This window comes from Homarus americanus, unplaced genomic scaffold (assembly GCF_018991925.1).
Source record: "Homarus americanus isolate GMGI-L3 unplaced genomic scaffold, GMGI_Hamer_2.0 scaffold34921, whole genome shotgun sequence".
NCBI lineage: Eukaryota > Metazoa > Arthropoda > Malacostraca > Decapoda > Nephropidae > Homarus > Homarus americanus.
In genome coordinates, this window is record NW_024741901.1 from 1557806 (window position 1) to 1701984 (window position 144179).

Consider the following 144179-nt stretch of genomic DNA (forward strand, 5'->3'; position numbering starts at 1 on the left):
CTTTCGGTTGGCGGATTATCAGGGGTTAAGAAGGTACCTAGGTGAGGTCACCTGGGAACAGTCACGTCAGTCCCCAGTAGGAAGGGGTGAGGTCATAGATGACACAACAATTGATCATGACTATAATATATTCACTAGTATACTACATAAAGCACAAGAACAAAATATACCATACAGAAAAATTTGGTCAAATAAGAATGAGCCAAGGTGGATGACCAGAAAACTTAAACATGACATAAGAATAAAGAAAGGAATATATAAGAAATTAAAGGGAGGGGAGGAGCAGCTCAGAAATAGGTATAATGAACTATCTAGGAATGTTAAGAAAAATATAAGGAAAGCAAAGAGAGACTGTGAAATCAAAATAGCAAGAGAATCCAAGGCGAATCATAAGGGATTTTTCCAGGTATATAGGACAAAGGTCAGGGACAAAGTTGGGCCTTTAAAGTCAGGGAGAGGAGAAGTGATAAATGGCAGTGAAGAAATAAGCAAAGCATTGAACAACTACTTCTTATCAGTTTTCACAGAAGAAATTTGAGATGAAATTCCAGAGGTAGAACTGATATTTCAGGGAAAGGAAGAAGAGAAATTAAAGAATATCACTATCAGAAAAGAGGATGTTCTTAAGAAGATAAATAAACTAAAGAAAACAAAATCCCCAGGCCCGGATGAAATTTTCCCTCGAGTCTTGAAAGAGTGTAGGGAACAGCTTAGCGGACCCCTCGTAAACATATTTACAAAATCATTAGACACCTGAGTTGTGCCAGACTTGTGGAAACAGGCAAATGTAGTACCCATATTCAAAAAGGGAGACAGAGCATCAGCGTCAAATTACCGGCCGATCAGTTTGACGTCAGTAGTGGGGAAATTTCTTGAATCAATTATAGCAGATAGCATCCGATCGCATCTAGAGAAAAGCAAATTAATCTACGACTCTCAACATGGGTTTACAAAGGGAAAATCTTGTCTAACAAATCTGCTGACGTTTTTTAGGAAAGTCTTTGAGGTAGTAGATAATGACGAAAATTGCGATGTTATTTACTTAGACTTTAGCAAAGCATTTGACAGAGTACCGCATCAGAGGCTTCTGAGAAAAATTAAGGCTCATGGTATCGAGGGGAAAGTTTTAAATTGGATAAAATCATGGCTCACCGATAGAACGCAGAGGGTCAGCGTAGATGGTGTTAAATCTGAGTGGGGCCGTGTAACCAGTGGGGTTCCCCAGGGGTCAGTACTAGGCCCACTCTTGTTCATAATCTACATAAACGATCTAGATACTGGATCAGCAGTGACATAAGCAAGTTTGCGGATGACACCAAAATAGGGCGGCAAATTAATTCAGGGCAGGATGCAAATGCATTACAGGAGGATCTAAATAAACTGCAGGGGTGGTCTGAAAAATGGCAAATGAAATTCAACACCAGCAAGTGCAGCGTACTTAATATTGGAAGAACAAATATCGATAATGTATACAGCCTTAACAACATCAACCTAGAAAAGTCGACTTGTGAAAGAGACCTAGGGGTACTTGTAAGCCCGGACCTACGGCCTAGAAAACAGTGCGTTAATGTTCGAAATAAGGCAAACAGAGTATTGGGTTTTATATCTAGAAGTGTAAGTAACAAGAGTGCAGAGGTCTTATTGCAACTATATCTTGCGCTAGTCAGGCCGCACCTCGATTATGCGGTTCAGTTCTGGTGCCCCTATTATAGAATGGATATAAATTCACTAGAGTCGGTGCAGCGAAGAATGACAAAAATGATTCCGGGACTTAGAAACCTTCCATATTAGGATAGGTTAAAGAAACTTAACTTGCATTCCCTAGAAAGACGAAGAGTGCAGGGAGATATGACCGAAGTATTTAAGTGGGTGAAAGGAATCAATAAAGGGGATATAGATAAAGTTCTTATAATATCCGAGCAGGATAGGACTCGGAGCAACGGATTCAAGTTGGATAAGAATAGGTTAGGAGGGAGATAGGAAGAAACTGGTTCACAAATTGGGTGGTGGACGAGTGGAACAAGCTTAGCAACTTTGTAGTAAGTGCGGGAACTCTGGAAAGTTTCAAAAGGAGGCTAGATAGATTCATGGATGATAGAGAGTGGTAGTAACTCTCGACATTAGCTGCCATGCACAGGCCAACCGGCCTATTGGAGACTCCTTATTTTCTTATGTTCTCATGTTCCACCAATCGGTGCCCGGCATCAGGGTGGACGACGCAGTAGATACAGTGGTTGGAGTTTCCTGTCCCGTCCGGCGGTCTGCCACGGTGTGTGTTGCGTGCCTCACTTCCTCCACTTGAACATCTGTGTAGAGCGGCAGTTCCTGACGTACTCCAGATGGATTTTTCTAGTCCCATCTGAGTTTTCGCCCTTCCCGGCCGGGATCAAAGCCGGTCCACTGCTTGGGGTGTCATCTCTTTGGATGGCGTGTAGGGCAGGGTCCACCGACAAGAGTTCGCCCTCCATACGTGAATGTCGGCGAGACCCCTGACCGTCCTGTCCCACACCCTCACAGTGGTGAATCCCTCCCTGGGTAGGCCCCCCAGGGTTTGCTTGTTTCTTCCTCTACTTGTAGTCAGGCCACGTCTGTTTCGTCCCCAATGGTGTGATAAACACCGGCGAGGCAGATCCCGGGTGGGCCGAGGTCAGCCATACTTGTCTGGTACCTGTTGGTTCCATTTCCGGAGTGGAAGTGAGTGGGACCAGTTGGCAGGTCCTGGAACGTAGGGAGCTGTCGTCTGCATCGCCACTGGGACCTCTAGTTGTTTGTTGCCAGTTGCTTGCTGCTACTGAAGTTGCAGGTCGGGGTTTCGGGATTTTCTCCTGGGTTCCAAGGGGACGACCTGATTCCCTGCCTGGAGCTAGGTGCTGCGCTTGTCCTGCATGGCGTAGCTTGCTTAGGCTGATGGTACCCATAGATGTTGTCTGTCAGTATTGTGGGCTGTGAGACCGTAGCCTCGGTGCGTGTCTCGTCGTTCTGCAGGCGAGCGACGAGACGCAGCCCAGTGTCTTCAACCAGATTGAGGGCCAGCATATTATGCGTCACCCATATCCGCCGCGGCGTTGACTGCTGCGTGTCTCGCTCGTGTCGGGCATCCATTATGAGTCAGGATGCGTTGGTCTCAGCTCATCTGGTAGGGGGTCAGCTGCAGTTGTGGTGGTGTCATCTCCGAATTTTGTGTGGGGTCAGGGAGACCTCGCCCAGGCCCGTGAAGAGCAAGGGCAGTGCTGACTCTGTAGCTTGGTGAATCAACAATTAAAAGTGCCCCCTAATGTCGTTACTTTAATCTATGTTCTGTGATCTAGTGTTATATCTATGAGCCCTAATCTGATCAGGTATTACTGGTACAAGTGGGGTAGTGGCTTGGGGAGTTCTCTGATTATTACTTGGGGTGTGAGGCACCTGATTGTTCTGATGGAGGGATAGGGTGTTGGGAAGGGAATGTTACTCCTAGAGGGGGCTGGTTGGTGAGGCCTGATTTGTTCAAGACGTCATCGTCGACAGTTGCCAGCTTCAATCTATTCACATGCACAGTTTCCTGACGTCCCCCCTGGCAAAGCGGGGAAATAGTGAAGTTTAGTTTGCTGAGTTGGGCGGTTACTCTATATGGGCCTTGCCATCTCTGTTGCAACTTAGAGGGGGTATCGGGGGAGGATGATTCATTAGTTAGGAAAACCAGGGTACCTATGGTAATGTTGGAGGGGGTGACTGAGGTTATAGTAGGTGGCGTTGTGTAAGTGACCTTTCCTGTTTAGTTCCTGCACCCGAGTAAAGACCGTTTGTAACCTGTTTTGCAAGATAGAAGGGTAGTCCTCGCCATAGGATAGGGGTGGGGGGTTGATTACACCAACAGGAAGGTTTGGGTCTCTACCAAAGTGAAGGAAGTAAGGAGTGTTATGCAGGGTGGTAATAACTGCGGTGTTCATGGCCAGTTGTGTAAGAAGTAGCTGATCGTCCCAACCGCCGTACTGATAGGCCGGTAATTTGACGCTGATGCTCTGTCTCCCTTTTTGAATATGGGTACTACGTTTGCCTGTTTCCACAAGTCTGGCACAACTCCAGTTTCTAATGATAGGTAAACATTTAGTGATGAACACTCCTCTAGCTTGATATTAGCTAAGCGAAGCGTGTGAGCTTGTAATGTGTTACCCTGGCTGTAAATTTCCCGTAATCAGTTCGCGAACGTATCCCATGCGGTAGCATTCTTTACTGTATCCTAGCACACCTTTCGCGTCACCGCCCAATGACATACGTGCCGTCCTAAGGCGGCATTCATCGTATTCCTGAAGCTTAGTATGCCCTTAGCAAAGTTGTTTAACATGTCCTTAAAAACAGGTGTAGTACCAGAATCCTGGAGGATAGCGAATGTAATACCGATTTTCAAGAAGGGGGATAGATCACTATCCTCTAACTACCGCCCAATCAGTCTAACATCAATAGTAGGCAAATTACTGGAAGCAATCATTTCAAACTCTATTCGAAATCACCTGGAGAAGCACCGATTGATCAATGATTCCCAGCATGGCTTCACAAGCGGATGTTCTTGCCTAACTAATCTTTTAACATTCTTTTCATCAGTTTTCGAATCAGTGGACGAGGGGCACAATTATGATGTGGTATATCTCGACTTTAGCAAAGCCTTCGACAGAGTCCCCCACGAAAGACTAATTAGAAAGGTAGAAGCTCATGGCATCAAAGGTGACATCCTTAAATGGATTAGGGCGTGGTTACAGGACAGGAAACAGCGAGTGAGCATTAACGGCACTAAGTCCCATTGGAGCAACGTCACAAGTGGAGTTCCCCAAGGCTCAGTACTTGGACCATTATTGTTTATTATATACATAAACGACATAGATATCGGCATAGACAGCAACATAAGTAAATTTGCTGATGACACTAAAATAGGACGTGTTATCAAATCTGACGAGGACTCGGCAAAACTACAGGAAGATCTAAACAAATTTTTCGAATGGTCTGAAAAATGGCAGATGAAATTCAACGTGGACAAATGTAAAGTACTCAGTATAGGAGATGTAAACAGGGAAACCAGATACCAGATGAACAACGATGCCATAGAGAAATCCGACTGCGAGAGAGATTTAGGAGTAATGATAAGTAGGAACCTTAAGCCAAGTAAACAATGTGTTTTTGCTCGTAACAAGGCTAATAAAGTACTTGGGTTCATACAAAGGAGTGTTAGTTACAAGACTAGCGAGGTCATCCTAAAACTGTATCTTGCTCTTGTGAGACCACACCTGGATTACGCAGTTCAGTTCTGGTCACCATATTACAGAATGGATATAGAATCCTTGGAAAGAATTCAGAGGAGAATGACAAGACTAATCCCGGGCATTAGGAACCTTGAGTATAGAGACAGGTTAAAGCATCTTAATTTGCACTCCCTCGAGAGACGTAGAGCGAGGGGCGACCTGATAGAGGTGTATAAGTGGAAGACAGGGCTAAACAAAGGGGACATTACAAAGGTACTCAAACTATCCAACCAGGAGCGAACTCGTAACAATGGTTTTAAATTAGACAAATTTAGATTTAGGCGTGAAATAGGTAAACACTGGTTTGGAAACAGAGTAGTGGATGAATGGAACAAGTTACCAAATATCATCATTAACTCGAATACGCTGAATTGCTTCAAACATAGGTTGGATGCTCATATGAGCAATAGGGGTTGGGTGTAAACGGGACTGCCCAGTATGGGCCAATAGGCCCGCTGCAGTTTCCTCCATTCTTATGTTCTTATGTTCTTATATTAGCTTGCGAGGAGGGCTGGAAAGTACTGATCGTGGAAGTTGAAATTGTCAATGTTGAAGATGACGTCTGTGGGTGGGACGAGGAGGGGGTTTTACTGACACTTGCCCTAGTTGAGTTCTCTACCATTGTTCCCAGGTACCCAACAATAAGTGAACCAGGGAGGGGGGAGTGGATAATAGTCACTAGGGAATGACCATTTGTACTACACTGAGAGACAGGAATTATATTACGAATGCTACCACCCTTGTACTGCCTGCTTCGTCAAGATAGTTACGAGTTTACTTCAAAAGATTCTAACCATCACTGTACTGAACACTAAGGGGAAGAGACGTGAGTTTTACTTTAAGTGCGTTGCCACCATTATAATGAGACAAAATCTCATATGAAGAGGTAAGCTAGGAGTCTATAGTAGTAGAGTATTATAGTGAGAGGAAATGGTAGCGTGTCTCGAGGGTGTGATGTTAACACTGTATATTAACACAGGCACAGTACAAGTGTAGTATATAAAACACCAATGCGTGTTACAGCTTTATTTTACTAGTTCAATAGGGGGAATTAATGGGGGGGTTCGTACACAATTTATGATAGACTATAGTATTCTGGTATAACCTAACCTCACAATTAGAATGGGCACTTCACTAAGTCGATCTCTGGGGAGGTTCGGGATCACTGCACTTCTACCGTCTACACAGCCAGCACTTACTGTTACATGTTGAGTTGACAGCACTCTGTCGATGGACCCAGCTGAGACCTCGTTACACTTAGTGGCGGGCTTCTCTTGAGCGGGACTGGGGACGTAGTAGCTGGCCCTTCTTGGTTACAAGACACACTCTCTTGAGGTACGTTACGGAGTCATTAGTTATGAGGTGAAAGAAGATTATTAGTGGTTGAAGGAAAAGTGGTGAAACTGAAATACAGTAGGAGTAGAAAGAATCTGGGCTCAACCAGATCGCTTCATCTTTCCTATTGGTGTTTTATCTTTGTTCTGCTCCCTTGGGTCGTCAGACCTTTGTATTAATATTGGTTTATTTATATAGTGCTGCTTATTATTATTATTTTTTATTTATTGTTGGAGTTAGTGAGCCCGCCCAGGTCCTTGTGTAACTGGGAGGGTAGTCACATTTTTTTTTTTTTTTTGCTAAGGTGTTAGTTAAGTGTTAGTTATGTTAGTCTAAAGGTACACTGTATGGAGAGGCCTGCCAGGTTCTTAGTGGAGCTGGTAGGTCACTCTCATCTTTTATTCTCTCTATTAATGTTTTATGTGTATATTGGGGCAGGAGATGGTTCAATTACTTTCTTCCTGGCTGATTTAAACCAACTGTGTTCTTGGAATTCTTCGTTGTCTATATTATTTATCCAATTTTGATATGTTTCTGTGTTAAGTTCAGTCACTTTTTTCCAAATATTTGCAGCTTTGTTGTGTATTTCTACATTGATTGCTAGGAGGTTTGCTCTCTTGTGTAGCTGTTCATTATTGATGTGGTCTGTATATTTTATGTTATATATAAATCTGAGGGCTATATTTTGTACTGTTTGTAACCTTTTAATGCTCGTTTTACTAAGAGTGTTCAATGGGATGCGTGGGTAGTCCATAATTGATTTGACAAGGGCTATATAAATCTTTCTTTTGTTATTAATTCTAAGGTTCTTAAAGCGTTTTATTTTTGATAATCTTATTCTTGCCTGTCGTTCTTTATCTTTTAAGTATGTTATATATCCTCTTTTTGTTAGTTTTAGCCCAAGCATCCTGCCTTCAGTGTCGTATGGGTATAGTTCCTGGTCGACTATTACTGGACTTGTTTTGATCTTGGCGATTGGTATTATCTTGAATTTGTTCTTATTTGTCCTGATTTTCCATTTTTTCTCAAAATCATTTATATTTTTTATCGCCCTTACCGTGTAGAGTGCCATAAATTGGGTTGATTTTCCTGGGTATGATACTATTTGAGTAATATCATCAGCAAACATTACATATTCGCTAAAGGGGGTTGGTTGAGGTGTGTCTGAGGTATAAATTGTATATAGTGTTGGAGAAAGGCATCCTCCTTGAGGTACTCCACTCTCAAGATTAAACATAGTTCCCATAAAGTTTCCAATTTGAATTTGTGCTCTCCTATCATCTAAATAGTTCCACAATATTCTTAGCAAGTATTCGTTAAGTCCCAATTTTAATATTTTATATTTTAAGCCTAAATGCCAAACTTTATCAAAAGCCTTAGAAACGTCCCTTAAAATTATATTGATCTGGTTCCCCTTGCTTTTTTCTATTGCAATTATTTCCGTTATTGTAGCTATTGCAGTTAGGGTATTTCTATTGGGCATAAATTCATGTTGTCTGTTGTTAGTTTTCCTTGTTGTGTTAAAAAGGTTATAAGTCTTGCATTTAAATTTTTTTCCAATATTTCCCGGTAATTTCTAATAAAGATATTGGCCTGTAGTTTAATATTTCCTTATTGTCCTTACCCTCCTTGGGAATAAATATCATTTTAGCATATTTTAGTTTGTCTGGAAAATAACCGGTTATTAAGCATGCGTTATAAATGTTTAATAGTGTTTTTAAGATGTTTTCAGGTAGATACATGATCATATTTCGTGTAATACCTGTGAGCCCAGGGGCTTTTTCCTTAAACTTCCTCAGACAGTGCATCATTTCTCCCATGGTTATTATTTGATTATTAGGTAATAAGTTATAGTCTATATATTGCCTTGGGGTGATTCTATGTATGTGTATTCCCATTTCGTCTTCTATCCTTTCTTCGTGTTCACTATCAAAATCTTCATTTTCCTCATCTGATATTTTAAAAACTTTTACCCATTCCCTTTTGAATGCTGACTCTTGTTCATTTTCCTCGTGCAGTTTTGTTCCATTTTGGTCTTTAATGTATGGTATTTTTTGCTTGTTGTGCCCCATCATCTTGTTTATGGAAGTCCAAAATGTTTTTGTGTCTTTAGTCTTGTCAGCCGCCATTATAATATCATTCCATTTTTTATTGTTTGCTTCCTTACATGCGTCTCTTAATTTTATCTGTAGTGCTATCTGTGTCGTATATAGCCATCTGTTACTGCCGTGTCTTTCCATATACCTGTTTATTTCATTGTAATAGGTCTGGATTAATTTAACTTCTTCTGGTAGTCTGTTGTTGGGTAATGCTCTAAAGTGTGAAGTAGGAGTGTGTTTGGTTATAGATGTTTTTATTGCTGAGTGCAGTCTGTCCATTTCTGTCTCTATGTCTTCTGTTGTTTTCCCTTGTAGGTTAATCGAGTGGTGATTACCTAAGTCGTCTTTGAAGCTGTCCCAGTCTGTTTTACTCATTTTCAGTCTCTTTTTTATTGGTATCTGTATGGGGCTTGTTGACAGTGTTAGTATAATTGGCAGATGGTCACTGCTTGTGAGAGGTCCTTGTTTTATATGGTAATTGAAAAAGGCTTTGTTGTTGGTAAAAATTTTGTCTGGTGTCGATTGTGTATATTGTGATTTCTCCAGGTTGGAAAGTTAGGACCTAGATGATTGATTTTCCCTAGGTTTATTAATTGATTAAGGGCGTTTCCCACGACGTTATTATTTGTATTGTCAAAGATCCTATGTCTGGCGTTAAAGTCTCCTAAGATGTACATCGGATGACTATTGTTAGCTAATTTTAATAGGTCTTCTATAGGTAAGTAAGGTCGTCTCGGTGGCAGATAAGTAGTTGCAATAATTACGTCTCCTTGAGTTGTATTTATTTTTATTGCTAGAAATTCATCCTGGAAGTCATCGATTAGTTTAAATTTTAAGTTTCTTTTAACCGCTATAGCTACTCCGTCGTTTTTCTCGCCCGATTTATTTCTTTGGTTTACATAATAGTTAAAGAGTTTTATGTTGTTGTTTTCTGTCTCACCGTGACTGTTTATTAGTATAATGTCAGGGTCAATTTCTTGATATATATTACTTAGGTTAATTCTCTCGGTCTTCCAGTTTCTTACGTTGTGTTGTATTATTCTTAAAGTTCTTACTGTTTGTCTAGTGTCCATTATTTCTTATACTTGGATTGTGGCAGTTGGAGTGGAGACCTATCGTCCTGTTTCACGCTTCTGACTCTTCTAAACTCTGACGGGTCTACTATTTTAAAGTCATTAGTCGTAATCTTTAGTTTGTCCATAGTGATTAGTGTCCAGACGTAATATTCACTTAGGGATTTTTCTTGATATGTCCACTTGTATATCCCTCCTTCACAGTTTTTTGCTATTGTCCCTCCTGTTGGGCTCGATGTTGGGATTCCATGTTTTGTTGTAGTGATAACTTTTAATCCAATATCTTCAGCAGATTCAGGTTGTCTATTGTGATCAGCCTCCATCTGATCTTCTTTCCTCCTTCTCCTTTGTCTTGTAGTCTGTCCTTTTGTTATTTCTATTTTCTCTTTGTCACTTCTAGTCATTTGTCTGGGATCTCTATCAGTCGCTTGTGTTCCTTGTGTATCAGCTGTTGCTCCTTGCTCAAACCTTTGTTTGTCTAGCTGTAGTCTTTAGTTCAGTTCACTTGAGTATGTTGCCTGAAATAGTTTTTCGGATTCTGGATTCTCTGGGAATATCATCTCCGGTAGGTTATTCAATTTAAACATTTTCCTTAACTCCTCATTGTATGATCCGGGTGCAATGATATTGTGCAGATGTGCATGGATCATACTAATCATTGCCTTGTCATGTATTGGTTCACTTAAGTTTAATATGGTGGATTCTGGTCTGTGAGCCTCTTGGACCGCTCTCTTGGCTATTTCGACGTATGTCGTATCCTTCTTGTCTTGTTCCTTTTTCCTTGTTTTTTGTTCCTTGTACTTTATCATGTGTTTTTTTTTATTGGGCATGCCATTGCTAACGTCCTGTGTCCTATATATGCATTCCCGTTTCTCTTACAGTTGAGACAGCCAACATGTGTGTTCTTACATTCAGTGTAGGTATGGTCGTCGCCTGCACAATCTGAGCAGTACTTTTTCTCTTTTTCTGGACAGTCTCTCCTTGTGTGTTCTTCATATTTATAACAGGAAAAGCAAGTTTGCAGACTGATGAATGTTTCCTTATTTATTTAATGAGGTGTTACTGACATGTTAAATATTAGAAAGCCCTGTTGTAATACTTTTTCAGCCATTGAAACTTCTTTGGAAGGTAATCTTGAAAATATGAGTGTAGTCTTTTATCTTGATGACTTCCTCGATCTTCATCCAACTGTTTTGGCGTTCCAGTTCATCTTTCAGATCTTCAGATGTCTTCCTCCCGATCTCTTGGTCGACTTGACGAACGAAAACTGATCTTTTTGCCTTTTGATTTGGTGGCATGACAACAAGTCCTTCATTGTAAAATACATCTCTGGCTTCTTTTGAGAGGATTTTGTCTGAGTCAAAGTCATCTTTACAGATTACTTTGAAACCTTCGTTGGTGCTAAATATTCTTGTTAGTGGGACTTGCAATTTGTTGTAAGTGATTTCTGCCACTTTTCCTCTTCCAATAGAGTGTCCCTTATCTCTATGTTTTATTCTAATGCTTGTAGTCATCTTCCTTGATTACATCCCAATCCTACCTATAACACAGGGCTCCTGCCTGGGCGTCGGGCTCGTAGGGTTCTGCTCCTAGGTTACCTGTGACTATAGTTATGTCTAAAAAGTTGCCACCTACCGGTGACTCCCGGACAAGGGGTGCCCTGCACTATCACAGGTTCCCTTGCAGGATCGACCGTATCGCTAAGTCCCGCCTCCCGTTCAAGGAACGGAGTGCATGAGGGGGATGAAAAAAGGAAAGAAGAGGACTTAGAGAGTAGAGACAGTCTCCCTACCACGCCACGTTCGGTTAGCCATTCAGAGCACCGCAGTAAACGTGCATGTATCACGCCACCGTGGGGCACCACTGATTGGCCAATCCAGGACGTAGACGCACGGGTAGTAGTCAAAATTTGGGGAGCCCAAATATATGTTTTTCAGAAGTTGGAATGTTTCGTACAATCTGAGATGGTAATTGCACCGTCGCTATGTTGGGTAAGTACAATCACTAGGATTGAGTGTCCTATCACTACGAAGTTGCAGACTGCTCAAACATGCAGCAGATGAGGCAAGCCTTCACAGCTACGGGTCCAGCAGTCCTCTCTTGAGGGAGGGTTAGGACGTCCTATATATTGGGCAACGTCAGGTTGAGCTGATCGGGGGGGGGGGGGCGGCGAAGGGTCTCCTTACATTTCACCTCGCTAATGTAGGGTCAGGTCTGGACTTTTTCTGAGACTGAAGATGTTGTATACATTGGAAGAATCTTCTGATGAATGCTTGCCTGTTAATATCGTTGGTGGGGCCGTGTGACATGAGGCTCTGGTTGATTTGTCGCCCCTTGACTTGGGCTGCGAGGGTTACATTTGACCTGGATAATGTGAGGTCAGGTCTGGACCTTGTCTGAGATGTACTGTAGGTTATTGTGTAAATTGGGGGAGAGTCGGCAGGTGGCTCCTTCTGACTGTGTGTCTTACATATTTGTTGGGGCCGTGTGAGATGTGGAGGGGAGCCTGGTTGATGTGTAACACCCTTGAGCAGCCGCGAGGGGTACCCTTACACTTGACCCCCCTAATGTCGGGTCAGGTCTGGACTGTTTCTGAGATGTAAGCTGTGGTCTGACAACCCATCACTACAGTAGACTGTCACCAGGTAAATGCAAACTGTCACCAGGTACATGTAAACTGTCACCAGGTACATGTAAACTGGCACCAGGTACATGTAAGCTGTCACCAGGCAATGTAAACTGTCACCAGGTACATGTAAACTGTCACCAGGTACATGTAAGCTGTCACCAGGTAATGTAAACTGTCACCAGGTACATGTAAACTGTCACCAGGTACATGTAAGCTGTCACCAGGTAATGTAAACTGTCACCAGGTACATGTAAACTGTCACCAGGTAATGTAAACTGTCTCCAGGTACATGTAAACTGTCACCAGGTACATGTAAGCTGTCACCAGGAACATGTCAGCTGTCACAAGGTGCAGTGTAAACTGTCACCATGTACATGTAAGCTGTCACTAGGTACATGTAAAATGTTACCAGGTACATGTAAGCTGTCACCAGGTACATGTAAAATGTTACCAGGAACATGTAAACTGTCACCAGGTAATGTCAACTGTCACCAGGTACATGTAAGCTGTCACCAGGTAATGTCAACTGTCACCAAGTACATGTAAACTGTCACCAGGTAATATTAACTGTCACCAGGTACATGTAAACTGTCACAAGGTGCACGTAAACTGTCACCAGGTACCTGTAAACTGTCACCATGTACGTGTAAACTGTCACCAGGTACATATAAAGTGTCACCATGTACATTTAAACTGTCACCAGGTACATGTAAGCTATCACCAGGTACAAGTAAACTGTCACAAGGTGCACGTAAACTGTCACCAGGCACATGTAAACTGTCACCAGGTACGTGTAAACTGTCACAAGGTACATATAAAGTGTCACCACGTACGTGTAAACTGTCACCAGGTACATGTAAACTGTCATAAGGTACATGTAAACTGTCACCAGGTACATGTAAACTGTCATAAGGTACATGTAAACTGTCACCAGGTACATGTAAACTGTCACCAGGTACATGTAAACTGTCATAAGGTACATGTAAACTGTCATAAGGTACATGTAAACTGTCATAAGGTACATGTAAACTGTCACCAGGTACATGTAAACTGTCACCAGGTACATGTAAACTGTCATAAGGTACATGTAAACTGTCACCACGTACATGTAAACTGTCACCACGTACATGTAAACTGTCATAAGGTACATGTAAACTATAGTAAGCTTTGTCAGATCAAACTATGCCAGTAGAAAAATATACATCTCTAAGGTTATTGTTTGTAAAATGTGAGGATGCATTATCGCCTCAGGGACTATATTAGATACTACACATGATGTTACTGTCTACTTTATATGTGTCATCAGTTCTCTGAGCATGAAAGTTTTGGTCTTGGCGGGAGGTGTAGTGATGGGTTGTCAGAGCACAGCTTACATCTCAGAAACAGTCCAGACCTGACCCGACATTAGGGGGGGTCAAATGTAAGGGTACCCCTCGCAGCCACTCAAGGAGCCACAAATCAACCAGCATCCCTCCCATGTCACAGGGCCCCAACAAACATGTAAGAAGCCACCTGCCGACTCTCTCCCAATATACACAATAACCTACATCGCAGAAGAAGTCCAGACCTGTCCTAACATTAGCCAGGTCAAGTGTAAGGGTACCCCTTGCAGCTGCTCAAGAGTGTTACACATCAACCAGCTCCCCTCCACATCTCACACGGCCCCAACAAATATGTAAGACACACAGTCAGAAGGAGCCACCTGCCGACCCTCTCCCAATTTACACAATAACCTACAGTACATCTCAGACAAGGTCCAGACCTGACCTCACATTATCCAGGTCAAATGTGAAGGGACCCCTCTCAACCCAAGTCAAGGGGCCACAAATCAACCAGCACTTCTCTCATGTCACACGGCCACACCAACGATGTGAACAAGCAGGCATTCAACAGAAAATTCCCCCAAAATATACAACAACTTATAGCTCCGAATAAGCCCAGACCTGACCTTACATTAGCGGGGTCAAATGGAAGGAGACCCTTCACCGCCACTCCAGATCAGCTCAACCTGACGGCTCGTCTCCCAATATATAGGACGTAGTAGCCCTCCCTCAAGAGAGAGTGTCTTGTAACCAATAAGGGCCAGCAACAACGTCCCCAGGGTCGCTCGAGAGAAGTCCGCCACTAAGTGTAACGAGGTCTCAGCTGGGTCCATCGACAGAGTGCTGTCAACTCAACGTGTAACAGTAAGTGCTGGCTGTGTAGACGGTAGAAGTGCTGTGATCCCGAACCACCCCAATGATCGACTTAGTGAAGTGCCCATTCTAATTGTGAGGTTAGGTTATACCAGAAGACCATAGTCTATCATAAATTGTGTACGACCCCTCCCCCCCCTATTAATTCCCCCTATTGAACTAGTAAAATAAAGCTGTAACACGCATTGGTGTTTTATATATGTAGTATCTTGCATCATTTAATGGGAGAATGACAAGCACATGATTGGTCTGACTGGGCGTTTATTCTCTGTTCCTTGTTACAACGTGCCTAACACATTTCGTGTTTATACAAGCCTAAACACTTTCTGACTTTGCTAAGAAGTAACATAATATATAATATTCAATAAAGGCAGCATATAAACATACATATATATAACACTATTTCTCCCTTTCAAAAGAGAGCATGGCTGCTACAAATCCTAAATAAACAAAACTTACAGAATTACAAATGGCAGGGAAGAAGGGAATAGAACACAACAAATATAACTTCCTAACTAAACAGTTTTGAAAGGCCTGTTCACAATTCAGATAATTAGACGTCTAATTTAATTACAGGTCTCCTAACTCTGTTTGATCTTCTAGAACTATTCCCTCCATCAAGATTTACAGGGGTTTCACTTGCACTCTGTGCATTATCAGTGACAGACATATTATCACCACAATCAGTTGACACAATGATTGGATGCTGGGAAACATCATCTTTGACATCATCATGATGATGATCATCTGAAACTGTGTCAAGTTTATCATCATGTCCTGGTGCTACATTCATCTCGTCATGTGCCTGAATGATGTGATCCACATGAACATATCTCAAAGAGTTACCACATTTCACTGAATATGGCCTAGATCCACATACCTTGTCAATGACACCAGTTATCCACTTTGCATGTACAGTACCATAACCTTTAGCCATGTTCCTAACTCTCACCCTATCATTTACCTTGAACACTCTTTCACTGGAACTCTTATCATGATACATTTTTTGTTGAGCTTGTTTCCTCTCTACAACTTCAAACAGACTTGGCTTAACTAAACTTAATCTTGTTCTCAACTGTCTCTTCACCATTAACTCTGCAGGAGTACATCCTGTCACACTATGTGGCGTGGTTCTGTATCTGAGTGAGAAATTTGCTAGTCTGTGTTTCATTGATTTTCTTACAGTTCCTTGAATTACCTGCTTGGAAAGTGCTTCCTTTACAATTCTAACTGATCTCTCAACTGCACCATTAGAGGCAGGATGATAGGGTGGGGTCAGTACATGCTTTACACCAGTGGTTCTCAACCTTGTTTGCCCAATGCACCCCTTTCACCATATGTCAGAATGTCATTCCCCCCTCCTTTCCAAGATTGTCTGCCTCAAAAAGTGCATTCCAAATAATATGTATATAATACTGAAAATCCTTTATTTTTTCCATATTAGTACATATACATTTACCATTTTACATGGATTATTTTTATAGTGGAGTATTACAAATTAAATGCCAATTGAAAATGTTGATGGATTTATAAAACTTGAATAAAAGTAAAATAGTTTTTTTTTATTTATAATGAATTACTTAACAGACCAAACTGAAGCATAATGCAATAAACAAAAAGTTCAATAGAATACCATGATATTGTAAATTTGTAATTAATTTTATTCAGATGAAGATTACAGTCAATGAGAAACCTGTGATTGCTTTTTCTTTGCTAATTCTGGGATACGCGGAGGAGTGCTTGAAAGGGCACAACGCAGGTCATTTTCTACCTCTAATCTACTACGTTGCTTCGTTTTAATTTGCAACAGAGTTGAAAAGCCTGACTCACAAAGATATGTCGACACAAACGGAAGCAATGCACGGATAGCTCTTTCTGCCACTTTTGGGTAGGAATCGCACATCAAGGGCCAAAATTCTGTGATTGATTTCTCATCGAACATATCTCTTGCTCCCGAATCAGTTTCCCCCCCCCCCTGGTTGAGAACCCCTGCTTTACACCGCTGAATCTCATGAAGTTTTTAAACTCTGATGATTGGTATGGAGGACCATTGTCAGAAACTACCTCTTCTGGTACTTCTGGTATTCCAAGTTCGGCAAATATTAATCTTAATTCATCAATGGTGCTACCAGCATTAGTACTGTACATGTGCTTAACATCAATCTACTTTGAATGACTATCAATTAATACAAAAAATTTGTCTGTTCCCTGATCACAGAAGTCAATGTGTACTCTTTGGAAGGGACGGGTAGGCCATTTCCAGGTTTTCAAAGGTGTGCTGGGTGGCATACTCCTAACATTCTGACAAACAGAGCACTCACGTACCATCATTTCTATTTCACCATCCAGTTTAGGCCACCATACAAAACTTCTGGCCAGTGCTTTCATAGCACATATACCTGGATGTTCAAAATGCAGTTAATTCAAAATTTGCCCTCTAAAACACTGTGGAATTAACACTCTCATACCCCACAACACACATCCCTGTTCTACTGATAATTGACATCTCCTTAAATGATACGGTTGAAAGTCTAAGGATGGACAAATCTCTGGCCATCCATTTAGTGTATACTCCAGGACTCTTCCTAATACAACATCTTTCCTAGTTTCATGAGCAATCACTGTGTTAATAAATATTGAATTAGTAAACTACGAGTATCACCACTCTACTCCTTCTAAACATTGGTTCCCAAAAAATAATACTTACTCACGTGCCTATACATCTACCACACTACCCAAAAACTTTCCATGAGTTATTTTATATACTAAAAAGCTGGGTGGTGGCAGTTATCCTTTGTAAGTATAATAAGTGTTGTACTAAGAATAACATGGTTCCCCAGACTAACCCATGTATGAGAATATAAGTAAAACAGAGTAATTACTGCAGAAAGGTAAGAACATATAAGTCTAGAAAATATAATATGCAGTATATGAAAAGAAATGAAAGACTTGGAAAGTATAAGAAAAGACAGATAAGACATGTATGAAAATTGTGGAACTAAAGACACAGCTTAGAAATTCTTAAATAACTACACCATGAAGGTTTAATCTAAAGAACATACATAACTAAGGGAAAAAGTACTTATATAAGAATATAAGCAAGAGTATAAAATACATTAATATATAAGGAATTGAAGAATTATAACAGAAAAGAATATCTGGAGAGTAAATTATACAATGAGAAGAACTCGGCCCGTTACAGTGAAGCCAAGGAGTTGAACCTTGTAGTTGTATGTTAATGACATTTTTAACCAAATTTAATTTCATATTAATATAACATGTTTAGAGTATGTTGGGGGGTATCATTTTCCCTCGGCATCTACCTTTATTCTTGTCCAATAACTTGATACCAGAATTGCAGAAACCATGTGCCCTAACCCTCGCCATGCTACCAAAGGTCAAAGGTTATGAAGTAACTACTGTATAAGAAATTAAATAATGGTATAGAACAAATGAAGGAAATAAGAAAAAGAAAGAAGTATGAAACAAGAATATAAGGGTAAGAAGAAAGAAAGAGAAAACAATAAGAAAAAGAAAGAAAGGAAGAAACCCCGCCCTTATAATGGTTCGCAGTGGTGGGATTGTAATTTAAAATGGTATCAAGTTGGAAGGAATGAATGTGATAGTGGGGGTATTTTTTTTAACGGTGATTCGTAACAACCATTTCTCTGTACAGGTACCCAATAACCATTTCACTGTAACTAATGAATATTTCAGATTGCTAATAATTTTGTTCCATATTTTTCCAGTGTACAGTATAGTATGTAATTCTGTGCTAATTAAGTAGGGACTTAATTATTTCATTTGGGACTAATTTTGCTTAGTGGAAACAGTGTTAAAGAAATGAACAGAATTTTTTTTTTTTTGGGGGGGGGGTTTGCGGAGAAATTGAAATAACAGTTCAAAGTAAATACTTTACTTGAAGTTAGGGTAGAACAATTGCCTCAAGGAAGTTATAAATCTTTTTAAAGTAAAGTGTACAGTACTAATAATAATAATAATAATTAACGGTTTATTGAAAGAGCTTGGCAGCCAGAAGGCTGAAAATATACAGTTACATATTTGGGGAATGGGTTACGAATTACAAATAATATACAAGTGACATAAGTGACACAAATAAGACATATAGTAACTTAGATGGGGATCAGCTCAAACTACAGTTCATTTCAACATAGTGACAGTGTAGGGAGCAGTGTTTACTGGGAGTGAATACACTGATTTATTACATGTTATTGATAATTTTTACAATGGTTGGGACTGGGCTGTTCTTATAGCGATCAGTTCGTGCACGTATGGGCTGGATGCGGTTGTGGTGTCGAACAGCAATTCTCGGACAGGGGATCTCAGGTGGTAGTAGGGGCCGGTGTCGGGGATGGTGTAGAAGCTTCTTACCAAATTTGCAGATGAGGCCGTGGTGATGGTCAGTGAGAGTCGAAAGGGTCAGTGTGTTGAGCGCTTCTTGATATGTGGAGTAGGAAGGGGAGAGAATAATCTTGCATGCCCTCTTTTGCACTTTTTCTAGGTGTTTACGTTGTGTGGCATTTAGGGAGGAAGACCAGGTGGGGGAGGCATAGGTGAGCTTGGGAAGTATGAATGTTGTGTATACACTGAGGAGCTCGTGTGCGGGAACTCCGAGGGACTTGAGTCGGCGGAGGAGGTGGAGACGGAAACTGGAGGATTTGACAACTTCACTGACGTGTGGTTTCCAATTTAGTTTGTTGTCTATGGTGACGCCGAGGAGCTTCGTGGAATCTACAACCTGCTTTGTTCGGACCTAGGGTAATGGAAGGAGGTGGGACAATGTCGGAGGAGAGGTTGATGTGCATAACCATGGTCTTGGTATGGTTGATGGTGACATGGTTGTTGGTGGCCCAGTTTTGGAGACTGGTCAATAAATCCTGAAGGGCGGTATAGTTGGGAGCAGAATTGTTGACGCTGATCCCAATGGTGGAGTCGTCGACATATTTCCAGCGAGCAGGGGTTTCTCTTAGGGCATCATTGATGAGCATAAGGAAGCAGAGTGGTCCCATCTTGGTGCCTTGGGGACGCCACAGGTGAGTGACTGAAAGGTGGAGACAGCCCCTCGGAAGCGTACAGCTTGGCGTCGGTCACTGAGGAAGTCTGTAAGCCATGGTATGAGACTTCTCCGAAGCCCGAGGTCAATAGCTTTGTTTATGATTATATTGTGGTCGACTAGGTCGAACGCTTTAGTGAAATCAATGAAGGCGACAGCTACAGACGTTTTTCGTTTCTCGAGATGGCGGTATATGTAATCGAGAAAGCTGACAAGACAGTGAGTGGTGGAGGAAGTTTTCATGTTGCCAAATTGCTGAGGGTCTACTTGTAATGCTGTTGTGTGGAAACATGAATGAAACAAATGTCAGTTACCTAACTTGTATTTTTTTATTCTTTTTGTGAAATCTCAGAAAATTGTTTATTGTATACCAGTGTAATATTTTTAGGTGCCTTCCTACACTGATACCATAGCAACTGTTGTGACCACTGGAGTTATTTACAGACAATGAGCGAACAGTGAACATCTGCCGTGTTAAGAGTGTTGTGGGCAGTGTTCATTTCTGAGTGTCACCGGAAGGCCATAATTGTATTAAGGTTATGTAACTTAGTTATATTTGTAATTGTGACATTTATTTGATGTATTTGTTGTGGTTTCAATAGGAAGTGTTGAAATTCTCACTTGACGTATTTTTTTTCTGGCTATTGAATTTATTTTGACCTTAATTGTGAACTAACTAGAAAGTGTTTTAGTCCTCAGTTGACGTCAGTTTATGACAATTGAATTTATTGATATAACACGAGTTTAGTGTTATATTTTTTACTATATTGTATTTTTGTGTTGTTTCTATTAGCTTATAATTTTAGTGCATAGGGCATTAGGTTCTAGCAGGGTAGACTTACAGGCATTGTCAGAAGTGTATTATATGATTGTTTGAGAAATAACACATGTATAATTTCAACAATTGCATTAATGGGTTGAGGACTCTGTGGTCATAAGGACATCTAAAAGAATGCAGTCTTTGAAAATTGGATTGTTGAAAATACATTTAAGGACCCCCAATTGTGAGTACAACACAGAGTACATTGTGAAGTGATAACATAAGAACATAACAATGGTAGAAACTGCAGCGGGCTTATTGGCCCATACTGGGCAGTGCCGTTTACACCCAACCCCTATTGCTCATATAAGCATCCAACCCATGTTTGAAGCTATCCAGGGTATTCGAGTTAATGATGATATTTGGCAACTTGTTCCATTCATCCATCACTCCGTTTGCAAACCAGTGTTTACCTATTTCGCCCCTAAATTCAAATTTGTCCAACTTAAAACTATTGTTACGAGTTCGCTCCTGGTTGGATAGTTTGAGTACCTTTGTAATGTCCCCTTTGTTTAGCCCTGACTTCACCTTATACACCTCTATCAGGTGGCCCCCGCTCCAAGTCTCTCCAGGGAGTGCAAATTAAGATGCTTTAACCTGTCTCTATACTCAAGGTTCCTAATGCCCGGGATTAGTCTCGTCATTCTCCTCTGAATTCTTTCCAAGGATTCTATATCCATTCTGTAACAAGTTGACCAGAACTGAACTGCGTAATCCAGGTTGGGTCTCACAAGCGCAAGATACAGTTTTAGGATGACCTCCCTAGTCTTGTAACAAACACTCCTTTGCATGAACCCAAGTACTTTATTAGCCTTGTTATAAGCAAAAACATATTGTTTACTTGGCTTAAGGTTCCTACTTATCATTACTCCTAAATCTCTCTCGCAGTCGGATTTCTCAATGGCATCGTTGTTCATCTGGTAACTGGTTTCCCTGTTTACATCTCCTATACTGAGTACTTTACATTTGTCTACGTTGAATTTCATCCCACTCTTGTTCATAATCTACATACTGGGATCAGCAGTGACATAAGCAAGTTTACGGATGACACCAAAATAGGGCGACAGATTAATTCAGGGCAGGATGCAAATGCACTACAGGAGGATTTAAATAAACTGCAGGAGTGGTCAGAAAAATGGCAAATGAAATTCAAAACACAGTGTTAAAATAATTGTAATTGAAAAAGACAGTGAATACCTGTTGAGTACAGAGGAGACAGTCTCGCAAAGTATTATCAATTAGTTTTGTGAGCATGACTCTCAGTAATGGAAATGTCTATGGTTCTCTTTAAAGTTGGTTGATTTTCTAGAGTACATTGTAATTCGGGAAAAGCTCATACAGTGTTGCACCATACAGAGATTGTTACTGGCAAGTACCATTGTTTTGAGTATACACAGTAAGTGGGTCCTGAAAAGTGACAAAAGAGTACAGTGATGTTTTTCTCGTGTATTCACCAGTGAAGCCTTAAAGTAAAAGTTCACATATCCAGTATTATCCCTAGGGTTGGTGAGTAATAATTTGAACAGTATTTCAAGTGTTTTTGTGTATTAGAAGGTCAGTTAAGCGGTAATCCAATTGGATTTGAAGGTGTGCACTGTGCCTGTGTTGTGTCGTTACAGTGAATTGTTTTGACCTCCAGGCATGATGACTGTCACAAAGGGACAGTTCAGGGCAGCCAGCTCAGAATCTGTGTCCGATAAGTTGATGTGTAGAGTTGAGAAATATGTGGGTGGAGGCATATTCATTCACAGGAATGACACCCAGGTCTCACCACCAGTTGTTTCATCAAGAGAATGGCCTCCACACCCAATATTGGTCGCAAAATTTCTTGTTTTAGTGCTTTATACTGTGTAACTTGCGAGTCGTACAACGTAATCTTCCACCCATGATATAAGAGTGTATCCCAACCACACAAGATACAAGTATCGTAGTCAACAGGATTTAAATGTTGGCTGGTGTCATATTATGGAATAAATTATGTTTGTGTTTACCTTTACTCTAAATGTTCTCTTGTTCTAATTGGATTTTGTTTTGTTCTGTGGCAGATGTATATGGAATTATGAGTTGAATGAAGCCTTGATTACTGAAGGTGTTTGATATCATACGACAGCTGGTGACCCATATCGCCTGCAGTATTTTATTCACCCCATTTGTTAAATGAGCAAACACGTTTAATATTAGTATAATTTTAAGTCAGATAATAAAATTTAAAATACAATAATAATACAATAGTAAAACATCTTGAGACCCACATACTTAAGGCTCACGGTATTTGAGGCAAAATATAATATAATTTTCATAACTTTGCTTCAGTATATGAACAACTATTTGAACAATGTTGGGAAACACAGAATGTAATACTGCACACGTGTTGACATCTGATGTATTATAAGAGCGAGAGTTTATCAACAGACTGAGCGTGTCTCTACTGTCATTTTATTCACACCCAGAAATATAACGCATGTTGTCACTACCTGACACGTTATCTATAATAGTCCAGATTTACTTTATGAAGCCTTTTGCCTTTGTTGTATTCAAAAGAAAAAACTACAAAGAAAAGATGAAGGTGTAAATAACTCTTCACTTTATAATGGTATTCTCCTATCCTAAATTATTTTCAGGTTTTCATCACTAATTATATGGAGATGACACGATCAGTCAGACGACTCGAGTCATCACATTTATTCCTGATAATTTTATCAAAACATTGATCGTTATTTCCCAAATATTTTAAAAATATTGGATAAAATTACTCATTGGCAACATGAACTTTACCATAATGTACTTTAATTTAAAGTCTGTAAATTATTTTATAATCTCAATTGGCCAAAAGCTTCCTCCAAATATTCACGGTAAAACGTCCAATGGCATCATATCATAGTAACAGAAATTTGAAGAAAACCAACATGAAACCTGAAATATCTACAACAGTTTTGTGTGCACAAAGTTTTTAAATTAACAAATTTATTGACAAAGCTTGTAGTACAGTTTGCCTATTCTGAGTAATTCAGTCAGGTCTTGACACTGAGGGTGGTATCACTTCTCACTGCCACGCAGGACAGAGGTTCATACACAAAGAAATACAACATATTCATTACAGCTATATATATAGAGGTCAGATTCATGTGGGGTAATGTCACTGTTCACTGCCATGCAGGACAGAGGTTCATACGCAAAGAAATACAACATATTCATTAACAGCTATATATATTTTGGTCAGGTTCATGTGGGTAATGTCACTGTTCACTGCCATACAGGACAGAGGTTCGTACACAAAAAAATGCATCATATTCATTGACACTATATATAGGTCAGATTCATGTGGGTAATGTCACTGTTCACTGCCATGCAGGACAGAGGTTCGTACACAAGGAAATATCATATTCAGTAGCAGTATATATAGGTCAGTGGTTCACATACATTGGACGTCATATTCTAATTGAAGACTAATCAGTGTGGGCTAGCAAATTAGGATAAACAGCAAGAATGTTCTCAAGCACCCCTGATTCAATGTAGTAATTACAAAGTTCAAGATACAATAAGTCAGGTGGCCTGAAGTCCTTGACAGTGTCGCATTCAATAATATAGAGTTCAAGTGTATGCTTTAAAGGTTTATCAAAAAGTTTACATGCTGAGTGTTCCGGTATGGGTACAGCGTTACTAACCTGCCAGATGTGTCTGTATCCTAGCCTAATTCTGGCCACGACTACATCACATTGTCTGGTTCTGTCCTTATGCTCGCCATACCGGTATCTCTTGTCACATAATTTGTCATATTTACTAATGCTACAACTGCCAGGTCTCTGCATTTCTCACTTCTTCTAGATCAAAGTTCATAATTCTGACTCGAATGATTTTAAGTACAGCATTGGACAGGCCAAGGTCAACATTTTCTTTCTTTCATGCCTCATTGGCCAGTCTATCAGCACGGTCATGATACCTGATTCCAACATGGGATGGGATCCACACAAATTCGATACGAAAGTTGTTCTCATTGGCAGCTATCACATTCCTTTTAATACAACTTTAGACATAGAGCCTGACAAAGGGTAGCAGACTGAACACGTATCTGCACTAATATTATACCACAAATAAAAAAATTTTCTCCTCGTATGTTTAATAAAGCTTTTGTTGTCTACATGGCTGTTCATCTTACGAGAGAATTATTAAACAGTGTTGTCGTCCTAAGATCTCTAACACTCCATGAAAGTACTCAGTAAATGTTGGTTTACTCTTACACATCTTTGTCCTTGTCCTCGACTCTGTTATCTTCACTATGTTAACAACTTCAGGTATCAGCCGCACACCTTTCACCTCTCCTACGTTGATTCACTGTTGATCACATTTCCTGAGACAAAACTTGTGTTGAAGACATCGACCATCGTGTTGACTCTTGAGAACTTTCTTGCGTGAGATCTGTTGAACATTCCACATGCTTGTTTACGTTTTGTATAGCAACGTATTTATATCATGACAATCTGAATGTTATTGAATTAGAATGTTAAATTAATAAAAATAACTATAAAGACAATCAAATTATGATATAATTATACAGTATCGTATTAATATAGTTCACATACGGTATATTACGGATAACTGAGACAATAGTCTGAATTATAAACATACTCTATAGCTGTAAAGGCAAAATACATAAGGACAAAAGCGTGCTGTTGTTATATTATAAATATCAATGATCAACATCCATAAAACTCGTGAATAAAAAATAAAAGTGAATATTATCCTCAGTAAGTGATCCTTCCCGTGTTAACACAACAACATAATGACGTTCTTATTGTCAACTTTAATAGACGATTTTGGCCTAGTTTTGAGTATAGATGTTTCCCAAACTCACGAGTGTTAGGTGTGGAGGAGGAAGGTTTAACAACTCACGTGTCAGGTGTGGAGGAAGAAGGTTTAACAACTCACGAGTGCCAGGTGTGGAGGAGGAAGGTTTAACAACTCACGAGTGTCAGGTGTGGAGGAAGAAGGCATAACAACTCACGAGTGTCAGGTGTGGAGGAGGAAGGTTTACCAAACGCACGAGTGTCAGGTGTGGAGGATTAAGGTTAAACAACTCACGAGTGTCAGGTGTGGAGGAAGAAGGTTTAACAACTCACGAGTGTCAGGTGTGGAGGAGGAAGGTTAAACAACTCACGAGTGTCAGGTGTGGAGGAAGAAGGCATAACAACTCACGAGTGTCAGGTGTGGAGGAGGAAGGTTTACCAAACGCACGAGTGTCAGGTGTGTGGAGGAGGTTAAACAACTCACGAGTGTCAGGTGTGGAGGAGGAAGGTTTAACAACTCACGAGTGTCAGGTGTGAAGGAAGAAGGTTTGACAACTCACGAGTGTCAGGTGTGGGGGGAAGGTTTTCCAAGCTCACATGTGTCACGTGTGGAGGAGGAAGGCTTAACAACTCACGTGTGTCAGGTGTGGAGGAGGAAGGCTTAACAACTCAGTAGTGTCAGGTGTGGAGGAAGAAGGCTTAACAACTCATGTGTGTCAGGTGTGAAGGAGTAAGGTTTAACAACGCATGTGTGTCAGGTGTGGAGGAGGAAGGCTTAACAACTCACGTGTGTCAGGTGTGGAGTAGGAATGTTTAACAACTCACGTGTGTCAGGTGTGGAGGAGGAAGGTTTAACAGCTCACGTGTGTCAGGTGTTGAGTAGGAAGGTTTAACAACTCACGTGTGTCAGGTGTGGAGTAGGAAGGTTTAACAACTCACGTGTGTCAGGTGTGGAGGAGGAAGATGTATCAGTTGCTGCCGGCGTTGAGTTCCAAGCAAAACACCAACAGCGCCACCAAGTGTCCAGCTATCAGGACCACCAACATCCCCTGTGTGACACAAATGCTTAGTACGCACCCACACACACACACACACACACACAGAGTTATATATATCAGGGTAAATAGACATAGTGAGGTATAACGAGATAAAATAAATGAGGTCATTAGCCACAGTGAAGCAGTTAAATAATATTGGGTAATTAGCGTTAATGTAGACAGATAGATCGGGATAAAATTAATGAGGCAGTTGCCATGGTAAAGATTGTTAGTAATAACGGAGTAGTTACCCAGAAGTTGTCGAGGGCGAGAGGCTCCCGGACAGTAATTTTGGACGGCGAGTGACGACAGTTATGGTAGACGGGTAGACTCTTGTCCAGCCAGTAAGGGTACAGCCCGGCCTCCACCACGCTTCTGATCCTGCAACAGTGTCTCTGTTATCTCTCTCCTGTTGTCCTGTTATCAAAGTACCATTAACCTCATATATGTTGTGTCCGCCCCGTTGTTATATATACTGTAGTTAGCTCAGTTGAAGGGGTTCACTATTTACAGTGTAGCAGCAACAGATGGTTCACTACTTACAGTGTAACAGCAACAGGTGGTTCACTACTTACAGTGTAGCAGCAACAGGTGGCTTCCTACTTACAGTGTAGCAGCAACAGGTGGGTACCTACTTGCAGTGTAACAGCAATAGGTGGTTCACTACTTACAGTGTAACAGCACCAGCTTACCGACGACTGAGAGCAGCCACTATAGGGTTACCCTTCTGGCCAATGAGACAGTGTTGGGTTATGAAGAAGGTTTGTCGTCCCTTGTAGAAGTCACACCTCCCTGGACACACACCCAACTGATTAATGGTTGGTTACATTTGTGCGTGTGTGTGTGTGTGTGTGTTCGCATATCTGATATATGTATTATGTTTAATAAAAATTTAACTCTTACTGGTTGTAGCGAAACCGCTGTCGATGTGGCTGTTGATAGTGAGGGTGTTGTCTATTTGGACGTGGTCTCCTTGCAGCACAAGTGGCTCCACCTCTTTCTTAAATAATGCAGGGTTTTTGTACTTGATCCGACCAGAAAACTTGAGGTCGTTTAGCTCCTTTAGCTCCCCAGCCTTTATTTTCTGCCAGTATTAAGAAACACTTGTTAGTACGATAAAGGAACATATTTCGTAAACATTGAGGAAGGATCGTTTAAGATGGTATTTCGGCTTATAGTAATGGCAATTCTTCTGAAGAATTCAATTGCTCTTTCAGCTCTAAAAAGTCAAGGCCCTGAGAATACAATGATATCCTAGAAAAAATCACAAAGTGACAGTTCGTTTTGTATCATTCGTATATCCATCTGTAAGTGTGCGACTTACTATTTCATATGACGACACAGCAGTCATGGAACAGTTAAAATGTGTGTGTTAAGTGAAGACAAACTTACAGTGAGGGTGAGAGGCACGATGGTGTTCGCTCCCTCTAGCACCACCGTGATGTGGGTAGCGTCCAACACGTCCCTTATGGTCTGCAGGGGCTGGGGCACGTGACGCACCGCCAGCAGTGACACCAATGTCCCACTGTAGCTACACGTCACCACCACGGACACCACCACCCATCCACCCACTAACACCATCTCCTGCCCACGTGTTATGTTCATACTCACATCTGTTAAAAGTGGATGTAATACTAACCAACAGTGTCACAAAACACTAAGAATAAGTCAACATGCACTTAGGTCAGGTGAGTCGAAGATAATGCCGATAAACTAAAGCCTCTTATTTCTTTAACTATCATCACAGGCAACAAAATGCTGTATTGGTAAACAAAGTACGGTGTAATGTCTATTTGGGGATGTGGATAAAAACGCTCATTTCCCTCACTAGCCTGACGTTGCTCACACTACATCCGCTACACTATCATCAACACTACATCCTCTCCACTTAAATAGCACAACCTTAGAGGTGTTCAGTGATCTGAACCAGCTACAGACATTCTGGGTCGGTTCTAATGAGACTCAGTATCTGAATAAAGTGTTTCAACTGACCTTGACGCAGAATGATTCTCAGGTGTTGGAAGAGTAAGTGTGAGGCCCGCATAAAGTGTGAGGCACTTGTGAGTTGTGATGAGTCCTTGGGGTTGTGGCCCATGACCACTAGAGACAACCAGGCCACCACCAGCCCGACCAGCAGTGCCACCCACACCGGAGGCTGCAGGGGTAACATGAAGCTCCAGGGGTCTATCTCTGGGCGACCTTTCCCAGCGATGATAGTTCGTCCGTCAAAAAAGAATGACTGAGTGTAGTCTACAGCTTGCCTCCTCTCCACCGACTGTGCGAATGGTCCCAGTGCGATGTCCGCCTCCTGCACAACACGGAAACATGATAACTGAAAGCATCACTACAACAATAATAATAATACTATTCCTGACAATGTTCTTCATATAATAGATGACCAGTAAGTATGTTCGGGTTGTTGTGGTTAACTGAGCCTTCAGGTGCACTTTCTATAAGGTAAATTTTTGGAAGAGGTTCTGATTGGGGCCTTGTAGGGTTTAGTGACGTTGGTAACGCTGCGATACGCATATCCCCTCCTCACACGCTGCTGCTTCCGTCAAAGAAGCAATGTTCTCGGCTCTCGTAATCATTTCTTCAAAGATCTTGATCTTTTGTTAAAACTATTGCCGTATTCTGCTGATAAATACGTTCTCTTTCAACCGTGAAAATTTTGTGGCAACTACTTAAAAGTGGTGGGTGCTGCTTGCCGCAGGGTGACCTGTAATTATTGGCCTGTATCTAATTAATACTGGTGGGTGCTTCCTGCTGCGGGGTGACCTGTAATGTTGACCTGTAACTAGTTAATGCTTATGGGTACTACCAGTCACGGGGTGCCCTGTAATGTTGACCTGTAACTAATAAATACTGGTGGGTACGACCTGTGACAGGGTGACCTGTAATGTTGACCTATAACTAAATAATACTGATGGGTACTACCAGTCACGGGGTGACTTGCAATGTTGACCTGTATCTAATAAATACTGGTGGGTACTACATGTGACAGGGTGACCTGTAATGTTGACCTATAACTAAATAATACTGATGGGTACTACCTGTGACAGGGTGACCTGTAATGCTGACCTGTAACTAATCAACACTGGTGGGTACTACCTGTGACAGGGTGACCTGTAATGCTGACCTGTAACTAATCAACACTGGTGGGTACTACCTGTGACAGGGTGACCTGTAATGTTGACCTGTAACTAATCAACACTGGTGGGTACTACCTGTGACAGGGTGACCTGTAATGCTGACCTGTAACTAATCAACACTGGTGGGTACTACCTGTGACAGGGTGACCTGTAATGTTGACCTGTATCTAATAAATACTGATGGGTACTACCTGTGACAGGGTGACCTGTAATGTTGACCTGTAACTAATCAACACTGGTGGGTACTACCTGTGACAGGGTGACCTGTAATGTTGACCTGTAACTAATCAACACTGGTGGGTACTACCTGTGACAGGGTGACCTGTAATGTTGACCTGTAACTAATCAACACTGGTGGGTACTACCTGTGACAGGGTGACCTGTAATGTTGACCTGTAACTAATCAACACTGGTGGGTACTACCTGTGACAGGGTGACCTGTACCTGTAACTAATGGTTACTACCTGACCTGTAACTATCTAATAAATACACTACCTGTAATGTTGACCTGTAACTAATCAACACTGGTGGGTACTACCTGTGACAGGGTGACCTGTAATGTTGACCTGTAACTAATCAACACTGGTGGGTACTACCTGTGACAGGGTGACCTGTAATGTTGACCTGTAACTAATCAACACTGGTGGGTACTACCTGTGACAGGGTGACCTGTAATGTTGACCTATATCCTTCACGTTTATCCAGTGTTGTTCTTAAAGCTTTGTTGCAGTTAATAGTAACACAACTAATAAACAACAAATTGTTCAAACTACTGGACAAATGTTCACTAACAACATGTAATAAAACATATCTTTAGCAGACTAATATAACACAAGATGAAGACAATGTCACTTACCTGTCTAAACACTTGTCCCACCATTCCTGTCCAGTTGCCATCAGGTAGCTTTCTTCCCCAGGTTTGGTCCTCGGGTGTTACCAAACTGTACCTGCAGTAGATCATTTGTCCTCAAAACAAGTAACAATAAGCAGTTACTGTCAACACCTATGTTAATAGACAGTTACTGTCTACACCTGTGTTAATAGAGAGTTACTGTCTACACCTGTGTTAATAGACAGTTACTGTCTACACCTGTGTTAATAGACAGTTACTGTCAACACCTATGTTAATAGACAGTAACTGTCTACACCTGTGTTAATAGACAGTTACTGTCTACACCTGTGTTAATAGACAGCTACTGTCTTCACCTGTGTTAATAGACAGTTACTGTCTACACCTGTGTTAATAGACAGCTACTGTCTTCACCTGTGTTAATAGACAGTTACTCTCTACACCCGTGTTTATAGACAGTTTCTGTCAACACCCGTGTTTATAGACAGTTACTCTCTACACCTCTGTTAATAGACAGTGACTGTCAGTACATGTAATGACAGTTACTGTCAAAACCTGTAATGACAATTACTGTCAACACATGTGTAATAGACAGTTACTGTCTACACCCGTGTTTATAGACAGTTTCTGTCAACACCCGTGTTTATAGAAAGTTACTCTCTACACCTATGTTAATAGACAGTTACTGTCAGTACATGTAATGACAGTTACTGTCAACACCTGTAATGCACATACAGTATACTATTAAAACCCGAGTGTACACATCGTAAATTTTGTTCATCAAGAAATATAGAAACTTTTCTAAAAAACTTCTTATATTTTTGGAAGCTTTACAGGACACAAAACTAGGACATTTACATGATGTCTTTTCAACGTTCACTAACAATCAAGCGCCCAGTATCTAATAAAATGAAATTCATCATATTAAAAATGTTTGATAAACCAAGAATAATGTTGTGATAGCAATAGTAATATCGAATGATACTGAACCAAACGCCAAAAAGTTTTTAAGAAAATTAAAACAGAAATATAAGCCAACACTAAACATCATGCAGGAAATATCTGGAGAACTTTGGCAGATATTATTTCTCTGTCGCTTCTTATCTCCCAAAATAAGGTCTTTGCCGAGAGCAATAATAATAATACAACTAATTACAGAACCTACTAGAGGTGACAATATATTAGACCTAGTATGAACAAATAAAGAAAATGTTATCAGAGATATCACAGTAGGGGAAGAACTAGGTAACAGTGATCACAGAGAAATCAGGTTCACCCTAAATTGGGAAACGAAAAACAATGACAATATGGTCAGAGTCCCAAACTTTCGGTTAGCGGATTATCAGGGGTTAAGAAGGTACCTAGGTGAGGTCACCTGGGAACAATCACGTCAGTTCCCAGTAGGAAGGGGTGAGGTCATAGATGACACAACAATTGATCATGATAATAATATATTCACTAGAATACTACATAAAGCACAAGAACAAAATATACCATACAGAAAAATTAGGTCAAATATGAATGAGCCAAGGTGGATGACCAGAAAACTTAAACATGACATAGGAATAAAGAAAGGAATATATAATAAATTAAAGGGAGGGGAGGAGCAGCTCAGAAACAGGTATAATGAACTATCTAGGAATGTGAAGAAAAATGTAATGAAAGCAAAGAGAGACTATGAAATCAAAATAGCAAGAGAATCCAAGGCGAATCCCAAGGGATTTTTCCAGGTATATAGGACAAAGGTCAAGGACAAAGTTGGGCCCTTAAAGTCAGGGAGGGGAGAAGTGAAGAATGGCAGTGAAGAAATAAGCAAAGCATTGAACAGCTACTTCTTATCAGTTTTCACAGAAGAAATTTGAGATCAAATTCCAGAGGTGGAACTGATATTTAAGGGAAAGGAAGAAGAGAAATTAAAGAATATCACTATCAGAAAAGAGGATGTTCTTAAGAAGATAAATAAACTAAAGAAAACAAAATCCCCAGGGCCGGATGAAATTTTCCCTCGAGTCTTGAAAGAGTGTAGGGAACAGACTAGCGGACCCCTCGTGAACTTATTTACAAAATCATGAGACACTGGAGTTGTGCCAGACTTGTGGAAACAGGCAAATGTAGTACCCATATTCAAAAAGGGAGACAGAGCATCAGCGTCAAATTACCGGCCGATCAGTTTGACGTCAGTAGTGGGGAAATTTCTTGAATCAATTATAGCAGATAGCATCCGATCGCATCTAGAGAAAAGCAAATTAATCTACGACTCTCAACATGGGTTTACAAAGGGAAAATCTTGTCTAACAAATCTGCTAACGTTTTTTAGGAAAGTCTTCGAGGTAGTACATAATGACAAAAATTACGATGTTATTTACTTAGACTTTAGCAAAGCATTTGACAGAGTACCGCATGAGAGGCTTCTGAGAAAAATTAAGGCTCATGGTATCGAGGGGAAAGTTTTAAATTGGATAAAATCATGGCTCACCAATAGAACGCAGAGGATCAGCGTAGATGGTGTTAAATCTGAGTGGGGCCGTGTAACCAGTGGGGTTCCCCAGGGGTCAGTACTAGGCCCACTCTTGTTCATAATGTACATAAACGATCTAGATACTGGGATCAGCAATGACATAAGCAAGTTTGCGGATGACACCAAAATAGGGCGGCAAATTAATTCAGGGCAGGATGCAAATGCATTACAGGAGGATCTAAATAAACTGCAGGGGTGGTCTGAAAAATGGCAAATGAAATTCAACACCAGCAAGTGCAGCGTACTTAATATTGGAAGAACAAATACTTACAATGTATACAGCCTTAACAACATCAACCTAGAGAAGTCGACTTGTGAAAGAGACCTAGGGGTACTTGTAAGCCAGAACCTACGGCCTAGAAAACAGTGCGTTAATGATCGAAATAAGGCAAACAGAGTATTGGGTTTTTGTATCTAGAAGTGTAAGTAACAAGAGTGCAGAGGTCTTATTGCAACTATATCTTGTGCTAGTCAGGCCGCACCTCGATTATGCGGTTCAGTTCTGGTGCCCCTATTATAGAATGGATATAAATTCACTAGAGTCGGTGCAGCGAAGAATGACAAAAATGATTCCGGGACTTAGAAACCTTCCATATCAGGATAGGTTAAGGAAACTTAACTTGCATTCCCTAGAAAGACGAAGAGTGCGGGGAGATATGATAGAAGTATTGAAGTGGGTGAAAGGAATCAACAAAGGGGATATAGATAAAGTTCTTATAATATCCGAGCAGGATAGGACTCGAAGCAACGGATTCAAGTTGGATAATTTTAGGTTTAGGAGGGAGATAGGAAGGAACTGGTTTACAAATAGGGTGGTGGAAGAGTGGAACAAGCTTAGCAACTTTGTATTAAGTGAGGAAACTCTGGAAAGATTCAAAAGGAGGCTAGATAGATTCATGGATGATAGAGAGTGGTAGTAACTCTCGACAGGAGCTGCCATGCACAGGCCAACCGGCCTATTGCAGACTCCTTATTTTCTTATGTTCTTATGTTGTGGCTTCGAGGCTCACAGTCTGGGTCCAATGTTTCATAAAGTAAGCGGTGCAGGTCCAGATAACTCAGTGTTCTGTTGTACCTTAACTCTTTCTACTACTATATGTTGTTTTAATATTTACTTATAATACATTACATCTTACTTAGTATGAATGATGTTACGTTAGAGTTGTTGTATTAATATTTCTCGAAGGTAGACGACAAAAACTTAAGTCTAAGAAAATGAATAGTAAGACAAATTCTCTCTCTCTCTCTCTCTCTCTCTCTCTCTCTTTCTCTGTTACTTACGTGAAGTTAAGTGAGGCAGCCACCATGTTCAGCAAGTTGGCGACAGGTCCTTGAACGGTAAGATGACCGTCCGGAGACTTCTCGAAATCCAAGTGAGGTTTCCATTCGACACCAGAGACGATCAGTGACACACTCTGTTTGAACCTGTACCATACACCATTATATCTACTGCACCATACACCACTATATCTACGGCACCATACATCATTATATCTACTGCACCATAGACCATTATATCTACTGCACCATACACCATTATATCTACTGCACCATACACCATTATATCTACTGCACCATACACCATTATATCTACTGCACCATACACCATTACAACTACTGCACCATACACTATAATATCCACTGCACCATACACCATTATATCTATTGCACCATACACCATTATATCTACTGCACCATACACTATTATATCTATCTGAAGGTGGAGGTGGGTTACCTGAAGGTACTGGGGTTGGCTAGCAGGTCCTGGTAGACATCCGGGTCTTCTAATACTTCCTTCAGCGGGCGAGCCATCGTGTCTGTGAGTAATATTGTGTTAACTCCCGTCTGGTAACTGTAAAGGCCTGGACATTGGGATATAAATCCCTTGCCAGCCTAATCAGGATCTTATAAAAGGAAAGTCAAGAACCAGGGATTTCCAAGGAGTAACAAACAACCGTTAGAGACTGACCACGAAAATAATCATTATAATTGACACCACTCACACAAATATCAAATATACAATTACGGGAGTCAAACAATTAATGGAGTCAAACAATTATGGGAGACAAAAACAATTACGGGAGTCAAACAATTACGGGAGCCAAACAATTACGGGAGTCAAACAATTACGGGAGCCAAACAAAGTACAGATATTTCCTACGGCCGGTGGAATGTTCAGCGGTGGTCCTCTCTAAGAGGGAAGGTCCAGGGCAGCTTCCTCAATTGGCGCCGGCGTTGGTGGGCGATGTCTTGCCACACAGGAGAGACGCCAGGGCACAGACGTGGATAGGGCGTGGAGGAAGTGGCGATGACGTGGCAGCCGCGGTAGTAGCTGGAGCAGGTGTCCGGAGATTGACAGCCAAATAGTGAAGGACTGGGGAATTAGCCCACGAGCCCCAGAAGCCTCAGTTGAATACACGACCAGAGTTTGAACGCACAGCGGGGGAAGTGCAACTGTGGTGCTGGCTGGGTACAAGCAAACAAGCGGCGGACAACCATCCCACTAGTTACCGCCCTTACAGTAACGTTGTGTTAACTCCCGTCTGGTAACAGTGTAATAACTCCCGTCTGGTAACATTGTGTTAACTCCCGTCTGGTAACATTGTGTTAACTCCCGTCTGGTAACAGTGTGTTAACTACCGTCTTGCAACAGTGTGTTAACTCCCTCCCGGTAACATTATGTTAACTCCCGTCTTGCAAGTGTGTTAACTCCCGTCTTGTAAAAGTGCGTTAACTCCCGTCTTGCAACAGTGTGTTAACTCCCGCCTTGCAACAGTGTGTTAACTCCTGTCTTGCAACAGTGTGTTAACTCCCGTCTTGCAACAATGTGTTAACTCCCGTCTTACAACAGTTTGTTAACTCCCGTCAGCAACAGTGTGTTAACTCCCGTCTTGCAACAGCGTGTTAACTCCCGTCTTGCAACGGTCTGTTAACTCCTGTCTTGCAACAGTGTGTTAACTCTCGTCTTGCGACAGTGTGTTAACTCCCACCTTGTAACAGTGTGTTAACTCCCGTCTTGCAACGGTCTGTTAACTCCTGTCTTGCAACAGTTTTTAACTCCCGTTTTGCAACAGTGAGCTAACTCCCGTCTTGCAACAGTGTGTTAACTCCTGTCTTGTTAAAGTGTGTTAACTCCAGTCTTGCAACAGTGTGTTCACTCCCGTCTTGGAACAGTGTGTTAACTCCCGTCTTGCAACAGTGTGTTAAATGCCGTCTTGCAACAGTGTGTTAACTGCCGTCTTGCGTCACTGTGTTAACTCCCGTCTGGTAACAGTTTGTTAACTCCCGTCTTGCAACAGTGAGCTAACTCCCGTCTTGCAACAGTGTGTTAACTCCTGTCTTGCAAAAGTGTGTTAACTCCCGCCTTGCAACAGTGTGTTAACTCCCGTCTAGTAACATTGTGTTAACTCCCGTCTTGCAACAGTGTGTTAACTGCCGTCTTGCAACAGTGTGTTAACTGCCGTCTTGCGTCACTGTGTTAACTCCCGTCTGGTAACATTGTGTTAACTCCCGTCTTGCAACAGTGCGTTAACTCCCGTCTTGCAACAGTGTGTTAACTCCCGTCTTGCAACAGTTGTTAACTCCGTCTTGCAACAGTGAGCTAACTCCCGTCTTGCAACAGTGTGTTAACTCCTGTCTTGCAAAAGTGTGTTAACTCCCGTCTTGCAACAGTCTGTTCACTCCCGTCTTGCAACAGTGTGTTAACTCCCGTCTAGTAACATTGTGTTAACTCCCGTCTTGCAACAGTGCGTTAACTCCCGTCTTGCAACATTGTGTTAACTGCCGTCTTGCATCAGTGTGTTAACTCACGTTTGGTTAACATTGTGTTAACTTCCGTCTGGTAACATTGTGCTAACTCCCGCCTTGCATCAGTGTGTTAACTCCCGTCTGGTATTATTGTGTTAACTCCCGTCTTGCAACAGTGTGTTAACTCCCGTCATGCAACAATGCGTTAACTCCCGTCCTGCAACAGTGTGTTAACTCCTGTCTTGCATCAGTGTATTAACTCCCGTCCGGTAACACTGTGTTAACTCCCGTCTTGCAACAGAGTGTTAACTCCCGTCTTGCAACAGTGTGTTAACTCCCGTCTGGTAACATTGTGTTAACTCCCGTTTTGCAACAATGTGTTAACTCCGTCTTGCAACAGTGTGTTAACTCCCGTCTTGGGAACAATGTGTTAACTCCCGTCTTGCAACAGTGTGCTAACTCCCGCCTTGCATCAGTGTCTTCTTGTGTGTTAACTCCCGGCTGGTAACATTGTGTTAACTCCCGTCTTGCAACAGTGTGTTAACTCCCGTCTGGTAACATTGTGTTAACTCCCGTTTTGCAACAGTGTGCTAACTCCCGCCTTGCATCAGTGTGTTAACTCCCGTCTTGCAACAGTGTGTTAACTCCCGTCTGGTAACATTGTGTTAACTCCCGTTTTGCAACAATGTGTTAACTCCCGTCTTGCAACAGTGTGTTAACTCCTGTCTTGCAACAATGTGTTAACTCCCATCTTGCAACAGTGTGTTAACTCCCGTCTGGTAACATTGTGTTAACTCCCGTTTTGCAACAGTGTGCTAACTCCCGCCTTGCATCAGTGTGTTAACTCCTGTCTTGCATCAGTGTGTTAACTCCCGCTGTTAACATTGTGTTAACTCCCGTCTTGCAACAGTGTGTTAACTCCTGTCTTGTAAAGGTGTGTTAACTCCAGTCCTGCAACAGTCTGTTAACTCCTGTCTGGTAACAGTGTGTTCACTTCTCTGAGGAACACAGTATTTCCACAAAGGACTGAACACAGTGTTACCATCGAGGACTAAACGCAATACTTGGACACGGACCACCAAGAAGAGGACCTTAACAGTGTTACCAGGGAAGAATAAACTCCTTTGCCATTACCATCACAAACACCAATCATCATTATCATCACTTTCACCACTGATATCACCACCACATCCAAAATCACCACCTAGGCCACAATTATGATCACTACCATCACAAACACCATAATTATCATCACCGTCATCACTATTATCATGACTTCCAACATGACTACTATCATCACTACCATCATCACTACCAACACCACCACCAAAACCACCACCTAGCTCTATTCATCATCACTAACACCACCACAACCAATCCTACCACCATCACCATAACAAACACTACCCCCACCATCACCATTATCACTAGCACCACCTTTATCACCGTCAATATCATTACTACCACCATCACCAAAGCGAATACCACTATCAACACCATAACAATTACAATCATCACTGTCAACATCACCACTATCACCACCACCACCACCACGTACCTGCTTGTGTTAGAGTCCTGACAGCTCGACCCTCCACCACCAACACCAACTGTACATATATGGGCGTGGCTGCCGCCTTCCCTCTATATATGCTACTTGGTTGAGTGGGAAAGGTGAGACAGAATGTGTCATGCGCCTCCTACGTCACTCCAGGTTGCTGGCTTCGTCTCTCAATCATTAACACAACGTAATGAATCATACAGTGAGACTCAGTGTAAAGTCTCTCTTAATGAACAAGTGGAGTGTTGGTTTTGTAGATTTAGGTGTACAAGTTGGGGGACTTATGAACGTAATGTGTTCTCTCAGGTCCTAAACCCACGACTGCAGCCATCAACCACAAACCTCTAACGGAGAAAATTAAACCATAATACCAAATAAGAAAACCTAATTTTCCGAAACTTTATATAAAAATGTACATTATTTTGAACTTATTGAGGAACTAACTCTCCTATATCTCCTTAATCTATGACCTGGCGATTTCTTATATGATTTTTGTCTGTGAACAAGATTATTCATATAAGAATACCAGTACTATAGGAAAAGTCTGATTTATCTCTCCACAGGCTTAAGGGCTTCACTAGTATGCTTCAATCCTGATCAACATGTTCATCATCTGGATCAATACCTCAGTTTTCCCAACAATACAAGCGTGTGTACATTAATGTTAGTAATACCACGTTTAACAACACTCCAGAAAATCCCGTGTACTTAAAAACATCGTATCATTTCAGCAAAAAAAGCAAAATAATGCACTATAATGTACAGTTTCCATCAATAGTGCGTTTACAGGGGTTCGTCATATAAACATTCCACAAATGATTATCTTGAAGATATTTGTTTTAATATTGTTTTGATTTCATTCCATATTGTGTTTACTAATGCGAGATCCCCACTGTTGAATGTAAACAAACACACGCCTGCCAACACTGCACAAAACCCCCTGTAAACGCACTAGTGAAGGGGTTGTACCTTACCCAATGACACATTTGGTCTCAGTGTTTCTAAGTTAATATGACAGATTTCACCAAACATTACCAGGTGCTTTGACGCGTCAATTACCACACTGACAAACACCAAAACCATCACGATGCTGCCTGGTGTGTCAACTACCACACTGACACACACCATCACCACAACCATCACGATGCTGCCTGGTGTGTCAACTACCAAACTGACACAAACCGTCACCACAACCATCACGATGCTGCCTGGTGTGTAAACTACCACACTGACACACACCATCACCACAACCATCACGATGCTGCCTGGTGTGTCAACTACCAAACTGACACAAACCGTCACCACAACCATCACGATGCTGCCTGGTGTGTCAACTACCACACTGACATACGCCACAACTATCACGATGCTGCCTGGTGTGTCAACTACCACACTGACATACGCCACAACTATCACGATGCTGCCTGGTGTGTCAACTACCACACTGACATACGCCACAACATTCACGATGCTGCCTGGTGTTACTAACTACCAAACTGACAAACACACCAAAACCATCACGATACTGCCTGATGTGTCAACTACCACACAGACACACACCACAAACCATCACCATGCTGCCTGATGTGTCAACTACCACACAGACACACACCACAAAAATCACCATGCTACCTGGTGTCAACTACGACACACACCACCACCACGATGCTGCCTGGTGTGTCAACTACCACACTGACACACACAGTCACCACAACCATCACGATGCTGCCTGGTGTGTCAACTACCACACTGACACACACAGTCACCACAACCATCACGATGCTGCCTGGTGTGTCAACTACCACACTGACACACACAGTCACCACAACCATCACGATGCTGCCTGGTGTGTCAACTACCACACTGACACACACCACCACAACCATCACCATGCTGCCTGGTGTATCAACTACCACACTAACACACCACAACCGTCAACATATTCCCTAGAGTCTTAACGAGAGCATCCCGGCCACACTTACTCCCTGGAGTGTTAACGAGAGCTTCCTGGCCACACTTACTCCCTGGAGTGTTAACGAGAGCTTCCTGGCCACACTTACTCCCTGGAGTGTTAACGTGAGCTTCCCGGCCACACTTACTCCCTGGAGTGTTAACGAAAGCTTCCCTGCCACGCTTACTCCCTGGAGTGTTAACGCGAGCTTCCTGGCCACATTTACTCCCTGGACTGTTAACGCGAGCTTCTTGGCAACACTTACTCCCAGGAGTGTTAACACGAGCATCTTGGCCACACTTACTCCCTGGAGTGTTAACGAGAGCTTCCTGGCCACACCTACTCCTCGGAGTGTTAACGCGAGATTACTGGCCACACTTACTCCATAACGAGAACACCTACTCGCCTTCCTGGCCATGCTATAAGAGTACATTAACCTCCTGGCCACGAGGTGGAGCTACTAAACGAACTGATGTGTTTAAGTATATTTCCTATTCTACCGGATCCTGAAATACTTCCCTTTGGAGATTTTTTTTTCCAATAAAGAGGTAATATCTCTACAATACGTTATGTTTTTGCTGTCCGGAGTCAACTTACAGGGTAATGGAGTCTGAGATTCTTCCTAGTACCTCCAAACTCTCACTCTTTAGAGGACAGGCGCATCGGTTGCTTTTTCTGAGAGGAGACCTCCTCAGTCTTTCACACTCTAGAGTTATCGACTGTGACAACCTTAGAAACGTCGTCCAATGCCTCCCACCTTCATTAAACACAGGATGAGGAACAACTTCTGTGTCAGGGGAAGGGACAGAAGCAGGTAAAGGGACGAACTCATAATGGGATCTACAGCCCGAACCAACTGTGAACTCAGAATTACCTCAACTCCTAGGAACGCTGACAAGGAATCAACGCTTCAGAATTATGTTCCACCTATGGTAAAACCACAAGCTCTAAACCCTTACAAACCCGGGTAATTATATCCCAAGGTATACATGAAGCTTACTCTTGTTTACTCCATTCTGTCATTATTAAAAATTTCAGCTTCTTTAGAAAATGTCGAGGATTTCTCTCCACTACACAAAATGTAATCAAGCGTCTTATCACAGGATCCACATTGTCTCGGGTCAAAGTAACTTATAAAGACGCAACTTCCATGAAAGGAACATATGATGTGACAGTGAGCATTATAACGGTCGTTTATATATTCTGCCGCCAAGATTTACTTTAGCCTAAAATAAATCATTTCAACCTTTACGGTTTATAATCCCTTACCATTAATGTTTTCTCCAGCCGTTATTTGTCCCGTCCTAAACTACCATTTCCCGGCATTTTTTTTTTAGTGACTTTCCTTTAGTCTGTCTACATTACTATTATTTTCGTTGTTGAGATTCCTTGCAAGCCTCACCTCTCTCTGGCCAGCTTTCTTATCATAATCATTTATTTTACAAACTCATTTGTATATTAAATTTCATCCTATTTTCCAATAGTTTTTTCCTCTCTACATCATTAATTTACTTATACTTGATTCCACTGCTCAGCCAATAGGATCCTTCCTTCTATAATATCACTGCTATAGTCCTCATATTTTTATTCCAACCTCGGGCCTCTGTTTTCATCATTTAAGAGAAAAAAATAAGGTCTTATTAATCTTGTAAATGTGACCGCAGCGTGAGACTGCAGGTGCTGAATAATTGTTTGAGGAAGGCGGTAGTCAGCGTCGCACCGGACAACTAATTACTTGGTTTAATGGAACTGTTAATATATGTAGTGTTGGTAATCAGTGAAGGTAGTGATTCCTACATTTCCAATCCCTCTTCAGAGAATAGTTTAAAGAATGAATGAATAAATGAGTAGTTGGGAGCAGAGAAGCACGAGGCTGGTGCAGGTGAACACGTCAAGATAATTAACTAGAACTGGTCTTACCTAATATTGATGAAGGAATTTACTTGTCCTCTCCTCTATCTCACACAGGTATACGCTCTTTGTAAACCTCAGAGTTTCCTTCTACACCAGCTGCACCACTGACCTGCCTGCAGTATATTATTCTATCACCGCTGTCACCAGGTACATGTAAACTGTCACCAGGTACTTGTAAACTGCCACCAGGTACATGTAAACTGTCACCTGGTACGTGTAAACTGTCACCAGGTACATGTAAACTGTCACCAGGTACATGTAAACTGTCACCAGGTACATGTAAACTGTCACCTGGTACGTGTAAACTGTCACCAGGTACATGTAAACTGTCACCAGGTACATGTAAACTGTCACCAGGTACATGTAAACTGTCACCAGGTACATGTAAACTGTCACCAGGTACATGTAAACTGTCACCAGGTGCATATAAAGTGTCACCAGGTACATCATCAAAATTATACCAACCTCTCGAGTTTTACGCCTTCTATAGCATTTTCCATAAGATAAATGTTTCAAAAAATACAATTAGAAACCTTCGATATACCTGGTCAGGGGTAGAGTATTATTAAAATCAGTGGAATGGCTGCTTTCTCCTATAAGTTGTTAAGGAGAGACGCTGCTTCTACCTACAAGCTGCAGCACATGAAATTTGCTCAAATCCTCTCACCGTTCTACAGTTATTTTAGATACACACAGACAGACAGACAGGAACGAAAGCAATACCTAGCCCACAGTTGCAGTAAGAGTAATGAAGCGGACAGGCTGCCATCTGTTACATACAGCATAGTACTATAACTTACCTTGTATTAAAACGAAGGCTCGGATGAACCTGGAGATGAAGATATCCCTGGGAAACAGGAGTCTCAGGAAGTAGTGGCTTTGTATATATAGCAGGTGAGTTGTGACGCATCATACTCGTATATTTACAAGTAGATGCCTCTTGTCCAGGGCAAGACATTTGTAGGAAACCTGAAGTGTGTATAATCTTCCGTCGCGATGAGAGGTGCAGAGCGGTTCGGGTTGGTAAGACACCTATGACTGTCTCATGTTAAGTGGCGCTGTTATCGATATTACTCCAGAATAAGAGTCTCCATGTTTCAGAGGTGAACGGAAATGAAGTCACAGGAAAAAGTCACATGACTTGTACACATTGACAACACAATACTCTTTGATGGCATTGCACGTAGGTTAGGTTAAGTTAGGTTAGGTTAGGTTTTTTCGTGCCTTTTTTCTGTGACTTTTTTCTTGTGACATATTTTCCTGGATTCGTTTCAGCTGCAGGCAGTCATGCACCAAATTGTTAAAGGAAATTCGGTCTTCGGTCGTTTTTCCTCCGAAAGAATTAAAATTTCTTCCTCATGCTGTGGAAGTCTTTGAAGATTCATAAGGACACGAATCAGTGACCTCTTTACAAGGTTACCAAGAGACCTTCAGAAAGTCTTGATGCAGTGGTTGTTCATCTTTCTCCATGATTACTGCAAGTTATTGAAGATACAACTCCTACTGTCTTCCTGTGCCTAGTCGGAGTCCTATATATGTCTACTTTGTCCTTCAGGGGAACATGATATTACAGCTATTAAAGAATTCCATTAAAGTCTAAGATTTCAGAAGGTAAAATTTAGGTTAAAGAGAACAACTGAGAGGTGACCTCACACAATGTACCCACAGAGGGTGACCTCGCTATATTTGTTTGCACTTGTCTACTTGCGTCAAATTCATCAATAGGTTCTATCCTAATGACAGTTTTAAGGGTTCTTTTTGACAGACCCAAATTGTATTCAACGGTGCACACTGTGTGGGAAATGGCAGAACACTTCGTCTCTAATGGCAAGATAGCCGACATATTAAGATCGTATCCACTTTTTTGCACTGAGTACCTATATCAGTTCTCATGTATAGAACCAAATACACAATGTGCTTGAATACTTCTCACGCAAATGTGAATAACAAAGTGTGCGGCCAGACATACTGCCACACACGCCTGTACTCACGCATTTGTGAATAAGTTACCTTTTATGTATAGAATTAAACAAATAATGTAATTGAAATACTGTGTAACATTTAATGCCATAATATCCTGACAACGGGGGTTAATTATTATGACCCGTTTAAACTGTACTCTGTATTCCTTTTGCGCTACCGCTTACAGGGTGAGTGTGGGGTGAACAATAAAGTAGCCAATGTAAACGGTAAAATCAATCACTATGCCTGGTGACATGACAACGGTAACCTCACAAAATATGACCCACCGCGCGCTCACGGACCCGAGGACACCACCCCCGGCATCCCATCCCCCACCGGCATGCCGGCACCTGGGGCCCATCCACGCCAGTTCTTCACATCAATTAACCACCATGCGGACATGCCTAGTGGACTACGTATTTACGCCAAGAAGGACGTCCCCTACCAACCTCTCCACGTCCCCCTTGAAGCCGACACTACCGACGTACACGCCATCACAATCACACTAAAAGGTATGTCCCTCAATATTGTCAATGCCTATGGCCATGGCTTGGTACTTGACATTATTAAGGACCTGCCACTCTTTGCCATAAACAGATAAATTGTACCGGGAAATTTCCCCCACACACATCATTTTGTCAGTTTATGTAACTTGCTGACAAAACCCATGACCCCTCAGGATTTTACGCCCTTAATGCATGAGTCATAAAGGCAAGAATGAACTCCGCATGCTTCCCAGATGGGCAATGTAAAAGCTTCTGCGCTTCACCTTGCACAGGATGTAAATGGGTGCCCAATGAACTAGCCCCCTCCGGGCAATCTAAAAAAAATCTATGACGGCCGAGGGTGACCTGACCACGCGATCTAAGGTTGACGAGTTCCATAATAATTCAGATAATGAGTTACTTAATGGATAAAGGCAGACAATAGCATACAGAAAACTCAGATCACATAATAATGACCCCAAATGGATAAATTATTATCTAAAGAATATTATTGGATAAAGGAAGGCTGTAGGTAGGAAAATAAAATGTAGTGAAGTTAACCCCCGAGATTATTATAAAGTATTAGCCAGTAGGTTTAAGACCGAGATAAGAAAAGCAAAGAGGAATAATGAACTGAAGGTAGCAAGGGAGGCAAAGTCAAGCCCCACGGGATTCTTTCAAATGTATCTAACTACTAGAGACAGGCACGGGGAGAACTAATTGAGGTGTATAAACATCTCAAAGGGCTCTACACTACTCAGTCGAGTGTCCTTACCTGGAGCTGGTGGACGCTCGGCCCACAAGGGGTCACAGCTCAAGGTTGAAGAAGCCGGAAGTCCAGAAAACTGTGAGGGTTAACTTTTTCGGAGTGAGAGTTGTGAACTCTTGGAATAATCTGTCAGAGAGTATTGTGATGACACCAGCTCTTTAGATAATTGTATAAGATCCTATTTGTGGTTGCCAGGCACAAATTTTATTAGTTAATAAAATTAGTCTATTTGTGTCTTTATTTATTAAAACTCCTGTGGGAGCAGACACACTGTCTTTACTACTTAACGAATGCTTGGACAATTTGAAAAATATAATTTATTAATTCCATAGACCAGGGGTCACCAAACTTTTTTCACAGTGGGCAGGATAACTGAAAGAATGACGAGCGCGGGCCGCATAATCATTCTGTTCAATACTTGCAAGCCAGAACGAAAGCTCTGGTAACGTCAGAGCGTAGGCGGAGCTACCACGAGCCGGGGAAGGACTTGGGATCCGGCCCGCGGGCCGTAGTTTGGTGACCCCTGCCATAGACCAAGTTATTTCCTGTTTCTCGTTTTCTCTTGCGTGTGTGAGCTTTCTCCTTTTTACAAAGGTTATTAGGTTATCGCCGTTGAAATAAATATGCACTTAATTAGTTCTCTGTATTCATATATAAATTCTTCCCAACAAAATGAAAATAGCTCTTTGTTTTCTTTATGTAATATTAAATTGTACATAGCCTTCTGCATTTTCTTTTTATTTGTCTCTGTGAATTTAAACCTGCTGTAATAAGAGTCCAGACTTTTGAAACTTGCAAGACAGGAGTGTTTGCCCATTGATAACCTGTCCTTCGAATACACATTCGGTTTGCAGTAGCTTCTTCTGCCCTCTTGCAGGGTAAAATGATATGTCACTGCCAGACGTAACATGATAACTATTAATTTATATGAAGTATTATGTTATCCCACCTTTCCCAAATCCATTTACTGTAAATAGGAATCAGATCAATCGAATGTGCTGTGAAAAGCATTCTGATGCTGTAATTTCCACTCAATAATATTTTTTGGCCATCACTGAGTAGAAATCGTTTTGTGAAGATTCGGGCAAGTAAGAGTCCAGATCTCAGATCTGGAGGAACCATGCAGCCCACGTGAAGTGCCTGAAAATGTTACTTGACAACTGGCAAATTTTATCACCCAATTCATTCCAGCCTCACACTAGAGAATTCGGTAATGACATCCCTGGTGTCTTATAACTTCTCAAATAAAAGCTGATAATTATTTTAGCTGGGCTTAAGCCCTCCTAGTCAAGAGTGGTATTAGGAGGGCGCACTCTTCTAATGTTTATCTGCCCTAGTCCATGACATTGTGGAAATAGAATCGAATCACGACCTCCTCCAGCTCTTGTTCATCCATGACCTCCTCCATTTCCTATTATAAAATTAATCTTCTTCGGGTCAACGGAGTAGAGAATGTACTTAGTTTTTCCGATTCATTATAATGAAATACTGAAAGAGGGAGTTTGTTGCTCTCGAGTCTCATATTGTTTGAAACAGCTTAGAACTCATTTATAAGTAACCAAAAATTATTTTTTCTCCAGGGCCCATGACTACAAATCTCTTATAATTGACAGTGTTATTTATTTCGTTGTGGCCAGCAGCAACTCCAAAGTAGGTACACTTATTGCTTCTTACACCAGCTGTCTGCCGTTCTTCTTGTGGAATTGACAAGCGTTGGTTTACTTACTATAATAGCGTTATTAATGTAACTTTGGGACTAGGCTTCAACCTGTGTGCCTGCAGATCTTCATCCATTTTTGGGACAGTAATCCATACTGAATCGGATGAGCTTGTGGCGCGACTACGTATACTCTGGTTCTGTAATTATTGTACTATGGCGTTTTCATACACCCAATACTTGTTCAGTCATCTCTCACAACTTGGTACGTTTGATCACTCGCTCAGGAAAGCTAATCCGTTCGTTCCCCTGAGCGTCTTACCTCCCGTACTGCTGCGCGTATATAAGAGCGTATTTATATCGACCTATTGTAATAAATATTTACATTTTCTGACATCCTCTCTGAAGTGTCAATGCTTCAAAATGATTTGCATTTTGATAATCCATTTATTTAACATTATTGTAGATAATAACAGGTCTGCTTACCAATTGTGAACACATTTAGTTTGAATTTTCTATGAACCAATCTGCTATTATAGCAGAAGAGGGGCTGGGCCTACAGGCCAGGTTAGTGTGGAAAGGGTGTAGTTAAGTATATCTATTAACTAGTTACAGAAGGAGAGACAGACACGATATTATAAGACACTGTTGTAATTCTATTAATAAGTGATTTAATCACTGTGAGGAGCAGACATGACATAGTAAATAATGACATCTGTGTCTGAGATGGAATTAAACTGATTAATAACACAACGACAAGTCAGAAACATTTATTAATTACTTTTAATAAAAAAAATCAACATATAGATTGTTAGATATTTATATATATACCAGTTTTTAATGTTATGAGTTTTTCCCTGCTGGAATATAAGCTGTATATAAATTTTCAAAACAAAAGTACATTGATAACTACGATGTGAGGTTAACACATATAGTGCACACTTGTATTGTAAGTGACACAATTGCTACCCAGGTAGCAATCTATAACTTATGGCAGAAGCTAAGGCTAGATTTATTTCGTGTTCATGAAGTATTTTTTTATTGTTTACTGTGCACTGTCGTCTGTAATGAGCTTTTCATTGCCAAGAATCAAACACCCAATATTAATGGCAAAATTTCTTGTTGTAGTGCTTTTGTCATGGTCACAATGACTGCTGGTCTGTTTAAAAGCTGATGATTCATATTATGCTCCACGCCTGCAAAACATGTGGATAATTGGTGAGTTATCCCTAGGAAGAAACGCGTTTTCCCTGGCTTAAGGTGCCGGCCATTTTCTCAGGTTTCCTGACTCCAACCTCCCTGTAAAGTAAATTTGAATGTGAGAGAGAACACCGTTGTTTTGAGGCAACTTAGATATGTTTGAGTACAGTTAAAGCACTCAAGATCCTTGTAATAGCCCCTGTCTCATCAACAGAAAGATTATATAAATGGGTTAATTACATTTGATTTATATACTGATTCCTCCCCTTTAACTTTCCACTGGCTTTGAGGTGACATGTTCAGAGCACGTGATAAGGTGTGCCCATGGGAAATCACATCATATTATGCTGAGTTAAGGCATTACTTGCCTGCCTTTCTGGCCACCTAAAGCGGGTATTATGACTCAATCCCTCACACAAGAAGGACGTGATTAAACGGTCCATTTACATAGCCCCCGTCCTTCTCTTAACACTCATAGCTACAGTGATTAAGTTACGGTTGATTTACACTCTGCAATTGTATCAACAGCAGTTCCTCAATAAAAGGAGAAACAGACAATTTTGTTTTGCTATTCTAACCCAATATAATATAAATGTACAGTCACCCAAAAAAGTCCTACTTCGAACCACGAACCCCGAGATTCAGACTCGTGAACCCGAAGCAGTAGACACTGATACATTATTCTGTCCATAAATGCTTCGGATTCAAGAGCCTGAATCTTGGGGTTCATGGTTCGCGACAGGACTTTTTTGGGTGACTGTACCAGCCTAGTTAACTGCGTCAGAATCAATAGTTAACCTGCTATAACATATGGTGGCATCTAGTGTGGTTACGAATATGACATTCCGGTCTGAATACACATTCTACATACCAGTGTAAGTATATTATGTATGTTGTATGTATACTATGTATGTACCCCATTTATATACATTACCTATCTATAGTCAGTAGCCTGTGGCAATGCCCCTGTTTCATGTCACCACACGCTTAGATAATGTGCCTGGCGACATCTGGAAGCTGCTAATGTACCACTCGCCACATGTCGCCTGAGAGGTCAGGGAGAGGTCAGTTGATCCATATAAGTGTGTAGGGACTACCGGCGCTTGTAAGCGTATCCTTGTATATTCGTTAAATAGAACCTACGAAACTCTACAGGTGTTTGTGTTAGCTCCTGTAGTTAGAACTACGTACCTCCAACATCTCCATAGCACAGTGAATAGCAGTGATCGATTAAATGGACGTATAAGTGCGTCTGTGTAAAATCAAGACCGGTAGACCTCCCTTCGTCAACTCACTCCGCCACCCGTCGCTCTCCTAATCATATTGTCTCCCACAAAAATTCGTTTGAATTACCAACGAGTTTTGAGCAATGTTTCAATGACCTCAAGTTCCTGCGAAGTGTCTTAAGTGCCCTGTGTGTGAAGTGCCATAAGTGTGTGTCCTTGTTTTAAGGGATTCCCCAAGGTGGAAGGCTTGTCCAGGGCATTGGTGAAGAACGGCGTCAGCAAGGGCCTTCTCCGGCCGAGTCTAGAGTGTAACTGACCTGCCTCCCTCCTCCCTCCACAGCTCACACCTCCCTCCGCCTCCTACCGCCTCCCCCCGCGCTCCTACCACCCACGGGTACACACACACACCAACTCACGCACGAACACACTGACTGCAGTCATTTCTTTATATATATATATATATATATATATATATATATATATATATATATATATATATATATATATATATATATAGTTTCTCATCTGTGTATTCAATTAATTTTTTTGTCTCACATCCTTTTGATACGACGGGCTGACCGGTCAATTCTGATTTGAGATACAATATACAGATAAAGCAATTATGCCCCGGGCCTCACGCAGGGGTGTCCCTAGTGCCCGGATGAATCAGACGGATGACAGCTCTACAGAGATGGATGACCAGTCAGAGCGCGACGCTCCACCCTCTCCCAACACATCTCGCAGCCCCCCACCCCTCGACCCTCAGCCTTGTCTTCAGAGATAATTGCTCTGATGAAGCTTATGAGGGAGGAAAGGCGTGAGGACAAAGCGAGAAGACATGCTGAGAACGAAGAGAGTAAACAGAGGTAAACAGAGACCACCAAAGGAGATTGGAAGATAGCAAATGGTTTGCAGCTTTCATATCTAGACTCACTGCTAATCAAGCCCTTGGCCCTTCCACTGCTCCGGCATTGACTGGCTCAGATACCTCGTCAACGCCTTCTGCCATAGCGGCTGTCCAACCCCCACCCACCTTGAAGCCTGGTGAGACTTTCCAGACTTTTCGTGAGTGGCGGCGACGGTGGAGTGATTATGCTACAATGGTGGATCTCCAGAGCTTGCCACAGCTTAAACAACTCATTCAGCTGCGTATGTGCCTGTCTTTGGAAACGCAGCGTGTGTTGGAACATACGTTGCAAATGCCCCTGACTTCTTTGTTGTCTGTAGAGGAGGTACTGGATGTTCTAGATCTGTACACCAAAGGTCAGCGGAATGGAGCTCTCCGCAGGAGGGAATTGTTTAGCTGGAGGGCGAGACTTTTGACGCCTTCTATGTACTACTCAAGAGAGCCTCGGAAGTGGTAGACATATGTCCCAGTAATCACCAGCAGTGCGAGGAGACCCAGTTGAAGCAGGTGATCCTGATGGGTGTTAAGGACGAGGAGCTTGTCCAACGCCTCACCTCCCTCGACTCTTCCTCTTCTCTTAAAGATGTGTTGACAGTATGTCGCTCCTATGAGGCTGCCAGATGTGCCACCTCTGCCATCCGAGCTCCCCCTACAGCTGTATGGGCTATATCCTAATACAAGAAAGACAAGAAGTCTACCCCAACGCCTACGCCCACCACACCCACGCCCGGCTCCCTTTGCAACAACTGTGGTAGGCAGCACGGAACACAGGTGTGCCCATCTGCTGAGTCTACCTGCGACAGTTGTGACCGCAAGGGCCACTGGTCACTTAGAGTACGGTGCCCAGCCAAATGCGCCCAGTGCAATATGTGTGGTCGTCTGGGCCACTACGACAAGTGTTGCCTGACCAACAAACCCAAGGGACAGCGTCGGCGGAAGCAGCAGCGCCCTTCCACCAGTGAGGGCCGCCCACAGTCGTCAAATCAGAGGCACGACGACCCTGGACAAAGCCCGACCCACATTAGGAGGGTGTACTCCTCCTCGCGTCCCAGGACCAAAGTTCCCCAGCACATCAGCGTCATCGTGACCTACGGCACTGTGTCATCCTGTCTCGAGATGCTGCCCGACACCGGCGCTGAGGCTACGGTCATCGGTTCTCGGCATTTGCAATGCTTGGGGCTCTCTCCAAGTGATCTAGGACCGCTTCCCAAGGACCTCCGCGTCACGGCAGATGGTTCACAGATGGCCCCAGCCCTAGGTTCACTCTATGCACATGTCACATTTGGCAACAGGTCGTGTCATCTCTGGATTGACGTGCATAATGGTGTCCCGACTCCTTTGCTGCCCTACAGACATTGCCAAGAGTTGTCCATCATCTCCCAGGACTTCTCAAAACCGATTTTCGAGGTAAAATACGCCAACAGGGAGCACGAGGGGACCAACACCTACCCTGCTGTCGCCCTACCCCTACCTCTGGCCAGTGACACCTCTCCTTCGGTAGTTGTCCCTGCTGCTTCGCGTCACCACGCCTTTGCTCGCCTCCACGACAGTCACCGTGGAACCGAGGCCACCAAACGGCGTGCAAGACAGACTGTGTTCCGGCCTGGCATCGACCCAGACATCTCCAATGCTGTCCATGCGTGTACAGTAAGCCCTGCCAAGTACGACAACCCAGCCAGCAGCAGGAACCCTTCATCAGTGACGACAACCCCACCCGCCCCTTTGAGCCTGTGTCGGCAGACTTCTTCTGTGTGTCAGGAGAGTCCTTCCTGGTTATCGTCGACCGTCTCTCTGGTTGGCCGGTTGTCATCAAGTGCGATAGTGATACAATGTCTGCCGCCACAATCAGCAAGTTCCGCCACTACTTCCGTTAGGTGGGCGTTCCTATGCGCCTGCAAACCGACGGAGGGCCCCAGTTCACAAGCCGGGACTTTGCTGCGTTCCTCGACCGATGGGGAGTCCGGCATGTGTTGTCATCGCCCCATTACCCGCAGTCCAACGGCCACGCCAAGGCTGCTGTCAAATCCCTGAAGCACCTCATCCTCAAAGTGGCCCCTTCTGGGAATATTGACTGCAAGGCCTTCCACCGGGGTCTCCTTGAACTCCGCAACACACCCAATTACACCGGACGCTCCCCTGCCCAGGTCTTGTATTGACGCCCCCTCCGTTCTTGTGTCCCTGCTCACCCTCAGTCCTTCTCCAAGGAGTGGCAGGCCAAGACAGAGGATTGTGATCGCCGAGCCGCCGAACGTGTTCAAGACGTCGTGGCCGGCTACAACGACAATGCCTGTCCTCTCCTCAGGTTGAGTGTCGACACCCAAGTCCGTGTTCAGGACCCGACCTCCCTACGTTGGGACAAAGTAGGAGTAGTCATGGTTCTCGGTAGGTCACAGGACTACCAGATGCGGTTACCCAGTGGTCGTGTGTGGTGGAGGAACCGTCGTTTTCTCCTCCCCGTAACACCTTCCGCTGACCCCGTCACCTGTGCTGAGTCCCATATCCCCCTCCCCCCCAGTGATCAAGCCCCTCGACGCTCAGAACGGATCCAAAAGAAAGGGTCCGCTCAAGACTTTGCTATGAGCGTATAGGTGGGGCGGGGGAGGTGTATGTATAATATGTATGTTGTATGTATACTGTGTATGTTCCCCATTTATATACATTACCTATCTAGTCAGTAGCGTGTGGCAATGCCCCTGTTTCATGTCACCACACGCTTAGATAATTTGCCTGGCGACATCTGGAAGCTGCTAATGTACCTCTTGCCACATGTCGCCTGAGAGGTCAGGGAGAGGTCAGTTGACCCATATAGGAGTGTAGGGACTACCCGCGCTTGTAAATGCACCCTTGTATATTCCGTTAAATAGAACCTACAAAACTCTACAGGTGTTTGTGTTCGCTCCTGTAGTTAGAACTAAGTACCCGGAACATCTCCAACCAAGGCGTCATTGCTTTCCCTAAACAAGGAAACAATAAACAGTGACGTGTTACATGAAATATCAGAAGTGTATTGATATATCCCGTAGTGAGACGATTATAGTTGAGTGTTTTCATTCTGTCTCCCAAAGTGGTGTGCAGAATTATTTACAATAACAGATACTGAGTTATTGTTGACTTACTACCATATGGCTAGTTACTAATACCCCTGTTTCGCGACAAGTGGTGGCGGTCAGGAAAGAGCATCATCAGCATTGCCACCCTGTGCCCGCCAAATACAGTGTTGCAAGCATACTCGCAAGTTTCAGGGTTTACTAACATGGGACCTTTCACAAGTGTCTGGACGACTGTTGTGGATTTATGATCGATGATTGCAACTCTCCCCGTGCCCCCAGCGACTCCTTTATAAGCAGGGCTTCTGAGGGTTTGGCACACAGCAGGCGACATCGTAGCAGTGAGAGGAGACCTGATTCTTCGTAATCAGCAGTTTGGCCATCACGTGGAAGTGACCTCTCCTGTCGTGAAGTGGACTCACCCGTCGTTCTTCATCTGGCAACTCATCTCTGGTTGCTAGGCAACTGGACATAAGTAGTGAAGCAGAGCCCCCGGACTCACAGTGGGAGGAGAGATTGAGGCACTCACCAAAATACCCCCCCCCAGGGACCAGCTGTGGATCGCGTTTTCTATGCAGACGTCCAGCTCCTGTATTAGGTATTTAAAGGTTCACATACCTTATACACACATTTACATAGTCAACGGCATATTTTCACACTGATAGGACATCGGGTAGACTATATCGTTGTTGTAAGTGTCTTACTTATTTTAATACGTACTGACTTTATATGTTTTTCAGTGGTTAATACCAGATCCTGTAAATGAGAGGCAAGTGTGTTGTTCTTACTGTAAATCATTATGTAACCCATTTGACACTTCATGGATAAATTTTCAAAGTTATGGTCTGAGGACATTACTGATTTAGCAGAGCTTTTTGCTGATGATTCACATTTAGATGATAAACGTCATGTTTCTAATGCAGAGGTTACATTAGGGGGGAGCCTGAAGCACAGTTAGACGATTCTGTGAAGAGTAGTGAAAAGCTTATTGAGGAGTTATTTGACGATTTAAACCGTCGTACCTTACGATCTGGGAATCAATATAATACCTCTTTTTCTGGGTGACAGTGTGTCGGATAACTTAGCATTACCCCGCCCATTGACTGAGCCTTTGGTTAGAAGTAAACTTAGTGGCTTGCCTACATCTAACGCTAACATGGCTTCTTCTAACGCTCCTATGTCACCTAACCTCGAGAATGTGTTTCATGTGATACCACGTGGTGACCAGGTCCGTGATTTCACTGGTCAAGATGATTATAGAATGACACAGTTCATCCTTGCTTGCGAGGACACAATGCGCAACGTGAAAATTGAGAATGATTACGATAAGAAAGCGTTTGTGAGTTCCCATATCCCGCAGGGTTCATTTGCTAGTACGCACCTGAATGCATATGGTTTGACGGACCCCGATTATGAAAAGTTCAAGCGGACTCTCATTGGTATTTTCGAGTGCGGATCCCACTTGGGCCACCTTCAATGGATATTTCACTGGCTGGATCGTTTGGCTCCGGTGGTTCACACGGAATCACCGATGGGGGTTGTTTCAATTGCCGGCGAAGTCAGACAAGACATGGAAGCGACCTTCCGGGGTTCGCGGTGGTATGACGATGATGGCAAGATGTCAACGGAAAACGTGGAAAATTGATAGAGTTGGTTAGTTTCTTGTTGGCGGCTCGTCGTCCCATCTATGGCCGGGCCCAGGAGGTAGAGTTTGTCCCGCCTCTTGTTTTGGTGGACTAGGCTAACAAGCTGTCTCCGAAGATGACAGGACCTCTGAAGGCACATACTTCCCAAGCTATGGCGCCTCCCCCGGTAGCGCAAATGCAGCCGTTGGCTCCGATTGCACCTCAACATCAGGGTTACAAGCATCGACGATCTTTGAGATGTACCCATTGTAATAGGAGGGGCCATACGATCGATGATTGTTACCAGCTCCAGGGTGGTGGTGTTAGAGTAAAGGAGAGAAGCCATCCCCCCACAGGCGCTAGGAAGAAGCAGGGAGCGCCAAGGACGTACACGGAGGCGGTCAAGACTACGTCTCCACCTGGCCAAAGATCAGGATCATGGTGTGCATTCCACCGGTCAGCATCTCACAGCACAGATGAGTGTGACATTATGGTAAAAGCCAGGAGCGTGGACTCTGGAGTAACCCCAGTAACACAGCAGCGTATCGTTACCAGGATAAGAAGTCGGTGGAAGGCCAGCACCTGTCAAAAAACGAGGAAGGATAGGTACATTGGTGCCTACTTCCCACAACACTTCTGTGGCAATCTCATTAGTTGCGGCGCTAAGTAAAGTGGAAGTGTTGTCAGTACCGGTGAGAGCGGGAGAAATCAGATTGGCTCTGGATATAGATACGGGTGCATGCGCGAATGTTTTAGCCTTGACATCCTATCTAGAGTTACAACGTAGATTCCCTCACCGAGATTTTTTATGGATACCTACTGACGCCGATCTCGAAGGCGTAACTAGCACGCGGCTGAGTATTGAAGGAATGGTGACGTTACCACTTAGATTTTCAAGACGTAGTACTCCCTTCTATGCGGACTTTTATGTGGTCCAGCAATTTAATTTGCCAGCTGATGGATTAATTGGTCTCCCAAAACTCAGAACGAATAGTATAGATGTTCGTCCACGTAATAATGCTATTTCGTTTAAAGGTGTTTCCTACACCGCTATGCGTCATCCTGCACCATTGCTCTCCGCAAGGTCGAAAGTGTTGTCCACCATTCCCACACGGAGGAAGGTGGATAATGTGTCGAAGCGAGCCACAGACCTCACACACTCACTTTCCCAGCGTGATTATAGCAGCAAGAGTTGGAAGATTGTGCCTGCAATTTTGAAGAGTACTCTCCACATTCAGAATAGGGAATTCACCAAGGCCACTGTGGAATTACCTGACGTGTATACGGGGACTGATGTAGTATGTCTCCCGGACGTTGAGCACGATTAGACCTGGTGGTTTGACAGACGTTCTAGTTCTAAATAGAACAGGCGTTACTAGGATATTAAAGGAAGGGTGCTATTTGTATGATTTTCTGGTATATAACAACAATGTTGAATTACAGCCTACGCAATTCCCAATTGGTAGTATTGTTTCTCAATCCCAACAGACTAGGCAGGAGAGGATCGATCAAATAGCGCCACATGCTAAGGTGATGGATCATCCTCAGGGCAAGACACGCCTCTTAGAGCTGCTTGTTGACTACAGAAACATTGTACCCTTGCCTGTGGAACAGCTAGGACAGACAGATTTAACGTCCCATCACATATCATTAAAGGCGGGCACAAATCCGATCTATGTACCAGCTTGCCAACTACCACATAGCCAGCGCGCTGTAGTTCAGGATATGGTCCAAGACATTTTAGATGAGAATGTTATTAAGCATTCTAAGTCCCCTTTCAATAGCCCTTTATTCCTAGACCCAAAGAAGGATGGTGGTTGGCGCCCAGTTATTGATTTTAGGCGCGTCAATGAATGTGCGATCCCTGATAGGTACCCTATGCCTGTCTTGAGTGACATATTGCAGTCCTTAGGCAAGGATAATGCTGTATTTAGCAACTTAGATTTGCTTAGTGGGTATTGGCAAATACCACTCGATGAGAAATCACGGGAGGTCACGGCATTTAGTACTCCCCTGGGACACTTCGAGTTCCTACGTATGCCTTTTGGTCTCAGGAATGCCCCGCTGACGTTTCAAAGGATGATCAACACCCTGTTTGCCGGATTGATAGGTACCACAGTCTGTGCTTATTTGGATGATCTAATAGTAGTCAGTAAGGAGGTTGATACCCATCTGATTAAACTGCGTGAAGTGTTAGAAAACTTTCCACAGCAGGTCTTAAGATTAAACTTTCGAAATGTGAGTTTTTAAAATCCAGAATCTATTTCCTTGGTCATGTAGTTGACGATGACGGCACTCATACAGTTGATGATAAAGTAAAAGCTGTGTCTCAGTTTCCACGTCCTACATCGGTTGATCAAGTGCGTAGCTTCCTTGGTTTATCTGGATATTATCGTTCTTTTATTAAGAACTATGCAACATTAGCGTCACCCTTAACAAGGTTACTGAAAAAAGATGCAATGTTTGTGTGGGATGCTGAACACGAAAAGAGTTTTGCGGCATTGAAGATAGCGCTTACCAATGCCCCTGTTCTGGCATTCCCTGATTACACTCAAGCTCTCACTCTGTGTACTGACGCTTCTGGACAAGGAATCGGAGCTGTACTCATGCAAGTGGACTCGAGAGGAAAGTTTAGAGTGATAGCTTTTACAAGCCGTAAACTTAATGATGCTGAAACACGTTATTCAGTAACCCTTTTGGAGACGTTAGCTGTTGTGTGGGCACTGAAGAAGTTGAAAGATATTATCTTTGTTAATAAAATATCTGTGTTTACGGATCATGCGGCAGTAACAGAACTGTTCCATGGCAGAAATCTATCAGGCAGATTAGCACGCTGGTATCTGACAATTCAAGAATTTGACCCCGAGTTTACAAGAGCAGAGTGTGCCTAATGATTATTGTATGAAGCTTCGTTCTGCAAGCAGATATTAAAACAAATGAAATTTCTTTCAGAATCGCTTGATTCATCAATGTGTTGACAAATGAAATTTCTTACAGAATGGCTTGGATCATCAATGTGTTGCTCCTACTGTGTTGTGGCACCATTGTGTTGACAGACATGTCCACGTCAGTCCTCAAGCCTGGTGCGCTAGTTGCACACCTTGGACGCGTTCTCATAGTAGAGGACGTGGTGAAGATCAAGCATGGACTGCTCAAGCTTCCCCGTCAGATGGAAACCGTCGACGCACAACTACAGTCAGCATTGGCAGTCCTAGATGATCTCCGTTCAGCTCCTAATGTATCGTCAATGGTTGAACAAACTGTTGCGCTTCAACAACTTCGTCTCAGGACCCCTCACAAGCTTCTCGTCGCTGTCGGAAGAAGGATACCAGCGTCCGAGGCTGATCTTTTAAAGGAAATGCGTTCTGAAGCACGACGAAAGAGGGGTTTGTTTAATTTTGTGGGTCTTATCCAAAGCACTGTCTTTGGCACAGCGACTGCCGACGATGTAGCTAAGTTAGGGGACAGCATGAACTTTGTCGATCAAGCTGTGTCTAAACAGAATCGTGCTACATCTCAGACATTCCATGCGATTACTGCTTTAGAATCAAAGGTTAATGCGATAATATCGGAGTCTAACCATATATCGAGGGTTGTGTATAAGTTACAGAATTCAGTCCCTACGTTAGAGTGGCTCCTTTATTTTTCTGAATATTTGCATGCTGCGGAAGATTCAGTTCAGGATATCATTACTAATAAAAATGAACTAATCGACAGCATAGTAGATGCAGGGATAGGGCGGGTGGACGCAAAGCTTGTGCCTGTGCAGACTCTTCTTGATGCATTACAGATTGCCAAGTTGACGTATCACTTAACCCCTATTTTTAATGATCATGAGGTGGAATACTATTACTCTTTATTGGAGTTGACTCTCATGCACAATGCTATCCTTATCCACAGACCTATGCTAGGGCAGCATAAGCTTAATGCATGGCATTTAGAACCCTTCCCTTGGTTTTTTAACGACACACTGTATGCTCTGGATAGGCCTAAAGAACTTTTACTTGTAGATGAAGAATATTCTTTATATTCCTGCTGCAGAAGGGATATGTGAATTGGCGGTCATACAAACTCCTGTACGCACAGTGCTTAAGCAATGCAGCTATAGGCCAGTTTGTGTTAAAACTGTGTTTCACGTTCATCTCCATAATGCGCAATACTTTTTCTTTCCTAATGACACTACTGTTATTTTAAAATGACATGATGGTGGTAAGCAGTTAGTTGTGAAAGGTCATTACAAGGCTTCGGATTACTGTGAAGTAACTTGTAACTCATTAGGGACCTTGCCTACTCATCAGCATTTAGCTTTGAATTTAAATCTCACTTCTGATTTAATTCCCTTGTTTCCTGTTATGAATTTTACTGTTAGTGATCTTCAGATTGTTTCAGAGTAATTAAAGGTTATTTCTTACTTGAAAGAGACCCAATTTGCTGATTTGAGTAATAATCTGCAATTTTATTTTTCACGGGGATTTGCAATACCAAGTTTAACAATTCCCACAATAATGTAAATTCTGGCAGTTTTGTTTCTGTTTTGTTATTATAAGTCAGTCTCATCCAAGTTGACAATTGTCCAAACATTCTAACCCATAAGACATTTAAGTCTAGGACCCCTGTAGTTGATTAAAACCCTACGGTTTTAAAGTCCCCAGCTTAGTGTTTACATACATGTTTGCAACATGGTTAGGTTTATGTATAGGATGTAATCTGCGAGTTTATTTAGTCCTTGCGAAGCTTGGAAGGCAGGTGACCGAGCGATGTAATAGCCCCTGTCTCATCAACAGAAAGATTATATAAATGGGTTAATTACATTTGATTTATATACTGATTCATCCCCTGTAACTTTCCACTGGCTATGAGGTGACATGTTCAGAGCACGTGATAAGGTGTGCCCATGGGAAACCGCGTCATATTATGCTGAGTTAAGGCATTACTTGCCTGCCTTTCTGGCCACCTAAAGCAGGTATTACGACTCAATCCTTCACACAAGAAGAACGTGATTAAACGGTCTATTTACATAGCCCCCGTCCTTCTCTTAACGCTCATAGCTACAGTGATTAAGTTACGGTTGATTTACACTTTGGAATTGTATCAACAGCAGTTCCTCAATAAAAGGAGAAACAGACAATTGGGTTTTGCTTCTCTAACCCAATATAATATAAATGTACCAGCCTAGTTAAATTCGACAGAACCTATAGTTAACCGGCCATAACATCCTTTGTGAGTGATGTTGAAAGCTTCTACTGTCCTTGTTGTTAGCAACACTTGTCAAGTAAGTGAGAGTCGAGTCTGCCTATACGAATGGCATCTCATGATTTCGTCTCGGGGATAGCCATGAGTTTCCAATTGCTACTGAAGTTAGATTATTTTACTTCCCAATCCTATGAGAATCCGATGTTTGTAGTTTTGTTATTATTAGTTGTCAATTTAAAAAAGCCATTAATCTCCTGAGAAGAACATGTCACACTCCTAATCTCCAAGATCTCAACGTATATCCATGAGAGGCTCCTTGTCTAAAAATCCCGCCCAATTGGGAAACTAAAAGTTATCAACGTATATAATTCCACTTTTTCCTGGCAAGCTCAATCTCAGATTCGATTATGTAAATTGAATTAAGAAATTAGCCTGACCCGTGGCAACTGAGTGTCATATTTAAATGTGCAGTAACTGATTTGAATGTAATTTCTGTCATTGCGTGAGTAGTCTTTCCTGACAAGTATTCCGCACAGGCCTGAGTTGCCAGTTAGTTTTATATAAGCTCGTGCACAGGAGAGAATGTCAGTATGCTTCAATCCTGATCAACATGTTCATCATCTGGATCAATACCTCAGTTTTTCCAACAAGACAAGCTTGTGTACATTAATGTTAGTAATACCACGTTTAACAATACTCCAGAAAATCCCGTGTACTTAAAATCATCGTATCATTTCAGCAAAAAAAAAAAAATATTGCACTATAATGTACAGTTTCCTTCACTAGAGCGTTTACAGGGGTTCGTCATATAAACATTCCACAAATCATTATCTTTAAGATATTTGTTTTAATATTGCTTAGATTTCATTCCATAGTGTGTTTACTATTGCGAGTTTCCTTCTGTCGAATGTAAACAAACACACGCCTGCCACACTGCACAAAACCTGACGACCCCCTGGAAACGCACTAGTGAAGGGGACCGTACCTTACCTAATGACACATTTGGTCTCAGTCTTTCTAAGTTAATAAGGCAGATGTCGCCAAACATTACCAGGTGCTTTGACGCGTCAATTACCACACTGACACACACCAAAACCATCACCATGCTGCCTGGTGTGTCAACTACCACACTGATACACACCGTCACCACAACCATCACGATGCTGCCTGGTGTGTCAACTACCACATTGACACACCAAAACCATCGCCATGCTGCCTGGTGTGTCAACTACCACACTGACATACACCAAAACCATCACCATGCTGCCTGGTGTGTCAACTACCACACTAACACACAGCAACAGTCAACATATTCCCGAGAGTGTTAACGAGAGCTTCCCGGTCACACTTACTCCCTAGAGTGTTAACGCGAGCTTCCTGGCCACACTTACTCCCTGGAGTGTTAACGCGAGCTTCTTGGCCACACTTACTCTCAGGAATGTTAACGCGAACTTCTTGGCCACACTTACTCCCAGGAGTGTTAAGGAGAGCTTCCCGGCCACACTTACTTCCAGGAGTGTTAACGCGAACTTCTTGGCCACACTTACTCCCAGGAGTGTTAACGCGTTCCCGGACACTTACTCTCAGGCCACACTTACTCCATGTTAACGCGAGGAGGAATGTTAAGGACTTCTTGGCCACACTTACTCCCAGGAGTGTTAAGGAGAGCTTCCCGGCCACACTTACTTCCAGGAGTGTTAACGCGAACTTCTTGGCCACACTTACTCCCAGGAGTGTTAACGAGAGCTTCCCGGCGACACTTACTTCCAGGAGTGTTAACGCGAGCTTCCTGGCCACACTTACTCCTCGGAGTGTTAACGCGAGCTTCCTGGCCACACTTACTCCCTGGAGTGTTAACGAGAGCTTCCTGGCCACACCTACTCCTCGGAGTGTTAACGCGAGCTTCCTGGCCACACTTATCCATAGAAAATTCGCCCCATGCTATAAGAGTACATTAACCTCCTGCACGAGGTAGGTACTAAACGAACTGATGTGTTTAAGTATATTTCCTATTCTACCGGATCCTGAAATACTTCCCTTTGGAGATTTTTTTTTCCAATAAAGAGGTAATATCTCTACAATACGTTATGTTTTTGCTGTCCGGAGTCAACTTACAGGGTGAAGGAGTCTGAGATCCTTCCTAGTACCTCCAAACTCTCACTCTTTAGAGGACACGCGCCTCGGTTGTTTTTTCTGAGAGGAGACCTCCTCAGTCTTTCACACTCAAGAGTTATCGAATGTGACAACCTTAGAAAAGTCGTCCAATGCCTCCCACCTTCATTAAACACAGGAAGAGGAACAACTTCTGTGTCAGAGCAAGGAACAGAAGCAGGTGAAGGGACGAACTCATAATGGGATCTACAGCCCGAAACAATCTGAACTCCTAGGAACGCTGACAAGGAATCAAGGCTTCAGAATTATGTTCCACCTATGGTAAAAGAACAAGTTCTAAACCCTTACAAACCCGGGTAATTATATCCCAAGGTATACATGGAGCTTACTCTTGTTTACTCCATTCTGTCATTATGGAAAATTTCAGCTTCTTTAGAAAATGTCGAGGATTTCTCTCCACTACACAAAATGTATTCAAGCGTCTTATCACAGGATCCACATTGTCTCGGGTCAAAGTAACTTATAAAGACGCAACTTCCATGAAAGGAACATTTGATGTGACAGTGATCATTATAACGGTCGTTTAAATATTCTGCCGTCGAGATTTACTTTAGCCTAAAATAAATCATTTCAACCTTTACGGCTTATAGTCCCTTACCATTAATGTTTTCTCCTGTCGTTATTTCTCCTGTCCTAAGCTTCCATTTCCCGGCATTTTTTTTAGTGACTTTCCTCTAGTCTGTCTACATTACTTTAATTTTCGTTGTTGAGATTCCTTGCAAGCCTCACCTCTCTCTGGCCAGCTTTCTTATCATAATCATATATTTTACAAACTCATTTGTATATTAAATTTTATCCTATTTTCCAATAGTTTTCTCCTCTCTGCATCATTAATTTTCTTATACTAGATTCCACTGCTCAGCCAATAGGATCCTTCCTTCTACAATATCACTGCTTTAGACTTCAGTTTTTTATTCCAACCTCGGGCCTCTGTTTTCATCATTTGAAAAGAAAAAATATGGTCTTATTAATCTTGTAAATGTGACCGCAGCGTGAGACTGCAGGTGCTGAATAATTGGTTGAGGAAGGCGGTAGTCAGCGCAGCACCGGATAACTAATTACTTGGTTTAATGGAACTGTTAATATATGTAGTGTTGGTAATCAGTGAAGGTAGTTATTCCTACATTTCCAATCCCTCTTCAGAGAATAGTTTAAAGAATGAATGAATAAATGAGTAGTTGGGAGCAGAGAAGCACGAGGCTGGTGCAGGTGAACACGTCAAGATAATTAACTAGAACTGGTCTTACCTAATATTAATGAAGGAATTTACTTGTCCTCTCCTCTATCTCACACAGGTATACGCTCTTTGTAAACCTCAGAGCTTCCTTCTCCACCAGCTGCACCACTGACCTGCCTGCAGTATATTATTCTATCACCGCTGTCACCAGGTACATGTAAACTGTCACAGGGTACATGTAAGCTGTCACAGGGTACATGTAAACTGTCACCAGGTACATATAAACTGTCACCAAGTGAATGTAAACTTTTTTTTTTGCGGGGATTAGCCCACCCGGGCACAAGTCACTGACCCACATTGGGGCCTGGGGGGGGGCGAAAATGTAATAATAATAATAAATAATAGTCATAATAATTCATAATAAATAAGATTTATGGAAAAAAATAATAATAATAAAATAATAATGATAATAATAATAACTCTGTAATAGTTATAATAATAATAATAATAATAATAATAATAATAATAATAATAATAATAATAATAATAATAATAATAATAATAATAATAATAATAATAATAATAATAATAATAATAATAATAATAATAATAATAATAATAATATTAATAATAATATTAATAATAAAGAACCATAAATAGAAAAATGAAAAAGATCAAAAGTGAGAAACAATATACAAGGTTAAGGTGTGGAAAGGATGGAAGGCATGCTGGGGCTCAAGGCACAGCCAGACATGAGGGATGGAGAAGTCACAACATATAGTCGTGGGGGGAAAGGTTGGAAAAGAAGTTTAATGAGTTAAACAGAGGGGGACGACACCCCTTGTTTTACATATTACAGAGTTTGTTGGCTAACTAAGCTAACCTAGGATTTAGAATGAGGTTGCACAATGGTTATTTTAGTAGACAATGACTAGATTGATTTTACAATTACAAGTTTATTAACATCTTATACTGTATTACGTTATGGACTCACTTGATTGTGACTTCTTAAATGTGAATTTATATCATCTATGTTTTAATCTAAGGTGGATCACTGTGGCAGATATAGATGAATCGCGGGTTAGGTTGTTGTAGTGCGGGCAGACTCCTGGGCCACCAGGCGTGGGGTCTCCCTCCGTTGATGTCTTCCCCGCGTAGGTGGTCTGGGCTGTGAGGGTCGTCCAGGAGCTTGTCCCAAACCTTCTTCCCTAGGCGATGGAACCTGAAGTTGAGGGCTTCTGTTTTATTTCAAAGGTGGATGGTTTCCACTGTCTCCTGGTAGGGTGGCGCATGGCCACTGGCTGACCTCAAACACTTGTTTTGGAAGCTCTGTAGTTGTTGTAGTCTAGTCTTCCCGAGTGTGACGAGTGGTATAGATGGGTACTCCAACACAGGCCTCACCAGCGCCTTGTACAGGTGAACTTGTATCTTCTCAGGCATCAATTTAAAACGTTTTAATTTGGCTGCGGCGACTTTGGCTTTATTTAGTCTGTCCTTTACGAGGGGAATGATGCCCGTCCGAGAAATGATGAGGCCGAGCAACCTGCATTGTTTAGAGTACTCAATCTCTTCGTCGTCGATCATCAATGGGGCCGGCTTGAATTTGGCGATGGGTATGACCTCAAATTTCGTTTTGTTTGTTTTTATTTTCCATTTATTTTCATACTCCGAGATCTCCTCTATTGCCCGAGCAGTGAGTCGCGCCATCCTTGCTGTGGACCTTCCTGGGCAGGTGACGATCTGTGTTACATCGTCGGCATACATGACGTACTCGCTGCCGACGATTGGGGGTGGCAGGTCAGCCGTGTAGAGTGTGTAAAGGGTTGGTGAGAGACAAGAGCCCTGAGGCACGCCGCTCGATAGTGAGAATTCTTCTCCAAAATGTTCTTGCATCTTGATTTTGGCTCTGCGGTCCATAATGAATTTGCACAGCAGGCGCGTCAGATTTTCGGGTAACCCCAGTTGTATGATCTTATACTGCAGCCCTGCGTGCCAAACTTTGTCAAACGCCTTGCTGACGTCCCTCAGTACTATATTGCACTGCAGGCGGCCAGTCATGGCATTGGCGATCTGCTCGTAGGCCTGAGCTATGGCGGTGGATGTGCCTCAGTACTGCCGGAAGCTGAACTGGCGGGGATTATGCACGTCTTCGTCCTACAGATACATCCGCAATCGCTTGTTGACTAGTTTTTCGAAGAGTTTGGCAGGTACCTCTAGCAGCAATATTGGTCGAAAGTTTTCGACTTTGTTTGGAGGCTTCCCTGCTTTTGGTATGAGGCGAATAACGGCGATTTTGACATCTTAGGGAAGTATCCAGAGGCGAGGCAGGCGTTGCATATATGAGCAAGCCTCTCTATCATGTTGTCGGGGAGTTAAGCCAGGATCTTCTTGTTAATGTGACTTTGGCCAGGTGATTTGTTTTTAAACCGTTTTATGACGGCTGACACATCTGCAGGAACTATGCGTTCCGTCAGGTAGCTTCCGTCCACCAGTCTGGTGAAGTCAGTCCGTGGGAGCGGCTGGAGCAGGTGCTGATGGTCCTGCAACTGACCTAAAATGTCCTCCTCAAACTCCCTGTCGAAGCCCTCGTTCTCCTGTTCACTAATGGTAAAGATCTTTTGTAAATATCGCCGATGTAGTTGTTCTTGGTTTTCTTCCTCGAATATTTTTACGTTGTTTTGGTCGAGCAGGTAAGGGACCGTGCTAGAGGTGGAACCCATCAGTCGCTTGATCCCTTTCCAGAATGCAGCAGAATCGCGGTAATTGTTGGCTGCCTCCCACACCAAGGCGGCCCACTTTTGTTCATGTAGACGTTTGCTCTCGTGCTGGATGTCCGTCTGTAGCTCTCGGTACCGGTCTCTCAGCTCCTGCGTCCACCCGCGGATACTGGCTAGCTGTCTCATGTGAGCGTACTGGACACTGAGCTGCCTACACATATGTATGTTGTGTTGTCAATGGTAAGAGAAACAATTGAGACCCTGCAATTGTGTGTAAATGAGGCAGAAAGTCAAACCGGCAACCTGGGACTTAGTCACAAATTTTGTGATGCCATATGGCAGCATGGTCTACCATTAGACAATACATTATGCTTCCAAAAGCAGGTAACATGTAAACTGTCACCAGGTACATGTAAACTGTCACCAGGCACATGTAAACTGTCACCAGATACATGTAAACTGTCACCAGGTACATGTAAACTGTCACCAAGTACGTGTAAACTGTCACCAGTTACATGTAAACTGTCACCAGGCACATGTAAACTGTCACCAGATACATGTAAACTGTCACCAGGTACATGTAAACTGTCACCAAGTACGTGTAAACTGTTACCAGGTACATGTAAACTGTCACAAGGTACATGTAAACTGTCACCAGGTACATGTAAACTGTCACCAGGTACATATAAACTATCACCAGGTACATGTTTGTTGTTCAACTTGTGTGGGCTTTACTCGTCTTTTCAGAACACGAGGAGACTCCAGAAAGAATGATGTTTATGGGTTAGTGAACAGTCCATCTCAATATGAACACATCATCATCAAAATTATACCAACCACTGGAGTTTTACGCCTTCTTTAGCATTTTCCATGAGATAAATGTTTCAAAAAATACATTAAGAAACCTTCGATATACCTGGTCAGGGGTAGAAAATTATTAACATCAGTGGAATGGCTGCTTTCTCCTCTAAGTTGCTAAGGAGAGACGCTGCTTCTACCTACAAGCTACAACACATTAAATTTTCTCAAATCCTCTCACCCGTTCTACAGTTATTTTAGAGACAGACAGACAGACAGACAGACAAGAACGAAAGCAATACCTGGCCCACAGTTGCAGTAAGAGTAATGAAGCGGACAGGCTGCCATATGTTACATTCAGTACAGTACTATAACTTACCTTGTATAAAAACGAAGGCTCGGGTGAACCTGAAGATGAAGATATCCCTGGGAAACAGGAGTTTCAGGAAGTAGTGACTTTGTATATATAGCAGGTGAGTTGTGACGCATCATACTCGTATGTATATAATCTTTCTTCGCGATCAGAGGTGCAGAGCTGTTCGGGTTGGTAAGACACCTGTGACAGTCTCATGTTAACTGGCGCTGTTACCGATATTACTCCTTCGGCGATGGAGTTTGGTTTAATGGGAACATCACGTGGTAATTCTAGTTCCAGAATAAGAGTCTCCTTGTTTCAGCGGTGAACGGAAATAAAGTCACAGGAAAAAGTCGCATGACTTGTACACATTGACAACACAGTAATGTAACAAATTGGTTAGAGGAAATTCGGTCTTCGGTCGTTTTTCCTCCGGAAGAAATTTTTTTTATTCCTGGTGGTTGAAGATTCATAAGGACACGAATCAGTGGCTTCTTTACAGGGTTACCAAGAGTTCTTCAGAAAGTCTTGATACAGTGGTTGTTCATCTTTCTCCATGATTACTGCATGTTATTGAAGATACAACTCATACTGTCTTCCTGTGCCTAGTCGGAGTCCTATAGGTGTCTACTTTATCCTTCAGGGGAACATCATATTATAGATATTAAAGAATTCCATTAAACTCTAAGATTTCAGAAGGGCAAACTGAAGGTTGAAAAGGGCAACTGAGAGAAGGAGTATTACGTTTCAGGTGACCTCACACAATGTACCCACAGAGGGTGACCTCGCTATATTTGTTTGCACTTGTCTACTTGCGTCAAATTCAGAAATAGGTTCTTTCCTAATGACAGTTTATGGGTTCTTTTTGACAGACCCAAATTGTATTCAACGGTGCACACTGTGTGGGAAATGGCAGAACACTTGTCTCTAATGGCCAGATAGCCGACATATTACGATCGTATCCACTTTTTTGCACTTAGTAACTATATCAGTTCTCATGTATAGAACCAAATACACAATGTGCTTGAATACTTCTCACATAAATATGAATAACAAAGTGTGCGGCCAGACATACTGCCTCACACGCCTGTATTCACGCATTTGTGAATAAGTTACCCTTTATGTATAGAACTAAACAAATAATGTAATTAAAATACTGTGTAAATTCAGTGCCATAATATCCTGACAACGGGGGTTAATTATTATGACCCGTTGTAAACTCTACTCTGTAATCCTTTTGCGCTACCACTCACAGGTTGGGTGTAGGTGAACAGTAAAGTAGCCGCTGTAAGCGGCAAAATCAATCACTATACCTGGTGACCTGGCAACGGTAACCTGACAAAATATGACCCACCGCGCGCACATGGACCCGAGGACACCAACCCCGGCGCTCCGTCCCCCACCGGCATGCCGGCACCTGGGGCCCATCCACTCCAGTTCCCCACATCAATTGACCACCATGCGGACATGCTAGTGGACTACGTATTTACGCCAAGAAGGACGCCCCCCTTGAAGCCGACACTACCGACGAACACACCATCACAATCACACTAAAAGGTATGTCCCTCAATATTGTCAATGCCTATGGCTATGGCTTGGTACTTGACATTATTAGGGACCTGCCAATCTTTGCCATAAACAGATAAATTGTACCGGGATTTTCCCCCGCACACATCATTCTTGGATCTTCCACAGCGTACTTCGGAAGCCTTCCAGCCACTAGGTCCTGTCATTGGAGAAGCTTCAGGATGTGTGGAGGAAACTGTTAAGTCACCATACACTAATGAACAAGATATACGTCCAGTTGAGGACTCAATACATGCTAGTACGACCACTAAGAAACGACGTTGGTTTTGTGGTGGCAGTCTTCATTTACGGACGAGATGTCCAGCTAAAGATAGTGATTAATCTTCATGTGGAAAAAGAGGGCACTGGGCAAAAGTCTGTCAGCCTAAGGGTAAGAAACAGGTCACGGCGTCAATTTCATCTCCCACTCTTTGTGCCATCTCAGCTGCTGTTCCTCATTGCCTAAATTGTTCTGCTACAAACTTAAAGGTAAATGGAAGACGAATCTCCGACCTTATTGATTCGGCAAGTTCTGAGAGTTTCTTTTACAAGAGCGTGGCCCATCGGCTTAAGCTTCACATCAAACCCGCTTCCCAAAGTATAACCCTGGCAATGTTTTCTTGAACGGCTTCTGTGATATGTGAATGTACGGTGAATCTCTATATGAATGACAGTCATTATCCAAACACACGTCTGGGCGTCATTGAGAATCTTTGTGGTGATGTTATTCTCGGCATAGATTTCCAAAAACAACACTCCTCAGTTACCATAGAGTATGGAGGACCCAGACGTGAGCTCAAGATTTCCAACATTGGTAAAAAGCCTGTATGTAGCCTGGCATCAGCAGGTATGTCAGAACCACTGTTATTTGCAAACATGCAAGGAGATGCAAAGCCGATAGGCACAAAATCTAGGAAGATTAGCCCTGATGACCAAAAGTTTATTACCAAAGAAATACAACGCTTACTGTCCGAAGGCATCATAGAATCAAGTACATCACCTTGGCGTGCAGAGGTGGTGATTCCAAGAGATGATTCAGGCTGTCACAGAAAACGAATGTGCATCGACTACTCTTCTACAGTGAACATTTACACCAATCTCGACGCATATCCATTGCCAAACATTGAAACCATGGTCAATACTCTTGCTAAGTACCACGTGTTCTCAACATTTGATCTAAAGAGCGCATACCATCAACTAAGCATACGCGAGTCTGATAAACTCTTTACAGCATTTGAAGCAAATGGCAGACTGTATCAATTCACACGTGTACCATTTGGTGTCACTAATGGTGTTGCCGTTTTTCAAAGAGCCATAGACAAGTTCGTGGAGGAGGAGAATCTATGTGACACATTTCCCTACCTTGACAATATTACCATAGGTGGTCGGAATCAGAAAGAACATGAAGCAAATCTTGAGAAATTTCTTGCTGATGCTGAGGAAATGAAGCGGACATTCAATTCATCCAAATCTACAATATCACCAACATCGATCAATCTTCTGGGTTATCAACTTGGAAATGGTCAAACCAAACCAGATCCTGAAAGGCTAAAACCACTGCAAGAACGTTCACCACCCACAAGCCGATCGGCTCTTCAACGCGTACTTGGTATGTTTGCTTATTACGCTAAGTGGATCCCGGAGTTTTCAGACAAGGGACGGCCTCTCTACAAGGCTAAATCTTTACCTCTGGACCGTGAAGCGCTCACAGCTTTTGATGACTTGAAGAAACTGCTTGGGGAAGCTGCCCTACATAGCATTGACCATGCCATCCCAATTGTTGTGGAGTGTGATGCGTCGGATGTGGCTGTCTCTGCTACTTTGAATCAAGCTGGTCGGCCAGTAGCCTTCATGTGTCGGATGACATCTGGCAATGAGATTCGCTATCCTCCTGTTATGAAGGAAGCGACTGCAATAATTGAAGCGGTGAGAAAGTGGTCTCACCTGTTGTTGGGACGGCACTTCACCATTGTTACTGACCAACGATCAGTTGCGTTTATGCTGGACAGTCGTAGGAGGACTAAAGTGAAGAATGACAAGATACATGGGTGGCGGCTCGAACTCGCTTGTCTTAGCTATTCCATTTGGTATTGGCCAGGTAGAGACAACGTTGCTCCTGACACTTTCACCCGAGCGTTCTGGGGAGCCATCTCATCGTCAAACCTCGTTGTCATCCATGAAGGGCTCTGCCACCCGGGGTTGTCAGATTGCTTCATTTTGTCCGGACAAAGAACCTCCCATTTTCTATGGAGGATGTGAAAAAGGTATGTTCAACTTGTCGTGTATGTGCTGAAATCAAGCCAACATTTCACAGGCCTACTGAAAATACTTTTATCAAAGCTACTCAACCAATTGATAGACTGAGCATTGACTTTAAAGGTCCTCTTCCATCACGCACGAGAAATTCACATCTCTTCACTGCTGTGGCTGAATATTCCAGATTTACCTTTGCTATTCCATGTACTGACATGACATCCTCGACTGTCATCAGATGTCTGGACACCATCTTCTCGCTTTGAGGTATGGAGAGTTTTGTCCACTCTGATCGACGAAGTGCATTTATGTCTCGTGAAGTGAAAACTCATCTCGCTAGTTGTGGAGTGGCGTCCAGCAAAACTACATCTTACCACCCAACAGGAAACAATGACATAATCTGGAAGTCCATATGTTTAGCTGCCAAATCTCGAGATGTTCCGGATACTGAATGGGAGGCTCTCCTACCTGAAGCACTTCACTCCATTAGATATTTGCTCTCAACAGCCATCAACGTCACTCCACATGAAAGGTTTTTAAATTTTCCGGGACGATCTTGTCAGGGTACATCCCTGCCAACATGGCTAACGACTCCAGGTCCTGTCTTCTTACGCCGATTCGTCCGCTCAAGCAAAGGTGACCCTCTCGTTGACGAGGCGAAGCTCCTCGAGGCTAACCCAACGTATGCACACATCAAGTATCCAGATGGACGTGAATCTTCAGTTTCCCTCCGTGATCATGCTCCATGCCCTGGTGGAATTTCATCCTCAAACATCTCTGCCGCATCAACCTCACCTTCAGTGGAGCCAGAAACATTGGATAATGGTGAGGGAGTTGCTGCAGAGGAAAATACCGGGACGACATTGCTGAATCCTAGTATCATGCAGGAGTTACCTCTTCGTCGTTCTACTCGGCAGCAAAGAGAACCCCAGCGATGCGGCTATGATGTTTGATTGATTATGTTGGCAAGGGTGAATGTCATATTATGGAATAAATTATGTTTGTGTTTACCTTTACTCTAAATGTTCTCTTGTTCTAATTGGATTTTGTTTTGTACTGGTGCAGTTGTATATGGATTTATTAGATGAATAAAGCCTTGATTACTGAAGGTGTTTGATATACGACAGCTGGTGACCCATATCGCTTGCAGTATTTTATACACCCCATTTTTCTAAAAAAGCAAACGTGTTTAATATCAGTTTATTTTTAAGTCAGATAATAAAATTTAAAATACAATAATATTACAATAGTAAAACATCTTGAGACCCAATATAATTTTCATAAAAACTTTGTTTCAGTATATGAACAAATATTTAACAATGTTGGGAAACACAGAATGTAGTACTGCACACGTGTTGACATCCGATGTATTAAAAGAACGAGAGTTTATCAACAGACTGAGCGTGTCTCCATTGTCATTTTATTCACACCCAGAAATATAACGCATGTTTTAACTACCTGATACATTATCTATAATAGTTCCGATCTATTTTATGAAGCCTTTCGTCTTTGTTGTATTCCAAAGAGAAAATTACAAAGAATAGATGGTGTAAATAAACCTATACTTTATAATGGTATTCTCCTATCCTAAACTACTTTCAGGTTTTCATCACTAATTATATGGAGATGACACGATCAGTCAGACGACTCCAGTCATCACATTTATTCCTGATAATTTTATCAAAACATTGATCGTTATTTCCCAAATATTTTAAAACAAGTTTGGATAAAATTACTCATTGGCAACATGAACGTTACCACAAGATAATTTAAAGTCTGTAAAATATTTTATAATCTCAAATGGCCTTTAGCTTCCTCCAAATCATTAACGGTAAAACGTCTAATGGCATCACATCATAGTAACAGAAATTTGACGAAAAAAACAAGAAACCTGAAATATGTACAACAATTTTGTGTGCACGAAGGGTAGCAGACTGAACACGTACCTACACTAATATTATACCACTAATAAAACATTTTTCTCTTCGTGTGTTTAATAAAGCTTTTGTTGTCTACATGGCTGTTCATCTTACGAGAGAATTATTATACAGTGTTGTCGTCCTAAGATCTCTAACACTCCATGAAAGTACTCAGTAAATGTTGGTTTACTCTTACACATCTTTGTCCTTGTCCTCGACTCTGTTATCTTCACCATATTAACAACTTCAGGTATCAGCCGCACACCTTTCACCTCCCCTACGTTGACTCTCTGTTGATCACATTTCCCGAGACAAAACTTGTGCTGAAGACATCGACCATCGTGTTGACTCTTGAGAACTTTCTTGCGTGAGATCTGTTGAACATTCCATATTTTTGTTTATGTTTTGTATAGCAACTTATTTATATCATGACAATCTGAAAGTTATTGAATTTGAATATTAAATTAATAAAAATAACTATAAAGACAATCATAATGTGATATTATTATACATTATTGTATTAATATAGTTCACATACAGTATATTACGGATAACTATGAGACAATAGTCTGAATTATAAACATACTCTATAGCTGTAAAGGTAAAATATATAAAGACAAAAGCGTGCTGTTGTTATATTATAAATATCAATGATCAACATCCATAAAACTCGTGAATAAAAAATAAAAGTGAATATTATCCTCAGTAAGTGATCCGTTCACCGTGTTAACACAACAACATAATGACGTTGTTACTGTCAACTTTAATAGACGATTTTGGCCTAGTTTTGAGTATAGATGTTTACCAAACTCACGAGTGTCAGGTGTGGAGGAGGAAGGTTTACCAAACTCACGTGTGTCAGGTGTAGAGGAGGAAGGTTTAACAACTCACGTGTGTCAGGTGTGGAGGAGGCAGGTTTACCAAACTCACAAGTGTGAGGTGAGGAGTAGGAAGGTTTAACAACTCACCTGTGTCAGGTGTGGGGGAGGAAGGTTTAACAACTCACGTGTGTCAGGTGTGGAGGAGGAAGGTTTAACAACTCACGTGTGTCAGGTGTGGAGTAGGATGGTTTAACAACTCACGTGTGTCAGGTGTGGAGGAGGAAGATGTATCAGTTGCTGCCGGCTTTGAGTTCCAAGCAAAACACCAACAGCGCCACCAAGTGTCCAGCTATCAGGACCACCAACATCCCCTGTGTGACACAAATGCTTAATACACACACACACACACACACACACACAGTTATATATATCGGGATAGATAGACATAGTGAGGTATAACGAGATAAAATAAATGAGGTCATTAGCCACAGTGAAGTAGTTTAATATCATTGGGTAATTAGCGTTAATGTAGACAGATAGATCGGGATAGAATTAATGAGGTTGTCACCATGGTGAAAATTGTTAGTAATAACGGGGTAGTTACCCAGAAGCTGTCGAGGGCGAGAGGCTCCCGGACGGTAATTTTGGAAGGCGAGTGACGACAGTTATGGTAGGCGGGTAGACTCTTGTCCAGCCAGTAAGGGTACAGCCCGGCCTCCACCACGCTTCTGATCCTGCAACAGTGTCTCTGTTATCTCTCTCCTGTTGTCCTGTTATCACAGTCCCATTAACCTCATATCTGTTGTGTCCGCCCCGTTGTTTTATATACTGTAGTTAGCTCAGCCCAAGTGGTACACTACTTACAGTGTAGCAGCAACAGGTGGTTCACTATTTACAGTGTAACAGTAACAGGTGGTTCACTACTTACAGTGTAGCAGCAACAGGTGGTTCACTATTTACAGTGTAGTAACAGGTGGTTCACTACTTAGTGTTGCAGTTGGTTCACTACTGTAACAGGTGGTTCACTACTTACAGTGTAGCAGCAACAGGTGGTTCACTACTTCAGTGTAGCAGCAACAGGTGGTTCACTACTTACAGTGTAGCAGCAACAGGTGGTTCACTACTTGCAGTGTAGCAGCAACAGGTGGTTCACTACTTACAGTGTAGCAGCACTACAAGTGGTTCACTACTTACAGTGTAGCAGCAACAGGTGGTTCACTACTTCAGTGTAGTGTAGCAGCAACAGGTGGTTCACTACTTACAGTGTAGCAGCAACAGGTGGTTCACTACTTACAGTGTAGCAGCAACAGGTGGTCACAGTGTAGCAGTTGGTTCACTACTTACAGTGTAGCAGCAACAGGTGGTTCACTACTTACAGTGTAGCAGCAACAGGTGGTTCACTACTTACAGTGTAGCAGCAACACAGTGGTTCACTACTTACAGTGTGGTTCACTACTTAGCAACAGGTGGTTCAGTGTAGCAGCAACAGGTGGTTCAGTGTAGCAGCACCAGGTGGTTCAATACTTCCAGTGTAGCAGCAACAGGTTCAGTGTACCAGGTGGTTCACTACTTCCAGTGTAGCAGCAACAGGTGGTTCACTACTTCCAGTGTAGCAGCAACAGGTGGTTCACTACTTCCAGTGTAGCAGCACCAGGTGGTTCACTACTTACAGTGTAGCAACAACAGGTGGTTCACTACTTACAGTGTAGCAGTAACAAGTGGTTCACTATTTATAGTGCAGCAGTAACAGGTGGTTCACTACTTACAGTGTAGCAGCAACATGTGGTTCACTACTTACAGTGTAGCAGCACCAGGTGGTTCAATACTTACAGTGTAGCAGCAACAGGTGGTTCACTACTTACAGTGTAGCAGCACCAGCTTACCGACGACTGAGAGCAGCCACTATAGGGTTACCCTTCTGGCCAATGAGACAGTGTTGGGTTATGAAGAAGGTTTGTCGCCCCTTGTAGAAGTCACACCTCCCTGGACACACACCCAACTGATTAATGGTTGGTTACATTTGTGTGTGTGTGTGTGTGTGTGTGTGTGTTTGTGTGTATGTTCGCATATCTGATATATGTATTATGTTTAATAAAAGCTTAACTCTTACTGGTTGTAGCGAAACCGCTGTCGATGTGGCTGTTGATAGTGAGGGTGTTCTCTATTTGGACGTGGTCTCCTCGCCGCACAAGTGGCTCCACCTCTTTCTTGAATAATGCAGGGGTCTTGTACTTGATCCGACCAAAATACTTGAGGTCGTTCAGCTCCTTCAGCTCCCCAGTCTTTATTTTCTGCCAGTAGTAAGAAACACTTGTTAGTACGGTAAAGGAACATATTTCGTAAACCTTGAGGAAGGATCGTTTAAGATGATATTTCGGCTTATAGTAGTGGCAATTCTTGTGAAGAATTCACTTGCGCTTTCAGCTCTTAAAAAAATCAAAGACCTGAGAATAAAATGATATACTAGAAAAAAATCACAAAGTACGTTTTGTATCATTCGTATATACATCTTTAAGTGTGTGACTTACTATTTTATATGACGACACAGCAGTAATATAACAGTTAAAATGTGTGTGTTAAACTTACAGCGAGGGTGACAGGCACGATGGTGTTTGCGCCCTCTAGCACCACCGTGATGTGGGTAGCGTCCAACACGTCCCTTATGGTCTGCAGGGGCTGAGGCACGTGACGCACCGCCAGCAGTGACACCAATGTCCCACTGTAGCTACACGTCACCACCACCGACACCACCACCCATTAACACCATCTCCCGCCCACGTGTCATGTTCATACTCACATCTGTTAAAAGTGGAGGTAACACTGACCAACTCCGTCGCAACACACTAAAAATAAGTCAACATGCACTTAGGTCAGGTGAGTCGAAGATAATGCCGATAAACTAAAGCCTCTTATTTCTTTAACTAACATCACAGGCAACAAAATGCTGTATTGGCAAACAAAGTACGGTGTAATGTGTATTTGGGGATGTGGATAAAAACGCTCATTTCTCTCACTAACCTGACGTTGATTACAGCAGTTTTGAGGGACAACACCATAATGGATATTCTTGTTTTTATCAGAGACACTGTAGTCAAATTGACGAGAACTACACTGCACTATCATCTACACTACATCCGCTACACTAGCATCAACACTACATCCTCTCCACTAAAATAACACAACCTTAAAGGTGTTCATTGATCTGAACCAGCTACAGACATGCTGGGTCGGTCCTAATGAGACTCCGTAACTGAATAAAGTTTTTCAACTTACCTTGACGCAGAATGATTCTCAGGTGTTGGAAGAGTAGGTGTGAGGTCCGCATGAAGTGTGAGGCACTTGTTAGTTGTGATGAGTCCTTGGGGTTGTGGCCCATGACCACTAGAGACAACCAGGCCACCACCAGCCCGACCAGCAGTGCCACCCACACCGGAGGCTGCAGGGGTAACATGAAGCTCCAGGGGTCTATCTCTGGGCGACCTTTCCCAGCGATGATAGTTCGTCCGTCAAAAAAGAATGACTGAGTGTAGTCTACAGCTTGCCTCCTCTCCTCCGACTGTGCGAATGGTCCCAGTGCGATGTCCGCCTCCTGCACAACACGGAAACATGATAACTGAAAGCATCACTACAATAATAATACTATTACCGACAATGGTCTTCATATATTGGGTGACCAGTTAGTATGTTCGGGTTGTTGTGGTTAACCGAGCCTTAAGGTGCACTTTCTATAAGGCTAATTTTTGGAAGTGATTCTGATTGGGTCAGTGTGGGGTTTAGTGACGTGGGTAACGCTGCAACCTGCACATCCCCTCCCCACACGCTGCTGCTTCCGTCAAAATAACAATATTCTCGGCTCTCGTAATAATTTATTTAAAGATCTTGAACTTTTGTTAAAACTATTGCCGTATTCTGCTTATAAATATTTTCTGTTTCAACCGTGAAAATTTTGTAGCATCTACTTAAAAGTGGTGGGTGCTGCCTGCCGCAGGGTGACCTGTAACTATTGGCCTGTAACTAGTTAATACTGGCGAGTGCTGCTTGCTGCGGGGTGACCTGTAATGTTGACCTGTAACTAGTTAATACTGATGGATACTACCAGTCACGGGGTGACCTGTAATGTTGACCTGTAACTAATTAACACTGGTGGGTACTACCTGTGACAGGGTGACCTGTAATGTTGACCTGTAACTAATCAACACTGGTGGGTACTACCTGTGACAGGGTGACCTGTAATGTTGACCTGTAACTAATTAACACTGGTGGGTACTACCTGTGACAGGGTGACCTGTAATGTTGACCTGTAACTAATCAACACTGGTGGGTACTACCTGTGACAGGGTGACCTGTAATGTTGACCTGTAACTAATCAACACTGGTGGGTACTACCTGTGACAGGGTGACCTGTAATGTTGACCTATATCCTTCACGTTTATCCAGTGTTGTTCTTAAAGCTTTGTTGCAGTTAATAGTAACACAACTAATAAACAACAAATTGTTCAAACTACTGGACAAATGTTCACTAACAACATGTAATAAAACATATCTTTAACAGACTAATATAACACAAGATGAAGACAATGTCACTTACCTGTCTAAACACTTGTCCCACCATTCCTGTCCAGTTGCCATCAGGTAGCTTTCTTCCCCAGGCTTGGTCCTCGGGTGTTACCAAACTGTACCTGCAGTAGATCATTTGTCCTCAAAACAGGTATCAATAAACAGTTACTGTTAACACCGTGTTAATAGACAGTTACTGTCAACACCTGTGTTAATAGACAGTTACTCTCTACTCCTGTGTTAATAGACAGTTACTGTCAACACCTGTAATACTAGACAGTTACTGTCGGTATAAGTAATGACAGTTACTGTCAACACCTGTAATGACAATTACTGTCATCATCTGTGTTAATAGACAGTTACTGTCTACACCTTTGATACTAGAGTTACTGTCAACACCTGTAATGACAGTGTCAACACCTGTAATGACAGTTACTGTCTACACCTGTGATACTAGACAGTTACAGTCAGTACATGTAATGACAGTTACTGTCAACACGTGTAATGAACATACAGTACACTGTTAAAACCCGAGTGTACACATAGTAAATTTTGTTCATCAAGAAATATAGAAACTTTTCTAAAAACCTTTCTAATATTTTTGGAAGCTTTACAGGACACAAAACCGGGACATTTACATGATGTCTTTCCATTGTTTACTAACAATCAAGCGCTCAGTATATAATATAAATGAAATTCATCATAGTACAAATGTTTGATAAACCAAGAATAATGTTGTAATAGCAATAGTAATATCGAATGATACTGAACCAAACGTTAAAAAGTATTTAAGAAAATTAAAACAGAAATATAAACCAACACTAAACATCACGCAGGAAATATCTGGAGAACTTTGGCAGACATTATTTCTCTATCGCTTCCTATCTTCCAAAATAAGGCCTTTGCCGAGAGCAATAATACCTTGTGGCTTCGAGGCTCACAGTCTGGGTCCAATGTTTCATAAAGTAACCGGTGCAGGTCCAGATAACTCAGTGTTCGGTTGTACAGTCGCCCAAAAAAGTCCTGTCGCGAACCACGAACCCCGACATTCAGACTCGTGAACCCGAAGCAGTAGACACGGATACATTATTCTGTCCATAAATGCTTCAGATTCAAAAGTCTGAATCTCGGGGTTCATGGTTCCCGACATTACTTTTTTCGGTGACTGTACCTTAACTCTTCCTACTACTGTTTTAATATTTATTTATAATACGTTACATCTTACTTAGTAATGAATGATGTTACGGTAGAGTTGTTGTATATATATGTCTCGAAGGTAGACGACAAAAATTAAGTCTAAAAAAATTAAGAGCAAGACAAATTCTCTCTCTCTCTTACTTACGTGAAATTAAGTGAAGCAGCCACCATGTTCAGCAAGTTGGCGACAGGTCCTTGAACGGTAAGATGACCGTCCGGAGCCTTCACGAAATCCAAGTGAGGTTTCCATTCGACACCAGACACGACCAGTGACACACTCTGTTTGAACCTGTACCATACACCATTATATCTATTGCACCATACACCATTATATCTACTGCACCATACATCATTATATCTACTGCACCATACATCATTATATCTACTGCAATATACACCATTAGATCTACTGCACCATACACTATTTATATCTACTGCATCATACACCATTGTATCTACGGCACCATACACTATTATATCTATCTGAAGGTGGAGGTGGGTTACTGAAGGTGGGATACATGAAGGTGGAGGTGTGTTTCCTGAAGGTGAATGTGGGTTACCTGAAGGTGGAGGTGGGTTGCTGAAAGTAGAGGATTGCTGTAGGTGGAGGTGGGTTACTTGAAGGTGAAGGTGGGTTACCTGAAGGTGGGTTACTTGAAGGTGGAGGTGGGTTTCCTGAAGGTGGAGGTGGGTTAGTTGAAGGTGGGTTACCTGAAGGTGGAGGTGGGTTGCTGAAAGAAAAGGAGGATTGCTGTAGGTGGAGGTGGGTTACCTGAAGGTACTGGGGTTGGCTAGCAGGTCCTGGTAGACATCCCGGTCTTCTAATACTTCCTTCAGCGGGCGAGCCATCGTGTCTGTGGGTAATATTGTGTTAACTCCCGTCTGGTAACTGTAAAGGCCTGGACTTTGGGATATAAATCCCTTGCCAGCCTAATCAGGATCTTATAAAAGGAAAGTCAAGAACCAGGGATTTCCAAGGGGTAACAAACAACCGTTAGAGAGTGGCATCTCATTACTACGAAAAATCACAATAATTGCCACCACTCACACAAATATCAAATAAACAATTACGGGAGTCAAACAATTAATGGAGTCAAACAATTACGGGAGTCAAACAATTAAGGGAGCCAAACAAAGTACAGATATTTCCTACGGCTGCAGCCCAGTGGAATGTTCCGTTGACGCCGTGATCCGCTCTCAGGGGGAAGGTCCAGGGCAGCTTCCTCACTTGGCGCCGGCGTTGGTGCGCGATGTCTTGCCAAACAGGAGAGACGCCAGGGCACAGACGGTGGATAGGGCGTAGAGGAAGTGGCGATGACGTGGCAGCCGCAGTAGTAGCTGTCCGGAGATTGACAGCCAAATAGTGAAGGACTGGGGAATCAGCCCATGAACCCCAGAAGCCTTAGTTAAGTACACTACCAGAGTTTGAACGAACAGCAGGGGAAGTGCAGCTGTGGTGCTGGCTGGGTAGTGTCTGATGTGTGACGAAGCAGCAGCGACTTTCTCACCTCCGTCTACCCCCGTCCCCCTAGTTGGGCCGGGAACAAGCAAACAAGCGGCGGACAACCATCCCGCTCGTTACCGCCCTTAGAGTAACGTTGAGTTAACTCCCGTCTGGTAACAGTGTGTTAACTCCCGTCTTACAACATTGTCTATACTCCAGCCTTGTAACATTGTGGTAACTCCCGTCTGGTAACATTGTGTTAACTCCCGTCTTGCAAGAGTGTGTTAACTCCCGTCTGGTAAAAGTGTGCTAACTCCCGTCTTGCAACAGTGTGTTAACTGCAGTCTTGCAACAGTGTGTTAACTCCCGTCTGGCGACAAAGTGTTAACTCTCGTCCTGCAACATTGTGTTAACTCCCGTCTTGCAACAGTGTGTTAACTCCCGTCTTGCAACAGTGCGTTAACTCCCGTCTTGCAACAATGTATTAACTCCCGTCCTGCAACAGTGTGTTAACTCCCGTGTTGCAACAGTGTGTTAACTCCCGTGTTGTAACAGTGTGTTCACTTCTCTAAGGAACACAGTATTTCCACAGAGGACTGAACACAGTGTTACCATCGAGGACTAAACGCAATACTTGGACACGGACCACCAAGAAGAGGACCTTAACAGTGTTACCAGGGAAGAATAAACTCATCATCATCACTTTCGCCACTGACATCACCACCACAACCAAAATCACCACCTAGGCCAGAACTATGATCACTACCATCACCAACACCATTATCATGAAAACCGTCATCACTATTATCATCACTACCAACACAACTACCATCATCACGTCCATCTTGACTACCAACACCACCACCAAAACCACCACTCAGTTCTATTCGTCATCACTAACACCACCACAACCAATCCTACCACAGTCACCATAACAAACACTACCCCCACCATCACCATTATCACTAGCACCACCTTTATCACCATCAATATCATTACTACCACCATCACCGAAACCAATACCACTATCAACACCATAGCAATTACAATCATCACTGTCAACATCACCACTATCACCACCACCACCACCACCACGTACCTGCTTGTGTTTGAGTCCTGACAGCTCGACCCTCCACCACCAACACCAACTGTACATATATGGGCGAGGCTGCCGCCTTCCCTCTATATATGCTACTTGGTTGAGTGGGAAAGGTGAGACAGAGTGTGTCATGCGCCTCCTACGTCACTCCAGGTTGCTGGCTTCGTCTCTCAATCATTAACACAACGTAATGAATCATACAGTGAGACTCAGTATAAAGTCTCTCTTAATGAACAAGTGGAGTGTTGGTTTTGTTTATTAAGGTGTACAAGTTGGGGGACTTATGAACGTAATGTGTTCTCTCAGGTCCTAAACCCACGACTGCAGCCATCAACCACAAACCTCTAACGGAGAAAATTAAACCATAATACCAAATAAGAAAACCTAATTTTCCGAAACTTTATATGAAAATGTATATTATTTTGAACTTACTGAGGAACTAACTCTCCTATATCTCCTTAATCTATGACCTGGCGATTTCTTATATGATATTTGTCTGTGAACAAGATTATTCATATAAGAATACCAGAACTATAGGAAAAGTCTGATTTATCTCTCCACAGGCTTAAGGGCTTCACTAGTATGCTTCAATCCTGATCAACATGTTCATCATCTGGATCAATACCTCAGTTTTCCCAACAAGACAAGCTTGTGTACATTAATGTTAGTAATACCACGTTTAACAACACTCCAGAAAATCCCGTGTACTTAAAAACATCGTATCATTTCAGCAAAAAAAGCAAAATAATGCACTATAATGTACAGTTTCCATCACTAGTGCGTTTACAGGGGTTCGTCATATAAACATTCCACAAATGATTATCTTGAAGATATTTGTTTTAATATTGTTTTGATTTCATTCCATAGTGTGTTTACTGATGCGAGTTTCCCACTGTTGAATGTAAACAAACACACGCCTGCCACACTGCACAAAACCCCCCTGTAAACGCACTAGTGAAGGGGCTGTACCTTACCCAATGACACATTTGGTCTCAGTGTTTCTAAGTTAATATGGCAGATTTCACCAAACATTACCAGGTGCTTTGACGCGTCAATTACCACACTGACAAACAGCAAAACCATCACGATGCTGCCTGGTGTGTCAACTACCACACTGACATACGCCACAACATTCACGAAGCTGCCTGGTGTGTTATATACCAAACTGAAACACACCAAAACCATCACGATGCTGCCTGATGTGTCAACTACCACACAGACACACACCACAACCATCACCATGCTGCCTGATGTGTCAACTACCACACAGACACACACCACAAAAATCACCATGCTGCCTGGTGTGTCAACTACCACACTGACACACACCGTCACCACAACCATCACGATGCTGCCTGGTGTGTCAACCACCACACTGACACACACCGTCACCACAACCATCACGATGCTGCCTGGTGTGTAAACTACCACACTGACACACACCAAATCCATCACCATGCTGCCTGGTGTATCAACTACCACACTAACACACCACAACCGTCAACATATTCCCTAGAGTCTTAACGAGAGCATCCCGGCCACACTTACTCCCTGGAGTGTTAACGAGAGCTTCCTGGCCACACTTACTCCCTGGAGTGTTAACGAGAGCTTCCTGGCCACACTTACTCCCTGGAGTGTTAACGTGAGCTTCCCGGCCACACTTACTCCCTGGAGTGTTAACGAAAGCTTCCCTGCCACGCTTACTCCCTGGAGTGTTAACGCGAGCTTCCTGGCCACATTTACTCCCTGGACTGTTAACGCGAGCTTCTTGGCAAAACTTACTCCCAGGAGTGTTAACACGAGCTTCTTGGCCACACTTACTCCCTGGAGTGTTAACGAGAGCTTCCTGGCCACACCTACTCCTCGGAGTGTTAACGCGAGATTACTGGCCAAACTTATCCATAGAAAATTCGCCCCATGCTATAAGAGTACATTAACCTCCTCCACGAGGTAGGTACTAAACGAACTGATGTGTTTAAGTATATTTCCTATTCTACCGGATCCTGAAATACTTCCCTTTGGAGATTTTTTTTTCCAATAAAGAGGTAATATCTCTACAATACGTTATGTTTTTGCTGTCCGGAGTCAACTTACAGGGTAATGGAGTCTGAGATTCTTCCTAGTACCTCCAAACTCTCACTCTTTAGAGGACAGGCGCATCGGTTGCTTTTTCTGAGAGGAGACCTCCTCAGTCTTTCACACTCTAGAGTTATCGACTGTGACAACCTTAGAAACGTCGTCCAATGCCTCCCACCTTCATTAAACACAGGATGAGGAACAACTTCTGTGTCAGGGGAAGGGACAGAAGCAGGTAAAGGGACGAACTCATAATGGGATCTACAGCCCGAACCAACTGTGAACTCAGAATTACCTCAACTCCTAGGAACGCTGACAAGGAATCAACGCTTCAGAATTATGTTCCACCTATGGTAAAACCACAAGCTCTAAACCCTTACAAACCCGGGTAATTATATCCCAAGGTATACATGAAGCTTACTCTTGTTTACTCCATTCTGTCATTATTAAAAATTTCAGACTTCTTTAGAAAATGTCGAGGATTTCTCTCCACTACACAAAATGTAATCAAGCGTCTTATCACAGGATCCACATTGTCTCGGGTCAAAGTAACTTATAAAGACGCAACTTCCATGAAAGGAACATTTGATGTGACAGTGATCATTATAACGGTCGTTTATATATTCTGCCGCCAAGATTTACTTTAGCCTAAAATAAATCAATTCAACCTTTACGGTTTATAATCCCTTACCATTAATGTTTTCTCCAGCCGTTATTTGTCCCGTCCTATGCTTCCATTTCCCGGCATTTTTTTTGTGACTTTCCTTTAGTCTGTCTACATTACTATTATTTTCGTTGTTGAGATTCCTTGCAAGCCTCACCTCTCTCTGGCCAGCTTTCTTATCATAATCATTTATTTTACAAACTCATTTGCATATTACATTTTATCCTATTTTCCAATAGTTTTCTCCTCTCAACATCATTAATTTTCTTATACTAGATTCCACTGCTCAGCCAATAGGATCCTTCCTTCTATAATATCACTGCTATAGTCCTCATTTTTTTATTCCAACCTCGGGCCTCTGTTTTCATCATTTAAGAGAAAAAAATAAGGTCTTATTAATCTTGTAAATGTGACCGCAACGTGAGAATGCAGGTGCTGAATAATTGGTTGAGGAAGGCGGTAGTCAGCGTAGCACCGGACAACTAATTACTTGGTTTAATGGAACTGTTAATATATGTAGTGTTGGTAATCAGTGAAGGTAGTTATTCCTACATTTCCAATCCCTCTTCAGAGAATAGTTTAAAGAATGAATGAATAAATGAGTAGTTGGGAGCAGAGAAGCACGAGGCTGGTGCAGGTGAACACGTCAAGATAATTAACTAAAACTGGTCTTACCTAATATTAATGAAGGAATTTACTTGTCTTCGCCTCTATCTCACACAGGTATACGCTCTTTGTAAACCTCGGAGCTTCCTTCTACACCAGCTGCACCACTGACCTGCCTGCAGTATATTATTCTATCACCGCTGTCACCAGGTACATGTAAAGTGTCACCAGGTACATGTAAACTGTCACCAGTTACATGTAAACTGTCACCAGGTACATGTAAACTGTCACCAGGTACATGTAAACTGTCACCAGGTACATGTAAACTGTCACCAGTTACATGTAAACTGTCACCAGGTACATGTAAATTGTCACCAGGTACATGTAAACTGTCACCAGTTACATGTAAACTGTCACCAGTCACATGTAAACTGTCACCAGGTACATGTAAACTGTCACCAGGTACATGTAAACTGTCACCAGGTACATGTAAACTGTCACCAGGTACATGTAAACTGTCACCAGTTACATGTAAACTGTCACCAGTTACATGTAAACTGTCACCAGGTACATGTAAACTGTCACCAGGTACATGTAAACTGTCACCAGGTACAAGTAAACTGTCACCAGGTGCATATAAAGTGTCACCAGGTACATCATCAAAATTATACCAACCTCTCGAGTTTTACGCCTTCTATAGCATTTTCCATAAGATAAATGTTTCAAAAAATACAATTAGAAACCTTCGATATACCTGGTCAGGGGTAGAATATTATTAACATCAGTGGAATGGCTGCTTTATCCTCTAAGTTGTTAAGGAGAGACGCTGCTTCTTCCTACAAGCTACAACACATTAAATTTGCTCAAATCCTCTCACCCGTTCTACAGTTATTTTAGATACACACAGACAGACAGGAACGAAAACATTACCTGGCCCACAGTTGCAGGAAGAGTAATGAAGCGGACGGGCTGCCATCTGCTACATAGAGTACAGTACTATGTACTTACCTTGTATAAAAACGAAGGCTCGGGAGAACCTGGAGATGAAGATATCCCTGGAAAACAGGAGTCTCAGGAAGTTGTGGCTTTGTATGTAGCAGGTGAGTTGTGACGCACCATACTCGTATAATTATAGGTAGATGCCTCTTGTCCAGGGCGAGACATTTGTAGGAAACCTGAGGTGTATATTATCTTCCTTCGCGAGCAGAGGTGCAGAGCTGTTCGGGTTGGTAAGACACCTATGACAGTCTCATGTTAAGTGGCGCTGTTATCGATATTGCTCCCTCTGCGATGGAGTTTGGTTTAGTGGGGACATCACGTGGTAATTCTAGTTCCAGAATAAGAGTCCCCATGTTTCAGCGGTGAAAGGAAATAAAGTCACAGGAAAAAAAGTCACATGACTTGTACACATTGACAACACAATATATACATGATGGCATTACACGTAGGTTAGGTTAAGTTAGGTTAGGTTAGGGTTTTCCGTGCCTTTTTTTCTGACTTTTTTCTTGTGGCTTTTTTTTCCTGGATTCGTTTCAGCTGTAGGCAGCCATGCACCAAATTGGTTAAAGGAAATTCGGTCTTCGGACATTTTTCCTCTAGAAGAATAAAAATTTCTTCCTGATGATGTAGAAGTCCTTGAAGATTCATATGGACACGGATCAGTGACTTCCTTATACGGTTACCAAGAGTCCTTCAGAAAGTCTTAATACAATATTTGTTCATCTTTCTCCATGATTACTGCAAGTTATTGAAGATGCAACTCCTACTGTCTTCCTGTGCCTAGTCGGAGTCCTATAGATGTCTACTTTGTCCTTCAGGGGAACATGATATTGTAGCTATTAAAGAATTCCATTGAACTCAAAGATTTCAGAAGGGCAAATTTTAGGTTGAAAAGGGCAACTGAGAGAAGGAGTATTACGTTTGAGGTGACCTCACACAATGTATCCACAGAGGGCGACCTCACTATACCTGGTGACCTGACAACGGTAACCTCACAAAATATGACTGCCGAGGCTGACCTGACCACCCGATCTACGGTTGACGAGTTCCATAACAATTTGAATAATAAGTTACTTAACGGACAAAGGCAGATTATACTTTACAGAACACTCAGATCCAATAATAATGACCCCAAATGGATAAATAATTATCTAAAGAATATTAGTGGACAAAGGAAGGCTATAGGTAGGAAAATATAATGTGGTGAAGTTAACCCCCGAGATTATTATAAAGTATTAGCCAGTAGGTTTAAGACCGAGATAAGAAATGCAAAGAGGAATAATGAACTGAAGGTAGCAAGGGAGGCAAAGTCAAACCCCACGGGATTCTTCCAAATGTATCGAACTTCTACAGATGGGCAAGGGGAGAACTAATTAAGGTGTATAAACATCTCAAAGGGCTCTCTCTACCAGTCGCACACCCAGGAGGGTTTCCTGGTTGCCCGGAAACCCCCCTCCAGGTACTGCATGGTGCGGCCAACCCATACCTGACCTGGCGACACCTTAGAAACACGAAGTTTGGGTCAGCTTACCTGACCTCGCCCCACGCCACGGTAATTTCCACCACCTCTGCCATTCCCATGCACCTGAATGCACTTTATATACAGCACTGCCAGACAGTGTGAAATGTTGAGATTTAATTTTTTTTTCATTTCTCATCTACATTGTACATTTTCTATAGATTTTACATATTTATAAATTATTTTTCCATCCACTTTCACATATTAGATGATTTCGCAATTGTGCTTCAAATAACTGTATCGTACGATAATGCGGCGTTGGAAATCGAGCATGCTGGGTCAGGGAACATGTTCCCACTTCTCTTGTCCTCACTTCACATGTAGTTTCTGGTGTAGTTACATCTACTTTGGATGACCCCAGCCTTCAACAACGCTATGTCTACCAGTCGGCAAACAACTATAAATCGTTTTTCCTCGAAAAGGTAAGTTGTCATATCAGTCTCGTGCTGGTATATTGTTACTGTTATAGTTAGCTACAAGTTAATCGTGGGCCCTTCGTGCCCGGTGGCGAGTCCAGTGGTATAGTTTACCTAGGCATGAAAGTTCGAACGCTCGTGCTTGGCTAGCGACGCAATCGCCGTCCTGCTGACAGCGTACAACCACATCGTTTTCCAGATGGTCGTGATTGTTATAATCATGGTCGTGGTTGTTATAATCATGGTCGTGGATGTTATAATCATGGTCGTGGTTGGTATAATCATGATCGTGGTTGTTATAATCATAGTCGTGCTTGTTATAATTCATGGTCATGGTTGTTATAGTCATGGTCATGGTTGTTATAATCATGGTCGTGGTTATTATAATCATAGCCGTGGTTGTTATAATCATAGTCGTGGTTGTTATAATTCATGGTCATGGTTGTTATAGTCATGGTTGTGGTTGTTATAATCATGGTCGTGGTTATAATCATGGGCGTGGTTGTTATGATCATAGTCGTAGGTGATATAATCATAGTCGTGGGTGATATAATCATAGTCATGGTTGCTATAATCATGGTCGTGCTTGTTATAATCACGGTCGTGGTTGTTATAATCATGGTCGTGGGTGTTATAATCATGGTCGTGGTTATTATAATCATAGTCGTGGTTGCTATAATCACGGTCGTGGTTGTTATGATTATGGTCGTGGTTGTTATAATCATGGTCGCGGTTGTTATAATCATGGTCGTGGGTGTTATAATCATGGTCGTGGTTATTATAATCATAGTCGTGGTTATTATAATCATGGTTGTAGTTGGTATAATCATGGTCGTGGTTGTTATAATCATAGTTGTGCTTATGATTATGGTTGTGGTTGTTATAATCATGGTCGTGGTTGTTATAATCAAAGTCGTGGTTGTTATAATCATGGTCGTGGGTGTTATAATCATGGTCGTGGTTATTATAATCATAGTCGTGGTTGTTATGATAATAGTCGTGGTTGTTATGATCATTGTTGTGGTTGTTATAATCATGGTCGTGGTTGTTACAATCATTGTCGTGGTTGTTATGATCATGGTCGTGGTTGTTATTGAAGGTTCCAAGTGTCCCCTGAAGTAGGCAGTGATGGGTAGGGAAACACCGGGTAACACGGAAGTCCATTTATTAACGGATAGGAGAAATACAAGTGGTGACTGAGACTGCCTTGCCATATGGCAGCCTCGGGGCAATGTTGCCACATAACACGTGCAGTGTTGCCACGTAATTACATATATAAATGCTACTCGGCACAGTAGCTTAGATACATAACCTACATCTCCCTCCCCCCCTCCCCCCTCACGCTCATAATCTTTGTCTTGAGCGGACTTCTTAGTCCTAAGTCGCTCCGAGCGTCTAGGTGCACTGTGGGGCAGATCCTCGTGAGGTGTAGGGAACTCGTCCTCGGTCAGGGGGCCAGCAGCAGGGGGTGGGACTGGCCGGAGGAAGCGGCGGTTCCTCCACCAGACACGGCCGCTCGGCATCCTGACCTTGTAGTCCCACGACCAGCCGACGCCTTTACTATGCCCACCTTGTCCCAACGTGTCGTCGTCGGATCCTGGACGCGGACAAGGGCACCAATCTCCAGTGGCTGAAGCGGGCGGGCACGGTCGTCATACCGACCCTTGGCGTCCTGGGCACGTGTAGCAGCGCGGCGGTCACAGCTCTCGGCTCTGGTCTGCCACTCCTTCGCGAAGGCCTTGGCGTGTGCAGGAACGCAAGAGCGGAGAGGGTGACCATACAGGATCTGGGCAGGGGAGCGTCCTGTGTGGGTGGGAGTGGACGCGGGTTCTGGGCAGCTCTGTGCAGCAGCGCCAGGCGCGTCGCTCGTTGATTCACGCACCCTGCTGGCGGTGTACCGAGCAGCTGGGATTTGCTCAGGAAAGTCTCTGGGCACCACGCCTAACTCCTTGCAGTGCTCCCACGACAACAAGGGTGTAGCGAGAGTAGACTGCACGTCGATCCATCCGTGACACGACCTGTCGCCGTAAGTGATCTCCGCTTGAAAGGAGCCCACAGAGTCCGGCATCTGGGAACCGTCCGCATTGTAGTACTGCAGCTGTGGCGGTGGTCCCAGGCCGCGTTTGGTGAGGCCCAGTTTCTGGAGGTGCTTCAGGCCTATCACCGTAGTACCAGCGCCGGTGTTCGGTATCACCTCAATGTGACCCGACACACCACCGTGTGTGACGGCGACGCGGATGGTAGGGGAAGGGGTAGCCCTGGGGCGTGTGGTCGATTCCACCCTCCTGATGTGACTCAGCTGCTGCTTGGGGCTGTGTGGGCCATCTGAAGGGGGCTGCGTGCGAACCACCCCGAGGGAAGTGCGCTGCTTTCCTCCTCGTCTCGGGCTTTTGGGCTTGGGTTGGCGACAGCACTTGTCGTAGTGTCCATAACGACCGCAGGCCTGACACTTGTGGCCTCGTGCAGGGCACCTGTCTGTGTTAGACCAGTGGCCCTGACGGTCACATCCACGACACAGTGCGTCGGCGGCCGGGCATGTCTTGGGGCCATGCTACTTTCCACAGCTGCCACAGGAAGCACTAGGCGGGGGCATGGAAGAACGTGCGGCAGCCTTCACGTTGTTGGCCGCCATTTTGCCCTTCTTGTATTGTGAGATAGCTCTCACAGCAGGTGGGGCCCGTAAGGCAGAGGTGGCGGACTTGGTGGCCTCATATGACCGACATTCAGTCACTACCACCTGGAGTGTGGAGGAAGCGTCCAGGGGGATGAGCTGCTGCACCAACTCTTCTTGCCTGACACCTGCCAAGATCCCGTGCTTGATCCAGGCTTCCTCACATTCCCGGCTGTGCGCCTTGCAGACGTCGATCTCCTCTGACAAACGTACAAAAAAGTCGTCAAAGGATTCATTCTCTGCCTGCTTGTAGCTGGTGAAGGCTCGGTGACGCAAGGCCTCGTTATTCCGACCTTTAACGTACTCCTGTAAAAGGTCGAGCACATCCATCACTGAAGATGTAGAATCGGGAGGCACTTGCAACGTGTGCGCCAAAACTCTCTGGGTCTCCAGCGACAAACACATCCGCAGTTGGATGAGCTGTTTGTTTGGAGGCATGCTGTCAAGGTTCACCGTCGTGGAGTAATCTGTCCACCGCCGCATCCACTCACGAAAAAGCTGAAACGTGACGTCTGGTGAGAGGGCGGGTGGGGGTTGAACAGATGCCTTAGGAGCTGTTGGAGTAGCAAGAGTACCTGGAGGACACTGGTGTGGTGGAGGAGGGAGGGTACTGGCGCCTTGGTGCGCAAGTGAGGGAGGGTGGGTTAGCGCCAGGGTCGCCAATATTGCATCAAAGCGCGCCTTTTCCTCCTCTCTTCGTGTCTCCTCCCTCTGAAGTTCCATCTCTCTGCGTCTCTCGTCCCTGTAGTCCATCCACCTCAGAATTGTAGCAATGTCCGTCGCTGGAGGTGGAGGATGAGACTCTGCGCCCGGTGGAGGGGATGGTGGTGGGGAGTCGTGTCTCCCATCTTGACGTTGTCCCTTCTTACCGCCCATCTTAGTATGCTTGAACTGCACTGTTTAGTATATAAAGTGGCGCCTCATCAGCTCGAACCACATATATATGACATAAACAGCGCAGAAATAAAGCATAGAGTCCACTGTTCTGTCCGTGAGTGCGTGCGTGCGTGCGTGTGTGTGTGTGTGTGTCAGAGAGCAGAGCGTGGTGGCCGCTGCGGAGGCAAGAATGGCAGTGTCTCTCCGGATGTCACGCGAGAAGGGTGTACACCTGCGTGCTCCGTGGGTACCACAAAAGACAGGCCAATGCTCAACTCTCAGCTCTAGACACGCTAATACACTGACACTAACACTGCCACCATCACTAGAACGCACTGTGATGGAGCAACACTGCACGTCGCGGCAAAACACAAGGCAACACAACACAACACACTAGTCGACGCACACATCGCCGGCAGTCGCACATCGCCTGCTAACTGTCCATTGTTCACACACTTGTAAGTCCACAGATCCTACTCACTGCGCCATGAAGGTTCCAAGTGTTCCCTGAAGAAGGCAGTGATAGGTAGGGAAACACTGGGTAACACTGAAGTCCATTTATTAACGGATAGGAGAAATACAAGTGGTGACTAGCATGTGCCATGCACAGCCCACAGAGTCAGACTGAGACTGCCTTGCCATATGGCAGCCTCGGGGCAATGTTGCCACATAACACGTGCAGTGTTGCCACGTAATTACATATATAACTGCTACTCGGCACAGTAGCTTAGACACATAACCTACATTTATAATCATGGTTGTGGTTGTTATAATCATAATCGTGGTTGTCATAATCATGGTCGTGATTGTTATAATCATGGTCGTGGTTGTTATAATCATGGTCGTGGTTATTATAATCATGGTCGTGGTTGTTAATCTTAGTCATGGTTGTTATAATCATAGTCGTGATTGTTATAATCATAGTCGTGGTTCTTATAATCATGGTCGTGGTTGTTATATTCATGGTCGTGCTTGTTATAATCATAGTCGTGGTTGTTATAATCATTGTCGTAGTTGTTATAATCATGGTCGTGGTTGTTATAAACATGTTCGTGGTTGTTATAATCATGGTCGTGGTTGTTATAATCATGGTCGTGGTTGTTATAATCATGGTCGTGGTTGTTATAATCATGTTCGTGGTCGTGATACTTACAGTATCTAATGTACTATAAGAAGGAATAGAATAAAGGTTAGAATAATTAGTTAAAGAAATATTCGTCATAAGGAGAGGTTAAAATCATAAAAAAAAATATTATGAATCACAAATGATCATTCCGAGATAAATTATATTATGAAGAGAAGTGACCTTGATTCTGGTTAGATTAGTCACCATCTGCTTAAGTCATCACCTGTGTTAAGTCATCATAGTCATCATCTACGTTAGTCAGTTATTGGCCCATCTCACATGACTGACCGACCATCGATGTTCTTTCCGCGCGAGGGTTTAGTTTTCAATGCGTCTTATTACCTGTATTTATGCTGGTGGATGTAAGACCTCCTACCCTCACTGACGCAGCTATGGTCAATTTGGTATTATTCTGGTTTATAAATGCCTTCTCATCTGTCTCGAGTCTATCCATCCTGTCTATTGCCATCCCAACTGTCTGTTCGTCTGCGTGGTGTTTGACTGTAAGCCCGTCTGTACTCTTTGTGTCGTCAAATCTGTCTGTCTTATCCGTTGTTGGCGTGTCTGCCTGTTTGTCTAATGTGAACCAGTGAGTGAGCTGTCAGTCTGTCATGTTAGTTGCCGTATTGTCTATTTGTGCATGAATGAATCTGTCTATTTTTGTCAACCTCCTGTCTGTTTCACTGTCTATATTCACCCTGTGTCTATTGTAGTCATCTTCTCCATGCATTCCTGTTATTATCTTTTTATCTCTTCTCCTTTTCCATGAGCCACAGGAATAAGTATACACTATAGATGTAAGGTCGTCTGGTAACGTTGAAACAGCATCCAGACGCATGATGAAACTCAGCTCCCCCCCACTTGTTATCTCTAACTATTTTCTGTTTCCCCTTCTGTATTTACTCTTCTATTTACTCATCTTCCTTCCTTTACTAATCCAAACAACATTAAAAAAAAGTAGGCTAAGAAAAAGAGTGGGGGGAGGAGGAGGTAGCCGTCCGATAACTGCAATCGTGGGCTGGGTGCGCCAAGTCCATAGACTTGCATCGTTTTCCAGCGTAAATAAAATGGTTATGTAATGGCTTCTTGAAGAAACCATCGATATGGGACCAGGTTTGTTCCATTCTACGAATTTTTTGCGATTTTTGCACCAAGTTTGATGAAAAACGATTGTGCCGTTTCGGCTGCCCAGAACAGACACACACACACACGCCAAGTCCTATAGTATATTAGATAATACAATTGCTCGAAAATGTTAATTAGTCACTACAGTATTATCCGGCTTTACGCTGTTTTTTTTACGCGTTTCCACGTTTACGCTGTACCATGCTAGACCCGGAATGCTCACTTTACGCTCACTTTACGCGGTGCGTGTACTCTTTTACGCGGAGAGCGGCTGGCGGTCATCTCACGCCGTGCCATTTTTGGATTCAAACTTCCCCCATCTCTCCCGTCATCCTGCCATGTTGGGTAAGTAGCGCGAGTAGGTTGCGCAGTGTATGTCTTCGTTGCGTTATCGGTGACGTCATATGACGTATCGGACTGTGATTGGGCAAAGCATCCTTACCTCCCTCCTCCACTAGCTGTGATTGGTTTAATGTAATATGACGTGCCCCGCCGCGGGAGCGTTCAAGCCCATTGACCTACCCGCGTCAGTTACACCCCTCCCGGCTACACGGTGTATATCGGTATTTGTTGTTCCATAAGAATAGCTTCCACCGGACCACCACCACCACCACAAAGAAACATTGCATTACCTGGACCCAGCCGCCCTAAGCCAAAGAAGATACGACGTTCCCTAAGCTACGAAATTAAATACAAGATCATCCAAGAGTTGGAGAAAGGAACAAGACAGGTTGATCTCGCGCGCCAGCATGGTGTCAACGAATCTACGATCCGGACGATCAAGAAGGATGCAGCCAAGATAAAGGAGCACATGAACATCACAAAGTCTACAGGTGCTTCTATGATCAAGTATTGCCTCAACCAGGTGCTTCTCAAGAAGGAGAAATTACTTGTGAGCTACTTGATTCGTCAGGTACGACGGAACATGGCGGTGGACACGCGCTCAGTTAAGGAGTACGCAAGTGAACTGTATGCTGTATTGTCATGTAAGATGGGAATTGCAGAGCCCAAACCCTTCAATGCTTCCTCTGGGTGGTTGCAGAGGTTTAAGAAGAGGAACAAGATCACCAACATTGGTGGTGAAGAAGCTAGTGCTGACCGTGTTGCGGCTAGGGATTTTCCTCCGTTTTTACGTGAGATTATGGAGGAAGGACAGTACACCGACGACCAGGTGTTTAATAAGGACGAATCTGGTCTGTTTTGGAAAAAGTTACCTTCCAAGACCTTCGTTGTGAAGAATGCCAGCAAGTGTCGGGGCCGGAAGTTGCAGAAAGAGCGCATCACAGTCCTGTTTACCACCAATGCTTCCGGTACCTGTAAGCTCAAGTTATCGGTGATCCACACAGCACGCAAGCCGCACGCCTACAAGAGCATGGACATGACCAAGCTAAAGGTTCACTGGGTAACCGCACGTAAGGCGTGGATGTTCTCTACTCTGTCCCTCTCCTGGTTTGATGACTGTTTCTTTCCCAACGTGAACAAATTCTGTGAGCAACAGCTGTTCCATTCAAGATTTTGTTGCTGCTTGACAACGCACCAGGACACTCGCCCCTACTGTTGGATCGTCACCCCAATGTAAAAGTGGTGTTCCTTCCTCCCAACACTACGTCATTAATACAGCCCATGGACCAAGAATTAATCTGCAATGTGAAAGCTGAATTCTCTGCAAAGAAGTTTAAGCTCCTGAACGACTCTACCAACACCAAGGATGAGTTGCGTAACCTGGGTGACACGGATAGCAAGAGCGAAGAGGACGAGGAACAACAGTTGGCAGAGCAATTAGTACTTGTGAAACATTTTTGGAGAAAATTCAACGTCAAGAAAGTTGTGGACTTCTTGGTGGAGGCATGGGATCAGCTGTCTGTAGCAACGGTTCGTCACACATGGAGACATGTGTTGCAAGGTATTCCAGGTGGGAGGCAGAGTCAATCTGTGACTGGTGAGGTTCAGACTGTTGCAGTAGTAGTGGACCTTGCCAGAGAAGCTGCGCAGAGTGTTACAGCTGCAGGCTTCTCCGAGACCACCAATGACGACATTATGGAGGTGATAAGGGATCCTGATGTGACTGCCGACGAGATGTTAGATGATGATGACGTCAGTGAAGAAGAACGCAAGTTATCGCATAGTAATGTAAGGGGTGCCATCGAGTGTGTAGAGAAACTCAAGCTCCTCCTTTCCGACGACCCTGACGATAACCGGTATGAAGTCTTCACCACCCATCTGTTGCAGACCATGGAGCCCTACATCAAGGTGTATCACGACAACATCAACACTAGCCGTCAACAAAGCATTACCGAGTTCTTCGCCCGCAACCCACCACAGCCACCCCAAGCCAGTGATAGTGACAGACAGAAACAGTGATGGTGACTTTGAAGGATTTGTCAGGGAGACACTGATAAGTGTGGATGACAGTGATGATGACTCACCTGAAGCCCAGTAGCCTGCCCTCTGCCTCGGAACCAGCCGCCATTCCCGTACGCCGACCCATCTCTTCTACTAACGTAAGTGTTAAACCTAACTTTGTTTTTTTCTAACCTAACCTACAGTATATTATTCTCTTATTGATTGTTCTCTTCTATATTATGTGTGTGTTCATACCATCATAAAGTTAAGATGTTATTTTTACTAAAACGTACGTATTGTGTCGGGAAAAAGTGGAGTTTGGGGGACGGCCCAGTCTCTATTTCAATTAATCCCAGATGTTATGTTATTCACTTTAAGCGTTTCTCGCTTTACTCGGGCCTCCATGGGTTCAATTGAACGGGTAAAGGAGGGTTCTAGTATTAAAATGCTTAATGATTGTTACACATTCAGTACAGTAATAACCATATTATTTACTCTATATTTAGTGCAGTAAATTCATGTGTTTTAAAATTGTGTAAATAAAATATTAAAAAAAAAATTTATGACTTCAATTATCCTGTAATATAAGCCTATATAAAAAGATTAGGATGCTAAATTACACCAGACTTCTCAGTAATTTGGAAACCCCCCTTACTCAATTTCTGGGTGCGCCCCTGGACTTTACACTACTCAGTCGAGTGTCCTTATCTGGGGTCACAGCTCAAGGTTGAAAAAGCTGGAAGTCCAGAAAACTGTGAGAGGTAACTTTTTCGGAGTGAGAGTTGTGAACTCTTGGAACAATCTGTCAGAGAGTATTGTGATGACACCAAGTGTGAGCTTTTTCAAGACCAGACGTGACCAGCACTGAAGCAGGTTCAGATACATTCAGGAACCAGTACTTGCCAACAGCGTGTAACAGATACGTGACCGACCGCCTAAGCAGCTAACGAGCAGATCAGTGGTGAAGAGGATAAAAGTAAATTGTAAAGTAAAAGTAAAATACGAGACAAGATTGGACCAATATAGTCAGATACCAGCAAGCTAATGGATAATGATGGAGAAATGAGCAATAATCTGAACAGATATTTTCCCAGTTTTCACCACTGAAAATTTAAACATGATAACCGAGGCACCGACTATGTACAGAGATAGTGAAGGAAATAGATTGAGCGAGATAGTAGTGACTAGTAACGATGTTAGTAAGCAAATAGACAAACTAAAGCCTAATAAGTCGCCAGGTCCAGATGAGATATTTGCTAGAGTATAAAAAGAATATAAGAAGAGCTTAGTATGCTCTTAGCAAATATGTTTAAAATGTCATTAAAAACGAGTGTAGTACCAGAATCCTGGAGGATAGCGAATGTGATACCGATTTTCAAGTAGGGAGATAGATCACTATCCTCTAACTACCGTTCAATCAGTTTAACATAAATTGTAGGCAAATTGCTGGAAGCAATAATTTCAAACTCTATTCAAAATCACCTGGAGTAGCACAAGCTGATCAATGATTCCAAACATGGCTTCACAAGTGGGCATTAATGTCTGAGCATTTTTCGAGCATTCTTTTCAGCTGTTTTCGAATCAGTGGATGACAGGCACGACTTTGATGTGGTATATCTCGACTATAGAAAAGCCTTCGATAGAGTCCCCCACAAGAGATTAATTCGAAAAATGGATGCTCGTGGAATTGGAAGAGATATTCTAAAATGAATTAGGGGGTGGTTAAAGGACAGGAAACAGTAAGTAAGCATTAATGGTCCTTAATCCAATTGGGGTGACGTTACTCGTGGAGTACCCCAAGGCTTAGTACTTGGATCATTACTATTTATTATATACATAAACGACATACAGGGTAGATAGAGGCATAGACAGCAACATAAGTAAATTTGCTGACGACACTAAAATAGGGTGTGTAATTAAATCTGACGAGGAATTTGCAAAACTACAGGAAGATCTAAAAAAAAATTTTGCATGGTCTGAAAAATGGCAGATGAAATTTAATGGGGACAAATGTAAAGCACTTAGTCCAGGAGATGTAAACAGAGAAACCAGATATCAGTTGAACAACGATGTTATAGAGAAATCCGACTGAGAAAGATTTAAGGGTGATGATAAGTAGGAATCTTAAACCAAGACAACATTGTGTGTTTTCTCGAAATAAGGCTACAAAGTACTGTACTGTACTTGGGTTGATACAAAGGAGTGTTAGTTACAATGTAAGGGTCCGTTTTCCTTACTTCAGATTTATTCTATTTATTCTTATATATTCATTCTCTTTATTCTTCAATATTCTTTTCCTTACTTCATTTCTTGTTTCATATATATTATTGCATTTTCTGAATTCTATGTCCTCACTTCCTCTCAATTATATCCTGTTTTAGTTATATTCTAAACCATGGATTAGTCTGGGAAACCATGTCATTCTTATTAAAACCCTTATTATACTTACAACGTTAGCCTGCCACCACCCAGACTTTTATTAGAATATAACATATTTTAGTGAACTGTTAGGTAGCGTGCTAGTGAGCTTCTAGGCACGTGAGTTACAATAGTTATTTTCTGAGAACCTATGGGTAGAAGGAATAGAGCAGTGATACTCGTAGTTTTCTAATTCAATATTTATTAACATATGGAGTAAACGAGAAGTTAATTAAGCGCACTCAGACAAGACTGGACCACTTAGGTCTTACTTTACACATAGCAAAATAGATCTTCATTTCTTGATTACAACATTACACACTCATTATATTACTTCATTGTCAATACAAATGATTATATAACACATTCGACAAGATCCAAAATTAAGATATTATTAAACACATCATGTTAGTTCGGAATGAACAACATGGCACTTTAACTAGACTCAGTGGTAGTACACCTGGTTGGTGGACTTAACCCCTATACCAATGTTACCACGGGTAATACCAACATTCATGGGTTCAATACTCAACCTGGGATAACTATATTTCTGCTAATTAATCCCCAATCATAGGTACCAATACTGCTCAATACATATAACCAAGATCAATGGACCAGACAAGAGTCACAAGACTGAGTCCACTGTTCGCTGGAGTTGTTTACACTGACAGCCGAAGCTCGCTCGCAAGGAGCGCCCGGGGGTAGACTTGGTGCAGTATCTTCACAGGGTTCCCTGGGTAGTTCTGTTCTTGGATTCTAATCTCGCTATATTAAAGACATCCTCCAAGGACCATCTTGCCCATAGGTGGCTACCGCACCTCGGTAGTGGTGCCAACACAGACAATGCCTGGAGATGCATTGAGGAAGAGTCACGAGCGTGTATGTCTAAATCAAATACTCATAAATATACGTCTGGCAGCAATGCAGACGACACTTACTTTACTCGAATTACTTGGCACATGATTATTTCACTATGTTAAAACATGAACACTGATATTCACAAAATCGACTAAGTTAAACTGATTTAACATGGCGGCGGGAAACAATCGTTCACATACCTGGAGATGAGTTGAGGAAGAGTCACGAGCGTGTGATTCGCCCTTGTGCATTCATATATATGTGAGCCTGGGGCACTTCCGACCTACGCATACATACCAGAAAGGCTAATCTCACCAACAACAGAAATGCTATTCAAATCGGTCGCTGTACACTCAACTATGAAAATCAGTGTCACGGGTCAGGTGAATTTCTTATGTCTATTGTTATAATCTAATCAGAGATTGAGTTTATCAGAAAAAGTGAAATGGACGTTAAACACACACTAACAACTCCACTTACTGGAAACCACAAAACACAGCCAAGGAATTCTTCCTGGAGAGAGCTGTTAGGTTTTGGAGATTTTGAGTTTGACAGAATTATTCCATGAGATTAATAACTTTCTTAAATAGACAACTGACACTAACTAAACTACAAACATCCGATTCTCTGATGTTTGGGCATCAAAATAATCTAACTTCAGTAGCACTTGGAAACTCATGGCTATCCCCAAGGACGATATAAGGATATGCCACTCATACTGACAGACTTGACACTCACTGACTTGACAAGTTTTACCAACCATAAAGACAGTTGAAGCTTTCAACATCACTCACAATGGAGCTTGAATGTTCTAACTGTAATCAGACATATCTAAATTGCCTCAACATATGCAACCACAGTTGCAATTTCAAATTCTGTGTCATTATACTAAAGAATAACGAAATCTCGGGTGCAGTCTAAGATACAGAGAAAACGGTGTACTCAGGCGTCCTGAAGCGATGAGAAAACCAATTTCTCAGACGGGAGACACAAATAAAGAAATCATAGCGACATGTTTTGTGGGCTATTGAGTGTATTATGAATCGTCTGATTTTACGTTAACTGACGTGTACGACAATTTTTTTTTTCATTTAATGGGCACCTCCCTACATCCTTGTGTAAGGTGAAGCACAGAAGCGTTTACAGCGCCCAACAGGGAAGCCTGCTAAGTTCATGCTTGCCTTATGTCTCATGAGTAAGGGCGTAGAAGCCTGAAGAGTCGAGGGCGTAGAAGCCTGAAGAGTCAATGGTTTATGTTTAATCAAGTTATTGGAAGCTCCAACAACTTGTCCCTGAATACGAATTCGCAACTTCCGATTTACAGCAGGTACCTACTTTGCTGCTAGGTGAACAGGGACCAAGGGGACTAAGAAGTGTCCAAACAACTTCCGCCGACCCGGGAATCGAGCCCGTGACATCTGGCTTGCGAGGCAAGAACGGTACCGCTCTACCAGCAGCTCCCCTGTGTACGACAATGGTCATTACAACAAGACAAGCGAGGTTATCTTTAAACTCTGTCTTACACTTGTGATGTAATGACCACAGTCATACACGTCAGTTAACGTAAAATCAGACGATTCATTTTGCGCTCAATAGCCCACAAAACATGTAGCTATGCCTTCTTTTGAGTCCCCCATCTGAGGAGTCCGTTTTCTCATCGCTTCAAGACACCTCAGTCCTCCGTTATCCCATTTTCTCTGACTTACTGAAACCAACCAGTACAAATGTTTGCCGATGACGCCAAGTTATTTCGGGAAATTAAGAACCAAGCGGACTGTGAAGAGCTGCAGAAGGACCTCTGTGGGCTCCAGGAATGGTCGAAGGAATGGCTGCTGAGATTCAATGTCACGAAGTGTAAGAGGATGCACCTGGGGCGTACCAACGGTAAGGAGGCGTACCATATGTCCCAACGGGATGAAGAAAATGTACTAGTTGAGACTGTGTGTGAGAAGGACCTAGGTGTGTATGTTGACAATGAGCTGAAGTTCTCGGGCCATTGTGAGAAGAAGGTAAATCAGGCAAATAAATTATTGGGTCTTATAAGAAGGTCGTTCAGATATCTAGACGGTCCGTCCCTCGTGACGATCTTCAGGAGTGAAGTGCTTCCCCATCTGGAGTACTGTCACCCCATCTGGTCCCCGAGATATGCTAGGGACTGTCAGTTGGTTGAAAATGTTCAAAGGAGGGCCACCAAGCTGGTGCCTGCACTTCGGCATCTCAGCTACCCTGCGAGATTGGAGCGCCTGAACTTGCCTAGCTTATACTACAGACGGGCAAGGGGGGACCTAGTTGAGGTTTATAAGCATCTCAGGGGGCACTACTCAGTTGAGTGTCCTTACTTGGAGCTGGCGGACGCTCGCCCCACAAGGGGTCACAGCTCAAGATTGAAGAAGCCGCAAGTCCGGAAAACCGTGAGGGCAAACTTTTTCGGAGTGAGGGTTGTAAACTCTTGGAACAATCTACCAGAAAGTGTTGTGACGGCACCGAGTGTGAGCTCTTTCAAGAGAAGACTTGACCAACACTGGAGCGGGTTCAGGTACATTCAGGAGCCGGTGCATGCCCAGTATTTGCCAACAGTGCGTGACAGAGACGTGACCGATCGCCCGGGCGGCTAGCGAGCCGACCTTTTGGTGAAGAATATAAAGGAAAAGAGTCGTGACCGATCGCCCAAGCGGCTAACAAGCCGATCAGTGGCGAAGAGGATAAAAGTAAAAAAGTAATTTAAGAAAGTCATTAGTCTCCTGAGAAGAACATGTCAAACTCCTTATCTCCAACATCTCAACGTATATACATAAAGGCTCCTTGTCTATAAGTCCCGCCCAGTTGTGGAACTAACAGTTGTCAACGTGTATATTCCACTTTTTCCTGGCAAGCTCAATCTCTGATTAGATTATGTAAATCGACTTAAGAAATTCGCCTGACCCATGTCAACTGAGTTTCATATTTTAAATGTGTAGCAGTTGATTTGAATGTAATTTTTGTCATTGCTTGGGTAGCCATTTCTGGCAGGTGTTGAGTTGCCATTTAGCCGTATTTAAGCTCGTGCGCAGGAAAGACGTCACTTCTTTGACGTTCTCCAAAATTATCAGGTATGTGAACGAGTGTTCCCCGCCGCCATATTCATTCAGTTTAACTTAGTCAATTGTGTGAATATCAGTGTTCATGTTGTAAGAGTGAAATTGTCATTTACCCAGTGAAAGAATTAATATAAAGTAAGTGTCGTCTGTATCGTTACCAGACGTATGTTTTGTATAGTTGAAGTTAGGCATTTACACATTCGTGACTTCTTTGACGTTCTCCAAAATTATCAGGCTCAGTGTGTGTACTGTATTAGCTGAACACCCAGCAACTGCCGGGGTCGGTAGTTGCAACAACAGTTAGCTGTATGGGACGATGTCGTTAATTCGGCAGGATTAAACTGTGCTAGTCCGCAGACTCTGCCTCTGGGAGCTAGGAGGGACTCCCTCGCCGAGTCGCCGTGTGTCAGTGTACAACCGACCCCTAACCGCAATCTTCAGTTGTTGTGGAGACACCAGTGTCATATACCCTGGGGCATTCCTTACAGTTATATGGGTAAAGTATTAATGTTGTTGCATATGATTGGTGATAATTAGCAGACATATAATTATCACAGGTTAAGTATTCAACCCATGAATGTTGGCATACCAGTGGTATTGTTGTTATCGGAGTTGAGTCCACCAAACCATTGAATACTAGTTAAAGTGCCATGTTATTCATTCCGAAATAGCATGTTGTTATATAGAATATTTTAATTCGGGATAGTGTCAAGTGTGTCATATTACCCACTTGCAGTGATGCCCTAAGAGAAACCCCTGCTCGCTGGAAATGGTTCCATGACAAAACCCCAACGGGGTTGTCATTTATCAACACTAATCTAACCTAACCTAAGCATAAAAGTGTTTTATTTTATATCTTATATATGAGACTGGAGTTTTGTCCGTTGGGGTTTTATCCGGTCACCGCTGGAAATATGTCGACGACTCCACCATTAGGATCAGCGTCAACAATTCTGCTCCCGACTATACCGCCCTTCAGGATTTATTGAACAGTCTCCAAAACTGGGCCACCAACAACCACGTCACCATCAACCATACCAAGACCATGGTTATGCACATCAACCTCTCCTCCGACATTGTCCCACCCCCTTCCATTTCTTTAGGTCCAAACACACTCCAGGTTGTAGATTCCACTAAGCTCCTCGGCGTCACCATAGACAACAAACTAAATTAGAAACCACACATCAGTGAAGTTGTCAAATCCTCCAGTTTCCGTCTCCACCTCCTCCGCCGACTCAAGTCCCTCGGAGTTCCTGCTCCAGAGCTCCTCAGTGTTTACTCAACATTCATACTTCCCAAGCTCACCTATGCCTCCCCGACCTGATCTTCCTCACTAAATGCCACACAACATAAACACCTAAAAAAAGTGCAAAAGAGGGCATGCAAAATTATTCTCTCCCCTTCCTACTCCACATATCAAGACGCGCTCAACACACTGACCTTTTCGACTCTCACTGACCATCACCACGACCTCATCTGCAAATCTGGTAAGAAGCTTCTGCACCATCCTCGACACCGGCTCCTACTAACACCAGAGATCCCTAGCCCGAGAATTGCTGTTCGACACCACAACCGCATCCAGCCCATACGTGCACGAACTGATCCCTATAAGAACAGCCCAGTCCCAACCATTGTAAAAATTATCAATAACTTGTAATAAACCAGTGTATTCACTCCCAGTAAATACTACTTCTTGCACTGTCACTATGTTGAAATACCCTGTAGTTTGAGCTTTTCCCCATCTAGTTATTATATATCTTATTTGTATCACTTATGTTATTTGTATATTATTTGTAAATCGAAACCCATTCCCCAATTATGTAACTGTATATTTTCATTCTTCTGGCTGCCATGCTCTTTCAGTAAACCATTAATTATTATTATTATTATTATTATATAATGATTGTTAAATGTTGTAACCAAGAATTGAAGATGTAATTTGTTACTTGTAGAGTAAGACCTGAGGGTTCAGTCCTGTCTGAACGTATAATAACTACTGTATTTTATTTGGCAAAGAAATACTACAACAGTTGCTTGATGATGTAGAAAGTAATTGAAGTTGTTTAATGATGTACTAAGTAATTGAAGTTGTTTAATGATATAATAAGTACTTGAAGTTGTTTAAAGTAGTAATAATTAATTGCAGATCTATTTTATCAATGGTACAGTAAGACGTGAGGATCCAATTCTGTCTGAATGAAAATTAACATCTTTATCACTCCTTATGTTAATAAATATTAAATTAGTAAAATATGAGTATCACCACTCTATTCCTTCTAAACATTGGTTCTCAGAAGATAACCTTGTAACTCACGTGCCTGGAACCTCTCTACCACTCTACCTAGCAGTGCACTAAAACATGTTATTCTCATAAAAGTTTGGGTGGTGGCAGGCTACCGTTGTAAGAATAATAGTGTTGTACTAAGAAAGACATGGTTCCCCAGACTAACCCATGTATCAGAATATAAGTAAAAACAGGGTATTTTTCCCCAAGGTAAGGACATTGAAATTCAGAAAATACAATACCATATAAAAAGAAATGAATAGCAGAAGAGAACAATGACTTGGAAAATATAAGCAAAGAAATGTAAGAGATATATATACACTGTGGAACTAAAGACCCAGCATAAGAAAATTACTAAATATATTGTAGTGGACGTCTCCCCTACAACTGCATATCCGCATTCCAATGCAACAGTATCCTAGCAACCAAACGAGCGGCCCAAGGGGAGGCGTCACCAGATGCCACAGTATCCTAGCAACCAGCCACCTGCTACGTCTTCCCTAGCAACGGAGTCGAGAAACCGGCGGGTTTACTTCCTGCGGCTGTGTATATAAGCTCTGTCTCTCCATTAAGATTCATTCTGGCCTCGGTTCCTGAACACGCAACACCTCCTCCTCCGCCGCTGCCTGGCGCCCCTCGCTTCTCCTCCGCCTGCCTGGCGGTCCTCGCTCCCGCCGGCGAGCATGGCGACCCACCAGCTGCCCTTCTCTGAGCGTCCTCACCAACCAGCTTTCTTATTCTGCTCACGGTTCCTGAACACGCAACACCTCCTCCAAGCAAGCTCCTCGCTGTCCAGCTCTCATTCAACCTGGAGGCCAGCAACAGGCAACATCTTCTCTAACGAAGCTCCTGCACATCTACCTCCTTCAACACGCTACACAGCGAACGTGTCTACTGAGCAGCTCCTCACCACACGGCATCTCCAGCACCAGACTGTCTACCATATAACTTATATTACATAAGAAAACCACCACCTTAGAGTTTCCATCCATCCTGAGTGCTAGACAACATAATATCACGAAACAATACAATATACACCAGGAAAGATTAATATAAAAGATAGACATGAGTAAGAAAGGAAATAACTAAGAATATAAGAATATAAGCCAGAAAATAAGTGTAAGTATTCATAAATGTAAGTAAATAAGGACATAAAAGAAGAATATAAAGAATACCAATACTTGTATATAAATACATTGAAAATTACAGGGAGAGAAATATAAGACAGATACTTATATATATATATATATATATATATATATATATATATATATATATATATATATATATATATATATATATATATATATATATATAGTATGCAAGTAAATCACTGTAGGTGCGCGTGATCTAGGTATATGCTGATAACCACAAGGAAAGAAGAAAACACGAAGTTCCCAAGCGCTTTCGTGTAATTCACATCTTCAGGGGTGAGTACAGACTAGAGAGAGAAATACAAATCAAGGTGTATATATACAGAGGAGGGCGAGACCAGGTCCACAATGGTCCACCATTGTGGACCTGGTCTCACCCTCCTCTGTATATATACACCTTGATTTGTATTTCTCTCTCTTGTCTGTACTCACCCCTGAAGATGGAATTACACGAAAGTGCTGGGAACCCTGTGTTTTTCTTTCTTCCTTGTGGTTATCAGCATATACCCAGGATCACGCGCACCTACAGTGATTTACTTGCATACTATATATATATATATATATATATATATATATATATATATATATATATATATATATATATATATAATATATATATATATATATATATATATATATATATATATATATATATATATATATAACTATATATATATATATATATATATATATATATATATATATATATATATATATATATAAATCTATATATATATATATATATATATATATATATATATATATATATATATATATATATATATATATATATATATATATATATTTCATAGATCCACAATGAAAACGTGGATAAGATAAATCTTGATAAAATCACACGGGAAAAGGGAAACAACGGAGCACCTTAGCTTTCGTCTTTATTCAAGACATCTTCAGAGGCAACTGGATTACATGGACAGAGAGAGGCTTAAATATACAGGGTGACCTTGAAAACATGAGGTCAGGTCATAATGATGTCATCCACTAATCCCCAGACCAACACACACGTAGAGGAGCTTAAGAGAAGGGGGTGACGTGACTAGTCAGGTCAGGTCAAAAATAAGGGACCCACTAAATAACTATCATACATCCAGATCAAAGGTTTTCAAAGCATTTTTAACCTTGGGCCACTGACAAATAAATTTATGTAACATATTATCAGTTTTGAACTGACCATCACTAAGGTTTATTGATTTTAATTCCTTAATCAAACTAGCTTCAACCAGAAGTCTTTCTGTGACACAAGATGATTTAAATACTTCTAAGCTTTTTTCCCAAGCAATGGGATGATTATTATTCCTAACATGAACAAACAAGGCACTGCTTTCAGATGCTGTTCTGATATTATACCTTTGTTCCCCAGAGTAGTGTTTAAGTTAGGTTAGGAGGTGTGTATCTGTTGGGATAATATAATTTTGTGGAGCGCCCTGAAGGCCTATTGAGGGTGGAGTTAATAAGTTCTTATTTTTTATACCATTTTCTCAGTGCTGGATATAATTTTGTTGAGTGCCCTTAGGGCCTATTCATTGTAGAGTTATATATTTCTTATTTTTTTAATACCATTTTCTCAGTGGTTGATATTATTTTGTTGAAAGCCCTTAAGGCCTGTTTCGTGTGTGCAAGCAACAATTCTTAATACTTTGAATTTATTGTTGTCTAATGAGGCATTGTCTGAGTTTCTAATAATTTCAATATCATGTACAATTTTTATTCCCCGGAGTAGTGTTTTAAATTCAGGTTAAGAGGTGCGCATATGGTGGTGTACCATTATTTGATTGTGTCTGCAGTGTTGGAGGGAATATAAGTGTCTAAATTTTACAGTGTCTCGTTCATCCCAATCACAGACGCTATCCTTCCACGGGTCACAGAGAATTCATTTTGTTAGAAAATTTAAGTGCTCTTGTGCTGGTTCGGGATTTTCTCCAAGGGGGCGCTTCCACTGCAATTACCATCTAATAATATTTAATAAACCCCAAGTAAAGTGAGAAATAAATGTCCAGTAATTCCGACCGTTTATATATATATATATATATATATATATATATATATATATATATATATATATATATATATATATATATATATATATATATATATATATATATATATATTTATATATAAAGAATTGAAGAATAAAAGGAATAACTCAGAAGGATAGTATAGAATATGAAGTAAGGAAATCGCGCTCTTACAGTGAGACTGTACTACAGAATGGATATATAATCCCTAGAAAGATGAAACCTTGAGTACAGAGACAGGTTAAAGTATCTTTATTTGTACTCCCTTGAGAGACGTAAAGTGAGGGGCAATATGATAGAAGTGTATAAATGTAAGTCAGGGCTATACATAGGTGATATAACAAAGTTACTCAAACTATCCAGCCAGGAGCAAACTCATAACAATAGTTTCAAATTAGAAAAATTTAGATTTAGGTGCAAGATAGGTAAACATTGGTTTGGAAATAGAGTAGTGGATGAGTGGAACAAGTTACCAAACATCATCATTAACTCTAACACACTAGATAGCTTCAAATATAGGTTGGATGGATATATTAGCCATCGGGGTTTGATGTCAACTGCACTACCCAGTAGGGACCAATAGACCAGCTGCAGTTTCCTCCATTCTTATGATGTTATGTTCCTATGGTTGTTGATGGCCTCAACCTCCATATATCTACTGAGAGTTCTTGGGAGTTATGAGGAAGTAACTGTTGAAGAAGGACTCCACCTCCCAGTCCTCACTGATGTCCAGAGTTTCCAACACCCTCAGTCTCCATGAAGGTCCTGCGGGAGGATAGTCACGTTAGAAGAGACGTGATGGGTTATGAATTGTGTTGACCGCCATTGTAAATTATAGTTGGTGAATGATTTAATATTCTTGGCACAATGTTCTTTATATACCTCAAGTTACACCTGCCCCTCCCCCTAACCTACTCCACTCCCTGCCCCTCCCCCTAACCTACTCCACTCCCTGCCCCTCCCCCTAACCTACCCCTCCCTGCCCCTCCCCCCTCCTGACCTACCTCCCTGCCCCTCCCCTGGCCTGCCCCCACTCCCTGCCCTCCCCTGACCCTGCCTCCTGACCTACCCCCCCTCCCTAACCCACCTGCCCCTCCCTAACCGACCCCTCCTGCCTCCCTAACCTACCCCACTATCTCCCCTCCCCTAACCTACCCCACTATCTGCCCCTCCCCCTTCACCAGAACCACAGCCGAGATACATAGAGACCTGAGAATGAAACCCATCAACCAGCAGCTGCACACCCTGGCCAGCAGAGTCTGGCAAAAGATAGAACGATCAGAGCAAGAACTCCTTCAAAGACTCCTACCAGATAACGACAACAACCATACATGGTTCCCAAAAAGTTACCAAATCTCAAAAGGTCCATTACCACCCCCGATCTACACGGCCAGGCAATAGACAACCTCCCTAGACGAGCATCTGCCAGTAGGGTCGGCGGAATATGAAATAAGGCCCTTAAAACACCCATATATGGGACAGAGTAGGATGTCTAGTGCCTGTACCGACAGACAATAACTAACCCATGACACAACCCTAACACACTATTAGCTTAGCTAGGCGGTCAGCTCGCCCTCTCTTAGCTCCTCCTAAATTTCTTCAATTTCCGAACTATAACTTCCTTCACCCACCTCTAATCTTCTTTCACCCCTCCCTCCTTTCTCTAAAAAAACTAAAAAAAAAACTACCCAACTCTCTGCCCCTCCCCCTAACCTACCCCACTCCCTGCCCCTCCCCCTAACCTACCTCACTCCCTGCCTCTCCCCCTAACCTACCCCACTCAGGAGTGGGCAAAGTGGACAACTGCCCAGGGGCCTCCACATATTGCAATATTTTATTTATTTGTTTATTCATTTGGATTATTTTTATTTTCATTCTTTAAAATTCATGTTTATCTATTCCATCACGTAAAACTATGTTCAGCAAGACGCGTGATAGAAATTAGGCTAGCTACTCCTTGAAATTCATGAATACCTGGTTTTCCTATGAACCGTATATTTTTAATGAATGCTATTGTTTTTGTTGCTAATATTATATTTAGAATTTCACAAACATATATTGATTAAAAATGAACTACATGGAATAACGAAATTGAGATTAAAAAATAAAATAAAATATTTTTTTCATTATCACTTTCATTATGAATGCCATCAGGGCGCTGTGTTATAATTTCCTCAATATAACTGCATATGGCTTCAAAATTCTCCAAAGAAGTGTTCAAATTTCAAAATTTTCCCGGGGGGCTTACAGCGCCCCCCGGAACTCCCAGCTGTTTAGGCTCGCTTCACTCGCCACCCCACCCTCTTGGGTAGTTATAATGAGGGGGGGCCTGCACAAAGAGGCTGCCCATGGGCCTCCACAGGTCTAAATCCAGCACTGATCCCACTCCCTGCCCCTCCCCCTAATCTAACCCTCTCCCTGCCCCTCCCCCTAACCTACCCCACTCCCTGACCCTCCCCCCATCTGCTCCTCAGCTACCATCACCTATCCCTCTCCTCACCCCTCCTTCTCACTTTCAGCTCTCACCAAACTCTAGCTTTAAGGTCCTGAAGGAGACGGAGTTAGGGATGCCGGTAGCTTCTGGGGGCCCGTCATGACACACCTCAAGGAAGTACCTGGAGTCCTCCTTCATCGTCGCCATCACCACGTCCACATACCTAAAAGGCGACCACACTGTTACCTGAAGGGTGATCACACTGTTCCCTAAAGAAACTAATTCAGTATGATGCATTTAAAGGAAAATAACCAAAATTATAAGAAATAACTAATGGAAAGTCTGATTTATTTCGGTGAAAGTATAACTTAAGAGGAAGTTATTTTAATAAAGTGCAACATTATAAAACATGACTGAGCTGTTATCATCATCATCTCGCTGGTCGTCGGACACAACACCACGATGCAGAAGCAACAACATTGAGTGACTTAAGGACACAAGCTCGTCAGGTATTTTTAGTGATAAAATTTACAAATAAAACACTGAAAGCAAATAAAAATCTTATAACTGGACATACTATAAGCAATGTCTTTACAATTTGATATAAACTTTAAAGAGAAATGCGGAATACTTGCTGGAATCTCATATATATATATATATATATATATATATATATATATATATATATATATATATATATATATATATATATATATATATATATATATATATATGTATCTTGATAAAATCACACGGGAAAATGGAAACAACGGAGCACCTTAGCTTTCGTCTTTATTCAAGACATCTTCAGAGGCAACTGGATTACATGGACAGAGAGAGGCTTAAATATACAGGGTGACCTTAAAAACATGAGGTCAGGTCATAATGATGTCATCCACTAATCCCCACACCAACACACACGTAGAGGAGCTAAAGAGAAGGGGGGTGACGTGACTAGTCAGGTCAGGTCAAAAATAAGGGACCCACAAAATAATTATCATACATCTAGTTCAAAGGTTTTCAAAGCATTTTTAACCTTGGGCCACTGACAAATAAATTTATGTAACATATTATCAGTTTTGAACTGACCATCACTAAGGTTTATTGATTTTAATTCCTTAATCAAACTAGCTTCAACCAGAAGTCTTTCTGTGACACAAGATGATTTAAATACTTCTAAGCTTTTTTCCCAAGCAATGGGATGATTATTATTCCTAACATGAACGAACAAGGCACTACTTTCAGATGCTGTTCTGATATTATACTTATGTTGTTTGATTCTGAGCTGCAGTGTTTTCCTGTCTGTCCTACATAATTACAATTACATTTGCTACATGGAATACAATAAACACTTCCATTTACATTCAAACTTGGGCTATTCCTTATTAACATATTGGTAATGGTTGAGTCATACTTGAAAACAACATTAATATTTAGAAGCTTGAGGGACCGAACTAACAAATTCATTACGATAGGGCAGAGTCAAAATATTCTTAAGTGTAGGAACTTGTCTGGTTTGAGAGGAATGAAAGGATTTTTTAGCCCTTTTAAAACAACGATCAACAAACACAGAAGGGTACCCGAGTTTCTGTGCAATGGAAAGCTACGGTGCTCCGTTGTTTCCATTTTCCCGTGTGATTTTATCAAGATATATATATATATATATATATATATATATATATATTTAAGAGTAGAGGAGCACCTGGGTGAGCTACTGTACCTCTGTCTATCCCCTTCCACTATGGCGGTGTAGGCTCCCCAGTCAAACACCGCATCGAACTTGCCCAAGGCTTCAGAAGGCACCTGCGTTACATCACACACGTACACCTGCAGCCGCCCATCACTACTCTGAAGACGGGATGAAGGTCAGTTCCTTTTCTATCGAGTCTTGCAACAGTTCAACACGAAAGTCAAAACACATCTCTCATATCACAGGACTCAGAAGATCATGCAGTACATCACATCCATTTTCTGGGCTGGTTGGTAGGTTCATGAGACCGACAAATCACCTCTACTCACAGTGTCCGAAACCCTTAATGATATTATAAAACACTGAATCATCTTCTGGATTTAACTTCACCGATGCTATTATGATTTTCTTATCTTCGAAATAGAGACAGTATTTGATTCGTATAGTAGATTTTGCAGGATACCCTTCTTTTTCCCCTCTGGACCTCTTACTGAAACTCCTAAACCCGCCAGGGTTGCCAACTCGGATTTTCAAATGTCGCTAGGTTGGTACCTAAAAGCAGCTAAATGTCGCTAAATCTTCCATGGAAAGTCGCTAGCTATTATTCCCCCCCTTCAGTAATTTGATGCAAATAATATTTTCCTAATGACGACTATAATGGACGGAGTATAAATAAAATGCATTATGTAAAATTAAAAATATTATCTGTATTTTGTTTAAAGTTTAATGTGCACACTTACCTATTATTCAATAGTAATTGCATCCCAGTCCTCTTCGTAGTCGTCGGCAGTGTGAACAACTGTAGAGCTGGAAGCATGTGAAGTGCTTGGTTCAGGTTCTCTTGTAACTGTATGCCTCCACAGTCCCTATCTTTCTTAAAATATCACTAGGAAGTTCATAACTTGCACAACAGGTGTTCTGTCTTTTTAACCCATACTTTATTGTAAGAATTGCCTTTAATGTCGATAGTTTCATTTTGTTGCGCAATTTTGATTTCACAAAGTTCATATTACTAAATGTACGCTCTACATCTGCGTTTGAATGCGGAAGAGATAAGGCAGCGAGTGCAATTTCAGCCAGATTATGGTAAGGGTTTTCTCCTGTCGCATCTCTGTAATTTACCACTTCTGACCACAATTTTAGGGTGTTAGATGCATGGACGGGCTGACATCAAGTGATCAGAAATAGACGTGTCCCTCCTTCTGTACCACGACCCGTTCAAATGTATTAAACTTTTCTTATTATTTATTGTCCCTGTAACCCCGTTGCTATATATTATGGCTCGAAATTAGGAAAACTGAGTTTTCATGGACAGTCCAAAAGTATCCAGAAAGTCGCTAGATTTCTGTGGATATCTCTAGATTTGCGACAAGTCGCAAATCGCTCTAAAATGTCGCTAGAAAAAAACAAAAAGCTCTAGATCTAGCTACAAAGTCGCTAAGTTGGCAACTCTGAAACCCGCCCCTGTAGCCTAACTAAACTTGAGCTTCACCTAAATATTATTGTATGATTCCACGAATCTTCCTCCCAGCATCTGAAGATCACATAATTGCTGAACTGCAGTGATCATACCAAAACATTCTGCCAACAGCACATCAGCGGTGTAATGCAACATTTATCTTGTCTTCCTTTACATAATATAAGATAAAAAGTGTATTAGGTTAGGTTGCGTCATTTTACGAGCGATTTTTTTAATGTAGCAATATCTGGTACGCTGGCAAGTTCCCAGACTCGTCGAATGTAAACTAAGGCGTTAGTGATTTCACTTTACTTATTTTCTTAAGCTCTTCACCACTGGTCGGTCAGTCATTCTTTGTCAGGCATTTTTTTTTTTTTTTTTTTTTACGGAGAATAGCCCACCCGGGCACAGGTCATCGACCCACAACGGGGCCTGGATGGCGACAAAATATGAGTAAAAATAAATTTAAAAATAGAAGAGAAAAAGATTATATAGTATTACTTTTTACTTTTATCCTGTTCGCCACTGATCGGGTCGTTAGTCGCTTGGGCGATCGGTCACGTCTCTGATACACACTGTTGGCAGATACTGGGCATGCACTGGCTCTTAATCTACACCACGAAGATGCCGGAAAACCAGCGTTTTGAAGTGAGACAGATTGTAAAAGTATGGAAACACAGAAGAACGCAGAGCATTCCACAGTTTGGCTGTGCGAGGAAAGAAAGGTGTACTCTAACGGGTTATTCTAGTGTAACCGACATCCACACAGAAACGGTGGGCACCACGGGCAAAACGAGTGTTACGAGCCCCAGCCTTGGCGAAACTACACAGGACACCGAACCCACCGAACATTGCCCGTTAAAGTACCTGTAAAAGAGAGAGAGAGAAGCAACATTGCAGCAAAGAAAAAGGGAAGAGAGATTATCAACTAAAGGAGGAGAGTTAATAAGGTAATATACCTTTGATTCCACCCTATCTAACAGTTGGACAGAAGAAGAGCCACCTCAGATATGAGAGCAGTACTCCAAGTTGGGACGAATGAATCCCTTATAAATCTGAAGCAACTGCTCAGGTGTGAAGTAGCTACGGCATCTGTACAGCATTCCCAGTTTTCGGGAGGCACCTTTAGCAATGTTGTGGATGTGTAGCTTCCATGACATATTAGAGGAAATGGTGAGGCCTAGCATATCCATTTTGGAACTTGGAAGAATGATTGCGTCCTGAAATGCGATTGGTCAGAGAATTTCTATTTTGGAAAGTGTAATTGAAAATACTGTGTTTTCTTACTATTGAATTTTACCAAATTTCTACCTCCTCATTCGGAGATGATGCACAGATCCGCACTGATAGATGAAACGATATCAGCTCTAGAAACAGATCAAGTTTGAGAGTTAGGGGGAAGGGAAAAATGAGAAGAGTGAAGAGTAAAATCGTCAGCGTAAGAATGGATAGAATTAGTAGTAGTGTGAAGTAAATCACTGATAAAAAAAGGAAGAGAGTAGGTGGAAGAACAGAACCCCGTGGAACACCACTATTGGTAGAGAAAGAGCAAGAGATCGATCCCTCGATAGCAACTGCCATGGATCGGTTCTCAAGAAAGCTAGAAATTAGACAACAAAGTGGGGGAGAGAAACCTTAAGAGTGAAGTTTAGAAAATGTAGTACTAATAAACGCTGCTCCAATAGTAGCAGATGTCCACGAGGTGAATGAGATACAGCCACCACAGTGGAATGGCATTTCGATGGAAAATGCGGACATATGAGTTAAAGAAACTTACTCAAAAATTGTCAGGTGGTCGCCAGCTAACCTGTTTGAACTATCCAAGTGTGCGGCCACCAAAGAAATGATTCAGGAGATGATTCGCCTCATAACTGAGTGCACTCTGGACTGCTTCCTTGCCCCGTTAGCTCTTCAAATACTGGCAATAATACCACAACAATTGTGTCAGAGGACACACACAAAACTAAGCACAAAGAAAATGCGGCAGCAATGAAGAGAAGATTGACAATGTGGCAGAATGGGGCCCTTGAGTATCTCCTATGTGAAGCAAGAACACTGCAGGAGAGACTAAAATTTATAGGAGACGGAAAGCAAAACACCGATGACGTTGCAAGAAAGTTTGGAAACAAAATGCGTGTGGGAAAAGTGTCTTTGGAGGTAAGATCTCTCACAGAGGAATCCTCCGGTGGGGTTCTGCCAATAAACAGAGAGACATTAAAACAACTGATAGAAAAACATCCCCCTGCAAGTGAAGACGAAGGCATCAGGTTCCAGGATGACTATATCCCACCAAATACTGTCCTGTTCGAGAAAATAACAGGAGGGATGGTGTGGAAAAAGGCACTGAAGACTCGGGGAGGTGCCGGCCCTTCAGGTCTGGATGCAAAAGGTTGGACAGTCATCCTCAGCACTAACAAGTTTGGCCCCGTAGCAAGTGATCTCTGCACTGTCATTGCCGTCCTTGCAAGAAAGCTGGCATCCTCGTGCTGCCAACACCTCCAGGCCCTGACAGCCTGCCGCCTCATTCCCCTGGATAAGAAACCAGGATGTAGACCTATAGGGGTGGGGGAAGTGCTGAGGCGGATCATCGGAAAGTGCATAATGGAGGTGGTAAAGGATGATGTCAGGGCAGCAGCAGGGAACCTACAAGTGTGTGCTGGCCACTAGGCTGGTGGGGAGGCGGCCATTCACGCCATGAGATTGATATTTGAGCAGCGTGATTGTGAGGCCGTTCTCCTGGTGGATGCTTCAAACGCATTCAACATACTTAACTGCAAGGCTGCACTGCACAACATCAAGATCGAGTGCCCAAGCTTTGCGATGTATGTTGAAAATTCGTATAGGAATCCTTCAGACCTCTACATAGTAAACAACAAGGCTCTACGAGGTGATACCATCCTACAGTCGACCGAGGGAACAACACAGGGGGACCCCGTTGCAATGGCAATGTATGCAATTGGCCTATCAGTGCTCCAACAAGAAATAAAATTTGAAACAACTGGGGTCAAACAAGTGGCATATGCTGATGACCTTACAGGAGCAGGAAAAGTGGAGTGCATCAAAAAGTGGTGGGACCTGGTAACATCGCGAGGTCCACAAATAGGGTACCACCCAAACGCCAGCAAGTCCTTCCTCATCGTGAAGCCAGAACATTATGAACGGGCATTGGAGGTTTTTGGCGGAAGTGAGGTCAAAATAACTAAGGACGGCCAAAGACATCTAGGCGCAGTAATTGGCACTACGGACTTCAAGACCGAGTACGTAGCGGGAAAGGTGAATGAGTGGGTTAGCGAAATCCAAGCTCTGTCTGAGATTGCTAACACAGAGCCACATGCGGCCTTTGCAGCATTCACCCATGGAGTCAAGCATCGCTGGAACTACCTGATGCGTACCATCCCTGAGATTGGACCCCTCCTCCACCCTCTGGAAGAAGCTATCAGTGTCAAGTTCATTCCCAAACTAGTGAAACACCCTGACTTAACCCCAGCAGAAAGAACACTTCTTGCACTTCCACCAAGACTGGGAGGGATGGGACTAACTAATCCAGAGGAGATTGCTGACACTGAACATCAAAATTCACTTAAGCTCACGGCAGCCCTCACTGACCACATAATAGCCCAGAATGCAACAGGGGAAGTGGATACCAGCGAAGTAAATAAGATTCGTAGGTCCATTACAACAGATCGGCAGCACTGCCAAAATGACATGTTGCAGCAACTATTGCTGCAGGTTCCAGAAAATTTGACAAAAAAAGTAGCTATAGCGCAGGAGGTGGGCGCCTCGAACTGGTTAACTACGTTACCGATAAGGGCAAATGGTTTCAGCCTTAACAAACAAGAATTTACAGATGCCATTGCTCTAAGGTACGGTTGGCCAGTAGATGGTTTGCCCTCCCAATGCGTGTGTGGCTCTTCCTATGATGGCGATCACGCCATGGTCTGCAAGAAGGGGGGCTTCATATGCATGAGGCATGACGAGGTAAGGGATCTCACAGCAAATATGTTGAAGGAAATCTGCCGGGACGTCATGGTAGAGCCGACCCTCCTTCCATTGGATGGCGAGATCTTCCAACACAGGACTTCAAAAACACATCTAACGAAGCCCGTGTGGACGTCAGTGCTCGAGGATTCTGGACGCGGGGACAGCGAGCTTTCTTCGACATCAGGATTTTTGATCCCATGGCCGCTTGTCACCGTAACCTAGCTCTTGATGCTGCACATAGAAGGAACGAGAACGACAAGAGAAGGGCATATGGGGAGAGAATTCAAAACGTTGATCAAGGCAGCTTCACTCCTCTAGTGTTCACAACCTCTGGTGGGATGGGCCCAAGTGCAAGATGTTTCTAAGCCAGACTCGCGGAGTTGATCTCCGAACAGAAGCAGCAGCCCAGAAGTTATGTTACAGCCTGGATGAGATGTCGACTGTCCTTCTCTCTCCTTCGGTCGGCTTTGCTCTGCCTCAGGGGAACGAGAGCTTCTGCCCCTACTCCGACAACTGCTGCAGATATTGACTATGAGGCTACAGTCACTGAATGCCGCATAGATCTGCGGCTCGACTAATCTAACACAGATAGGATAGCTTCTTATGTATTAGGATACTTAATATTAAGGTAAATAAATGGTGGCGAAGGTGTGGCTATTGGAGGAGGCTGGAGGCCACGATTTAAAAAAAAAAAGTAGTAGTAGTAGTAGTAAACTGAATAACCTTTATTAATAAGAGTTTGTTGAGGAAGTTTACAAGTGATTTCACTTAACGTACCTTGAAGAGTTTACCGAAGGGGAGGTCCTCTACAGAGTGCTGGAGGTCAGGGTACATCTCGTAGAACTCCCTCACTGGTTTCTCTACACCCTCGAGGCCAACCACTGTGTTCCCTCGCTCGTACAGCCTAAGGAAGGAAGGAGGAAGTCTGGTAAGATGGACACCACAAATGTACTCCTCTCCTACAACCTTGTGATTCCTCTACCTCAACTAATGGACTAAAATAATGACCTACAACATCAAGCCTAATGATCAGTGTCATATTGTATCTGTCCCTTATAAATGATGTAAACACTCGCTCCAAAATGTATCTTTAAAAATTTATAAGAGAAAATATGACACAACGGATGAAGGATTTTGACAACACTACCGAGACAACAGGAGTCGTAGTGTTCATTGTGAAATTCATCGGACCTCTCTGTGAAGATACTCTAAGGAGTGTATACCTTCGTGAATAAAATTGCATGACTTTATTACTTAATATTGATAGTTAATACGAACCATCATGACTTAGGAGCAAACGGTACCTGGGAAAAAATCATGAAAGTTATGACTGAATTATTATCAAGCTAGTGGCGACAAACCATACACACACTAAGGCTAAAATATCACGCTCAATATAGCTTAAAAGTTATACATATTGCAATTAGGGATCAAGGAATCATACACACTGGGAAATCATACAAATTGAATCTGAAAAATCATACGAAGTTTGTCCGGGAAATATTACAAACTTTATCTGTAAAATCCTAGTAATTAAGGCCAAAATATACCAAATTCTGAGGAGTATCAATCCTGAAACTCTTAAAACAGAGAAGATTTTATATAATGGTCATTAGTGTCATAAAGACTATAAGTTCCATAGTTAAGATTACAGTACTATAAGCCACGTCATCGAACACCCGCTTCACAGTAAATCTAGTAGAGCACTTAGACACACTATCATGTTTTGCCAACTCCGTTATATACTCGAATATTATGCTTTACCAACTCTATTTAATATAGACCACGCTTCACCAACTCTACTTACTATTATATCATGCTTCGTGAACTCCATCTAGACCATTGGTTCTTAACCTTTTTAGGGTCGCGCCCCCTATAGCAGTTGGTCCTCATCCCCATGCTCCCCTCCTTCCTTCAAATAAAATTCTAAATCTAAAAAGTCTAAAACAATTTCCTCTTGAATTAAATAGGAAAATTGAGAAACTAGTTTTTCATTCGTTACTGTAATAGCTTTAATTACTCAAAAGAGTCTGTATAAGCAACTCGTTAATACACAACATATGTAGTGAGATTTTTTACACTGCTTCTGAGCTACCAGATCCTGAATACGTGCCGCGTGCCAGAGAGATCACAGCGCAAGTCCCCTTCAACGTTCAGTTTGTTTCTGTATTTGGTCTTGACAGCAAACCAGTGCAGAAAATGCAGCCTCACAAAGATACGTAGATCCAAACATCATCGGAATCCGAACTACTTGACGTACAGTTCCCGACATTATTACTACCTTAATTCAGTCACATTGAGTGGAATTTTACATTTTGATTTATGTATTTACCATTTACGACTTTTTGAACTATCTGTGGGGAGCGAAAATCCAATTAGGGACATACACACACACCCGTTAAAGCCATTCCTTATTTTTGCTCTGGGTTCCCCCCACCCCCCCTGGAAATTACTCAGGACCTCTTGGGGGCGTGCCCCCCCCCCCGGTTAAGAACCGCTGAGTTAGACTATTAGAATCCACTATAATGCTACAACAAGTGTTACAGAACACTCCTTGACTCACCATCGTAGATCGGGCGACTTCCCACACAGAGGCACCAGTACGTGGGCTGGCTCAGACGGCAAGAGCTCCTTCACATACTTCACCAATTGTTCAGACGGCCCTCCTTTGGCTTTACTGGATGGCTGTAAAAGTGGAAGTGAGTGTACAATGGTAGTAGTGGTGATAGTGATGAAGGTGGTGAGGGTGATGGTGGCGGTAATGAGGGTGGTGATGGAGATGGTGGTGGCGGTGTTGGTGATGGTAGTGATGGTGATAATGGTGGTGGTAGTACTGGCGGTGTTGGCAGTGGAAGTGGTAGATGAGAAGAGGTTTAACTGATGGAGGAATTGTAAGAGCAGGATAGAATGATGGAAGAATTGGGGAAGAGAAATGCCTTACAGATGACACGAAACATGAACTATAAGCCTCCAATGTTTGTACCCGTACGTGTACTGGTGCATTCCAATCAACCTTGTATCTGTATATCTACACCTGTGTTTGTATCAGCATATACAGTATACGTGTTTCAGTGACCCATGATCCCGTCCCTGTTTTATACCTTCCTTAGTTAACATATAAAAATTAAATACATTATAAATTCATATACATCATGCCCATTTTACTTACATATTTGTCATACATTTCTACCCAATCACCTAGATGCCATTCTTTCTTCTGCATAAGCGAGTCGTCCATGGACTCACAGGCGTCCACGTTGGTAAGGCCCTCCTGGTGGTCAGCCATGGTCCACTCCGAGTCTGGAGTAGTAGTCGATATTATGGTGTTAGTAGTAGTAGAATGAGGAGTACCAAAGTGCTTGTGTATACATAAAATTGTATAGAATTCAGAGTAAGGGGAAGAGAGAGAATTTGTGTGTGTGTAATGGTCAGCATGCTCGCCTCGCAAGGGTTTGATCCCTGGGCAGAGTGAAACTACTGTATAGGCAAGTTTCTTTACGCCATTTGTCTCTGTCTACCCAGCAGTAATTGGGAACCTGGATGTTAATCGATTTGCGGATCGTGTTCCGGGGTAATGGTTAGCCAGTGCTGTTAGCGAGTTGTCCGGTCTTCTCGGACTATTCCTTGACACTTGGTCATGCAGCTCGTTAATTCAGGGTGTGGTTGTTGTGTTGGCGACAGCTTCTACACCTTAAACAAGTTCACCCCTAGGTGGCCCTTGGGCCGGCCATCCTCGTTGTTTGATGGCCTAGCGTAATTAATAAGTTTGTTACGTAATTAAAAACCTTAGTTGTTTTACCACAGTAATAACATCAACGTCAACCGGCCTTGCTATATCTTATCTTAATTCCTTATACCACTTGTCACCTCACACTCTTGCGTTATCAACAACAGGTAAGATTTCGGGACGCGTGAAAAGTTACTTGCTCGTATATTATTACTGGGTGCCTTAATGTATATAAACTACCAAGGTCTAAAGAATATTTCACTTAAACTGCGTTGTTCTTTTGACTTTTGTACCTATAAATATTTCAGCTGTATCTGTAGTTTTAAGTGCCTTACATATTTCGTGAAGATCTCTGTCGTGAAAGTTTGTATTATAACAGCAACATTGTCCTCACCTGCAGGCGACTTCACACATCAATAAGTGAGGATAATGTAGCTCTTGTACAGTCACACAAACATTCACACGATCTCCACGAAAATTTCAAAGGCAGTTTGCATACATTTATACATTTTTTGAAACCCTATATAGTGGTTTCGTGGTACTGTACTATAACTTAACACTTTGGGTACGACAGTATTAGTTATTTACGATATCTATTCTACTGGTGGGGTGAAGTTATCGGCCTCCTAGGGGTAACTCAAGCAAATAAATCATTTGCTTTTCTTTGTTCTTTTTCCCATAATAAACTTAAGGCCATACGTTTCACCAAACACATATAACTAAATAATAATCACAATGATATTTACCTGAACAGATAATGACCGTAGACGTTGCGTAGACGGAAAATTATTCCAATGCACTTGCAGAGAACGCTGTTACTCTCACCGTTGCTACGAGTCGACTGACTGATCATAGAAAATAGTCAACCACTGAACCTTGAAGACACACTGATGTTTATATCACGACTTGGCAACTCAGATCGACACCTTAAATAAACATTTAATTTGTCCTTAACAAACTCGACAGCTACAAACTCGACAGCAACACACTCGACAGCAACACACTCGACAGCAACACACTCAACAGCTACACACTCAACAGCTACACACTCAACTTTAAATTGGGAGGGAGATTGGGTGTCCTTGGAATGGGAGTGTGTGAGAGGGAGCTAGGATGTAATAGTGGTGACGGTGTGGTAGTGATGGTGTTGTGGTGATGATGAATGTGGTAGTGGTGATAGTGTGGTAGTGATGGTGTTGTGGTGGTGGTATGGTAGTGATGGTGTTGTGGTGGTGGTGAGTGTGGTAGTGGTGGTGTGGTTGTGATGGTGTTGTGGTGGTGGTATGGTAGTGATGGTATTGTGGTGGTGGTGAGTGTGGTAGTGGTTATGGTGGGTGCGGTAGTGGTGATGGTGCGGTAGTGATGGTATTGTGGTGGTGGTGGTCTGGTAGTGATGGTGTGGTAGTGATGGTATTGTGGTAGTGATGGCGTGGTAGTGATTGTGTGGTGGTAGTTGAACGTTGATGATGTGAGTATTAATGGTAGTGGTATTTGTAGTGTGGTGGTAGCGGTGATGGTGTAGCTTCAGGTATTTCAACTCCCAGTGTCATTAATCACCGCTCACAAGTAACTTCACAACGTATCTAATTAAATATGAGTAAGCTACTAACTCAACTGGCTTTTGCGTTGTTTCACTCTCACACAACAGTAAGAATCCAACTTATGTATGTGTTGTAGATTATGTGAGACAGTCAGTTACAGCACCACATATTTTACCTGACGCCCTTGACTTGTACCCAAGCTGCAGGAAGGTGCTGTGCGGAGGCGGATGTCAAATGTGATTGTCATGTTATATTGTTGAAGTGTGGGTCATGGTTCTTTGTTGTGCTCTCTCTCTCTCTCTCCCTCTCTCTCTCTCTCTCACACACACACACACACACAACCAACACCTAATGGCTGACTTGACCGGCCGTACTTCGCCTGATCACAAGACAACACGCCCAAGTCCACTTATAAAGTCGCCTCGAGCGATGATGATTCTTGGTAATTCATCCTCATTGTCCTCCTACCTGCTCCACCACACCTTCAACCTGTACAATCACCACCACAATCAGCTGCATCACTACCACCGGCATCATATTGTATACTACAGTACCATTGTACTGCGCACACCATTGTCATTCCTATTACGCTACATAACATTCCAATCCACCGGTTATATAATATTAATTGTATTTATTCATAGCATTAAGGAGAACTCAAGGTATCTATAAGATGATTGGGAAAGTCCAGTTGATCCGGACTAGTGTACTTTAGGACTAAGTGTGGTTGTCGTGGTTTGAAGGTCATACTATTTACGTCTGTGAACGTTTAGCGAACCTAACTTCTGCAGATATATGAAAATACATGAGAACAATGATCTGGAAAAAGGATAAATGTATCAGAACTATGTGAGGTGTTGGAAGTGACCCAGAAACTATACTTGAAAGGAAATATCTTGTATGCATCGGTGTGAACTTAATACACCTCGTATTCTCGTGGAACGTATACCCACGACATGTACAGTGATCAGAGAATCTTATGTCTGTGTTCAAGTAGTGCAATGTGTGAGAGGAGGATCCCTGATTACAGTTTTAAGTGAAGTGGATATGTCCTCGGTGATGTCCAGTGTAACTCTAATGGGAGGGTGTTCGTGAATTACATCAATAACCATAATATCACTGTATACGACACAGACAAAGTGACACATCTGATGGGGGGCAGACTAGATTATGTGATTGGGTATAACCTAGTAGACAGTAATGTCAAGGCTAAGGTCATCTCAGACCACCTAGTCAGTGAACATTATGCAATAATTACTGAGTACACTATTGCTGATGTCAAGTGTGAACCCCCATCCTAAGCTCAGAATTAACATCCCAGATAATCTTAAACTGCACTTCAAGGCCTACATCCACAGATGGTATGCTGGATATACACCTGGGTCAGTGGATGAATTTTGCTGTGATCTTGTAAATGTCATTACCACATATTATACCACCTGGGTTAAGTCAAGGAGGAAGGGGGGCAGTACTAAACCACCTCTGTGGACACATGACCCCATCCTCACCAAAGAAGGAGAGAATGTAAAACAGCTTGCCAACACTTATAAGCAAAATAAAACTAGTGATAACCTCTTGGCATTTCCTCAAAGCTAACAGAGTTTCGTGAACTCAAAGGTCAGGTGAGAAACACCTATTGGGAACAATTCTTACAGGGGATTAATAGAACAACCACTCTAGCAGAAGTGTGGAACAAAATTAGAGCCATTATCAAGTCACCCACCACAGTCCAGCTTCATCACAGCCCTGCAGAATATGCTGACATGCTATTAGACCAATGGTCTAGTGTGTCACAAATCACTTCCCTGCCTCCTGACATACAGCAATATTTTAACACCACATACATCAATAGGGGTTTCAATATTGAAATAGCCTGTTCCTCACCAGACCTTACCGACCAGTTTCCTATAACGCACCACGAACTAACAACAGCACTAATGAAAGGTGAGTCATCCTCCCCTGGTGAGGATGGCATAACCTATAACACCCTGAGATTGTTGAATGAGATCCCTAACCATCCACTGCTTGACCTGTATCAAATGAGCCTCACACAGGGTATTCTGCCTAAGACATGGACTCATGGAAACATAGTTCCAATCCCTAAAGCTAATTCTCCAAACTTCAGGCCAATTTCACTCACATCCTGTATGTGTAAAGTCCTTGAAAGAGTTGTTCTAAACCGTCTCATGTTTCAAGTCAAAGACAAACTCGCCCCTAATCTGTACGGGTTCATGCCCGGGCATAGCACACAGACATGCTTTGCAGAATATCTTGTTCACTCAAAAGATAAGACACAAACAGCCTTCATAGACCTTAAATCAGCCTTTGATGTAGCTAGAGACATTATACTTGAGCAACTAGCTAATTTAGGCATCCAAGGTAACCTCCTGACATGGATAAAGGGTTATCTGTCCAACAGGTATGCCAGTGTTCTGTTTAGGGGAGTTAAAAGTACCAGAATGAGATCATTTGAGCTTGGCACGCCTCAGGGAGGAGTGTTAAGTCCTATGCACAAGCTTATTGCTGACATTCCAGTTCAGCCAAACGAAGCCGTAATATGCTATGCTGATGATATCTGCATTCTGACACAAACCAAACTCAGGCTCCAAGCCTTGCTGGATGTATTTGCTCGGAGAACTGTTGAATGTGGTCTCATAATATCTGTTGACAAGACGAGGGTCCTCAATCCTCGTCCTGCTCACCCTCTGCCTCTTGACTATAACATTAACAGCACGCCCTTGGAACTATGTAGCTCCTATAAATATCTTAAAATTTGTGTGAATAATGCAAACTTTGTCAGCAACCTTCGTGACAAACTAATGCAGCGCATTAAACCCCTCAGAACCCTTATTGACAAGGGCTATGGAATTAACATCACCTATGCTCGTACTTTCTATCTTCACTTCTTTCGTTCTGTAGTTGACTATCATGCTCTCCATCTTGTGACTATTCCGCCTAAACAACTCGACAGCCTTGCGGTAGTGCAAAATGAAGCCATGCGCATCATTCTAGGTTGCCCAAAATCAACCAGAATTGTAAACATGAGGAAAGAGCTCTGACTGCCCTCCCTATCTGAGAGGATAGTTCTACTTAATACCATGTTTTGTGTCAAAGTTTTGAAGAACAATGGTTCTCAAACTACGGCTCAAACTGAGTTGATGTTCTATCTAAGTAATCCCGACCATCTCGCCAACCTTCCACAAAAGACTCTCTTTGGGGCGTGGTTTCATAAAAGTGTTGCAGATCTCTTGAAACTGAATGTCCCAATCACCCCAGACGAACCTATTAATGCCATTCCTCCTTGGCTGGATATATCAGTTCCTATTAATTACACTCCTGTTGGTAGAAAGCAAATGTTAAACACCGATGTGGTGAGATGTGTCACACTAGAAACTATTAACAGACACATAGAGAGTATTAAATCAAGTGAATGTTATGCTTTTACTGATGGTTCTGTGCAGACAAACACAGGTAGAACAGGCTGTGCAATTGTAATATATAAAGAAAGAGAGATGATAGTGTTAAACAAGCAAAGGCTGAACATCTGGGCCAGCACAACACAAACTGAACTAACTGGAATCTACTTAGCTACAGACTGCCTTAAAGAAAATGGAGGTGGGGTGATATTCTGTGACTCTCAAAGTGCTTTGAAATCAATGAACAGCCCGTCAGGTTCTATGTCTAAAGTTGTATGTGATATTAAAAGAAATGTGATAACTGCCAATGAGAACAACTCTCGTATCGAATTTGTGTGGATTCCGTCCCATGATGGAATCAGGTATCATGACCGAGCTGATAGACTGGCCAATGAGGCATGTAAGAAAGAAAATGTTGACCGTGACCTTGGCCTGTCCAATGCTGTACTTAAAAACAATCAAGTCAGAATCATGAACTCTGATCTAGAAGAACTGAGAACTGCAGAGAGACCTGGCAGTTGTAGCATTGGTAAATATGACAAATTTTGTAACAAGAGGTCTATGTTTGTCTTTGATACCCCCAAAATGTTCTACACTACGGACGGTATACACAAACACTTGTTATCTTGAAAATAGATTCTTATTCTCGTACGGGAGATATACAGAGGAACAATAGACAGAGGGTCTTCCACACCATAAGGACTTAGTTAGGACTAGCGATCTCCACTCTCTGTATCACTCCGCGCTGGCATGTACAGATGCCAGCATTCACAAGCTGAATACATAATATGTAAATATGATAATTCACATACATAACATGGTGCATAATAAATGGAAATATTACATAAGATTGATACATGTTCTGTAATACATTACTATACATAATTAATAGAGTAATATAAGAATACACAGCTTAAGGTACTACTTCGTGTCCATATTATACACCTCCCTCCCCCCTATACGCTCATAGTTTCATCTTGAGCGGACCTTTTGTTTCTGAGTCACTCGGACCTGCGGAGTACCGGGGCAGAAACACAAGGTGGGGATGGATTTACTGTAAAGACATCAACATTAGGGGACTCAACTGGGGAAGGGTCAACACTAGGCAGCTCCACAGGTCGGAGGAAACGACGGTTCCTCCACCATACTCTACCACCAGGAAGACGCACTTGGTAGTCCCTGGACCGGCCAATACCCATGACAACCCCAACCTTGTCCCAGCGGTGAGATACCGGATCTTGAATCCTGACCTGCTGGCCGATACTCAACCTGGGAAGGGGGCGGGCATGACAGTCGTACCGAGCAGCGACATCTGCGGCTCGTTCTGCTGCACGGCGGTCACATTCTTCAGTCTTGGCTTGCCATTCTTGAGAAAAAGACTTCGGGTGGGCAGGAACACAAGACCTGAGATGATGTCCATATAGAACCTGGGCTGGGGAGCGTCGGGTGAAGTTCGGGGTGTTGCGTAACTCTAACAAACCTCGATCGAAATCCTCGCAGTCGATATTTCCTGAGGGTGACACCTTAAGGATCAGGTGTTTAACAGTCTTGACTGCGGCTTCAGCGTGTCCATTTGCCTGGGGGTAGTGGGGCGAGGTCACGACATGACGGACTCCCCAACGGTCCATGAAGTCCCGGAACTCGTGGCTGGTGAACTGGGGTCCTCCATCAGTCCTGAGGCGGAGGGGAACACCAACTTCTCTGAAGTAATGCCTGAAATTCCGGATGGTAGCAGTAGCCGTTGTATCACTACCACAGGGGATGACAACAGGCCATTCAGACAATCGGTCGGCAATGACGAGGAAGGACTTCCCTGCCACTGCAAAGAAGTCGGCCGACACAGACTCGAAGGGTCTTCAAGGGTTATCGTCGCACATTAAAGGTTCCTCTTGCTGGCTGGGTTGCAGAATCTGGCATGGCTCACAGGCACGGACGGTACTTGCAATGTCCGCATCGATTCCGGGCCAAAAGACAGTCTGCTTCGCCCGTCGCTTGGTGGCTTCCACTCCTCGATGGCTGTTGTGAAGGCGGGTCAAGGTACGGCGGCGTAGGGCAGCAGAAATGACTACTCGTGGACCATACAAGACGAGGTCTCCGTCACAATAGAGGTCCTCGCGTATCTTCCAGTACGGGAGAAGCGATTCATGAAGGTCGTATCGGTTAGATGGAAATCCCTGAGACACACAGTCGACGAGCCGGATGTAGGAAGGGTCGGCCCGGGCTGCGGTGCGGAGATCTTCAAGGGTCTTGTCTGCATCCGGTGCTGTAGACTCTTCTGATGTGTAGACGGCCTTCATTGAGACTACTGACTTGAGGGATGCGGCAGTTGTAGAACACAACATCTCGTCCTCTGGGGTGGGGCGACTGACAGGGGCGCGGGACAGGGCATCCGGGATGCACAGCAGCTTACCCGCACGCCACACAGCCGTGAAGAGATAAGGCTAGAGCTTCTCTTTCAAACGTTGAAGGCGAGGATTCTCTACTGCATCCAAGGAGTAGTGATTGATAATAGGTACAAGAGGGCGATGATCCGTGAAGAGGGTGAAGTGCTGAAGTCCTATCAGGTAGAAGCGGCACTTCGCCATCGCCCAGACAACAGCCAACATCTCCAGCTCAATCGTGGCATATCGGGTCTCGGCGTCCGTCAGGAACCGGGATCCACACTGAATTAAGCGGAGTTGTCCACCGCCATGGTCCTGCAGAAGGGCGTAACCAACGCCGTAGAGTCTGGAGACGTCAGTCTGGACGACGGTGGGTAGGACTGGGTCGTAACAGGCGAGGACAGGTGGACTTAAGAGGGCCTGCTTGACTCGCTGGAAGGCCTCTTGATGATCTGGGGTCCACAGGAATGTCCTCCTGGGGCTCAGCAGGGGGCGTAACGGCTGGGCTGCGGCAGAGATGTCAGGTGAGAATTCAGCCAGCTGATTGACCAGACCCAAAAAAGAACGGAGGTCTGTCAGGTTGGCAGGGGTTGGAAAATCCCTGATTCCACTTAATTTATCCGGGTCCGCTGCGACACCTGATGTTGAGAAAGTGTCCCCACAGAAGTTCACTGATGGTGCGGCGACTACAAACTTGTCAGCGTTGAGGGTAATCCCGTACTTTCGACATCTGGTGAGAACTTCATATATTCGGGAGAGGTGGGCACAGTAGTCTTCGTCATGGAGTAAAATATCATCAACCACCTTGACACAATTCGTGACTCCTTGAAGGGCCGTGTCACCACGTTGACAGAATGCGTCGCCCGTAGCGGCAAATCCCATGGGGCCTCTGCAATACTGATATCTTCCATATGGTGTGATGAATGTAGTCAAATGCTGGTCTTCTTCGGCCAACTCGATCTGCCACATAAGGCGTCCATCGTTGTAAAAATCTTCGCCTTCGGGTCCACATTTCAAACAGCTGCGAAGGGTGTGGGTGAAGGGTGGGCTGGACGGGAAACTTGCTGGCTAAGTTTTGACAGATCGGTGGTGATCCGTACTCCACCAAGAGGTTTGGCGACGGGGACGAGAGGGTGGCACCAAGGTGAAGGTTCGTCTCCGGCCGGCTTGATGATTCCCTGAGCAACCATAGGGTCAAGCTCTTGTCTAACTAGCTCCTTGTAGGCGTGAGGAATCAAACGAGGGGTGTGGATGGCAAAAGGTGTGGCACTATCCTTAAGATGAATCTTCATAGGTGAACCCACCATCGGCTTGAGTGGTGTGGATCCCAAAGATTTCTTCGTAACCAACACGTCAGCAAACTCCTTGAGAAGGTAAGCTCTTGCATCAAAAGGGGACGTGTTAGTAGAGATAGGGAGTTCCTTCAACCTGTTGACATAGGTGACCTTCAAACTAGGTTTGGGGAATTCCTTGGAAATAATGCCCAACTCTTGACAATGGCCATATGATAAAAGCGGAGACGGGATCCCATCATGAACATCAATCCGGGCTGAGCAAGACTGCCTACCAAAGGTAAGAGTAGCCCAGAAAGATCCCAAAGCTGGAGCCATCTTGGAACCATCAACTGTCAGTTTCGTTGTCTGAGGAGGGGGCTGTAGGTTGCTCCGAGGGTATTCCCAAACTTGCTAAGTGTTGTGGACCAATTACTGAGACGTCAGCACCGGTGTCAGGTAACATCTGAAGATTGGATGACAAATTACCGTGAGAAATGACGACACTGGTGTGCTGGGGCGTCGTGTCTGTGGAACAATGTACACGACGGCAGAAACGACTGGACACAGCGTCTTGATGCTTGCCAGAAGGAGAGGGCGCACCAGCACTACCTGAGGATGACTTCTTGGATCCTTGGTGGTGTCCTTTCTGTGTCTTCTTACGACAACATTTGTCATAATGGCCCACACGACCACAAAGTCTGCACTGAACTTTGCTAGCAGGGCACTTGACTGTGTAAGCCCAGTGACCCTGGCGGTCGCAACTTCTGCACAAGCTTTGAGCAGCTGGGCACTGGGAGGCATTATGCTGTCTCGCGCAGCTGTTACACAAAGCTGCTGCTGAAGGTGTAGCTGGAGGGTGAGGGGTGGGGTTACCTTGCTGCTTCTTACCCTTTCTGTAGGAAGACACCGCCCTCACCTGGTCAGGTTGTGAGCATAAAGCTGAAGTCGCACACCTGGCGGCCTCGTACGCTCGACATTTTGTAACAACATCTTGAAGGGAGGAAGTGGGGTCAAGTTAAATGAGACGCTGAACTACCTCTTCATCTCGAATACCCGTTAAAATGATTGTCTTGAGTTGTGTCTCTTCACATACTTGAGAATTTCCAGGACAAACATCAAGACAGAAGACCAAAACATTTCCTCCACACAAGAAAACAACACACACAATCAAGCCGACCAAGCACTGAGAAACCATGGCCCAACCCAACACGCACCTGATGCTTGACCTGACGCTAACCTGACTCTGTCCTGCCGCTTCCTAGCCGCGTCTAGGCGAGTTGCTGCTGCCTGCAACTTATACTCCCTCACGCAAGCGGTGTTTAGCCACTGCACCTATTCTCTCCTCCTAAAATTCACTTCAATCCTCCCTTTATCCTTCCCCTGAACCTCCTTCCCCCCTGTTATCATGATCGTGATAGTGGCTAACGTGAAAACCTTAAGGATTCATATTACGCTCAAACGTCCACAAAACCTTCCGAGTCCCCCAGTGGAAACGTCCCCCGTTTTCTCTGTTTCCCCGTCTTTGTCTTAAGGGAACTTTGAATATAATCCGCGGATTTCGTAGCAGACGCTGTGTGTTGGGACCTGTTGCCATCCAACCCTTTGTAATCAATTTAATTTTGCTTTTGATAGCTGAGTCAGAGCATTGTTAGTGAAGATAATAGTAGGGAATGAAACTGAGTTCATAGTCTCAGTTTCAACGTCAGAGTGTACAGTAAATTAATTCATCGAAATAGAAGAAGGTGGACTCCCTGACCTATTTTGAGTGGGTGCCGCGGGCATTTCTGCCGTTACTAAGTGCCCGTCCCTTCATCCATACAGGTATGCCATTCCACTGTGTTGTAATTCGCCCTTCTTTAAGTGATTTGACCCAATTAATAGTTGATTGTGCAAGTGTTACAGTAACGTAGTTGATATGCTCTGAGGGAAGTCATATTTACGTCTTTAACGTCCCCTGAAACGTGATGTTGTTTTCTACCGTTAGTGAGTGCCCGTCCCTTCATCCATACAGGTCCCTAACGCAGCCTAGGCCGTGTCTGTAGCGTGGATGTTGTATCCACTATGTCTGGGGAGATGTCCGAGGTCCAGTAGGATCAGTTACCTTCGTGAGATCCGGCCGTCAGACACTTCAGACTACCTATGGCCCCCATAGCTGGCTCGTCTGGCCCTAACGCTCGGCCGGCGAGGTGACCCCGGATCACCAAGCCACACACCACTACCAGCCCCCATCATTGGTGGATGAGTGTCGAACTCAGTAGGGCTATTTGTGTGGTGGAGTTAATCCACTGGGATCTCCAGAGTTCGTCGGAAAGTACTCCATGGTGGCTGGACCCCATGGCTGTTGCTTGAGTATCACTCCTGACGACTGAGTGTTGTAATGGCAGTTGCCCTGGTCTTTATGGTGCTAAGTGACTATAAGAGTTATGTGTTATTGAGTATGTCCACCCAGTAGTGGTGTGAGTGTTATTGAGTATGTCCACCCAGTAGTGGTGTGAGTATGTTGAGCCTGAGGGCCTAGTACTAGATTTCGTCTGTTGGTACATATAAATTCTTTCTCCTAATTTCATATTAATGTTTAAATAAATTTTTTATTTGTATATTGTGTCTATTATTTACCTACAGTATTTACTGTTATTTCTTCCCTATTGCTTGATACTATCATTACATCTACCCACGAGCCTCCTTTCGTCACGCTACCAATGGTAATAAGTATGAGAGTAAAAGGAATTGTTACTGACACACAGGCCCTTATAAAATGGTGGCAGTTCAGGCCCTCATAAATGGTGGCAGTTCAGGCCCTCATAAATGGTGGCAGTTCAGGCCCTCATAAATGGTGGCAGTTCAGGCCCTCATAAATGGTGGCAGTTCAGGCCCTCATAAATGGTGGCAGCTCAGGCCCTCATACTGTCACTAGTATTTTATGTATGTATGTATGTACAACAAACCTACTTCCTAGTGTATGTGACTGTGCATGTTAACTGATATAATATATTGTTGGGATTCATCCTTACTGTATTTTCATACATCTGGCTGTGAAGATATTAACTCCAGTACGACAAGTTTAGCTTGATAGATTCGGGGGTTCAGGACAGCTGGGTGAGGTGCAACAGTGTTGCTGGAAGAGTTGAATCATCTGTGCATTAATAGTAGTGTCGGTTTTTTTTGTCATCAAGAACTGATACAGAAGGAGTCAACTGATTACAGTGTGAACTCTGGTCCGGGCTGACAAGGATTACTTATAAAGACAAATCTAAGTTGTCTTATTGGACTAGAAATACGGAAGGAGGAAGAGAAGCAGTCTTAGATACGTATGCTCACGCTTTCAGTCTCTCCTTATCCCTCAGAGCTTTGTATTTGTTGACGACTAATGCATTAATTACTCTACAGTACAATAATCGCTTCCAGAACTTAGGAGCATCAAATCTTACAGTCGCTCACCTCTCCAGTGTCCGATACACACACATACACACACACAGTGCGTCCACATTGCAAAAAAAAATTGTACCGTTAACTTTCTATACGACGGCCTCTAGCTGCTGGTTAGTCCATCAACAATGAAAACTTATGAGATACAAATTACTGGTAGTAGGTAGTAGGCAGCTACCAAACAGGGAGGTACTACCGCCAGGGAAGATACTGGAAGCATAATGTGCTGTCTAATGGTAGACCCTGCTGCAATATGGCATCACGAAAATTGTGACCAAGTCTCAGGTGCTGAGCTGACTTTCTACCTCATTTACACACAATTGCAGGATCTCGATTGTTTCTCGTAAGGTTGACAACACAATATACATAGGGCTATATTGTTTCTCACTTTTGATCCTTTTTCATTTTTGTATTTATGGTTCCTCTAAGTTTCTAATGGAGTCACGTCCTGGAATAGCCATTTGCGGCAACATTAGCGAGGAGGAGGGAAGGCGCTGAGAACTGGTTGTGAGCTGTCGTGAGGAAGAGGGAATAATGAGAAGAAAGTAAAGCATCTCTCTCTCTCTCTCTCTCTCTCTCAAGGGCTATGGAATTAACATCACCTATGCTCGTACTTTCTATCTTCACTTCATTCGTTCTGTAGTTGACTATCATGCTCTCCATCTTGTGACTATTCCGCCTAAACAACTCAACAGCCTTGAGGTAGTGCAAAATGAAGCCATGGGCATCATTCTAGGATGCCCAAAATCAACCAGAATTGTAAACATGAGGAAAGAGCTCAGGCTGCCTCCCTATCTGAGAGGATAGCTCTACTTAATACCATGTTTTGTGTCAAAGTTTTGAAGAACAATGGTCCCCAAATTACAGCTCAAAATGAGTTGATGTTCTATCTAAGTAATCCCGACCATCTCGCTAACCTTCCACAAAAGATTCTCTTTGGGGCGTGGCTTCATAAAAGTGTTGCAGATCTCTTGAAACTGAATGTCCCAATCACCCCAGACGAACCTATTAATGCCATTCCTCCTTGGCTGGATATATCAGTTCCTATTAATTACACTCCTGTTGGTAGAAAGCAAATGTTAAACACCGATGTAGCAATCAAGTTGAAGAGGAAGAATTTTTTCCCATCACGCCTTGCTGGAACTGCTACAAATATACCCACTTAGCCACGGACTGCCCGAACAAAAACACAAAATACTGCTCCGAATGCGGGGAGGAGGGACATACATTCCGGGAATGCAAAAGCAGTGTAACTCCTAGGTGCCTGAACTGCCAAGGGGACCACAGAACACTGGCAGCACGCTGTCCAGCAAGGAAAGCGATTGTAAAGGAAAGGAGGAAAATTGAAAAGGAAAGAGCACAGGAAAAGCAAAACAGGACCTACTCGGCTGTAACCAAATTAACAAAGGAAACAACTAAAGTTCCTTGAAAAGGTAGCCTCACAACCCCCAGCTCAACCTATAGTGCTCAACCTGGGAAGTCAACTATCGGTTAAAATCATGACGGCAATAATACACGCCCACCTCTTGAATATTGCCAAACCAGGATGCTTTGCTAAAAGGGTAAAGGAAATGTTTGCGGCAAATAACCTCCCAGACATGGAATTCCCCAACGACGTCCCCTCATCAGAAATCTTCAACCTGATCTATAAACCAGCGGAAACCACCAGTCAGGCGCAAGTCACCCAATCACAAGCCACTACCGACAAACCCCCCCAATCAGAAAGTAGCGAAGAGGGAATGGAAGAAGATGAAGAGGAGCAGGAACCCATTTCACAACATGAAACTGTTATACAACCTGAACAAGCGTTCGTATATAGCACCCCTAAAAAGACCAAAATGGGAATTGTGGCACCACCACCGTCACCAAGAAAAATGACTGAGAATCAGGACCTCGGCGAGGAAACCGGTATCAGGTTTTACACCTGCTCAGCCCCCCAAATACTCTCAACCGAGAGACTACTGGCGGAGATAAGGGAGGGAAGAGTAAAATATACAGTACATATACAGATACGAATATGGAAGATCACCACATAGAAACACTAATAAAGAGAGGAAGAATCCTGACCAAATATAATAGAATAGAAAAGGTGGAGCAATCCAAATACAGGAAAATTCGCCTCGACCTGCACACGGAGAGGAGGTCTTCAGGAGAACATCGTTCATCCAAAATGCCGCAAACAAGCTCGAGACATCACCATTCATAATCAACAGACTTAAAGTAATTCAACATAATGTCCTGGCCTGGACACATACAAGAGCTCACGAATTATACAACATATATCGTACCCTAGACCCAGACGTCATCATACTAAATTCTCATGGCAGGGATAATTCAAATAAAATCAAGATATTTAATTACACAGTATACCAAAAAAACAGCCAAAATCCTTTACAAGATGGAGTTGCCATAGCAATTAAATGAAGCATAAAACATAAAATCCATGATACATTCCAAGAAAACTTTCTGGCAATAGAAATTAACAGCACAACGGGCCCAATCATAATTGGCACCTGCTACCTCCCTCCAAGACGACCAATTTTTCCAATAGCAGACATGCACAGATTGATGAGGAGGAACATACCTGCATACTTTCTGGGTGATCTCAACGCATACTAGGACACCATACCAACAACGCAGTTCTGGCAGAAAATAAAGCACTTAATGGGAACCTCAAGCACACGAGTCAAACTATATAATAAATAGTAATCAAGTCAAATTAATAGAACCAACCGAACAAAAACCGGAATTTAGATCTTTCTGGAGTAAGATTTTTCAAATCACCAACGAAGAAAACTTAAACTTTTGCATGACCACAGAGAGGGAAGTATCCAACAATATGTCGCAAATAACCCATATTTGGCAACCGAGACCCACGATCGACCTGAATACACTGGATGACATGTCCCCACTAAACAAACCAATCACGGTGGACGAAATAGTAAGAACAATCATTAGCTTTAAGAACAAGGCTCCTGGAGTCAGCAAAATAAATAAACTCCCCAATTCCTCCTTTGGCTAAAATTCCTCCCCTTGGATTTGAAATTCCTCCCCTGGGAGCCAAGTGCCTCCCATTTGAGAATCACTGCTTTAAAGCATACACTTGAACACTATAATATTGAATGCAACACTGTCAAAGACTTCAGGCCACCTGGCTTATTGTATCATGAACTTTGTAATTACTACATTGAATCGGGGATGCTTGAGGACATTCTTGCTGTTTATCCCAAATTTGCTAGCCCACACTGATTAGTCTTCAATTAGAGTATGACGTCCAATGTATATGAACCACTGTCCTGCATGGCAGTGAACAGTGACATCAACCCACATGACTCTGACCTATATATACTGTTTATGAATATGATCTATTCCTTTGTGTATGATCCTCTGTCCTGCATGGCAGTGAGAAGTGATACCACCCTCAGTGTCAAGATCTGACTGAATTACTCAGAATAGGCAAACTGTACTCCAAGCTTTGTCAATAAATTTGTTAAAATAAAAAAAAATAAAAAATCTATCTGTGCATAACTTGTTTCTCCTTCCTTGCCCCTGCACGTAATTCTCTACCCCATATCATTATCAACTACCCCTCTTACCACCCACAACCCCTCTCACTACCCACCACCTCCTCTCACCACCCACCACCGTCTCCCACCACCCACCACCCCCTCTTACCACCCACCACCTCCTCTCACCACCCACCACCGTCTCTCACCACCCACCACCGTCTCCCACCACCGTTTCCCACCACTCACCACCGTCTCCCACCATCCACCACCCCCCTCACCACCCCCACACTCCCACTAACACACACACCTGTACTTTCATCTCTGCTTTATACCTGACGTGGTGGTTAACATGACGAAACTCACCGCCGGTTGTGTGCTCACCTAACATCTATATACCTTACTCTGCCGTGTACTGTCTCCATATTTAACCAATAAACTTTAAAATTATCGAGGAATTGAGTTACTTGATGACTCGTGTCATTTCCTTAGATGTGCTAGATCGTATGTGTTACACCCCATTTATTCATGGTGTCGACACAATACTCCCTCATATCGTTCCTGATGTCTTTTTACAAAACTCACTGGGTTACACCAACCCAAACTGTAACTATTACTTTCCTGACTCCCCCGAGTTTTGTTCTGGTCTCCTACTACCTCATTCCTTCTCCTTGATTACCCATAACATCAGCAGTATTCCCCTTCATCTAGATACCTTTTTAGATCAGTGTTTATCTTCTATTGCCCACAAATTTGATGTACTTGGATTCTGTGAGACCAAACTCACTAACGATATTGACCATTTGTATAACATTCCTAATTATAATAGACACTGCGTCAACACGTCACGACACAGTGGTGGTGTCGCCCTATATGTTGATATCAAGTATAACACTTCTGTAAGAGATGATTTAAAGGTTCAGGAGAAGTGTTTTCATTGAATTACGTAACGACACACGAAATATCCTAGTAGGAGTAATCTACAGAAGACCCCACACTAATGTAAGGAATTTTCTTGGTAAATTTTCTGAGCTTATCACTATCATAAGTTCAGAGAGGAAACATTGCTACATTACAGGAGATTTCAACCTTGATCTATTAAAATTAGAAACTGACACCTCAGTATTAGACCTTCTTGCTACCTGTCATTCTAAACTCTTCTTCAACACTATAACCAAACCCACTAGAGCAGGGGTTCCCCAACCTGGGGTCGCAGTTACTCTTGCAAGTGGAATTATTTATAACAATATCTCAGATCACTTCCCAGTTTTTGCCGTGTATAAAACAGCCACAAGACCTGAAAGGTCTTGTAGAGTCTCAATCCAATACAGAGACTACTGCACCGACAATATGCTCCTTTTTGAAAACAACCAAATGAATGCTAACTGGGATCTTGTCTATGCCTCCGACAACCCTAACGTGAACAGCTGTAACTTCTCTTGCATCTTCAATGCTTGCTTTGATGAATGCTTCCCGCTCAAGACTAAGTCAGTGAAAATAAGATAATGATAAAGGAAAAACACGAACTCCAAAGGAAATTTGCAAAAAGATCCATAACTTTCGATGATGCTTACCGAAGTATCAGAAATAGAGTAACTCAAGCAGTTAGAAACGCCAGACGTAACTATTACACAAATAAGCTCCAGTCAGCATCAGGCGACAGTAAGAAAACCTGGAATGTCACAAATTCTATTCAGAACAGGAACACTCAGCCTTCGGCCCCCCACTCAGCTTTTATGATAAATGATTCAGTTGTAACGGAGCCCTCCCCCATTGCCAACCACTTCAATGAATATTTTATTAATGTTGGCAAAAATCTTGCAGAGATCATCCCAGATCACCATGAGGAATTTAGAGCCTACCTGCAAAACAGACAGCAAAATGAACTGTTCTTATCCCCTGTCACAGCAGATGAATTACTGGCCATCATAAAAATGTCCAAAGATGCAGCAGCAGGCGAAGACAATATACCATTGAGCATTATTAAGAAAGTAGCCCATTTATTACTACCTGTTCTTCTACACATTTGTCACTCCTCCTTCACTAGTGGTGTCTTTCCGGATAAATTGAAAATTGTTTAAGTTTACCCAGCATATAAAAAATCTGGGGACAAAGGTCTCTTAAAGAATTACCTCCCCATATCAGTCCTCCCAGCCTTGAGTAAGATACTGGAAAAGCTAGCATGTAATAGACTAAATGCATTCTGCAATGCCAATAACATCTTTACAGACTCCCAGTTTGGATTTAGAGCTAGAAGGTTGACTGAGAGTGCTCTGCTATCCTTTACTAATGACATCTTAAATTCCTTTGATGACAGTTAGTTCACAGTCGGTATATTCTTGGACCTCTCTAAAGCCTTCGATACTGTCAACCATACCATCCTCCTTTCAAAACTTGAACAATACGGCATTAGGGGCCTGTCCCACAATTGGTTTACCTCATATCTGTCCAACAGGATGCAGTATGTTTGCTATAATAATCACCAATCTGACTCCTCGCCAATCTTGTATGGAGTCCCCCAAGGTTCCATTCTCGGTCCAGTACTGTTTTTGTTGTACATAAACGACATAGTCCACGCCAGCTCACTCATAAAATACAACTTATTTGCAGACGATAGTAATCTCTATGCCAGCAACTCAGACCTCCATTCCTTGATGAGAACTATGAACACTGAATTAACTAAAGTCGGGACCTGGGTAATACGTAATAAACTGACCCTAAATCTTGAGAAAACCCACTACACGATCTTTCACAGAAGAAAAAACTTACCTCCAGACTTGAACCCCCTGTACCTTGGTAATATAGTCCTCAAACGCGAACAAAATACTAAATTCCTCGGAGTTATTGTTGATGAGAAACTTAACTGGAGAAACCACATACAAGCCATTCACAGTAAAGTCAATAAACAGTGAGGTATCATGTATCACACTCGACAGTCACTCACTCTCACAGCAATGAAAGAAATCTATCATGATCTTGTTTACCAACACCTGATACACTGTCACACACTATGGGGGGCCTCTGGCTCTTCAAAAACACAATCTCTGGTTACTGCACAAAAGAGAGTTGTACGGACAATGACCTACTTGAAAAAAAAATCACACAAACGAAAAATTTGCTATATTGAAAATGTTAAAATTCGAAGATATTAACACCTACTGCTGTGCCCTCTTTGTTTACAAATCTATCAATCACTTGCTTGACAATAATTATTTCCAGTTCCGGAATAATCAGATACAACTTAAGGCACCCAGAGCTACTAAGACCACCCCCCATGCGCTCCTCTCAGTCCCAGACCTCCATAAAATATCACGGTGTGGTGTGGAGCAACTTACCCCCACACATCCCAGCAAAGACTACGCTCCCTTCCTTTAAATCATCTCTAGAAAAGTATCTACTGTCGAAGTATTAATATTTCTTGTAACACCTACTATATTTACAGTACCTGCTTTTATTGTACCATCAAAACCGTTTTATCGGAAATTATCATGTAAATAGATAAGTAATTACCATTGCAATAAACATATTTGCTTACTAGTCATAATCCTGACAGCTCTGTCCTCTTGTTCAACCTTATTACTGTACAACCCATGTTGTACTGCTCCCCAATTCTACTTATGTTTTTCAATTCCACTGTAATTTAAGTATAAAAAAATAAAAATAAAAAATTAAAAATTAAATAAATAAATAAATAAATATTGAGATGAGATGTTCTTATAACCACCATGCTATTGTACTATTCCAGATGATACTAAATGTTATATAATACTTCCTTGAGATAAATGTACTGTATAGTATATATCAGGTGCCTAAAAGAGAGCTCAGGTTCTCAACTGGCTCAACCATGTTAATATTGTTATTATTGTTGACTCTGTATCTGTGTTTTTCTGGATAAATAAACTGTTTCAATTCAATTCAATTCAGGTATTTCCTACAGTAACATCACAAAAAGATTTAGTCTAACCAGTGGTACAGGCTGCTAGGTGACCTTCATACACAACAGTGGTACAGGCATGACAGGTTATTGGTACTGTATCAAACAAGGATGCAGATGGTTATTGGGGATCTATAAAATGAAAAAAAGTTACAACTCTTGATCCAATTTTCAGAAACCACAAGAGAGGAGGGGCGGCGAGAACGGCAAAGGGCGAGGAGGCGGTGAAAACGTCAGGAGGCGAGAGCGGCAGGAGGAGAGGTGTCACAGGATATAAGACCGCCAGGAGACGAAGGATAATATGGAAGAAGAAAGAGAAGAGAAGGAGACTGAGGTGCAGAATAATGAAGAGGAAGTTAAGAAGCAACAGGAGGATGTGCTAAAGACAGATGATGACCTGGGAAACGTGAAGACTTTCGAAGACTTGCTTCAGGTGGTGGGGACGAGAGGCCGCTGGAATCTACTCCTCTTCCTCGTGTGTGCTTATGGTTAGTATTCCTTCCAATGCTGGCAGAAGACAGATGAACGTATGCTTGGCACAACTTTCATTAATATTTACATAAGTTGAAGGGTGAGGAGGTTGGTGTAATGGCAGTGCAGGTGATATTCATAGCTCAAGCTTGCGATGGTATTATTGTTTGTTTGTGTGTGACTTCATATTTTGGGTAGAGCAAGAAGCATTGAAAGGTTATTGGAGGAAGGAGAGAGGAGTATGGAAGCTGCAGAAATGGAGGAGGAGGCAACAGGTGGTGAGCGAGCTGACCGTCTGCCTGTTGTTCATCTATAAGTTAATGAGCAAAAATTTCTTAGATGGATGTACTAAAGAATAGAAGAGGTATTAGTAACATTGTACGTGGCTTAGATTTTTGTGTGTGAGTGTGTGTGTGTTCAGACTCGTAAATTCAAAGCATTTATGGACAGAATAATGCGTGTGTTTACTGTTTCGGGTTCACAAGCACAAATTTATGGGTACATGGAGCAGCATAAGAGGAGGCAGTACACAAAACAGTCATCTCTCTCTTGCAGCCACATACGTGCCGGCACACCAAACACTGTCTTACCAGTTCTTGGGTGCCACACCGGACTATTGGTGCCACATAGCGCCACTGGTGGAGGCCAACTGGACCCAAGAACAGGTCCTCAACTTTGCCATCCCAACCAAGTTAGTTCAGAACTTATACTCGTTAACCCATGTTGTCATATTTATTTGTAGTGTTTTGAGTGATCTCTCTGTTATTATTGTCCACAACTGTTCATCTAAGTTACCGTTGCTTATATTTTCATAACAGTATATTACTTTACTTTAAGTTTTTCAGTACTGATGCCACTGGTATTTCAGAGAGTTGGTATTTGTGTTGCATTAGCCAGCCCATTGTCCACCTCTCCCACTTTAGGTTCAGGATCACATTTCCGTTACAGTTACTGTTCTTTACATGTTTACAAATTACATTGTAAGGTTTGCCAAACAAGTTCTCCTAAACATCAAGAAGACAAAAGGTTTAGAGTCACACAAGTTGTTGCTTTTTGCCAGCTGCCTGTTTCAAACATATTTTAGCCTCTCAGATTCGGAGTCTACCCTCTAAATTGGCTAATTTTCAACAAAAATGTCAGATAGTTATTTTAGGTTGATAACAAAGATGATATTTATAAAATAAGAATCCTATACACGATTCTATCCAGATAAAGGTGATATTTCATCTGAATGTGTTTTATCACCAAAAAGCAAGGAAACGGGCAAATTCGAGCACTGCCTGCAGTACAACTACACCTACAGTAAGGTGGCAGCATTGGGATATGAGGGAGCTGTGAATGCTGGTTTAGTACCACTGCCAAACAACACTCCAATGGTATCTTGTGCCTCCAGGGATTTCAACCTCACTCAGTATGAATCAACTTTGACAATAGAGGTAAGGATGCTAACTATGGTCTACCTGTGTGTGCCATCTGTAGTATGTGAACAAAATCTTAAGTTTGTATACTGCATACACTACCTTCTCATAAAAATCCACCTCACTTACAAATATTCATACCAGAAGAATGGCGTACATCCATGCTCGTTCAATGACACATGGCGCTAGGCCTCTATGATTAACTAACCTAACCTCGCTCAAGGTACAATTTAGAGAATCGTAATAGCATACCAATGTCTCAGCTGTGAGGTAGATGTGGCAACAGCTCAGGATATGTGATTAGGAGGTTCAGGATGCATGAGTGAGAGGTTCAGGATGTGTGAGTGGGAGGTTCAGGATGTGAGTGGGAGGTTCAGGATGTGAGTGGGAGGTTCAGGATGTGAATTGGAGGTTCAGGATGTGTGAGTGAGAGGTTCAGGATATGAGTGAGAGGTTCAGGATGTGAGTGAGAGGTTCAGGATGCGAGTGGGAGGTTCAGGATGTGAATGGGAGGTTCAGGATGTGTGAGTGGGAGGTTCAGGATGTGAGTGAGAGGTTCAGGATGTGAGTGAGAGGTTCAGGATGTGAGTGGGAGGTTCAGGATGTGTGAGTGAGAGGTTCAGGATGAGAGTGGGAGGTTCAGGATGTGTGAGTGAGAGGTTCAGGAAGTGAGTGGGAGGTTCAAGATGTGAGTGGGAGATTCAGGAAGTGAGTGGGAGGTTCAGGATGTGAGTGGGAGGTTCAGGATGTGAGTGGGAGGTTCAGGATGTGAGTGGGAGGTTCAGGAGGTGAGTGGGAGGTTCAGAATGTGTGTGGAAGGTTCAGGATGCACGAGTGAGAGATTCAAGGATGTCAACGACAGGAGAGGGATATGAAGAAAGAACAATTAAAGTGAAGGACACAGCAGCTGAGAGAGGAGATGGATCTACACAATTAATTCAGATGGTGCAGGGAACAGTGGCGTCAAAATGAATTAACACATGTTTACTATGTTTTAGGTAAGGGATTTTAAGACTGGGTCACATTAAGTTTTAGAAGAGGATTGATTCAACCATTTTTCTGTATTAAAGTAAGAGAATTTGATAAAAAAACTACATTAGGCAAAATAATCGGATATA

The 144179-nt window shown here is 42.8% G+C and overlaps 3 protein-coding genes and 1 long non-coding RNA gene across 4 annotated transcripts in view; 1 reads left to right on the forward strand and 3 right to left on the reverse strand.

Annotated features, from left to right (window-relative positions):
* Positions 1 to 24440: 24440 nt before the first annotated feature.
* On the reverse strand, positions 24441 to 82190 carry LOC121876272 (probable glutamate receptor). The gene is made up of 11 exons (XM_042381310.1): positions 82156 to 82190; positions 80385 to 80466; positions 79758 to 79901; positions 30328 to 30418; positions 28312 to 28627; positions 27712 to 27932; positions 27223 to 27403; positions 27012 to 27111; positions 26571 to 26700; positions 26222 to 26331; positions 24441 to 24914 (listed from the first exon to the last, which is right to left on the reverse strand). Exons 2-10 carry the CDS (start codon positions 80459 to 80461, stop codon positions 26251 to 26253), a joined length of 1341 nt encoding a protein of 446 aa, XP_042237244.1. The 5' UTR covers positions 80462 to 80466; positions 82156 to 82190; the 3' UTR covers positions 24441 to 24914; positions 26222 to 26250.
* On the reverse strand, positions 72504 to 74787 carry LOC121876274. Its single transcript, XR_006090742.1, has 3 exons — positions 74463 to 74787; positions 74120 to 74229; positions 72504 to 73411 (listed from the first exon to the last, which is right to left on the reverse strand). It is a non-coding gene; the product is annotated as an uncharacterized LOC121876274 (long non-coding RNA).
* A 26233-nt stretch (positions 82191 to 108423) lies between the features above and the next one.
* Positions 108424 to 122557, reverse strand: LOC121876234 (probable thiopurine S-methyltransferase). The gene is made up of 7 exons (XM_042381232.1): positions 122441 to 122557; positions 121137 to 121267; positions 120531 to 120652; positions 118745 to 118871; positions 112558 to 112685; positions 110930 to 111060; positions 108424 to 109168 (listed from the first exon to the last, which is right to left on the reverse strand). Exons 2-7 carry the CDS (start codon positions 121251 to 121253, stop codon positions 109059 to 109061), a joined length of 735 nt encoding a protein of 244 aa, XP_042237166.1. The 5' UTR covers positions 121254 to 121267; positions 122441 to 122557; the 3' UTR covers positions 108424 to 109058.
* Positions 122558 to 133448: 10891 nt separating this feature from the next.
* Positions 133449 to 144179, forward strand: part of LOC121876353 (organic cation transporter protein-like) — a 24505-nt gene continuing 13774 nt past the window's right edge. The window contains exons 1-4 of the mRNA XM_042381423.1: positions 133449 to 133614; positions 141348 to 141660; positions 142199 to 142334; positions 142896 to 143079. Coding sequence (XP_042237357.1) covers positions 141474 to 141660; positions 142199 to 142334; positions 142896 to 143079 — 507 coding nt within the window. The 5' untranslated portion in view covers positions 133449 to 133614; positions 141348 to 141473. The remainder of the gene's footprint in view (positions 133615 to 141347; positions 141661 to 142198; positions 142335 to 142895; positions 143080 to 144179) is intronic.

Bases quoted from the DNA above. Each gene is read 5' to 3' on its own strand.
- LOC121876272 (XM_042381310.1), bottom strand. From the start codon at position 80,461: ATGGCTCGCCCGCTGAAGGAAGTATTAGAAGACCGGGATGTCTACCAG. The intron at 26,701-27,011 runs GTAAGCTGGTGC...ACACTGTTGCAG, and splicing joins GTGGCTGCTCTCAGTCGTCG to GATCAGAAGCGTGGTGGAGG. The intron at 26,332-26,570 runs GTAACTACTCCG...TGTGTCACACAG, and splicing joins TCGCCCTCGACAACTTCTGG to GGGATGTTGGTGGTCCTGAT.
- LOC121876234 (XM_042381232.1), bottom strand. From the start codon at position 121,253: ATGGCTGACCACCAGGAGGGCCTTACCAACGTGGACGCCTGTGAGTCC. The intron at 111,061-112,557 runs GTACAGTAGCTC...GTCGCCTTTTAG, and splicing joins GTGGAAGGGGATAGACAGAG to GTATGTGGACGTGGTGATGG. The intron at 109,169-110,929 runs GTGAGAGCTGAA...ATCCTCCCGCAG, and splicing joins GACCTTAAAGCTAGAGTTTG to GACCTTCATGGAGACTGAGG.